A 144179-nucleotide genomic window follows, 5' to 3' on the forward strand; every position below is an offset into this window, starting at 1 on the left:
CATAACAACAATCAAATATATCACTGCTTATAATGCTAAATTTACTATATATACTGCTTTACATAATATTAAGGAAATAGTATGCAGTTAGTATATAGTATGTAGAATTCAACATGTACATACTAAGGTCATGTACAAAACAATTGAGCATACTGTCGCTTAAAAAGTTAAATTAACTATTTGCTTACTACAAGTACATACTGCTTTACATAACATTAAGGAATTAGTATGCACTATATGTAGTATGTTATTATTCCATTCTAATTCATTCAATTCCATAAATCATACTTTTTTCTCATAAAATATGATGATTGTGTTCCTGTACCTCGCAGTATGTAGTATATACTATGATAGTATTACATTCCAACACAGCCATAGCCGGCTCTACAAAATGTTCTTCAGCTCTTCAGTTAATAATACTAACACTAGATTTAAAACTCTGCCTCTAATCTCCTGTGTGTGTTCACATCAGTGCAGTCTCACAGAGTGTGTGTTGCGCAGAATTACACTCCCCTCTGCTAAATGCTAAAAGTAAAGGTTCCACATGAGCTAAAATCTATTTGCATGTCTCATCTGGCAAAGCTCATTTTTAAAAATGCTAAGCACACACAAAGAGGGGAATTATCACAGTCAGAGCCGTAGTCCTGATAATACCCAAATAAAACATTAGCCAGTGTGTCCGTTTAACTCTTCATCTAATGGCCTTCTCTGTGTTCACACTACAGGTGGAACCTCCGCGCCAGAGACGACCACCGAGATGAGCACCATTCCAGGTGAGAAAGGTACTTATCTTAGTGCTTCTTTGTGTTCTCGCTATCTGTAATATTCGTTAACTATCCATTTTGCTAATGCAAATTCCCTTAAAGGTGCGGTCTGCCATTTGTGCAACGTTAGCATACTTTTTAATATCCCAGTTCAATTAGCAGAGACCACTATAGGAAAACACAAGTGCAGTGTAAACAGTATTTTGAGGTGGTTCTACCTGTTTGTCTGTTGAATTCATGCACTTTGTTTGAAAATATAATAATAAGCATTGTGGGTGCCGCCATCAGCACAGAAATTACACACTGCGCCTTTAAGAACAAACATTTGTATTGTGTGTTTTCTTTGTTGTGTTTGGTTGTTTAGCCAGTTTGAGTTGAAGTGAGATGAGTATGTAATCTTGTGTCTGAAGTGTTCTTGTGACGATCTATAAAGAGCCTCTTTGATTTGCTCATTCAGCATAATGACTGATTAGCCATTCAAGACTGCTCACTAATGGGCAGATGAGAAATGCCCCTTTACTGACCTTGCCTAATTAGCCAGTGTGTGTGTGTGTGTGTGTGTGTGTGTGTGTGTGTGTGTGTGTGTGTGTGTGTGTGTGTGTGTGTGTGTGTGTGTGCGTGCGTGTGTGTGTGTGTGTGTGTGTGTGTGTGTGTGTGTGTGTGTGCGTGCGTGTGTGTGTGTGTGTGTGTGTGTGTGTGTGTGCTTGCGTGCGTGTGCGCGTGTGTGTGCGCGTGTGTGTGTCTGGCCCTGTCTGAGCCTCATCACAACAACAAAACAACTGAATAGAAAAAAGGTCCTAATAAGCGTGTGTGTGTGTGTGTGTGTGTGTGTGTGTGTGTGTGTGTGTGTGTGTGTGTGTGTGTGTGTGTGTGTGTGTGTGTGTGTGTGTGTGTGTGTGTGTGTGTGTGTGTGTGTGTGTGTGTGTGTGTGTGTGTGTGTGTGTGTGTGCGACATGTGCGTGCGTGCGTGCGTGCGTGCATGCGTGTGTGTGTGTGTGTGTGTGTGTGTGTGAGCCTCATCACAACAGCAAAACAACTGAATAGAACGAAGGTCCTAATAAGCATGTGTGTGTGCGTATGTGTGTGTGGTCTTGGTTAACATTGAGTAGATGTGTGTTCTTTCTATTATTGGATGTGGTTTATTTGCTATGACAAGCATTCAAAACTGGTAGAATGTTCTGGACTGCGGTGAAACGTATCCCTGCACTGTCCTCCACTGCGACAGCCCCAATCCGTTTAAAGATGGAAAAGAAGAAATAACTTTTAATTGGAAACTGACTTTTTCTGCAGCGGCAGTGGCTGCGTGCCTGAGCTGCGGCTTTTAATGGGAAATTCTTTCCTGTGCATTCAGTGAGCAAATACCCTCCGAAACTCTCTGAGAATCCTGGCATTATTAAGCAGCGGAGCGCTGGGCTTTATTAAACTGTCTAGAGAAGCAGCACTGAGGATGTGCAGACACCGGCATAGCTGACATCCGAGACGTGCTTCTGCTCTTCTGTCCATCTCAATTCTCTCTCTCTCTCTCTCTCTCTCTCTCTCTCTCTCTCTCTCTCTCTCTCTCTCTCTCTCTCTCTCTCTCTCTCTCTCTCTCTCTGTGTGTATCTCTCACTCAATCTAACCTCGTTAAATTCCTCCCTCGGTTTGTCACGTCGATCTCGATTTTAAAGCTTATTGTTTTGTACAGTCTGTATTCTCTTGCAAGATCGAGCTATATGTGTGGTGTATAAATGTGGATTTGGCTTAGGCATAAAAGAAGTTGGAATGGATTTGGAAATGCTCAAGCTTAAATAACGTCAAATAACACTCTATTGCCATCAAGTGGACAACAGATATAAACCACACAACCACACTGGTGTTTCAGAGAATGATGTTACTATAATATACACATTATTACTTATATTCAGCGAGGATGCATTACATTGACAGTAAAGATGGTTATAATGCTACAAACGGTTAAAAAAATGTAAATTTTCGGTAACACTTTATTTTAAGGTTCAGTTATCAACTATTAACTAGTTGCTTATGATCATGCATATTACTATGATATTGTCTGTTTATTAGCACTTATAAAGCACATATTAATGCCTTATTCTGCATGAGCTTATTCTACATCCCTTAATCCGACCCAATACCTAAACTTAAATGCTACAAAAACTACCTTACTAACTATTAATAAGCAGTAAATTAGGAGTTTAATGAGGCAAAAGTCGTAGTTAATAGTGAATATGTGTTCCCAATACTAAAGTGTTACCAATATTTCAATTGGAGACCTGAATATTTTTTACAGAGTAATATAAAAAAGTGCATATGTTAATAATCGCGTGTGTGTGTGTGTGTGTGTTCTAGCGTTCCTGTGGTTTGCCTGTGACTTCGGCTGGGCCAGTAATCCTTCATTCTGCGGCTGGATGTCAGAGGACAGTGGTTTCAGGTGGCAGATCCAGTCTGACGGCACCCCGACTCTAAACACCGGCCCGAACATGGACCACACCGGTGAGAGATATAATCCACCCACAGGCCTTACGGCACGGAAAGTGCGACTCTTCCAAACCTCACGTCCTGTGTTTCCTTCTGCCGTAGGCGGATCTGGGAACTTCATCTACACGCTGGCGACCGGAGCTCAGGAGACAGAAGTGGCTCGGTTGGTGAGTCCGTCGGTGTCTGGCCAGGACTCGGACCTGTGCTTGTCCTTCTGGTACCACATGTTTGGCTCCCACATCGGCACGCTTCACATTAAGCAGCGCAGAGAGAGCAGCCAGGGCTCGGCTGATGTTCTGCTCTGGACCGTCAGCGGACATCAGGGCAACCGCTGGAGGGAGGGCCGCGTGCTCATACCCCACTCCAACAAACCCTACCAGGTATTACAGGATATATGTGTCATCAGGGCTTGACATTAAAGGGTTACTTCACCCAACAATGACAATTCTGTCATTAATTACTTATGACAAGAATAGTTTTGAATGCAAAAACAACTAAATAACGACTTATATAGTGATGGGCTGATTTCATAACAAAGATTCGAACCGTTATGAATCAGTGAATCAACCCACGGTTTGGATCACATGTCAAACTGCTGAAATCACGTGACTTTGGCGACTTTTTAGTGACTTTGACTTTTGCCCATCACTATATAAGTCGTTATTGTGTTTTTTTCTGAACAAAAACTATTCTCGTGTCTTCATAAAATGATTGTAGAGCCGCTGTAGTGAGATGGGCTTTGTATCGACGTGTGAAGATGAGCGGAGGTCTGACCAACCACATGAGGGTGAGGAGTTAATGGCAGAATTTTCATTTTTGGGTGAAATAACCCTTTAACACCCGCCAACAAAATCTGCAAGAATGAGTAAAATTATGCGCAGTACGATGGCAAAATTCAACATTATTCATCTGGAGCAAATGAAACGAGTGAGTGAGTGGAGGCGGGTTTGTGTGTCACTCGCTGTCAGAGAGAGAGAGAGAGAGAGAGAGAGAGAGAGAGAGAGAGAGAGAGAGAGAGAGAGAGAGAGAGAGAGAGAGAGAGAGAGAGAGAGAGAGAGAGAGAGAGAGAGAGAGAGAGAGAGAGAGACTGTTATTGTGTGGCTATTCTCTCTATTCAAATGTGTGTGTTACAGCAGTAGAGTGTAAACTGAGTTATTTTTCATTGCTTATAGCACTTAAACAGTCAAATGCACACACAATAATTAAAAAATGCCGGTCTTGGCGAGGATTCATAAACACAATCACTTCTGTTTTAAGTGAGTACAGTTTTGAGAAAGAAAACGCTTGTGTAACAGTGTAATGGATCCGTGCGTCAGGTCTTAAAGTGACAGTAGCCTAATATTCCTGCTGAAAAATTATGAGATAATGTTAAAAATATCTATATGGCAGTTTTTTTCCCATGGTATCAATGTCAAAATGGTGGCCAGTGAAAACGCTGAGTGAAAAACCTGAACTTTTGAAAACCACTAGCCACAGTGACTGGTCAGTAAAAAGGTTAATGTCAAGCCCTGTATGTTATTCGTGAATGTAGATGATTGGCTGGTTAGGAGCTTGATGAAAATCATCCTCATGTTGTTCCAAACCTGTTCATTGATTGCATTTTAAGCATGTTAGTGTTTTTATTTATTTCAGGTGGTAATTGAAAGTGTAGTGGAAAGGAAAAGTTGGGGAGACATTGCCGTGGACGACATCAAAATCTTAGACAATCTGAACATGGCCGACTGCAAAGGTGAGTCGACAAGCGCTTACAGAGCAAAACTAGATAACACTTCATTTTACATGTAGCACTTTATTTTACAGTCCTGTTTCACATCTACATACTATTATTGTAGTAATGACACTAACTGTGTAATAACTACTACTCCTGAACCCCCCTAAACCTAACCGTTCATTGAAAGTGCATGCTCTGTAAGATAAAGTGCAACTGTAATAACTATAAAGTATGGATAATTACAGTATGGTCACAGTACAGTTGGTTACATGCAACTAACCCTATAGAAAGGACGTGTCCTTAATTATTATTACACAGTAATTAAATGCACAGTGGCACCCTTACATGGACTCCTTAAAATAAAGGATATTTTAAGAATATTTAAATAACATAATTATTCAATTCAATAATTTCATACATTTCAATCATTTAAATACAAATTCATTTATATGATGGTTTTTTTTTTTTTTTTCAATTGTGATTAGTTTTACTAAAGCAGCTTTACAGTGATAACAAAAAAATCATGAATTTCGGCTGTTGAGTTCAGTTCAGTGTTGAAAAAAGCTAAAAAAACAAGATTTTTAAAGTTTGTTTGGTCTTATTTTAAATCATTTTAAGCCATCGTGCAGTTGAGAACCTCTGACTTGGATGACAATATTGGACTTTATAGATTTCCTGACTGTTTTGTGTCGACTTTTGTAGACCCAGATGTCCCAGCAGAGCCGATTCTACCCGAGGACAACTTCAATGAAATCAGTAAGTGGCTTTCTGAAATCTGAGGCGCACAAATGCTGGATAAATGTTGGGTCATTCTTGAGATTAGTGACTGAAGATGGTTTATGGTAGAGTATGTTTAAAGGGCGTTTATATCGCATTGCATTCATCTAAATTATCTGGTTTATTGAAGTCAAAGGGGTTATTAAACATCACTGAACCAACCTATATACTCAGCCTCCCCTCGGGTCATTTTGACCCGAAACTCATTTTTAAGTTTGAGTGGGTCAAGACTCTAGGACTTTTGTCATACTTGAAACACGAATACACAAGGAGAAAAAAAATGGTTGAAGAAAAATGTGGTTGAAATAAAATTAAAAAAGTAACAAATTCTTCGCTCGTAGGTCAATTTGACCCCCTTAGGAATAAATGGAATGTAACAAATGCTTCAGAAAACATAGAAAAGCTCAAAAATTCTCAAAATTCAAACTAAAAATGCTAATTTTTACCTAAAAAATTGATGTGTATCTGATTACATACTGAAGAGAAACCCAGCGGAACAGATCATTTGCTCATATAAAGGCTAATCTAGTGCCAAGAATCAAGTGAAATATCATTATGTTGTTATTTTTCCACGAGAGGCCAGCAAAGACGCCCAATGTGAAACATTTAGAGCTGAATTAAAAGGGTTACGCATGAAACGTTGAAAGAATGTGAAGAATGTGCTTAAATTTCTATTTATTTTTTATTTATTGATAAAATTTAGTAATTTAATGGTAAATCTAATTTAAAAAAATAACAAAAAATGGTTTAAAAATAGAATAAATATTATAAAAATTAAATGAAGGAGAATTTTAGGCCCTTAGGTCATTTGGACCCACGAGGGAAGGATTTGTTACAAAGTGCGAGGAAAGGGTGAGGGTAAATAATTAACCTGTTTACATTAATTTAAAGAACTGTATGTAAGAAATGTATTTCAATGAATCATAAAATGGCCCTGATATGTCACTAGACATTAAGAAATCATGTTAATTTCAAATATTTATATCACTGCCAACAGTAGTCCGGCCAGGATATAGTCATTATAAAGTTGTCGTTGCAGCCCTCAGCTGATGTTGATGATGTCATGTTGTGTTTTGGCCTGAAGCTCCGCCCTCCACCTATCGACCAATCACGAAGTCAGTAGTGTTTGGGCATCCGGGTTGCCAGATCTACCCTAGTTACCACAGCTGCAGATCTACAAACATTCCTGCTGATCCTGCAGCCAATCTGGCAACCTCGAGTCTGGGGGAGGGGGATAGTGATTGCAGTACTAGTTTTGGCCAAAATCTTACATACAGTTCTATTAAAGTATTTTTATAGGTTAAATCAGGTAAAATCACTCTTTAGTAGGTTTGCAGGCTTGTTTTAACCATCGCTTATCTGCTTTTTTTGTAGTTGTGGACATCACAGACTTCCCTGAGATCGTGGAGAACCATGAGATCAGCGGAGCCGGGAATATGCTGAAGACGCTGGACCCAATCCTCATCACCATCATCGCCATGAGCGCGCTGGGAGTCTTCCTCGGCGCCATCTGTGGCGTGGTTCTGTACTGCGCCTGCTCACACAGCGGCATGTCCGACAGGAACTTATCCGCCCTGGAAAACTATAACTTTGAGCTAGTGGATGGCGTCAAGTTAAAGAAGGACAAGCTCAGCTCACAGAACTCGTACTCAGAAGCGTGAGGCGCCAACCAATGGGAACCTCTCCTCAGGGAGGGCGGGGCTAAAACGGACTGCCGATGCCATCCGGTTGGAGGAGGACAAGGCTCTGTGGTTCAGTGAACCAATGGGAGGACGAGGGACTGAGCCATGCTTTTCTCAGGAGCTGCAGTGAACGGAACCTACCAGTAGGGGACACTGTGTACAAAACAAAAAACAAAATATGTACAGATGATTGAAATTATTATTTGAATTTTTTATTTTATTGTTTTGTATTATGTTCAGTTGATCATTTTTACAATCGGATGCTGGTGTTGAGACCAATATATAATAATGTTATAAAGTATTTATCTTTTTTTTTTCTAGGAGAAAAAAAAATCATTTATTTTTTATTTTAAAAGATTGTTTTGCGCTTTAAGGAGATGTGTAAAAAAATAAAACCCCAAATGAACCATATATACGTCCAAGGGAAGGTAATTACCCCATGGTAGGGTGTGGAATATCATCCAGCCCTGTTGCATTCTGGGTATGGTTCAGTCAGTGCCTTTGGTACATCTTTTTTGGCCTCCTCTGTTGTTGTTTTTAACCCCTTAGTTCTCAAAAAAGGCGGTCGGTTGAATCTGCAAAACAAAACCCGGTGAATTCATAGCGCTTTAATGTTGAAATCCTGCATATTGTACATAAGTTTTAATATATTTTAATGCCCTTTTCAATGAAACGAGTAAAAGGACAAAAAAGAAAGCTGCAGTATCCCTTTTTTCCTGGGTTGTATGTTGTAAATACAATCGTCTGACTGTTTTGTGAAAGTGAAACGTGTGCTTTTTTCCGTCCTGTTTGGTTATTTTGCTACGCTCCCAAAAGATGCAGCCCTCGTTCAGAACAGATCCAGTGCACATTTCATCATCGTATCACATTCAGAAAGTCTGTCTTATCCAGCATACCAAAAAAACACAAAAATTAAGAAATATTAAAAAATGCTTTGATTTGAAGTGAGCCGCCCCAAATATTGCTCGACTCAAACTCTCGTATCAGGGGGAACTGTTATTTTAAGAGTGGTGCTATTACTATTAAAGTTCTCGCGCGAGCGTTTGACGTCACGTCCTGGTGATTCGTGATGATGTCATCGTGGAGTTCTGTCATTGGCCTTGTGTCTGTACCAAAGGACTGTTGCCTCAAACCGCAGGGTCCAATCACATCAACCCATTGTCATGTGACATCCCGAGACCTCGGCTACGATGTCATCTCATTGGTTCGTCGCTCATTATCATTTCCGTTCTGGACCGGTGGATGGATCTGACTTTAGCAATGACACACACACACACACACACACACACACACACAAACACACACACACACACAGAGGTGGACAAAGTACACAACTTCATTACTTGAGTAAAAGTAAAAGTACTACTGGTCAAATATTACTCCGTTACAAGTGAAAATTGTAAAAACAGATTTTTACTCAAGTAAAAGTACAGAAGTATTTGTTTCAAAAGTTCTTAAGAATCAAAAGTAAATTTCCTTCTTTATGTCGCCACATTATTTTATTATTGTTGTATAAATGCACATTATGCCATCATGGTTTAAGCCAGTCAGTGACGCTCCATCTGACACACTAGCATACGACTAACTTAAACTCATTTAAATACTTGTAGAAAAGTTACAAAGCTCTTTATAAAGCTGCTGTCACTTTAAGGCCGAATGCACGGATCCAATACACTGATACACATCTGATATTCTCACACTGTTCACCTTCACTGAAGACAGAATCAACTTTGTTTATGTGAATACTCAACAAAATGAGCATTTGGACATCCGTCTTCTTCCATTTTGCTCTAAACTATAAATCAGTGTTTAATAAATGCTGTGAAATCATTGAACTTCACGAGACTCTACAAGAGTGATTCCTGAAAGGCTTTCTGCAAAAACCCAAACACCTTTAAAAGAAGAAAAAGACTTTCAGAGCTGCGACAGAAACGACTTTCGACCTTGATAGAAATGTAGTGGAGTTAATATACTCAAATAAAGTACAGTGTACTTAAGTACAGTACTCAAGTAAATGTACTTAGTTACTGTCCACCTCTGCACACACACACACACACACACACACACACACACACACACACACACACACACACACACACACACACACACACACACACATCTAGTTTAACCAATAACAGGGCTTCACTGCTGACAATACTAATGTTTTCTACAGGTTTTTTGGTATGTTCATGTAATGTGTTGTATACTGTGGCAAACACTTTTTTGATTTTTTCGGTAGTTTCCGATGACATGAATCCACGTGCTACGTGTGTGTTAATGGTGACTGGCTTCAGTCGGGATTCTGTGAGAAAGCATACTGTAGCATTAACTAAAAAGAAACAATGTTGCACTGATCAATATATTTGATGAAGTTTATGTGTTTATAGCATTCATTTGTACAAAAGACAACGGAAATGATGAAAAAAGACAGTGTTCATTTTTTTAAATATAGTTTCAGAATATGTAATACAATTCTGAAATGGTCAATTATCGAGATGTTTTTCATTATTGAAAAAGGTATACAGATTTCCTATAGTAAAGTACCCGTTTACCTGACCCGAATCTCTCTTTGTTTTTGTACTGTCGGTTGAATTTTGTGCTGATTTGCTTTTTTTTTCTTCTTTTTTTTCCTCTTTTTTTACGAGAAGATGCGGAAGCAAAGAAAAACTTTTATTTTCAATACTGCCTCTGTAATTTGCTGTTGTAGGAAGGAAAAAAAATGAATAAAAACAGCAAGGCCTTAAAATGGATTTCAATGTTTTTGTATTTGAGCATCTGCATCACAATCAGATCAACTGACATTCCAAAGATTCAGCTCCAATAAATGTTTCTGAAACTAATTTTCTCTTTTATAATTTATTTTTCTTTCTTTTTTTAAGAAATATTTTTTTGATTGAATAGTTTTATAGGTTTTAAGCAGAAAGGTGTGCATGCAGATGCAAAGAGAGGACGCTGTTGAGCACCTTGATGATGAGCCATTTAACTTTATTATAGGGTGATATTCTCACTATTAATTAGCTGCTTATTATCATGCATATTATTAGGATTTTGGTGGTTTATTAGTACTTACAAAGCACATATTAATGCCTTATTCCTATATTATGTAGTTAATAGTGAGAATTGGACCCTAAACTAAAGGGTGACCAAAGTTACACATATACACTATATTGCAAAAAGTTTTGGGATGTCTGCCTTTACATGCACATTAACCGTAATGCCATCCCATTGTTAATCCGTAGGATTTAATATGGAGTCGGCCCACCCTTTGCAGCTCTAACAGCTTCAACTCTTCTGGGAAGGCTTTCCACAAGGTTTAGGAGTCTGTTTATGGGAACAGGAAGGGGCCGTCCCCAAAGTGTTCACACAAAGCTGGGAACATGAAATTTGTCCAAAATGTCTTGGTATGCTGAAGCATTAAGAGTTCCTTTCACTTGAGCTAAGGTGCCAAACACCTGAAAAACAACCCCACCCTATAATCCCCCCTCCACCAAACTTTACACTTGGAACAATGCAGTCAGGCAAGTTCCGTTCTCCTGGCAACCGCCAAACCCAGACTCGTCCATCAGATTGCCAGACAGAGGAGCGTGATTGATCACTCAGAGAACACGTCTCACTGCACTAGAGTGGATATATCTCTTTTATTTTCACGAATGTCTGTCGGTACATTCGGCAGTACTCTTTAACCATGTCACTGACAACAGAATAAGCAATCAACATGCAATTACATTATTATAAGTATAGTATTCTGTTATAAGTGCTCTTTTTTAAAGTATGCTAAAGTTGTGTTTTGTTTTTTTACAAAGTGAAAACATTTTGTGTAATAGATTTTGAATGATAACTAATAAACCAATAAAAAGGTTGCTGGTTTTTGCTTTTGCTGAAGCCATCAGCCTGCATTATTTCAACGTATTTTTAAAATAATTGTGTTTAAGAGCTGAATTCCTAGAGAAAACTACATTACCCATGATGCTGTACAGAAAATTGCAAACATCTGCCATGTTATAACGGCCATGTGATTTACCAGAGTCAGTTGCGTCCTTTCATCTCCATTCATAAATCCTCTCCCGTGGGCTTATGGGAGAGTAAAGTGTCCATTGTATGCACACTTCAGAATCTCACTAGAAGTAGTAGGTCACCCGGGGACATATTTCGAATAATATGCATTTGAACACACTACTCTTGGCGTACTGTTTTTTGCATATAGTAGGGAAGTATTTGATTTCAAACGCAGGATCAGTGAGACGTGCTTATAACTGGTCTAACCTGAAAATTGCCATTTTCTGTCATATTTTGAGAGTGTAGCTGTTTAGCTGTTGTCAGATTTTATTGTTGATTTCAAATATGAAATTTAATCGTAAGCTCTATGAACAGCTTTAATGTTTCCCCATTCAAAAAGAGAGAGAAGCTGTACTTGCATGAGTGAAAATGGAATAGAGGTGTTTCAAAGATGGCCGCCGACTGAAATGACTTGTCTTAGGCCCTGTCCCAAATGGCAGCGTAAACAATTGCAGTCTTCCTTGCAGAGTTCACACATTTGTGACGTAGCGAAGCTTTGTCTGTTGGGAAGAAGTCTGCTGTGGAGCTTGCTTCAGTGCAAAGTGTGTATCGAGGGCTTATATCGACCACAAGCACACTTCTGAAACCTAAAATGACAAATGGGCAGTGATGCCAGTAACGCGTTACATAGTAACGCGTTACTCTAATCTGACTACTTTTTTCCAGTAACGAGTAATCTAACGCGTTACTATTTCCAAACCAGTAATCAGATTAAAGTTACTTATCCAAGTCACTGTGAGTTACTATTTTAGTCATTTTCCTTTGTAAAAACCGACAGCTTATCAAAATTCTCAGCCCGAGGGCTGGAGCCGTGTTTTTTATTTATTTATTTTATTTTTTACATTGTTGCAGCCATTAAAATAGTTCAGTTTTGTTTTTAATGTCAAAGTAGTTATTTTTCGTTTCGTTTTTTATTATCCTAATTTTGTTTGTTAAATTAAAGTTTATATAGGCAAGACAATTCAAGAGTTGGTTTGAGAGACTAGGCTATTAAACATGCGGTAAACTCACTGGGTCGTCACATAAAAAAATTAAAACTTTAATTTAACAAACAAAAATTGCTCCAAACATTTTTCTAAATGAACTTAAAAAATAAACGAAACGAAATATAACTACTTTGACATTAAAAACAAAGTAGGCTAGTTATTATACCACCACAAAGGCATTTCTGACGAGCTGAGGCAGCTGATAGATTAGCCTACTGCTCACAACATGCTCGCAACGGTGCTCAAAAAACCCGAAACGGGCTACACAATCTAAACAAACAAAAAAAAAAAGTACAGGCAGGTTGTCTTATAGCCTACCTTACACTTCAGCAAAATTAATATAAATCCGATCTTCAATTCCCGCGGTATAGCCTATGCTCATTTAACGGAGTTCACGTCAAAGCAAAAGATTCCAGCATTTTATTCAGCAGCTCATTTTAAATTCAATGATCGCAATATGAGAGAGAGAGCGACCTAAGCACTGGTAAGATCATTAGTCTCATTAACTTATATTGAAGATGATTGTGTTTTGTGTGACTTATTTTAAAGTTTCATTTACGGCCATATGCGTTGGCTTGCTTTACTCATTTGCAGCGATGTTGCAGTAGCACCGTCATATCTATCTGACTACAACATAACACGCTCTCACACATTTATTTTTTAATTATTTGCCAGGAGTAAAATTTACACATGTGGTTTAAACAACCAGATATATTTACATTTGTCCGGTTTAGTTTGAAATGCTTTCATGCACCTTCTGAATTGGTTTGTTTGAGTGATCGGAATTAAATACGTCTGGAAAGACTCTCGGAAGGCATTTAGGCCTACTCCTGGTCATTTCGCAATCAGATAGATACCTGGTCAGAGAAAACGAATGAAGGAACCAGTTGTAAAAAGGCCATAACTCCAGCAGCTGCACTGAAGAGACGGACTCTTTAACCCTGCGCGAGCCATATCTTGACAGTGGCGCAAGCTATCATGGTCTCATGTTGTTTCCACCAGCACATCTCATTGTTCATTTTAATTATTAAAATAAATATAAAACGAAGGAGAAGCCTAAAAAAGGGGGCGTAAAAAAGTCGGGACCGTCAGTCTCGGGCATAAATACAATAAAGTGTGTTGCCAAAAACGGTTGTCATTTCTATTTTGAGGCGGCAGGGGTGTTGTCGGCAACTGCTGAATGTAACTAATAAAGTAACTTGTAATCTAACTTAGTTACTTTTAAAATCAAGTAATCTGTAAAGTAACTAAGTTACTTTTTAAAGGAGTAATCAGTAATCAGTAATCAGATTACTTTTTCAAAGTAACTGTGGCAACACTGCAAATGGGACACCCTACGGTGTCGTGAATTTAACGGACACATGCATGCGGAAGCCATTTTAAGTCCACAAGCCCGAAATTACATATGAAGTGTAAATTTTGGGACAGGGACTTAAATGGACTTTGACTGGACTCAAACTTTTATAGTTACTGAGATATAGTCTTTGTGACAACTAAAAACACAACTAAAAACAACTCTCAAAACACTTGAAAACAGATAGAAAATATGGCACATGTCTCATTTAATAAGCAGGTGAATGTTTGGTCCTGTGCTGTGGAGTCCAGCATGAAACACCAGGAAAGAGTAACACAAGCTTTCTTTCATTACAGAGCTCCTCAATGCTTGAGTTTAACAATCAACATGAAGAGAGTTGAGCTGAAAATCAATGCAATATTTAAGTTAAAACAGCTTTAATCGACAACAAACATACACTCTGTGTAAAAAGGACTACTTACATACAATTTTCAGAGAATGACTTCATTATGCTAATAAACGTCATTGTGCCAGAATATTAGGATTTTCTGATATTGTGACTGACGCAGCTGAACATTTCAATTTAAAACAGCTGCCATGTTATCAAGGTTAGCATTAGCATGTATCATGTGACTTTTCTATAAACAGTAAAAAATGTAAAGTTGTTTATGTCTGTTTTATATATGGTAGTATGGGTGTGTTATACTTAACTAATCATGTTGAGAGATTAGACATAGTCATTAAAAAAATTTATCTTGTTATATTTACATTCTTCAAAATATCTTTTTTGTGTTCCGTAGAAAAAAGTAAAGGCTACATGTTATAAATATGAAATGAGACGGACTCAAGGGAATAGAGTGGCTGAAGTGTGAACCTTTGACGGAATGAGAAGAATTAAAAAAATATATATATATAGAGTAAAATAAAAAATATATATTACCTTTTAATATTATATTCACTATACTGGCAAAAGCTTTGGGGCGCCTGCCTTTACATGCATGAGCTTTAATGCCATCCCATTGTTAATCCGTAGGGTTTAATATGGAGTCGGCCCACCCTTCGCAGCTCTAACAGCTTCAGCTCTTCTGGGAAGGCTTTCCTCAAGGTTTAGGAGTGTGTTTATGGGGATTTTTGCCCATTCTTCTAGAAGCTCATTTGTGAGGTCAGGCACTGATGTTGGACGAGAAGGCCTGGCTCTCAGTCTCCGCTCTAATTCATCCCAAAGCTGTTCTATCGGGTTGAGCTCAGGACTCTGTGCAGGCCAGTCAAGTTCCTCCACACCAAACTCCTCATCCATGTCTTTATGGACCGACGCTGTCATGTTGGGACAGGAAGGGGCCATCCCCAAACTGATCCCACAAAGCTGGGAGCATGAAATTGTCCAAAATGTCTTGGTGAGGCATTAAGAGTTCCTTTCACTGGAACTAAGGGGCCAACCCCACATCATAACCCCCCCTCCACCAAACTTTACACTTGGCACAATGCAGTCAGACAAGTCCCGTTCTCCTGGCCACCGCCAAACCCAGACTCGTCCATGGGATTGTCAGACTGAAGCGTGATTGGTCGCTCAGAGAACACGTGTCACTGCTCTAGAGTCCAGTAGTGGCTTCTTTACTCCACTACATCCCACGCTTTGCATTGCTCTTGGTGATGTAAGGCTTGGATGAGCTGCTCGGCCGTGGAAACCCATTCCATGAAGCTCTCTACGCTGTTCTTGAGCTCATCTAAAGGCCACAGAAGTCTGGAGGTCTGGAGCGATTGACTCTGCAGAAAGTTGGAGACTTCTGCACACTGTGACCCTCAGCATGCGCTGACCCCGCTCTGTGATTTTACATGGCCTAACACTCCGTGGCTGAGTTGCTGTTGTTCCCAATGGCTTCCACTTTGTTATAATCCCACTCAGGGGCGTAGCACCAAATTTTGGGCCCTGGGTACAAACCATCTTGCTGGGCCCCCGTACCATGTATGTGTATGTATAGAAAACGGACTTCCCTGCCTTGGGCCCTGGTTACTCAGTACCCTTTATCCCCCCAGTCCCACGCCCCTGATCCCACTAACAGTTGAGCGTGGAATATTTAGTAGTGAGGAAATGTCAGGAATGGACTTATTGCACAGGTGGCAACCTATCACGGCCCCACGCTTGAGTTCACTGAGCTCCTGAGAGCGACCCATTCTTTCACTAATGTGTGTGGAAGCGTCTGCAGACCTAGAGCTTGAGTTATACACCTGTGGCCATGAAGGGATTGAACTCCTGAACTCAGGGATTTGGAGGGACGTCCCAATACTTTTGGCAATATAGTGTATATTATCAATTCTATTACCTTCTAAATCCTATTAAACAGTTCTACCGTTCTTAAGTATCTCATGAATGTATTGTATATATTTTATGATGATTCAATTCATTATGCAGTAGTGTTTTAAGATTTCCTTTCCCCATTTCTCTTAATTTTTCCATCAGAAATACCGTTTCATTTTCATAAGCTGTAGAATATATTATTACATGCTTTACAGTTTCTACATATCCACATAAATTACAACTCCCAGACTCATGTTTGTTCCTTCTTTATTGGGAATGATTTATATCTGTGCCCAAGGCAAGTCTACATTTCTTAATGCTGTTACAGTATCAGCCCATGTAGGACATCTCAAGGATCACAAGAGGGCAGTGTTGTACATGTAATGGCAATTACAATCTACAACAAACTACATGAATGATCTGAAACTAGGAGGTACTAATCCTGCAAATAACTTTTTTAATCAATAAATGTGAATATATATATATATATATATATATATATATATATATATATATATATATATATATATATATATATATATATATATATATATACTTATATATAATATACACAGTATATTCTTATATAGTTTAAAATATAATTTGATGATACAATGACATTTAAATCAGTCCAAATCATGAACTCATCACATTTTTACACAGTTTCCAAAGTTACTTGAACACATCAGACTGAAGTATTTCAGTATTCAGGCAGGAATGCATTGTGAAAGCATTGCCTCTTTTGGGCGTCTCGTTTTCTTGTGCTTATGTAATCATAGCAACCAACCTTTTCTGGGTCTGTTTTTATGCACACAATACAGGATCTTTTTCCATCATTCCTTTTTTGTAATGAATCCACCCAAAACATTCAACATAAAGCCTGGTTTCCCTCTTTAAAAAGCTTTTTCTGATTTAGTAACACATCTGATTTCATTCTTTTTTAATATATCCCATCAGCATCAGTTCTCTCTTTTTGTCCTTCACTTCTCTGCTATGTTCCTTTCTTTGGAATTTATAATTCAATTAAAGCTATATTTAATTTAATTTAAAGACCTATATTTATATTTTCCTTTATAACTCAGACCAGTACAAATCTGCTTTTGATCTTTTGGTAAGAAACATTTATTAGGCCTATGTGCAACAGCCAGGGCAGGAAAACAGTTATGAATATCAGCTATTGTGCTTATTTTTTAACCCCTTTCTGATGTGAGGAACATAATGAAAATGTAATTATTGTTGTTTACCCAAATTAATTTACAGTTTTCTCTCCAATGAAAATAACATATAAATATCAAAGATTTACCTTCTCGTGTCATGCTGTCTTGATACTTTGAGGTTTTATACCAATAAAAAAAATACATTTGGGCTATCTCAATAAATATCATTTAAAAAAAAACTTCTAATTCCTAATATAATAATTGTAATAGTCTTAAATGTTTTGTTAAACATCCCTGGCCTTCTGAGGCATGGACCCAAGGTTTCCCAGCAGAACATTGGCCAAAGCATCACACTGCCTCCGCCGGCTCGCCTTCTTCCCATAGTGCATCCTGGGGCCATGTGTTCCTCAGGTAAGCCACACACACACACACCCGGCCATCCATGTGATGTAAAAGAAACCGTGATTCCTCAGACCAGGCCACCTTCTTCCATTGCTCCGTGGTCCAGTTCTGATGCTCACGTGCCTGTTGGTGCTTTCGGCAGGGTCAGGGGTCAGAGGTCACCCTGACTGGTCAGCGGCTATGCCGCCCCATACGCAACAAATTGAGCTGCTCTGTGTATTCTGACAGCTTTCTATCAGAACCAGCATTAACTTCTGGAGCAGTTTGAGCTCCAGTAGCTCGTCTGTTTGATCGGACCCCACGGGCCAGCCTTCGCTCCCCACGTGCATCAATGAGCCTTGGCCGCCCATGACCCTGTGGCCGGTTCTCCACTGGTCCTTCCTTGGAGCACTTTTGATAGATACTGACCACTGCAGACCGGGAACAGCCCACAAGAGCTGCAGTTTTGGAGATGCTCTGACCCAGTCGTCTAGCCGTCACAATTTGGCCAAACTCGCTCAAATCCTTACGCATTTTTCCTGCTTCTAACACATCAACTTTGAGGATAAAATGTTCACTTGCTGCCTAATATATCCCACCCACTAACAGGAGCCGTGATGAAGAGATCATCAGTGTTATTCCCTTCAGATATACACTCACCTAAAGGATTATTAGGAGCACACACTAATACTGTGTTTGACCCCCTTTCGCCTTCAGAACTGCCTTAATTCTCCGTGGCATTGATCAACAAGCTGCTGAAAGCATTCTTTAGAAATGTTGGCCCGTATTGATAGGAGAGCATCTTGCAGTTGATGGAGATTTGTGGGATGCACATCCAGGGCACGAAGCTCCCGTTCCACCACATCCCAAAGATGCTCTATTGGGTTGAGATCTGGGGACTGTGGCGGCCATTTTAGTTCAGTCAACTCATTGTCATGTTCAAGAAACCAATTTGAAATGATTGGAGCTTTGTGACATGGTGCATTATCCTGCTGGAAGTAGCCATCAGAGGATGGGTACATGGTGGTCATAAAGGGATGGACATGGTCAGAAACAATGCTCTGGTAGGCCGTGGCATTTAAACGATGCCCAATTGGCACTAAGGGGCCTAAAGTGTGCCACGAAAACATCCCCCACACCATTACACCACCACCACCAGCCTGCACAGTGGTAACAAGGCATGATGGATCCATGTTCTCATTCTGTTTACGCCAAATTCTGACTCTACCATCTGAATGTCTCAACAGAAATCGAGACTAATCAGACCAAGCTACATTTTTCAGTTCTTCAACTGTCCAATTTTGGTGAGCTCATGAAAATTGTAATATCTTTTTCCTATTTGTAGTGGAGATGAGTGGTACCCGGTGGGGTCTTCTGCTGTTGTAGCCCATCCGCCTCAAGGTTGTGCGTGTTGCGGCTTCACAAATGCTTTGCGTTTGATTGTGAAATACTCAGACCGGCCCGCTTGGCACCAACAACCATGCCACGCGCAAAATGGCTTAAATCACCTTTCTTTCCCATTCTGACATTCAGTCTGGAGTTCAGGAGATTGTCTTGACCAGGACCACACCCCTAAATGCATTGAAGTAACTGCCATGTGATTGGCTGATTAGATAATTGCATTAATGAGAAATTGAACAGGTGTTCCTAATAATCCTTTAGATCAGTGTATATATATATATATATATGTCACAATACTCAATATAATATTGTACCGTTCGGTACGGAATTCACGGTTCAATACACGCTGTTTTTTTTTCAGTTTTGCATTAAAATGAATTATTTCCATTTTTCCCTCCGTTTGAAATATTCCTCTCAGTTTATTTCGGCTCTTTTTGAATGTGCCTGTGAGTCTACAAGCTGATTTGAGCAAATATCCAATCATACGCATTTGTTTGTTTGTTTGTTTTATTTGGATCTCCATTAACTTCAGCATTAAAGTTAGTTAGTGTTTACCCGCGTTTTAAAGCCTTGCCAGTTAAACGTTGAATTTGCGTGCATGCACTGTTTTGCATTGACCACGCACTAAACGTCTGTAAAACACGTGATCACTGGATTGTCTTACTGTGCTAATACTGTCAGATACACACAAGGTTAAGATATAAACGCTGTCGATTATGTCTAAAGTGAAAGTAAAATCGCGTGCGTCTGTATATGAGATGTGAGCAGGTCTTCAATTGACAGCAGCAGCCTATAGTGAACCGCTTGTCCTTAAAGGGACTGCTCACCTCTAAAATGATGTTAATAAAAAAAGACCTTTAATACAGTAGCTTTTAATAAATGTTGTATATTGAAGACTTTGTAGTTTTAATTTAAGCCTACATTTATTGATTCAAATTCATACTCAAATGCTACTTTACATCTCTCAGCTGCCACTGTAAATCTTTATATATATTTATTTTATATTATACAATACACTGGGAATGTGTACAAGGGTTTTTAGGTAAAGTTTTAAGTTTAAGTTTGGGTTTTCAAGTCTTTTAAGTAAAATCAAGAAAGAGTATTGCAATTAAAACTTTTTCTCCTTACCTTTTTTCTGTTCCTGTCGACTAAGAATAGAATAGCAAAAACACGAACCGAACCGAAAAACCGTGGTTAAAAACCGAGGTAAGTATTGAACCGTGGACTAACTGTATTGTTGCATCCCTAATATATATATAACTGTATATGTATATACAAACCCTGATTCCAAAAAAGTTGGGACACTGTACAGTATAATAACATATAAAATATAATATAGATATAATATATAATATAGATAACATATCAAATGTTGAAAGTGAGACATTTTGAAATTTTTGGATTTCATGAGAGCTACTTCCAAAAACGTTGGGACAGGTAGCAACAAGAGGCCGGAAGAGTTAAATCTACAGGAACAGCTGGAGGACCAATTTTCAATTTATTAAGTCAATTGTGCAACATAATTGGGTATAAAAAAAGCCTCTCAGTGTGGCAGTGTCTCTCAGAAGTCAAGACGGGCAGAGGATCACCAATTCCCCCAATGCTGCGGCGAAAACAATAGTGGAGCAATATCAGAAAGGAGTTTCTCAGAGAAACATTGAAAAGAGTTTGAAGTTATTAACATCTGTAACTTTAAGTTAAAAGGCTTTTTTTATTTTTATTATTCAACTTATTTGTCTGTGTGTCTTTTTGTTTTTTTATGTAAGTGGAGTGGAACTCTGTATAAACCCAATTGGGTTTCGTTTCACCCCTTGTACTGTATCCATGTGATATCTGTGCAGACAAAAAAAAAAAAAAAAAAAAAAAAAAAACATTATCATCATCTACAGTGCATAAAATCAACCAAAGGTTCAGAGAATCTGGAACAATCTCTGAGCGTAAGGGTCAAGCCCGGAAAACCAAACTGGATGCCCGTGATCTTCAGCCCTTAGACGGCCCTGCATCACATACAGGAATGATACTGAAATGGAGATCACAACATGGGCTCAGGAATACTTCCAGAAAACATTTCTGGTGAAAACAATCCACCGTGCCATTCGCCGTCGCCGGCTAGAACTCTATAGGTCAAAAAGAAGCCATATCTAAACATGAACGCGCAGGCATTTTCGCTGGGCCAAGTCTAATTTAAAATGGACTGTGGCAAAGTGGAAAACTGTTCTGTGGTCATGAGTGTGTGTGGCATTGGGACAGCTTACACATCTGAAAAGGCACCATCAATGCTGAAAGGTATATCCAAGTTCTAGAACAACATATGCTCCATCCAGACGTCGTCTCTTTCGGGGAAGACCTTGCACTTTCCAACACGACAATGCCAGAGCACACACTGCATCAATTACAACATCATGGCTGTGTAGAAGAAGGATCCGGCACTGAAATGGCCAACCTGCAGTCCAGATCTTTTACCCATTAGAAAACATTTGGAGCATCATAAAGAGGAAGATGCGACAAAGAAGACCTAAGACAGTTGAGCAACTAGAAGCCTGTATTAGACAAGAATGGACAACATTCCTATTCCTAAACTTTAGCAACTCGTCTCCTCAGTCCCCAGACGTTTGCAGACTGATATAAAAAGAAGAGGGGATGACACACAGCGGTAAACATGGCCATGTCCTAACTTCTGTGATGTGTTGATGCCATAAAATTTAAAATCAACTTATTTTTCTCTTAAAATGATACATTTTCTCAGTTTAAACATTTGATATGTCGTCTGTGTTGTATTCTGAATAAAATATTGAAATTTCAAAATTCCACATCATTGCATTCTGATTTTAATCACAATTTGTACAGTGTCCGAACATATATATATACAGTAGCGTACCGTGGGGTTTCAGTCAGGGCCTTCACTAACGATCAACACGCCCCACGCCATAACACACACACACACACACACACACACACACACACACACACACACACACACACACACACACACACACGATCAACAAGCCCCACGCCGTCGCCATAACACACACACACACCCACACGCACACGTTTGTTTTTGTGACATATGGGGACATTCCATAGGCGCAATGGTTTTTATACCGTACAAACCGTATTTTCTATCCCCCTACACTGCCCCTGCCCCTAAACCTACCCATCACAGGAAACATTCTGCATTTTTACTTTCTAAAAAAAACCTCATCCTGTATGATTTATAAGCATTTTGAAAAGTGGGGACATGGCCAATGTCCTCATATTTCACCCTCTCCTATGTGTCATAACCACACACACACACACACAAAATACAATAATGCACTGTACGCAATACTACTACGAACTTTGCTTTCATAGTGTTCGTTGGGAAGGGGACAAGCAAAAAGTACACGCCAGACAAAAAGGCAATTTGACTATTTATTGATGATACTGCACTCACGTGTCGCCGTTTAGGCTAGGGGTGAAAAGAATCAAAATCAGCTGGCACAAATACTCTTAAACGATGTGGACCAAAAATACGGACCAACAGAACATCCAAATAAACAGAAAAAACACTGCTTGTTAGCTAACATTACCGGCTTGACATCAGGATCGATCAGTAGCCTGTCATCCGCGGCGGCCATAGTTTATTTCACACAGAATTCTCACAACCCGCGAAAAGTTCAGACGGCTGATGACATCAGCAGGGGGTAGCACACTGACACATCGCTGGGCCTCTGGGCCGTTCTATCACTACACATCAAATTTTGATTGGCTAATGACCCACGTCAGTCAAAGCTATGGTCCAATGGAAAATAGCAGCTTCAATGGAAGGCAAGCTATTCTACTAGTGCTGGTCCTCGGAGCTGTGATGCGTTTAGATGATGACATATGGAAAATACACCAAAAATACATACATTCTTTCTGGAAATATAATCGTAACTCATATATATATATATATATATATATATATATATATATATATATATATATATATATATATATATATATATATATATATATATATATATATATATATATATGATTTTGACAGGGCCAGCAGAGAAGGCCCTGCTGGCCCTGACGGCCCACCACTGTATATATATATATATATATATACTTAAAGAAAGAAAAATAAAAAAAAATCAAGTAACTTCCACTCTTAGCAAATAAAATTGTATGTACATTATCATAACATTGGAAAGACTAGCCATACTAATGAAAATCAGCCATAAAGACCTTCAAACAAGGTTTATAATGATTTATCTTACTTTTATGAATAGGAAATTGTGTTGAGTGAGGGGGTTCGTGTCGTCATAGGCAGCTGTGATGACGTCGGGAGGGGCGGGGCCTGTCGGAGGCTCTGTTGACCTCATACTTTTTCATCCAGTTGAGCGTTTCATCGGCTCTTCTTTCCGATGCAAACGCGTAGACGACAATACACTCGACTTTGTGGAATACTTCATTTGGCCGCGGACGGATGCGGAATGGATTGTTTTGTGTGATTTGTCTTGGCCGAAGGATTTAAGAGAAGCTCTTTAAGGGTTAAAGAGAAACAGAAGGATACACGTTGACAAAAAGACCCCTATGAGGCTTCGAAAGTCAAGAGAAAACTACTAATAAAAGCCATAAGGTAAAGTTACCGTGCATATGCTGTCCTCCGAGTGTTTTCATCGGGGTTTTATTTTAGAAAATGCTGTTTAAATCAGACGCGAGTGTGAAATGTGTTGTAAAGTTGCTTGAGTAACGGTCCGTCTCATATTTTGTGCTTTATAAAAATATATATTGTATCTACTTCTGTTCGGTTAGAGTAAAGCCTCTCACACACGCCTCGCTGGCACTTCACTTGTCTTTGTGTGTGATTTCTAGCACACAACAATTGGGGAAAAGGTACACTTTTCTGGTGTTTTGTTCCATCTGTTTTCTCTATCAATATTAACGCAACACATCTGCACTTGTTGATATTTGGAGAATCGTTTTAAGAGCATTTTGTGCTCGTATCATGTGTTTATTTAACTGTTAAACTATTGTTACTAATTTATTTATTTAAAAATAAATAAAAACTTCAAAAAGAAAGAAAGGAACAATGACGTATATATTTATATATATTCTAATAAGCAATATTTTACAGTGTGCTTGTTACATATGTTACATGTACTTAACTTAACATAGTAAGTTAATTATGCATAATTACATGCACCTCAACCAAACCCTAACCCTATATAGTAAGTACATGTTATTAATTAATTTTACTCAGTACTTAAATATGTAATTACACTGTAACAATGACAACTTAAAATAAAGCGTAACCAAGCGATGTCACTTTATTTCAGTGTCCTTGATACATGTACTTACCATAGTAATAACAGATGCATTAAAAATATGCAATAATGCACAATTACTAAGATAAGTACATGTAACAAGGACACTGTAAAATGAAGTGTTCCCCGGGTATTTAAACACAGCCATGGTCACACACAGCGTATTGGTCTTAGCTAACTATACAGTACAAAATGACACATCTACAGATATTTCTCCTTTTACTGCAAGACTAATAATAGGATTCAGTACATATTGGACACAAATGGAAAACATGAGTGAGAGAGAGAGCAACATAAAAATAAAATAAACATCCTTCATGGTTTCCGTTTACAATCAATTTCTCAAATAAGACCAAAGCAAGTGTGCTTCCCAAAGCTGACATGTTCCTTTGAAATGTCAATACAGCAGAAAACAGACTGCATTGATCACTGCTTTAATCTGAAGAGGACGTCTTGCTCCTCTGTCCTCTGATCAACCTTGTGTCTGACGGCAGAGGAGCTTTTTTAATCAAGTAAATGCATGTATGGTTTCAGGATAAATCAGGTGTGTGTGGTCAGTTGCATCTGTTTCGCTGACAGTACATGACCTCTAACCTTTACAACAGCTGCTGGACAGAAGAAAATAAACCTTGTTGTTTTACCTTTAACAGTAAATCTTTTTGACAGATAAGTGCTGACTGTGTCACAATCCTGAGATGTGTTTCTGCTGTTACATATGAAGGTATCAGTAATGATTATATCTTTAAGTTTGAGGCACATTTGTGCAAAGGAAAATGTTGGCAGAGCTCACATTTATCTCTGGTCCAACATATCAAAACGCATTTTTTTTTTCTACTAAACTAATTTCAAGTTTTTAAGTATAAGCCTTCAGATCAAAAGCTCTTTGAAGATCATGCAAAGCATAAAGTTAGTCAAGTGTGTCCAAACCTTTCATTGGTGTGCATAATTATACTTTATTGTGATTATTTTTCATGAAATCTTAGCAAAAATATTTATAGGAACGGATGCTGTCATTGTTTTCCAGAGTATCTTTGGCAGTCGTTCTGAACTGGGCTTTGATCGTGCACCCAGTGAGAGGACGGTCTACTTTGATATTTATTTATGTATTTTTGAAGAATTGTCATGTTGCAATACAGTGAAGGGGGGGGGGGGGAGTACCATAAAAGTGCATCAATCCATCATAAAAGTGCATCTATCCATCATAAAAGTGCATCCATCCATCATAAAAGTGCATCTATCCATCATAAAAGTGCATCTGTCCATCATAAAAGTGCATCTATCCATCATAAACGTGCATCTATCCATCATAAAAGTGCATCTATCCATCATAAAAGTGCATCTATCCATCATAAAAGAGCATCTGTCCATCATAAAAGTGCATCTGTCCATCATAAAAGTGCATCTATCCATCATATAAGTGCATTTATCCATCATAAAAGTGCATCTGTCCATCATAAAAGTGCATCTGTTCATCATAAAAGTGCATCTGTTCATCATAAAAGTGCATCTATCCATCATAAAAGTGCATCTATCCATCATAAAACTTGCATCTATCATCATAAAAGTGCATCTATCATCATAAAAGTGCATCTATCCATCATAAAAGTGCATCTATCCATCATTAAAGTGCATCTATCCATCATAAAAGTGCATCTATCCATCATACAAGTGCATCTATCATCATACAAGTGCATCTATCCATCATAAAAGTGCATCTATCCATCATTAAAGTGCATCTATCCATCATAAAAGTGCATCTATCCATCATACAAGTGCATCTATCCATCATACAAGTGCATCTATCCATCATAAAAGTGCATCTATCCATCATAAAAGTGCATCTATCCATCATACAAGTGCATCTATCCATCATACAAGTGCATCTATCCATCATACAAGTGCATCTATCATCATACAAGTGCATCTATCCATCATTAAAGTGCATCTATCCATCATAAAAGTGCATCTATCCATCATAAAAGTGCATCTATCCATCATAAAAGTGCATCTATCCATCATACAAGTGCATCTATCATCATACAAGTGCATCTATCCATCATTAAAGTGCATCTATCCATCATTAAAGTGCATCTATCCATCATAAAAGTGCATCTATCCATCATAAAAGTGCATCTATCCATCATTAAAGTTCATCTATCCATCATAAAAGTGCATCTATCCATCATAAAAGTGCATCTATCATCATAAAAGTGCATCTATCCATCATTAAAGTGCATCTATCCATCATTAAAGTGCATCTATCCATCATTAAAGTGCATCTATCCATCATAAAAGTGCATCTATCCATCATTAAAGTGCATCTATCCATCATAAAAGTGCATCTATCCATCATACAAGTGCATCTATCATCATACAAGTGCATCTATCCATCATAAAAGTGCATCTATCCATCATACAAGTGCATCTATCATCATACAAGTGCATCTATCCATCATAAAAGTGCATCTATCCATCATAAAAGTTCATCTATCCATCATAAAAGTGCATCTATCATCATAAAAGTGCATCTATCCATCATTAAAGTGCATCTATCCATCATTAAAGTGCATCTATCCATCATTAAAGTGCATCTATCCATCATAAAAGTGCATCTATCCATCATTAAAGTGCATCTATCCATCATAAAAGTGCATCTATCCATCATACAAGTGCATCTATCATCATACAAGTGCATCTATCCATCATAAAAGTGCATCTATCCATCATAAAAGTGCATCTATCCATCATTAAAGTGCATCTATCCATCATTAAAGTGCATCTATCCATCATTAAAGTGCATCTATCCATCATAAAAGTGCATCTATCCATCATTAAAGTGCATCTATCCATCATAAAAGTGCATCTATCCATCATACAAGTGCATCTATCATCATACAAGTGCATCTATCCATCATAAAAGTGCATCTATCCATCATAAAAGTGCATCTATCATCATAAAAGTGCATCTATCCATCATTAAAGTGCATCTATCCATCATTAAAGTGCATCTATCCATCATTAAAGTGCATCTATCCATCATTAAAGTGCATCTATCCATCATAAAAGTGCATCTATCCATCATTAAAGCAGGGTGTCCGCGGGGTTTTAAAAAGTATTAAAAAGTGATAAATCAAAATTGTCAAATTTAAGGCCATTAAAAGTGTTAAATGTGGTCTCAGAGGTATTATTTTTTTCCGAATTAGGTATTATTTTTTTCAGACTATCAGGTGTCCTATTCTGATTGAAATTCTATCTGCGTTCGCGTTAGTTCGTTTAAATATGGGCTTTAGCAGCATATCATCAAAGATCTTTCATCTCCGTCTCTCTCAACGTGTGTTTGATGCTGACGTCATATTCAGCGGTCGTTCGGCATCAAGTCAGAGCACTGCGCGCTCAACAGAAGTGGCTGGCTTACGTTTTATTTTAGACTTGCTTCAAGGCATATCTTCAACGACTATCCTTGTAAGAGCAATCTTAAATGATGTATATAAAGTCTAAAATGAACAAAAAGAGTTGTGAGAGAATGAGGCGCGATCCATAGACAGTAAACAGTGAGATCCGCGTGTCTGTCTGCTCTTAAAGGGACAGCAGCCAATAAAGCTTCCTGTCAGTAAGTTAAAGAACAAAGGGAACAGAGAAAATGACTCACTGCTCTTGACTAAATAACTTTTGTAGCTTTAATAAGGATTAACTATTTAATTTATAGTTTATGCAGTGCAGACTGCATATAACTGATAATTTTATTACATTTCTGTATATTTCCTAACTGTTAAGACAGGATTTATTATGGGTTTATGTTAGCATTGTTTTAAGTTTACTTAAATTAAAAACTGTTATTTTAAAGCCTAATAATAAATGTAAAAATAAAATAAAAATCAGTAGCTAATTAATAGGCCTATCAGTAATAGCCTACTGTCCTTCATTCATAAAAAGATGCCATTTAAACAAGTATTTAAAATATACTGTCTTTATGTTGTTTCTACATTAATTTGATTAACTGTGAAATTATTATATTAAAAAATATATTAAAAACGTACAAAAAATTTCTTTTTTATTGCGATTAATCACAGAAAAAATGTGTGATTTAATCTAGTCAAAGTTTTGAATCGATTGACAGCACTAGTTTTTAGTATTTTGTTAAATTCAACAACTTATCACAGTTATAGAAATGTAATATTTGGCTCAGGTTTTGTTGTTGGAACAAAAATAAATAATAAATATTATTTAATTGCTGAATACAACAATTCAGCAACTAAATAATTTAATTGCTGAATTACCAATTATTAAATGAAATCAAATGTGTATGCAGTAATGCTTCTCCTTAACCAACCTTTGTGAATATTGAGATGTATTTTACTGTGTCTGAATGATAACTTATAACAGATTTCCTCCTGGTGTCGATTCTAAATCTATTCTTTTTTGTATGTTATATATGTCAAAATCTGTGTAAATAATAGAAAGGTCGCTGATTAACACTTGCAATTCAGTGTTGTGATGTTTTTAAAAAATATTCTGAAGGTAGTAAAAAAGGTATTAAAAAGTAGTAAATTTAACTTAAGGATTGATGTATATACCCTGTAAAGTGCATCTATCCATCATAAAAGTGCATCTATCCATCATACAAGTGCATCTATCATCATACAAGTGCATCTATCCATCATAAAAGTGCATCTATCCATCATAAAAGTGCATCTATCCATCATTAAAGTGCATCTATCCATCATAAAAGTGCATCTATCCATCATAAAAGTGCATCTATCATCATAAAAGTGCATCTATCCATCATTAAAGTGCATCTATCCATCATTAAAGTGCATCTATCCATCATTAAAGTGCATCTATCCATCATTAAAGTGCATCTATCCATCATAAAAGTGCATCTATCCATCATTAAAGTGCATCTATCCATCATAAAAGTGCATCTATCCATCATACAAGTGCATCTATCATCATACAAGTGCATCTATCCATCATAAAAGTGCATCTATCCATCATAAAAGTGCATCTATCATCATAAAAGTTCATCTATCCATCATTAAAGTGCATCTATCCATCATTAAAGTGCATCTATCCATCATTAAAGTGCATCTATCCATCATTAAAGTGCATCTATCCATCATTAAAGTGCATCTATCCATCATTAAAGTGCATCTATCCATCATAAAAGTGCATCTATCCATCATTAAAGTGCATCTATCCATCATAAAAGTGCATCTATCCATCATACAAGTGCATCTATCATCATACAAGTGCATCTATCCATCATAAAAGTGCATCTATCCATCATAAAAGTGCATCTATCCATCATTAAAGTTCATCTATCCATCATAAAAGTGCATCTATCCATCATAAAAGTGCATCTATCCATCATTAAAGTTCATCTATCCATCATTAAAGTGCATCTATCCATCATAAAAGTGCATCTATCCATCATTAAAGTGCATCTATCCATTATATAACTGCTCCTAATAGAGGCTTTGCAGTAGACTGCCTTCCATATTCAACTTGCGCAGAAAGTGAAACGCCTCTTGCATTTCAAAACGCTTTTCAATACGTTCAACGTCATCGTTGCACCAGTTACGCTTTTTCCACGGAAGGCGGTCCGCCGGAAGCTAGATAATTTACTGCATAACGTGCTGCTTATCATGACACAATCTCATATTTCACACACTGCTGCACAGACAATTTTCTCCATCTTAATGCTGAGAAAACAAAATAACTGGTCTTTAATGCACCCAGTCTCAGTCAGATCTCCATTCATGGCAACATGATAGAACAGGTAGAGAAATTCAAACAAGCTCACTTTTGACCATCACATAACAGACATCCATAAGCGCTCGCAACAACGTCTGCATGTTCTGCGAAAACTCAGTTCTTTGTACTTGCCCCTTATCTTTTGTTACTATATTGTACATGAGCATAATCCAGCCCATTTTGTTATATTGCTCCACTATTTTTACACCATGCTGTCAGTCACCAACAAAAATAAACTGAATAAAATAACACACATAGCTTCAAAAATAATACATTCCCCTACACCTAACATCTCAGCACTCAATGCCAGAGCAATAGCCGGCCTTGCCCAAACCATAATAACAGATCCAGAGCACCCCCTCAACTCACACTTCACTCTCCTGCCCTCCGGGCGCAGGTACAGGACCCTGACATGGAGAAGGGCTCGCTTCAACAAGAGCTTTGTACCATCTGCCCTTTCAATTCGTAACAGGCTACAAAGCTGAACTTTCACTTTTGTTGTTGTTGTTGTCTGTCTGTACATGTTTTGCCAGTTGCATGTACTGTATGACAGTCTGTGAAAACTAATTTCCCGTTAAGGGACAATAAATATCTGTCTATCTATATAAATATAGATATTTTTCTTACACAAATCAAATTAGCTTTAGAAGGCCCTGGAGTCGTGTGGAGCACTTTTATAATGCATGGATGCACTTTTATGGTCTTCAAATTTTGGGCTGCCATTCACTGCCATTCTAATGCTTGGATTAGCCAGGATATTTATTAATATCATTTTGATTGTATTCGTCTGAAAGAAGAATATCATATACACCTAGGATGGCTTGAGAGTGAATAAATTATGGGATAATTGACATTTTTTGGTGAACTATCCATTTAAGGGTGCTTTCACACCTACCTAGTTTGGTCCAGATTTTCGGACTTTTCAGTTTGGTATGAACCAAAATTACAGGTGTGAAACCTCCCTCAGACCACAGTCAGCGTGCTTTGCTTGACTATTTATTTTCAAGCTTATATATATATATCAACCCGATCACTGGTATAAATAGTACGAGTGTGCAATGTCGTGGAATGTATATGCCAAAACTCATTTCGGCGTGCATATGATACGAACTTTATGGCGTATATATGGCACGCGCTTGGGTAGGTTTAGGGTAGTGGGGTGTGGGGTTCGTATGTATAATACGCCATAAAATGCATATCATATGCACGCGAAAAACAGCGTGCCATAGACACGCCAAAATGAGTTTTGGCGTATACATTCCACGACATTGCACACTCTTACTATTTACTATTTATACGCATTTTTGTGGGAATACCCTGATATATATATATTTCTAATGTCTGTGAGACAAGTAGCCTATGCTGAGTTTCGGTTTATTCATGAGACCGCTCCAGTTCATGTGCAACGCAAATGATTGCTCCGTCACGGTTTGTCTGCTATATTATTTATTAAAGCTTATTTATTAAATTCAGGCAAATGAAGAAACATTTATTAAAATTAAGATACAATTTATACAAAGCTTTCTACAAAACAAAACTTAGTGAAGTGGTCAAAATCATTTCTGACCCGATGTCTTTGAAATTGCACATCTGTGGACGTTTCATAATCAATATAGCCTAGATGAAATTTAAAAATAACATTATAATATTTAAACATAACTATATAAAAAAAATACATTGTTTGGCAGAAAAAGTAGCCTAGTCTTCTCCTTTCCTGTCGGCGCCGAACGAGGACGTTCATTTGGTGAATTTGCCTCGAGTATAGTTGGTGCTGCAGATAGTAAAGCCATAATATTAACAGTATTGGCAACGATATGCGTCTGTTTATTCATTCTTGTCAAAGTTACGCTGAATTGACAACACACTGACGTCAGACGCACGTCCGCTAACAAACCAATCAATGTTAAGATGCGGCCCACAGAGATGATGACGACAGGACGCCAGTGCCTCATGTAAAGCTCTTCAGTGCGCTCGCATAACTGCAGTGTGAAAGCAAACCAAAACTAACCAAATGGAGACAATATATCAAAACACAAACTTTGGTTCGGACCTTGGTGCAGACTTTCAGGTGTGATAACGCCCTAAGTTTCACACAAAAGGGGCTTTCGCATCGGGGAGTTCTGGGAACCTAGTTATAGAAACTAGCCACTAGCAGACATGATTTTATTAATATTTAAAGGCTACTTTTATAGTTTGGAGCAACTAACCCAACTCCTGCCCTAAACCTACCCACATCTAAACAATATAAAACACATAACAGGCAAATAAATGTACAGTCACAAGTATTTATTGCAAAAACGGACCAAAACAGTATAAAAGTATTAATTTATGTTGCATTCCCCGTCTTCTAAAGTCATACGATATCTTCATGTGAATGATGATCCCGCTGCCCCATGAACAAACTCATTCATATCTCATTCAAATGATTCAAACGACTCTTGAGCATGACACGATCGGTCACAAGACACACAAGAGCCAATGAGATTTCACTGTGAAATCTGACGTAACGGGCGGCAATATTTGAAATTTGATGTGCATGATCTTCGGCGGATGGAGACGCTGATCGCTTTGGGGATTTTCTTCATACAAATCAATCGTTTGGCCGCGGAAAACTTGGATTATTTAACTTTTTTGAATAACTTGTGGATGCAGTCGTATGTTATATCCGTGTTTTATATCATGTTCACACAAATGGGTAGGTTTAGGGATGGGGTGGGGTTGGGTTACATGTTAAAACGTGTCTAAATAGCGTAAATAAAATGAATGTAAATTAAATTATGCTTGCTGATTAAATTGAAAAGCACACTCGAACATGTCATAATGGCAAAATCATAAACCGATAACATTTTACCATGACGATAAAATGCGTCTGTGTATGACGCCAAAGGTTTCTCATTGAAATGAATGGAGCACCCAGCGCGTCGAAAAATGCCGCCTAGGAGCACCTTTAGCGTCTTCATTGTGACGCGGACGGCACTTGACCATGCTTCGGATTTTGACGCTTGAGAGTGAGAACGGGTTGCAACATGGCAGATCCTGGAGTTTTGTGTGTGTTCGGCCAATCAGTGTACACTCTTACATCATGGGTCGTTCCTGTTGTGCTGATTTAGACTCTTCTCTGAAGTAGAAGCTAAGTTAGTTCCCCCAAAAGAAGTTCCTAGAACTAAAATTGTTCCTAGTTCCTGTGGTACGAACACGCCAGAATCCGGGTACTTCCACCAATACTTCTAGGAGCTATGAGGTTCCTCTGGTGCAAAAGTCCCTAAAGTCATGTCTGTGGTCTGTGGTAAGGAAGCTGCTTGGACATTTTGGTGATATTTTAACATCGCTACCCCCTGTGCTGTCTTTTTTCCACACAGGTTTCATGTTGTTCAGAGTGTCTTTTTATTTATTATAAGGTTGTTGTTGACTTAAAGGGATAGTTCACCCAAAAGTGAAAATTCTCTCATTAATTATTCACCCTCGTGTGTCGTTCCAAACTAGGGGTTGGACAAAATATCGATAGGAGATTTGATACGAGAACCAGTACGCAAAAGCTATTATTTTTACTACCAGCCATCGGATAATTATTTAAAAACGTCTGATGAGCCTAAGATTACCTTTGCTCTCGTAAAGGCGGAGGAAAAGAGGAGAGCCCTTGATCGCAGTTCGTGTCCACCTGATTTGACGTCATTCGCCTCCGTCCCTTTCTCAATGATGTCCGACTCATATTTACTGGGGAATATCGATCGGACCGCTTACATGGCAGACACAAACACACGTGTCCAAATCATATCGGATTTTAAGCATGCAGTGTAAATGGGGCCTTAGTGACAGCAGCCATGAGACTCTTTTGAAGCGTCGACATTACATTTTGGTCCAAAAATAACAAAAACTTTATTCAGCATTGTCTTCTCTTCTGCGTTTGTTTTCAATCCTCAAATAAAGAATCAAACGGTCGCGAATCAGCAGATTGATTTGTGATTTGGATCGCCAATGTCAAGTGATTTCAGCAGTTTGACACGTGATCCGAATCTTGAATCATGACCGTTTGATTCTTTATTTGAGGAACATGGAAGAGAAGACGATGCTGAATAAAGTCATATTTTTGGTTATTTTTGGACCAAAATGTGTTACACGTGGCATTAGTGACGTATCATTGACTGATGGAACACATGTGTATGTATGAAGTATACATTCTATTTTAACCATAGGATGCAAGTTTTGCTACCTTGTAAGGAATTGTAAATCCTTTTGTCAGTGGTATATAATGCTCACTGTAAATGCACTGCCCCAGAGAAACAGAGAAACGGAAACAGGGAAACATGCAGCTGGCATGACGACAACAAGTTTCTCTCCTATGCCTGATACATATGACAATAAAAGAGCTTTTTGACATGGCAACTGGTATCCGGTCCTGTGATTTCATCATAACGGGGACAAAGCTGTAAATTACAGATCAACATTTGGCGTCACGAACAGGATCTGCATTTCAGACATTTGTCTCAATCAATTCATCAGGTAAGACATTTTCTTTTTCTTAAAAAAAATACAATAAAATAAAAATGCTAAGTCTACCTGGATGATATATATATATATATATATATAGTGTTGAGACAGTGACTGAAACTGCTTAAAAAGAACTGTGCAATTTTAAAATACCAGTTGTGTTGCCAATAAATGTGTGTCAGGCATAGCCAAATTTTAAGTAATTAATTTGATGTGATTTAATAAGTTGTTCTGATCAGTGGGTCTCCAAATATTTGAATGAAGCTGGGTAAAAGTAGATCTTTTGTGCAAAAGACTGTCTTGTCAAATTTTCGGGAGAATAATCCGTAAAACGGTTAAGCAATTAGCTTGTTGTGACTATGAGGTGGTGGAATGTGGCGAGTCTGCAGTAAAAGGTGGCAGAATAAACTCTAAAACATGTCCACACACCAGAGCCGCACTTAGAAGAAGCGCGGGGAAAGTGCAACTTGCTGTGAAATAAGAGCGGTTTAAAGTTAAGGGTCTGTGCTAAAAGTAGTACTGTTTGAGAACCCTAGAACATTTAAACACGCTAAAGTAAAAGGTACCTGTCTAATAGTAGCTAGGATCGTGGGCCTTCTGATTTTGACTAAAGCTGTTCAAATGTTTGGGGAGGAGACTGATCTGACTTCAACTGAAAGAAAAGAGAAAATTTGGAATTTGTAAGAATATTTAGGATTTAACTTTTGTTTTCTTTCTCTTCTTTCTTTGTTTTCTGAGTTGTCATCTAGGGAGTGAGAGAGAGAGAAAGAGGGTAGGGCAGGACCCTTCCCTTCAGCTGTCACGCACACACACACACACACACACACACACACACACACACACACACACACACACACACACACACACACACACACACACACACACACAGTTATATATATATATATAGCCCTGCTGCTGAGAGCACAGAGACACAGATCATCTGCGAGATGGCAGAGAGTGGCTTTAATAGCAGAACAATATCTGCTTGGTACCTGGAGAAGAAAAATAAAAAACAAGCCAAGTTCTTGAAGAAAGGACTGGATGTTGATGCTTCTTTGGATGAACAGTTTAGATGGTTCACCATCCAAAAAGACTCTGTCAAACTTAAAGCCTTTCCAATCCTAGCAGCTCACTGGATTGTGAAACAAGGTGGAATTTGTTGCAGTGCGGATGGGAGTCCAGTTCCACTTGTTGAAGCAATGAAGCCCCAGATTGAAGCATATAACAAGTTGAATAAAATAATGTCCATTACATGTTCAGAAAAAGATAACACAATCCTTGATGATTCATTTGATCCAGATTGGACAAATATAATAGCCAAGGCTGAAAGTAAGTTTTTGCAAGCACAAGTAAACTCAGCAAAAACTGTAATGCCTCCTCCATACAACCCAATTTATCCAGCTTTGCCTGGACAATGTAAAAGTTATTGTAAGCCAAATGAAGGGCCAGTTGACAAAATATTTGTTGCATCTGCACAGGCCGCTCCAGTAATAACCAGATCCAAATCAGCCCATTCAAACAGAGACATGTTGCGTTGTACACCAGCACCTGCTTCTGATTGGGGTGATGACACAAGAGATGACATGATCACAATTGATAAGGTCAGTCCTGAATTTTCTTCACCTATTATTAAAAATGAAGAATTAAAATCTGAAATGATGACAGAAGAAAGACCATTCACACCAGGAGAGCGTCAAGCAATTCTCACAGCTTTGCCTCCTTTGAAGAGACAAGATCCAAACACAGAGTTTTGGAGAGAACTAGATTCCTTGGTTGAAGCACATCAAATGTCACTGAAAGACATACACACCATTGTAAAAGCTAAAATCCCAAGAGACAGATGGGAACGCCTACCATCGTCAATCACAACAGCCCAATGGATAGACTTGTGGGTTGATGGCCAGGGACGACCCCTGGGTCTTTGGCAAGCCTTAGATGTGTTCCGAAAAGAAATCCAAGAGATCCTGGGCAGTGGTAAGATACCTTTTACATCAGTAACATTGATTAAACAAAAAGATGATGAATCGCCAGATGAATATGCATTGCGTAAATGGAATGCTTATGAAAGATGGGCACTTTGTGCTAAGAAAGAACCAGATAGAGATGATGTACAGTTTACCGACACACTTGTGGATGGTTTAAGCACAAAATACCAACAAGCATTATTACTTGGAGTTAACCCAGGAGAAACATTTGACCAAATTATGCAATGGGCTGGTCGTCTGGAGATGGCTATCAGATCAAACAAGGATGAGGGAAACAAGCCAAATCGAAGAGGGGTGGCATTCGTTCAATCCAACAACAACAACGCGGATAGGATGTTAAAGGTTTGCAGCAATTGTGGAAAGCCTGGTCACATCATAACAGACTGTTGGTCTAAAGGAGGTGGAGCAGAAGGTAAAGGCCCATCGTTTAGACAGGACAGGGTGAAAACCAATGATAAGCCCCCTCAAGGAAAAACATGGACTGAAGCACAAGTTCGGCAGCTCATCAAGGGAATTATGAGTCCGCAATAGGAATCAGCGGCCCCCTGTAAGAGTAAGAAAAGAGACAATCGCCTTTTTATTTCAGCTTTGATAGGGGGCCATCAATGTGACTGTTTAATTGATACAGGAGCTTCCCTCTCCATAACTGATTTGAACCTACCTACAACCCATGAAACCATAGAAGTTGAAGGAGTTGGAGGAGATATCATGAAACTTCACAAAAGTATACCAGTTCCTCTGCAGATACATGAAGATGAAGTCTTATGGACACCTTTCTGGGTGGGACCGAATTCACAAGGAAGCCTTATAGGTATGGACATTTTACCATTGTTTAACATGATCATATTTACTGACAGTCGCCAATTAGCTACAGCAGCTGGAATAATACCCCATGAAGATCGCACATGTAATATAAGTTCTGTTGGTATAGCAAAACCAATTATCAGAAACTGGGGAAAAGAAGGCGTGTGGGGACTTCTGTGTAGCTTATATCCAGATGTTTGGGCTAAACACAAATTGGACTGTGGTAAAGCAAACATTGACCCTGTTGTTATTGAGGGACCGATACATGCCCCTCATAAACAGTACCCAATTCGACCAGAAGCAAGACAAGCTGTGGCAGAGATTGTGGCAGACTTGGAAGCTGAAGGAATTGTTCGACGAACAACTTCTACTACCAACAGCCCTGTCTGGCCGGTCAGGAAATCAGACAATTCATGGAGATTAACCATCGATTATACAAGACTTAATAGTGTTACGCCAAAACCACATCCTATTGTGGCTAACCCTGCTACCATTTTGAATGACATTCCAGGGAATGCAAGAATCTTCACGGTATTAGATGTGCTATCAGCTTTCTGGTCTATACCCATTGATGAAAGATCTCAGGAAAAATTGGCCTTCACTGTGGGGGCATCCCAGTATGTTTGGACAAGACTTCCACAAGGCCTTAATTTATCTCCAGTTGTATTTCATAGAGCACTGGACCAATTCTTAACGGAGCGAAAAGCTGAAATTGAGAGTTCAGGAAGTGTTTGCCTCCAATATGTTGATGACTTGTTGATTGCAAGCCCAGATGAAAACAGCCATATATTTGCTCTAAATATTACTCTGCAAGCTCTAAGGAAAGGAGGATTTAAAGTCAACCCCGACAAAGCACAGCTGGCTCAATCCAAAGTTATCTATTTAGGCCAAGAAATATCTGTCGAGGGAAGGAGGATGACAACAGAGCGTGTAGAGGCATTGCAGCAACTTCCGAGACCTCTGACAGTGACAGGAATACGGAAGGTGATGGGACTCTTCAACTATTGTCGACAGTATATACCTGATTTTGCTAGCATCACTAGTCCTCTCATTGATTTGTATAAAGGGGGGAAGCCTGGAGTGGAACCGATCGAATGGACATCAGAAGCTGAGGAAGCGTTTACTTCTATGAAAGAGAAACTGATTTCAGCCCCAGCCTTGGGACTTCCTGATGGTCGTTTGCCATTTCATTTGTGGACCAGGGTGGGAGATGAGACCTATTCAGCAGTGCTGTGTCAAAAACCAGGTGATCGGTACAAACCAGTCGGATACTTTTCTACAAAGATTCCTGTCACCATGATAGGTCAACCACGATGTATACAAGCTCTTGATGGTGCCACGTGGGCAGTGAATGCTGTGGAAAATCTGATAGGTGCACAAACCATCACTTTGCACACTCCACACAGTATAGTAACGCTGTTGAACAACACAAACATCAAAACAATCACTGATGCAAGAAGAGCAAAATGGGAAGCAACTTTGTTGAACAAGGACTTGAGAGTGGAAATCATCAGAGACACTTCTCTCAACCCCGCAACAATGATGTTGGAACCACATGAGGGAATACCACACGAGTGTGAGAAACAAGTAGAAGATGAAAGCCTTGGACCAGTTAATCCAATCCCGCTTGAAAATCCAGACAAAGAGTTAGGGGTCGATGGATCCAGTTACTACATTGATGGAAAACGACACACTGGATGGGCAGTGGTTAAGGCTGATGGAACTGTTGTGAAGAAAGGAGCTCTTCCGGGACAATTTTCAGCACAAGTAGCTGAACTGATGGCCCTTACAGAAGCTCTTGAACTATCAGAAGGAGACCGAGTCAACATCTATACAGATAGTCGTTATGCTTTCGGAGTGGTCCATGACTACCTTGCCCTATGGAAACGACGTGGACTCATCACTAATAGTGGGAGTGAAATACAACATGCTTCTATAATTCGTCGCTTGATTGCAGCATGCCACCTGCCAAGAGAAGCAGCCGTGATAAAGGTAAAATCACACCAATCTGACAAGTCTAAAGGAAGTCAAGGAAACATGGCAGCAGATGCAGCAGCCAAAGGAGCAGCTTTACTTGCCCCTACTCCTGTTACCTTGGTACAAGAAAACAGAAAAGATAATCCCGACTTCCATCTTCTGTCATATCACACAGAGACAGAAAAAGAGAAAGAACAATGGGAAAAGGCAGGAGCAAAGGAAGATGATCAAGGTATTTGGAGAATTCCAACAGGACAAGTAGTAATGCCTATTGGTACAAGGAAAGAGCTAATGCAGCTGTATCACGGGAAGGTGCATGCTGGAGCAAAAGCAATGAAAGCTCAAATCAGCGAGACATGGTGGTGGCCTCGAATGATGAGAGACATTGATGATTACTGTAGGAGATGTTTGATCTGCATAAAAGCCAATGTGGGAAAAACTGTAAAGGTGAGGATGTCACATGCACCCAGACCAACGGGGCCATGGACAAATCTTCAAATTGATTTTACAGGACCATTGTCACCCAGTGGAGGGTACTGGTACATAATTGTAATCGCTCGTTAAAGACGTCTCTGACCAAAGCCATTATGCAGACTGGCCAAGGTTGGCATAAATTGTTACCTGCTATTTTGTGGAACTTAAGAGCAACTCCAAACAGAGTAACAGGACTAACCCCTTTTGAATTAATGACTGGGAGAGCAATGATTCTACCTCCTGATGCTCCGCCTCCCGCAGGAACAGGAGGAGATTCAACTTTGTTCCAAGAAAAGTTACGACGATATCTCACTATGCTGGACAAAGCTACCAAAGAAAACACACAGAAAGTGCGAGAAGCTCAGCAGCAGTGGGATGAAAAACACACCAGTACTGACATTCAACACATTCCTGAGTTAGGCAGTTTTGTTATGGTCAAAAGAATTGCTAGGAAAGGTTTAGAGCCTAGGTGGGAAGGACCATATGAGATACTTCTAACAACAGATACAAGTGTTTGCCTTAAAGGGAAGGGTGTAGGAACAGATAGATGGTATCATTGGTCACAAGTTAAACCTTGTCTAGTGAATGAACAAAATGATAGCGATAGCTTATGGCCTGAAACTGAGCAATGTTCATCCATTACTTTTAAAGACTGGGTAACAAGGAGTGATATTAATGATTCTTCTGCTTCCATTTCAGGAATCAATTCCATTGACATTGATTAGAGATGGTTGCAAGTTATTCTCGATACACACCGAAAATGGTATGCATGTTTTTAATTTTATTTGGCATTTACCAAGAGAGCCAAGCTTTATGGACTCCTCGAGTACAAGGAATCACTCGAAATGCAACTCTAAAATCTGGTCAACATTTTACTCTACCCTTTATTTCCAAATGGGGATTATGGGATTGGGTGCCGAGAAATGATAAAAATCTTGATAAATATCGAGAAGGCATCTATGGTGGATGTAACTATCACCATGAATGTTACCAAAGCAGAGTTATCTGGCCAGTGAAAGATGGGGGGTATACTAGTAGTGGTCAAAGACGAGAAATTTGTTCAAAAGAACAATGCGAAATTGTGGGGTTAGACCTCATAACTTCTACTAATGTGGAAAGGAACTTTATTTTAAATCGTACTCACATGCTTACAATATGGGATTCATTGGCTCTAGGGTGTATTTATCCCATTGTGTTGCCTTGTGAGGGGTTTTTAAGAGATACTGAATTCCAAACAACAAGATTCAAGGGAAACTATGTAAGAGTATGGCATTCAGAAGATGAGAATGAATATTGTGAAACAGAACTAGAAACTGGGGAAATTGGACGGTGTTTCTATCTTTCGGCTGAAAAGACAAACAAAGCTAAAACATGCCCAACTACAACTATAGCACCAGTTCATGGTATTTTGTTAGCTAAAGAAACAAAAACTTTGATAAATGAAGCTCACATGGTGCGACAACGGATCAATTATAACTTAAGGTCTCTGCTTACTGTTTTTGATCAATCCTATTGTGGAAATTTTACACAAATTAGGAGTTGGTTGGAAAAAGAAGTAAAATATTATACCTCTAAAAATCCGCTGAATAGTCAAAGTTGTAAACCTCGAAGCATATGGGGAGACATAGCGGGGGTATTTGGTTCTGTCAATTCAATAAGTAATACTGCTCAAATGAGTCAATTAAGTGAATATACTCAGTGGGTGGGGAAAATGACAGGAAAAGGACTTACTGAGGCACTTCAAGGTTCTTTACATATAATAGCAGCGGGTCAACATCTTAATAATGCTGCGAAGGAATTGGCAGATGCATTAGTAAAATCATCTAATTTTGAGACACACCGTGCAGCGTGTTTATTTTTAGCTCAGAATTTAAAGGATCAAATGGTAGAAGATGTTCAAGTTATTCGGATGGGTCAAATTCCTGAACGGATAGTTGAATCTTTACTACTGGTTTTTGGTAACCAACTTAATTTAACTTCTGCTAAACATATTCCATTAGTCAAAATTGCAATAGATGAGAAATCTTTGTCAGGTTCTGGAACATTACCTTTAATAATGGTATGGCCTCAATATGGACAACGCAATATAATGACAGTTAGGCAATTCCAATCAATGGGAATTAGACAAGGAAACTCAGTAATTAGATTAGGGAAAAATGGATATTGGGCTGAAGGTGAGATACCAATGATTTCTACCACAGACTGTTGTGTTGAGGAACATGAGTGGGTAATTTGCTCATGCTCTACAATGTTTAGTCTATCCCTTAATGGATCTGCAGTTTGGGAGGTAGTTCCGTTAGATCAAGCCACAGGTGCATGGCAGGTGTCAGAAGCACAGTGGTGTATACTACATGATGGAATAAGTGAGACTATGATATATGGAGGGAAGTTGTGTCCAATTCCTCCTGATCCATTTTGCGTTGAAATTCTCTATCCTCTTCATTTAGGTGGAATTCATGTTCCACATGTGCAATTGCTGCAGGTAGAACCAGAGTGGTGGAATAATGACTTAGTTGAGGAAAGGAATTATGAACTCTTTGAAATGGTTACGAGAGTCAAAGAGAGTGTTAAAGCAGCTCAAGAGGAAGGAATTCAAGCAATGGGACATGTTGTCGTAGCGAATGGAATAGCTAAATTGATGTCTGAAAAAAAAATTAACACAGATTCTAGGAAGTTTGTCATGGTCAGACTGGATAGTTCTGACTATGGTAGGAGTTCTTGTGTTTATGTTAGTAATACACATCATCATATGTGTTACTAGAAGAAGAAGTACCAAACCTATCAAAGTGGTTATTTCTAACCATATGGATAAAGCAGAGAATGGGAAATATAGAGTAAAATAAGATATTTTATACACTGCACCACTTACAGAACATAACCTTATAAACAATCAACACCTGTTTACTGATTCACAACCCCAAGGGATAGGACTTTTTAACATCAACATTTATGTTTGTTTGTTATTTTGACCAGGAACTGGAGGAGTTCAGGGCCCGAATGAGTCCAGGCACTGGTGAAGATTCATTAGTTTTTACTTTCCTTTAGATTACTGGGGTTCATTTTAAATACATGCACATAGACATAATCACACACATAGAATGCGGGAACATATCACGGGTGGGGTAGTTTAATTTTGTTTTGTTTAGTTTTATTCCCAATTCCTTATGTTTCTATTCTTCTGTCCTTTGTATCTCCTTTGTTTTTGGTTTGCCTTTTCTCTCCTCACTATCACTCTATTAGGTGGTGATGATGGTGTGGAACTGACGGTCGGTAGTTCCAAAGGGGGGACTGTAGACTGGAAATTTATTATTTTAATATTATTTTATTCATAAATGGATGTATGATGTGTTTGTGAAGTTTAAATGCATGAGAGAGTTATGTATATACTGCATGAACATACATTGGAATCATATGGCAGACACAGGGGAGGAAGAGATAATTTTGCCCATACAGGAATGCATACATTGTTACACGTGGCATTAGTGACGTATCATTGACTGATGGAACACATGTGTATGTATGAAGTATACATTCTATTTTAACCATAGGATGCAAGTTTTGCTACCTTGTAAGGAATTGTAAATCCTTTTGTCAGTGGTATATAATGCTCACTGTAAATGCACTGCCCCAGAGAAACAGAGAAACGGAAACAGGGAAACATGCAGCTGGCATGACGACAACAAGTTTCTCTCCTATGCCTGATACATATGACAATAAAAGAGCTTTTTGACATGGCAACTGGTATCCGGTCCTGTGATTTCATCATAACGGGGACAAAGCTGTAAATTACAGATCAACACTAACCCTTTAATGTTCATCCCAGAACAAAGAGAACAGAGAAAACTGTAGCTTTAATAAAGATTAATCAATATTTAATGTATAGGTGCTGGTCATATAATTAAGAATATCATCAAAAAGTTGATTTATTTCACTAATTTCATTCAAAAAGTGAAACTTGTATATTATATTCATTCATTTCACACAGACTGATATATTTCAAATGTTTATTTCTTTTCATTTTGATGCACTCTAAAAAATGCTGGGTTAAAAACAACCCAAGTTGGGTTGTAAATGGACAATTTCTGGGTTTGTCCATTTTCAACCCAACTTGGGTTGTTTTTAACCCAGCATTTTTTAGAGTGTGATTATATCTGACAAATAAGGAAAATCCCAAATTCAGTATCTCAGAATATTACCAATAAGACCATTGCAAAGAAAGGATTTTTAGAAATCTTGGCCAACTGAAAAGTATGAACATATAAAGTATGAGGATGTACAGCACTCAATGCTTAGTTGGGTCTCCTTTAGCCTGAATTACTGCAGCGATGCGGCGTGGCATGGAGTCGATCAGTCTGTGGCTCGGCTCAGGTGTTGTGAGAGCCCAGGATTCTCTGATAGAGGCCTTCAGCTCTTCTGCATTGATTGGTCTGGCATATCGCATCTTCCTCTTCACAATAGCCCATAGATTTCCTATGGGGTTAAGGTCAGACGAGTTTGCTGGCCAATTAAGAACAGCAATACCGTGGTCCTTAATCCAGGTACTGGCTGCTTTGGCACTGTGTAGAAATTTAGTATCGGTGCATCTTTAGTTTGAACCAATGAGGTTTGTTCTTACACATCATATTATATGTGAATAAAAGCCTAAATTGAACCTGTTCATCATAAGGGATCGAATCACTTCAGAAAATGTCTTTTTAGACTTTTTGAAGCATCAACTTTTGACTTCTGTGTTCAGAAGTTGGACGAAAATCTTGAGTTATTAATGACATAATTTTTTTCTTCTCATAACAGTTGGATTTTAGAGAAGTACCCTTTAATATTCAATGTTTCACTCAAAAAATTATACGTTGGATTTATTTTTTTATGTCGACAGGTGCCACGTAATTGGGTTATGTTGAATTTAATTAACAATGTTTATTTCGGTAAATGTTATTTTTTTACGTAAAGTTAATTCAATGCCATTTAGTTAAATCAGGTTAACATTCTTAATTTTGTCCAAAACTATTAAGTTTAATTACTTTAAAATGAATATAAAACAAAAAAACAAAACAAGTAGTCCAGTTTAATTGATTATTTTTATTTAGTGAAATGCTATTTTTTACAGCATTTACAAAACCTTTTACATTACAAGATTGTATCGGCTAGATGGTTTTGGTACATCCATGGCATGCCCAAAGTAGTTGTTTTTTATTAATTTTTATTAATAATCAGCTGATCCTCAACCCGAGCACACGCTCTACACTTCACCACAATGGTAACGTCCAAAAACACTAACATAACACACACTTAAATACCAACATAACAAAACATTAAACATTAAAAAGTCTCTCCAATAGCACTTTATTTAAACATTTACTCTCCAAATTCAGCCCATTTGCAAAGCATGATGGGAAGTGAAAGTCCTGTTTGATTGGGTAACTTGACTGAATCATGTTATTTCAAAATAAAAACATCAAGTTATGCCAAAGAGTGACGGTTTTAAGTCAGTTTAACATGAATCAATTACATTTGAAACAGAAACCTCATATAATGGTGTTAAATCGAGATTAATTGCTTAAATAAAGTGAACAACGTCATAAGTTCATTTTTTTTAGTGTTGGCTTATAAAGGGTTGAAATCTTTTTTTCTTCTTTTTTTAATGTAATTATTTTTTTCCTTCAAAATGTACACTGTAAAAAAATCCAGGTTTCCAACTAAAATTGAATTTCTGTGAATTAAATTGCATCAAATCACAGAAATGTAATTCGGCCAACTGAAAAAATGAGATGTGATCAGTCAGTAGAAAATGGAGACATTCACTGTTTTTACAAAGGAAATTTTTCTGTTTTTATAAAGGAAACTCCCTTTAGTCTCGAACCCCTTTTCTGTTAGCATGTTGTGATAACGGCGCTCAGAATGTGTGTAAAACTCGTTGCACTGCTAATATCTCTTGTTTGATGCTGGTCTGGAAAACAGACGCCTGTCTAATCTGATTTTCTTTTTGTCCCCTCCCTGTTTTCTTCGAGCAGTCCGCTCTTGTCTGATCTCAGTTCTCATTGCTCTTACTGATCAGCCAATGAGAACAAACCTTTTTTTTGCCGGGGTACAATGTGAGCAGTATTCATGTGAGCCAACGGAGGTCTTGCGGTAAATTAGCTTGAAATTGACCTGGAATGGCATGTGTTCAATGCAGTATTGTGCAGCTGGTCTCACGTCTGTTTACGTGTTTCTCTTGCCTATCTGTCATAGAGGAACCTGAGTAAAAATGCTGAAAACAAACAGTTGTTGTTAAACATGTTTTAAAAACTGAGTGAAAAGAAACTAAACTGTCATACCAGAAAAAATGCAATCAAATGCACTAAATGCAGATGCAAAAGATTTCGGTTAACCTTGTACTTACTTCTTACTTGAGCATGAATTCATTTGTTAAGGTCTGGAGAAAATAGAGGGCCTGTTGTTATAGTTTGGGAAAGTTTTGAATCAATTCTGCACAGTGAGCAGCTGGGGTTGTACAGCTGTAGCAGAAACGCTGAACTGACCCATCTGTCGAAAAAACAACACCAGATACAAACTGAAGCATTAGGTCCTTATAGACCATAAAAAGAATATTTAAAACTGGTAGAATCATTAACAATGACCATTTTAGTTACAATATACCATTATATAGATATTTTTGAGCTGTTAATCCCACTCCTACCTGTAAACTTTAAAGGTAGGATAGGTAGGAATTGGTTAAAAAACTTTTTTTCCAAATTTGTTTAAACTTTCTTTATATATCAATACATAATTAAAGCAGCACTAGGTAACTTTTCAACCTTCATAATATATTTTTTAAGACTCTTGTGATGATAAATCGACTTACAATAGGTTGAATGACACGTCTGCCATAGCCTGATGGGGTCTGTATCGTTTTTAATCGTACTTTTAAACTTCGGGTTTCGGGAAGTAACCCGAGAACAAAAAGAACTACAAAACTCGACTGCTTTACGGCATATACGTCACTTCCACCAACACACACACTTCCTTACATTCGGACATGCGAGCCCAACTTTGTTCGTCGGATAATATAGTCATGTCCGAAGCAGCAGAGACACATAAGAAAGAAAAGGTTTTGTTGGAGGAAAGCAATAAGAGGAAACGAAAAAGTGATGGGATTAAAGGCAGGACGAGGATCAACATGTGACCAGCGTTTGCTCGTCGGCAGTGTTCAGGGGAACTGTTAGCGCTGTACAGACCCACGGCGCCACTTTTATGAAGTTATTTGGCCCGCACCGCACCACTGTATGTATTTTAACAACCCGCCGCGGGTTATGAGACGACCCGCGCATCACTAGCTAAGGGGTATCAGGGTTGTCATGTCAACAAATGCACGCGCGATGGCGTCCCCTGTTGTAAGACGACAGATCTTACGACAGTAGTTGAGGACATTATTTTTTCCAAACTGTAGGGGGACCCCGAGAGCAAAAGTAGCCAAGTGCGGCTTTAAAATGTAAGTACTCTGAAAAAGAAAGTATAAAATGTGAGTGTCTGTAGACCTCTCAGGACTGTTTTAAAGACAGCTCATTATTTCCATTCACTCCACCTTCTCCCTTCTGGGCTCTTTCCAAAGTCACGCCCCCAAAACACACGAACGCGCCTCACCGACCAATCAGCTGGAGGACGCATTATCTCATTATCTCAGACGAGCGGTGTGCATGTAGTGACATCATGTCAGAATCACATGTAATAAAACATCGAACTTCATCAGTATGAATATAAACAAATAAGATGTCTTTTAGTACTCACTATCAAGCTAGAATACCGGTACTGGTAAAGTTTAAAATATATATTTGTTTGATTTGGTAACGAGCTAGTTATATTTATAAGGCAAAGAAAACGGGTAGCATCATGTTTTTCCAATAACATCAGTTATACTGTAATGAAGATGAATTTCGGGTAAGATTCATAACATATACTGTGTTTTGCATGAAAGAGTTTCCATGATGAAAGCATTGTTGATTAGCAGTAGCTAAAGCTAACTCGGCTCTAAAAGTTCCTGGATGCGGTGTACTAGCCTTTACACATGCATTTTGTTATGTAAAGTTAAATTTTGCGAAATTCAACACAACAGCGATCAACTTGAGCTAAGCTTATTGAGTATTTATCATCTCTACTAATGGCTAAGTGTATAATATTGTAACTTTATGCTAAGTAATGTTATGTTAGCTATATTAGGCAGCTTCATGTGCTCTTGATACATGTTTCATGGGAACATAAACCAAAAAAATGTATAATCAAAATGAAAGATTACCTGTCCAGCAGAAATACAGCCAGCAATGAATAATTTTTCAGTTCCCTCCGTTCTCACCATCGTTGAAAAGCCACGCAGATATTTACTCGCGTTTGATTTCTTTGTTTATCCAAAGACTTTCTGTGCGCTGCCTTTTCTCGTACTGTCTTCCTTTTTTGCACTGTTTGCCTTCGCTGACTGTAAAACCCTGCACTGTGGATTTTGAATGCTCTTTGTCTGCCATTATTTTGCCGAGGTTTCTTGCCTCTTGAACTCCTTAAATCAAACGAGCGCATGCATGTGGGCGGATCCTGTAGCGAAAGTGGTGGTCGCCATGGTAGCGAGAGAGAGTGACAGTCGCCCAAGCCAATCATTTGTTTCGCCCCGAACGAAAATAATGAGCGGTGTTTATTGCAGATTAAAAAGTCTAGAGTCACTCGGTTTTTATACTCTCCTTTTCAGAGTACTTACATTTGAATTATGTATTGACACTATAATCAATAATTCATTTACTGCGAAAATGTCAAAAAGCAGCTCTAAAGCAATGAAAAATTAAAAAGCCAGTTCATGACACCTTTAAAGTCTGTAATTCATTCCAGAAATGGCAAAAAGCAGTAGCAAGTGTATTCAAAGTGCTTTCTCATGGTATGAGGTAGTTTTGTGAGGTACAGAGTTTAATCTCATCTTGATCCACTACATGAATAATGAGGACAAATACCAGATAAATAATATGTGTATATATTTCATGTCATAGTCCTGAGCTCCCTGTCTGGTTTATTTTTTTGTGATAATAACTGCACCCTTACTTGTTCAGTTTTGTTTTCCTCCCAAAATAGGACCAACCAAGAGGCCAATACAAATCTTAGATAAAATCATTCATTTCCTCAAAACGATTATAACGCTCCTTATCTACAACAAGTCTGTACGTTAACAAAAACTAATGCAATAGATAAAAATATCTAACCTCAACAATACTTTTACACCATTTATTTTACCTAATTTATACATCTATTACCATTTCAACTTGTATAAACGTACAGTCAATTTATGAACCATAAATGTGCAACGAACAATAGTATATTTAGAAATAAACATTAATCTGATACCTAATGCATAAATGGATTTTACAAATCAAACCTTATTGTGAAGCGTTTTCTTCTTCTTCTTCCGCCGTACGGTAAAATGTTGTGAAATTTGGCACACTGATAGAAGACAGTCCAGCAGTGGTGGGAAGTTCGGATCATTTTACTGACTCGGATCTTTGAATCTCGTTCAGCAAAATTAACGAATCTTTCATCAAGTCATTTTGTTCATTTACGCAGAATCTAATTAAAATGTTACAAATTTAATTTGTAACATTTTATATTTTAACTTTAATTTTAACATTACATTTGTCCTGTATTTTAAGAACACATTAGCGCATCGAATAGTGAACTCGGTCATTTATCATCAGGACCTCATGCCCTAAAGGTACAAGTTTTGAGACAGCGCCACCTTGTGGTTTAAATAATGACTTAATTATAATGACATTTCCAAAAATGCTAATAACTTTGATAAATTTTTCCCATTTTAATGAAACTGATCTTGATATGTGACCCGTCACGGAAATCACAAGTCGACAGCACAACTTTTGAGCAAAATGAGATTGAAGGTTTTTTTTTTTCAAATTATGTGATTTTCGTTTTTTTTGCAGAATCTGTTAGTTGAGATCACGAAGAAGCCTCTCCGTTTTTGAGACAGCAGTATTGGTGTATTTAAAAGCGTACATTTTGAGGTTGAAATCGGCTTGTTTTCGGAGATTCTAGCGCGCAGTAGGGGCGTGTCATTGTCTGTGTGTATTTCCATACGGGATAAGCCGGCTTTTGTTTCTTTTGTTATTGTACCCGCCCTCCGAGGGAAGCTTGGCTACTTATTATGCAGCGCTCTGGCCGGCTCTAGCTGATATCAACATTCAATAAAGATGGACGCCGCAAAGATGATCGCAGATGAGCTGAACCGTGGCCGTTAAACAGAAAATGTTTCAAGTACTTCTTCGACAAGCCGGATGCTTATGAACAAGCGCTCACAGACTCTGAAGGAGATCCAAGCGACGATGAAAGCGGCATAATAAGACTGGATAATACCCTAATCTACAACTGAGCGAAGAGGAAGAATGTATCAGATAGGCGTCAGACGAGTTGGACCGTAAGAAATCAGAGGCAATATCGATAGTAACATTTGACAGGGATAAAGACAGAGAAATGGCTCAATTCTTTAACCGTGGCTATGGCATAGTGGTAAGACACATGTCATCAAGTTTTGGCGCAACTCGATCAGAGGATCGAATCCGCCTTTTGCCACACTCTCTCTACTCCCTTCTCCCATCACATATCAGATCGGAAAGGCATTTATTTTCAAAAAGAATTGAGAAAATGTTAGTGGAAATAAAGCATCTAACACGTGTTTATTAACAAGTGTTTCTCGGTTAGAGTGTGTGGCAAAAGGCGGATTCGAACCTCTGATCGATATGCGTCAAAACTTAATGACATGCACCTTACCCCTACACTACAGCCACAGTTAAGGACCGTTACCACATCTCTGTCTTTATCCCCTTCGAACAGACGCAGTGTTCCAGAAACAACAACGTTTGTCGTTTTGTGTTCATTCTAAGAACACACACACACACTATCTCATGTTTAGACCTTCCCATACCTATTGTTCTTAACTGTCATTTTAATTGTAATCGTTAGCATCGTATCACTTGCCAAAAAAACTCATTACTATAATGGGCTTATAGATGGTAATGTTAGCATCTTTATTATTAGTAGTATGCGGTCTGATTTTTCCCGTTGCGTCTGTCGTTACTAGCAACCATGCAGCTTTAGAGGGGGTGTGGCTTATCTAAATGAGATGTAAATGAGCCCTATTGTCACTCTCAGCAGGTGAGAATTGCAAAACTTTAGAGGCTGTTTTCTCTCGTTTACACTTTTCTAAAGGCATACATTCAGATGGACACAACTTCTCCAAATATTATCAGATTTCCATGTGTTACACATCATTTGAAAGCTTGGAGACTACACTTTCAGAATCTGTGAATAACTCAAAATGCCCCAGAACCGACTTGTGTCCCTACTTTCCGTGACTGGTCACATATAGTCTGAAGCTCCAAGACATGCTTGTTTGTCACATTGTGCCTTTTTGTGCTTGGCTCCTATAATTGCAGCTATATATTTTTTTTTTTATTAAAAGTGGAATGTTGCTTTTGGATCCTACTCCCTGTCTTCTCTGAAACAACCCGAGTTACATATTGGCCTGCCTTTGAGGTGCTTTACCCTTGTGAGACTGAGGAGTCTTACTCAACTGTGATATTGTCCTCTGAGTCACCCCATCACAGCAACTGATTCAGTCTGGTCCAATAATAAAAGTGATAGATGAGCATGTGACTGTATCATTTTCCTACATCTTAAATCATACGGATGACCTCAACGATGCATCAGACACAGTTACACTGGGTGGAATATGAATCAGATCAGTACAAGCCTGAAGGGGATTCACCACGAAAGAGATACAATTTATAAAAGTGGAGCGAATATTCAGTGAATTTTGAGTTTTCAACGGTATAAGAAACAATGACAACTCTGCGTGTTTGGCATTTGAATGGATATAACAATATTGATATGTTTGGTCTTGGCTGAATAGATCTGCTACGCTGCCAATACACACATGGCACACTGGTGTGAGCAAGGAAGACATGCTGCTACAGGGCCGGCCCTGACCAATTTGCTGCCCTAGGCAAGATTTTACATGGTGCCCCTTGTGTCAAGGTTTTTATATGTTGGTTGTGGTTTTATAATTTAAAAAATAAATAAATAAACACACACACACACACACACACACACACACACACACACACAAATGTATGTATGTATCCTCCACTAAACTATGCATGCTCATGTTTTCACCATGTATTAAACTTTTAAAGAAAGTTTTATATATAGTGTGCATTTTATTTAATTTTTTAGCTATTTTAGATAAACCTGTATATAAATTTCAGAAAATACATTTTAAAAACGCATTGGCCATCCGTCATACATACAGGTCCTTCACAAAAAATTAGCATATTGTGATAAAGTTCATTATTTTCCATAATGTAATCATAAAAATTAAATTTTCATATATTTTAGATTCATTGCACACCAACTGAAATATTTCAGGTCTTTTATTGTTTTAATACTGATGATTTCGGCATACAGCTCATGAAAACCCAAAATTCCTGTCTCAAAAAATTAGCATCTCATGAAAAGGTTCTCTAAAGGAGCTATTAACCTAATCATCTGAATCAACTAATGAACTCTAAACACCTGCAAAAGATTCCTGAGGCTTTTAAAAACTCCCTGCCTGGTTCATTACTCAAAACCGCAATCATGGGTAAGACTGCCGACCTGACTGCTGTCCAGAAGGCCATCATTGACACCCTCAAGCGAGAGGGGAAGACACAGAAAGACATTTCTGAACGAATAGGCTGTTCCCAGAGTGCTGTATCAAGGCACCTCAGTGGGAAGTCTCTGGGAAGGAAAAAGAGTGGCAAAAAACGCTGCACAGCGAGAAGAGGTGAGCGGACCCTGAGGAAGATTGTGGAGAAGGACCGATTCCAGACCTTGGGGGACCTGCGGAAGCAGTGGACTGAGTCTGGAGTAGAAACATCCAGAGCCGCCGTGCACAGGCGTGAGCAGGAAATGGGCTACAGGTGCCGCATTCCCCAGGTCAAGACACTTTTGGGCTACAGGTGCTGCATTCCCCAGGTCAAGACTCTTTTGGGCTACAGGTGCCGCATTCCCCAGGTCAAGACACTTTTGGGCTACAGAGAAGCAGCGCTGGACTGTTGCTCATTGGTCCAAAGTACTTTATTCGGATAAAAGCAAATTTTGCATGTCATTGGGAAATCAAGGTGCCAGAGTCTGGAGGAAGACTGGGGAGAAGGAAATGCCCAAATGCCTGAAGTCCAGTGTCAAGTCCCCACAGTCAGTGATGGTCTGGGGTGCCATGTCCGCTGCTGGTGTTGGTCCACTGTGTTTGATCAAGGGCAGGGTCAATGCAGCTCGCTATCAGGAGATTTTGGAGCACTTCATGCTTCCATCTGCTGAAAAGCTTTATGGAGATGAAGATTTGGTTTTTCAGCACGACCTGGCACCTGCTCACAGTGACAAAACCACTGGTAAATGGTTTACTGACCATGGTATTACTGTGCTCAACTCTCCTGACCTGAACCCCGTAGAGAATCTGTGGGATATTGTGAAGAGAAAGTTGAGAGATGCAAGACCCAACACTCTGGATGAGCTTGTGTAAGTAACTTCAATGTTTACTCTATTCTATTCCCAGTTCACCAGCCGCTTACTTTTAAGTATTTCGGGAGAAGTGGATGAATTCACATGTTGTTAACATAGAGGTTGTAAATCCAACAGATCCGATTCTCCAAACTGAGTCCGCGGCACAAACTAAAGCCTTGTTTATACTCGACGAATCCGCATGAACGCGAGGGTGCGCGCAACAAAAATGACGTCAACACGGAGTGGGCGGTCGTGTGCGTTGGGTCCGCAAGAGCCCATTTCGCCTGGCGGTGTGCAGCGCACTTTTTGTAACTCCGCGCGCAGCTCCGCATCCGAAGATGAACGAGTTCTCGGCGAATCTAGCTGAGCATGACGTCTCACCACACCGGCCCCATTTAGCACACACAAATAAGGTGCTTATATTTACTAAATGAGCCTACAAAAGCAGAGATAAGCCCTTTTAAATAAAGATCCATGTTAAATCAAATAAATAAAGTTTATTTAGTAGTAATGTCAAGACAAGGTTTCCTGAGTTTTACACGATTCTTTAGCAGTGTGTTTTTGGTGAAATGTACTTAAATAAATATCATCACCTGTGTACATTAGCCCACTTCTTCTCAACACTTTTTCCTTTTGGTTTATAATAACAATTACTCTGAGTCGCCCTTTGTTGTTTCAAAGAATAGCACAACGGCGTAGTGGCGCAGCGAAGCCAGGCGAACGTATTTACAAGGCTTAACACGGCGGCGCCCATCGCGCATACAGCTCAACTAACGCGATCGTTATGAAGGGGTTTAAACAACAATAAACTTCCACTTGCATGTATTTGACAATCGGAATATCAGATAGTTCATGCCATAGCTAACACACTTGTGAATATTCTGCATGAAAAAGGAAAAATGACAAAAGCAGATCATCATTCATTCAGCGCTGTTGCTGCTGCGGTGTGTCATGTGACGAGCAATGACGCGTCACCATGGAAACGCCCCCCCCCCACACACACACACAATATAGTTCCCACATCCCTATAATGTAGTGTGTGTGCGCTGGCTTTAGCGGTGTATTCAAGGGCACTCGTAAAACTGATGTTTGTTGTGACTGCCAGAGTTGTTTGCAGGGCGAGCGCGGAGAGGGGAAATCTATATCGTTGCTTTTTTCGATAGTAATATCTTGAAAGTTCATATCTAGATATAGATATACGATAACGATATAGCGTTCAGCCCTAATATAGGCCTCACGTTGGATGAAGGGTCCTTGAAAAAACTGCTGGGGTCTCGTTTTTATGACCAGAGCTTCACAGCGAGGGGTTGTTGGCTGTTGGCCCATTCTTGGCATGCAGGTTTCCTCTGTGATAGGGGGCGATTCCTGTAAAGCGAGGGAGTGAAAGCCAACGCAACGGTTAAAAGGGACCAGTCAGGCAGAAGCGGTAACATTACGACAGTCCTGAACCCTGTAATGTCAGCCACAGGTCTCAGAGGCGTAATATATCATGCTCTGTGCATGTGTGCTATAGCTTTTATTGAGGGCTAACTCTCACCCAGTCTTCAATTTGATGCATTTGGGTTGCATTTGATTGATACTAGTGGAGATGCTGGGAATAGGGTATGAAAGCCTTTGTTCTGGTCATGGGGAAAACACATCTCAGGGATTCCTAGGATGTTTTTAAGGAGGATGGTAGAGTTTGTGGTTGACTAAAGAGGGTGGAGAAGATTAAATGAAGGGGTTGGGCTTAGGGTGGAACCAAGCTAGATGAGTTTAGCCATATATTCAACACAGGCTCAATGGAAAATGTGCTTCTATCTACATACATATACACACAATTCATTGCAGTTTGGTGACATTAATACTACTGGCTTTTCACACAGTTCCTTTTCAGATAATGATTACAGGGGCAGATAATTCATGGAGATTTATTTGAGTGCAGTCCACAATACTATAAGACATCAAAACACTTTTGCCATACATGATTTGTAAGGGTGTAACGGTTCACAAAATTCACGGTTCGGTTCGATACGATACACTGGTGTCACGGTTCGGTTCGGTATGTTTTAGATACAGCAAAAAGAAAAAATTGGCAGAAATTACCTTTTTTTAATTATTTTTTTATTAAAACTAACAAAGTATGATTTTTTGTTGTTGTATGATTTTACCCATCTTCTATGTAGTTACAGGAATAAGACATTAGCTCTTTACATTAGCATGTGTGTTGCGTGTGCGTTGCAGGAGCCCCACACCCTGTAGTGCTTTACATATGCTGCGTTTGCAGTCCGCAACTGATCCGCTGTTGCATACCACAAACACAGCATTTATTCATTATTTTTTATTTAAAATCCAAAAGTTTTTACTGAACATGCCTCGTCAGAATTCCAATTTTCTTTGTTTACTCTTTAATAGAAGTCAGGTTACGTAGCCTACTACATTTAAACATCATTTTATTAAATTCATTTATTCATATTTATATACTTTAGATTTAGCTCACACAAGTGGCAAAACATTTAAACATAGTTTATAGCCTTAAATCACAAACATTTTAAATTAGAAACTTACAATAGTCTATTCAAAAACAGCCGACTCTCGTCTTCTCTTTCGTTTTTACACCCTTTTAAAAGAAATCCTGCAGGTCAAAAAGAACTTTGCTTTTCACCTCCAAGAAAGTACGAGTGCTCTCCATTATGGCACTTTTTTTTAACCTAAATGCCAGGTAAGGTGTCGTTTTGTTGCTTTACTTGAGAAAAAAAAAAGCCATGTGTTGACTTTGAAACAAGAGTATATTTTAAATGAGATGCATCTGTGGTGAAATTACTAGATTTTCGCGTCAGTACATGTTTATTTTAATGCGAACAATGTTCTACCACTTTAATGCAGCAACGCAGCGCAGCAAAAAATAGACTCGGTACGAAAACGATCCGTGCACTGCTGCAGACGCAACGCTCCTGGAACAGACTGACGGACAGCACCCGCGTGCAGTTTGAAAGCTGTCATCCCATGGGTACGGGAAAAAATACGCACTGCACACGCACTGCAGACGGAGTATGTGTGAAACGGGCGTTAGGTCTCATATCCGCGGCTATAAATGGACCACTCGCCGCGGTGATGTCTTTTGCCATTTGAATAAGTTGGAAATGTCGGTCTAAATGCTGCGTGGATAGTTTGTGGGATAGTTTGTGGCTGTTTCTCCTTTTTATCGTCTTGTTGTCGGCGTAAAGACAACAAGATCGTCTTGTTGTCGGCTTTGATTGACATGACATGAATTATTCCCGCTGCTGTACCATCAGCAAATGCGACATACCGTTGTTTTTTAATCCATCACTCTTGCCAACACCATCATAGCTTACCAAGAATCCAAAGTTCACCCAAACACCAGACCTGTTGGTTATTGGAGGATCTTCTATTTCTGGTTTGTTAAACGCAATTGCCATTTTGCCACGAGCATTCAGCGCGTAGCCTACTGAGTAAGCGAGCACCTGACTGAGCATCCTAAAACATATTTGGTGTTTTTTTTCTTTCTTTCACTTCGGCGGTGTCAGGGGCATTGGCTGTTATGTCGTTTTGGTTATTGGGCTACCTTGTTGAACGCATATTATTATATTTCACACACTTTTTTATTTTCCAAATCTAATTAATTAGTCCAAGAACCGTTCGGTACATAATGCGTACCGCGTACCGAACCGAAAGCCTCGTACCGAACGGTTCAATACGAATACGCGTATCGTTACACCCCTAATGATTTGTAAACTAATACATTTGGAGGTTTGCATTACATAACCAGCCTAATATATTTGGCTTTCATATGTCAACCACCAGGAAATACCGTTTCCATGAAAGGCTGAACATGGTCTCAGCAATGCTTAGGTAGGTGGAGCGTGTCAAAGTAACATCCACATGGATGGAGGACCCAAGGTTTCCCAGCAGAACATTGGCCAAAGCATCACACTGCCTCCGCCGGCTCGCCTTCTTCCCATAGTGCATCCTGGGGCCATGTGTAAAAGAACACGTGATTCCTCAGACCAGGCCACCTTCTTCCATTGCTCCGTGGTCCAGTTCTGATGCTCACGTGCCACTGTTGGTGCTTTCGGCGGGGTCAGGGGTCAGCATGGGCACCTGACTGGTCAGCGGCTATGCTGCCCCATACGCAACAAACTGAGATGATTCTGAAACGTTTCTATCAGAACCAGCATTAACTTCTGGAGCAGTTTGATCGGACCCCACGGGCCAGCCTTCGCTCCCCACGTGCATCAATGAGCCTTGGCCGCCCATGACCCTGTGGCCGGTTCTCCACTGGTCCTTCCTTGGAGCACTTTTGATAGATACTGACCACTGCAGACCGGGAACAGCCCACAAGAGCTGCAGTTTTGGAGATGCTCTGACCCAGTCGTCAAATCCTTACGCTTGCCCATTTTTCCTGCTTATTCTAGCACATCAACTTTGTGGACAAAATGTTTACTTGCTAATATATCCCACCCATGTAACAGATGCCGTGATGAAGAGATCATCAGTGTTATTCACTTCATATGTCAGTCATAATGTTATGCCTGATCGATGTATATTTGTAAGATGAATTTTAACATTAGGCCAATTACTTGAACTATAACAACATATACAGGGAGTGTGCTACTATTCAGTTATTCTTAGGGGTGCTTACTAAGTCAAGATGCTAGAATGAGAAAAATATTATTGATTTGCAACGCATTGAAGGAGGAACCCAAGCCTTATCCAGAGACTCAACAGACTTGTGTCAGTAACACCTAAAACACCCATATAGCAAGTACTAAATACACAGAGCACTTTTAGCAAAGCCCAAATACCCCTAGCTTCAAGCCAGTGACTCATATATGAGCGAAGGCCGATCACATTATTGTTGAAAATGTAGTTGCTTTTTGTAGCAATGAATGCTCCCCTTCGTTTCTCACGCTGGTGTCTCTCTGCTGCTGAGGGATTATACATCTTGTTCTATTTGTGTCGTTGTTGAATTGTGGTTGGCTAAGTAATGTCCAGTACAGCAGAAAGTGGTATTGATCCAGTCTGACTGTGAAGGATGGGATTGAACTCGAGCATTAGTACGGTCAATATTCCCCTTAAGGTCCATTTTATAGAAAAGGATTACTCTTTGATATTTCTTCATATCCACATTTTTGATTTTGTAGTTTGAAAGTCCAGCAAAAGGTCATCTTTGCAAACGCATCGTTTGCAGCAAAGTTTTTATCAGCCACACCTCTTTGATCTATAATATTGATTATTAATATTGGTCTACAGTACATGTGCTTTATTGTATTCATAAGGAAACTGAAATAGTCATGTTTTTATAGCTTTAATCCGATTGGAGAAGTACCACGTTTTATTTTGTCACCATACTTGATCGTTCAACTACTCGTGTAACTGTATTTAAATAGGGAAACCGTGGAGGTGTTGGGTTCTTCTAACTGGATCTCTGTTTGGTACCATAGTGAATGAACTGGGCTTAGTGGGCTAAGCTAAATGCTATCAGATCTTCACCGCGCGTCAGAGAAATTAAGAGCACAAAAGCTGAATTTATCATCATTACTCCAGTCTTCAGTGTCACTGATCCTTCACTAATCATTCTCAGATGAGGATCTGATCATCAACACATTTATGATTATTATCAGTTGTGCTGCTCATAGTGCTGCTTAATTTTTGTGGAAACCATCTAAACATTTGTGGTAATACTTTTGTTGATCAGACATGCATTAAATTGATCACAAGTGATATTTTTAATATTACAAATGATAATAATTTATTTAATAAATGCTAATGAATGCTGTCCATTGAACTTTCTATTCATTAAAGAATCCTGAAAAATAACATGTAGGCTATCATGGTTTCCACAACATTTTTAAGCAGCACAACTGTTTTCAGCACAGATAATAATTATAAATGTTTCCTGATTATAACATCCTCATCTGAGAATGATTAGTGAAGGATCAGTGACACTGAAGACTGGAGTAATGATGATAAATTCAGCTTTGATCACAGTAATAAATGACTATATATTCACATAGGAAAAAAGCTGTTTTAATTTGTAATAGTATTTCAAAATATTACTGTTTTAACTATTTTTGATTACATAAATGCAGCCTTGGTGAGCAGAAGATACTAAAAATTAAAAGCTGTAGCCTACTTTATTGTCAACAAATAGCCTACATTGAGATGACTTGAAAAACACACATAAAGCATATAATGTCGCAATCGTCTGATTGTCGTCGTCACGTTTCATCTGCAGCTCCAGCTCCAGCGTGACAGTAAGTTTCTACGAATCCGCTTTTGGACTTTCTGTGAAAGCGCCCTCCTCATATTTAGATGCGAATAAAACTACAGGTCATGCATAGATTATTTTTTGTCTCTGAATTTAAATCTTGATGTATTCACATTGGTTTTAATGTAAATACACTTGCCCGTGACCTTAAGAAGCGCGCTATCAACCGAGATTAAAGAAAGCTGTTTTTAGCGTCCCTGTTAACTTGCCCGCCCCCACGCCAGTTCCCGCTCGGAGCGGGTCGACTAGGATCGGTGAGACCCAGTAAAAGTGTGGGGGACGAAAATAATTATAAATTAAACCACCAATAGGTGGCAGCAGGTGAGTCTTAATGAGTGAGTCATTAAATCGATTCATTCAAACGCTGATTCATTCAAACGCTGAATCATTTAAACGCTGATTCATTCAAACGCTGAATCATTCAGGAACACACTGTGTTTTGGTTCTGCTGTTATCTGTAATCTTTGTTTGGAACTATTTTCGCTGCTGAAATAGAACAAACACACTCAATATTGCATCTAAGGGTGCTTTCACACCTTCCTCATTTAGTTCGGTTGAATCGTACTAGAGTTCATTTCCCTCTTTGGTGCGGTTCGTTTGGTCAGGTCTGCAAGCAGCAATCGCACTCGGGTGCGCCAAAAGTGGACCAAACAAGCGTACCGAGACCTCCTTGAAGAGTTAGGGTTACACTCTTCACCTCCTTGAAGAGCTGATCTCGGTTCGCTTTTAAACGAACTCTGGAGCGGTTCGTTTGTGGTGAGAACGTGATCCGACCTCGAACAGAATCAACTGCAAAAGTACCGTTCTTTTTTGGACTAAACCAGCTGCCGTAGTAGGCTGCGCTGACATTATGTGCATATTACCTGATAGATCGTTGGCAATATTTTCGGGAAGATGATCATGTCAGAGTTAAGAATAATTAATGCACGCCTCCGCTTGAAGTGACGAGCGATGCGCTCTCGTCTGCAGGGCATTAGAGCGTTGTTTTCCAGTCGCATCCGCGCTTCATTACAGAAATGTATTGTTTGCATACTGTGGTAAATACACAGTGTATTAGATTATGGCCAGGGACAAAGCTAGCCCGCAGTCGTCTCTCCATAAGTGTGTAGTTTGCTGGCTTTTCCTCTTTTGCTGGAATTTTCCCACACGTAAATTCTGACCAATCGAAAAGCAGTTTAGGAAATACGCCGTGGCCAATGAGTGATGTGGATGTTGTCACGTGCCTGCATTTTGGTTTGTTTCAACTGGTTCGGACCAAAGCAACCGGTGTGGTGTGAAAAGGAACCAAAAAAGATGGAAAATGCAACAATGTATAATTGTTTGCCCTTGGTTTGGACCAAATGAACCGAACTAGAGAAGTGAAAGCACCCTAAAATGTAAGTGACTTAATGTTAATTCATTGTTTATAGAACTGTCATATGAAATCTGTGTCATTTTCAGTCGTGATGGTATTCAGGAAAACAGCACACTTGGTTGTGTGATGTTGCTTAACTTTGAGTCCTTGAGAAAACAATAAATATATCTTTAAACGAGCAACAGAAGGAGTTTTTTCAGGACTTTCTTCCAGCGGTTTGCACCTCATTACACTCCTCCATCATGACGTGGCTGTGTTTGGCCTTCATTTCGGGACAGGCATTTTGTTCTGATCCCTCTTTCACCATCCAGAAGGGAAAAGAGAGAGCAGAGAAGAAAGAAGGTAGTCTTTTTTTCCACGCAGCGGTCGAAGGGTTTGAAGTTTCTGCCTGGATTTCAGAGTCCTGGAGAGACGGGCCACCCTTTCCTGTGTTTCCTCTTTACTCCCTGTTTTGTTTGTTTTTAGTTTTTCAATTTTGCATTTATCTTTGTGTTATCTTAATGTGTTGAAGAAAATTACAGTAGGATCAGAAAGTCCATGATGAAAAAGAACAGACCTTAACAACTGCCGAGTCTTGTTTTGACACTATCTGGGTCTCAGAGTTGTACCAGGCTTTTAGCCCAGCGCTGTTCAGATAGAGATATCATTCCCATAATGCTCTCTGCCTCTCCCAGCATTCCTCAGTCCAGCTGTGAAACCTCACTGAACAGAACCATGTTGTTTTTAGTTTTTATTTTGACACCTTAATGGTGTTTAACAAGATGTTTTATGTTCAAACTCTTAATTAGGACCTAAAATGTGTTTTTCTTGGCTGGATGAATTAAAAACGAGTGGTGTTTTTGTTTTCATTGAATTTAATTAGACAGAACAGAATAGAATAATGCTTATGTGTGCATTCTTTTTGTATTACTATTATTATTATTATTACTGCCATTTTTGTACATGGTTTTTGGTTCGAACCGTTTACTCAAATAACACAAAACATTTAAAGCAACAGTTTTGTTCAAATAGTATTTTTGTTCGATGTACAGAACGCATTATTAGATAGTTTAATGACAACAGAATCTATTATTTTTTCTTGTTCTGGAAATAATATTTTTTTATAGTGCAACAAAAAATGCATATTATGAAAATACAACAATCAATATTTAGTTGTTTGACTGTAAAACATTATATGATCAATAAGTTGACAACATATGAGCAACTTTTGCTTTTTTTCAACTTTTTATAGTAATATCAGTTAAACAGGATTTCACTTAATTTTTAAGTCAGTTTAATGTAATTTAAGTTGAAATGACTTAAACATCTAAGTTGATTGTACTTAAAAATGAAACAGTGTAGTATGTAAACTAAATTAAATATTAAATATAATTTGAGAAAAAAAAGTTATTTTAAGTTGTTCCAAATGTTACTTTTATGAAATTGTTCAAAAGTATATTTTTTGTGTAGTTGTCACAATTGTAATCTGGTGTTTATTGCACCTGATTTGAGAATAAGGTTTTTGTTGACGGATGAAATGCCTTTTAAAGCACTTTTTCTGTCATCGTAACGGGAAGCTTCAGTGTGTGTCCTAAACTCTCAGTGACACGGGCTAATCTGGTCACTCTGCCCGACATGCTGTCTGCACACTGTGTGTATAAAAGGCACACTGAGAGGAGCAGTTTTTAGCATGCATGCACACTCACACACACACGCGCTTACTCACACTGACTGAATTACCCAAGACTTAGTTTATTTACTATGCAAAAGACTAACAGCGTAAGAACTTTCAGAGGTGTTACCAGGCTACTTATGATTTAATCTGGGCCGCCGCAGTTCCCACAGTGGCTCGCTTCAGCGTTTACAGGCTGGAATTCTTCTACACCACCTCATCTCTGCCCATTGAGTTTAATGGAAACCACATGCATTACATCCAGTAGGGAAGTAAAAGGCATTTTCAGCTTCACCCTGGACGCCCCACATGGGCTGAGGCTGTTTCTGTTTCCAGTCGAGCCGTAACAGCACTGCTTATATTTGTGATTTCTTTGGATCTATCTTTGGCGTTCCTGTATAATTTAGAGGCTGTGTTCTTGCATCAGACATTTCTTACACCCAGCCAGTGTCACGTTAAGAGTATCTGTCAACACTTTTGGATAATGATATACTATTTGTAGATTGTGTTAGCAGCCAGAGCGTCTCTCAAATCATTACACTAGGATTGTACAGTTACATGTTAAACTATTGTGTATGTCATTTGGTCATTTTTTATTTCATGAAGCTTTTAGGTTTTTTTTTTTGGGGGGGGGGGGGGGGGGTTGTAATGCTAAATGATACTGAGGACATTTATATGCTTATAAAACCTGATTAAATGATTGAACTGGAGGACAAAGTCTTTTAATTGTGATTATCTGTAATACGAGCTGTCAAGGGAGGTTTTGCTTGACTGTGGTGTAAACAAGATACATCTGGCTGTAGCTAAATGCAGATATGAGCCCTTTCCCTCGTGCACTTCAAATCTTAAATGTTTTGTATTATGTTTTTTTTTTTTTTACTGTACTTGCAGATAACATCATACTAATAATAAAATAAAAAGCCACTTGCACTAAATAAAATCCAAGTGTACTTACAGCGACTGTTTCTTAGCACACTTAAGTGCACTTACAGCAACTGTTTCTAAGCACACTTAAGTGCACCTAAAGCGACTGTTTCTAAGCACACTTAAGTGCACTCAAAGCGACTGTTTCTAAGCATACTTAAGTGCACCTAAAGCGACTGTTTCTAAGCACACTTAAGTGCACTTAAAGCGACTGTTTCTAAGCACACTTAAGTGCACCTAAAGCGACTGTTTCTAAGCACACTTAAGTGCACCTAAAGCGACTGTTTCTAAGCACACTTAAGTGCACCTAAAGCGACTGTTTCTAAGCACACTTAAGTGCACTTAAAGCGACTGTTTCTAAGCACACTTAAGTGCACCTAAAGCGACTGTTTCTAAGCACACTTAAGTGCACCTAAAGCGACTGTTTCTAAGCACACTTAAGTGCACTTAAAGCGACTGTTTCTAAGCATACTTAAGTGCACTTAAAGCGACTGTTTTTTAGCACACTTAAGTGCACTCAAAGCGACTGTTTCTAAGCACACTTAAGTGCACTTACAGCAACTGTTTCTAAGCACACTTAAGTGCCCTTAAAGCGACTGTTTCTAAGCACACTTAAGTGCACTTAAAGCGACTGTTTCTAAGCACACTTAAGTGCACTTAAAGCGACTGTTTCTAAGCACACTTAAGTGCACTTAAAGTGACTGTTTCTAAGCACACTTAAGTGCATTTAAAGCAACTGTTTCTTAGCACACTTAAGTGCACTTAAAGCGACTGTTTCTTAGCACACTTAAATGCATTTAAAGCGACTGTTTCTAAGCATACTTAAGTGCACTCAAAGTGACTGTTTCTAAGCACACTTAAGTGCACTTAAAGCAACTGTTTCTAAGCACACTTAAGTGCACCTAAAGCGACTGTTTCTTAGCACACTTAAGTGCACTTAAAGCGACTGTTTCTTACTTAAGTGCACTTAAAGTGACTGTTTCTTACTTAAGTGCAGTTAAAGCGACTGTTTCTTACTTAAGTGCACTTAAAGTGACTGTTTCTTAGCACACTGAAGTGCACCTAAAGGGAGTACACTTTCATTTATTTTTTAACACACTTAAGTACACTTTTAAAAAGTGCACTTGGCAATATTGTCAAATTAAAACTTCAAATCATTATATTTTATCTTTACCTTACATTATCTTCAATTTATCATTATATTTTAATATTTTGTTGTACTTTAAAAAGTGCTCTTATTTTAATGTGTTGACTAATAATTAAACTGTAGTGTATGAAACGTAAAATTAGATTTAAATTTAATCTATTTTAGATCAAATGTAATGACAAATGGATTTAAATGCATGACATACAAGTAACAGTAGAAATTACAATATAGTTTAGTTTACCATAAATGTTTGCCAGTACATTGGGCAGTACCATATTTTAAAGATGTACAAGTAATTATAAAATTGCATATAAAGATGCATACTTAAGTGTGTGGGTCAAAAAATACTCTAAAGTTGCAATTAATATAAATTTAAACTATAATACATTTACATTTAATTGTATTTAACAAGCATTTAAGTGTCTGAAAACATTGCATGCTGTAATTTTTAAAAGTATGCTAAAGTGTACTTCTTTTTCACAGGGTTGCTATGTCCCACTCCAGGAAGTTTTTAATCATTAATTTAATGTTCTGTTTTGTTAGGAAATATGACAGGAAACAGGAAAGAAAACAGTATTTGTCAAACCTTTTACTTCAAATGAAGGAAACTTTTTTTGAGCACACACTGTAATAATGTTAAGCGCTCATACTTTTGAATAGATTTCACTCCACTGAAGACATCAGCGCATGCAAAGCACTTTTGAACCCCTCACTGACACATGGAGCCAAACAGAGGGTTATTTATTAACCAGGCACAACACAAAGTCTCATGGGACACACTAATCAATAATGCTTTACCTGCAGGACAGACGACAGCCATTTATGCTTTCAGCGGGCAGAAGTGCTGTGAATCTAATGAGAGATCAATGCGAGCCAGTTACAGGAAACAAAGACACTATTGAACACATGACTAGGGTCCACATGCACCTGAAGTTTTATATTCGTAATTAAATATAATATTGGATTTTTCCTAATTTTTTACAGTGCACTCCTATTGAGGATATTGTTTGTCCACTCGAGTAACACCCTTTGCCCGAAGGAGTCAGGACTATTTCTGGCAGGGAAAGAGCCACTAGGAAACGGTTCGACCGGTGAATTATGGTTACTCTTACCCAGGAATGGCATCTGAGAGGCGGTATTTAAATTAGCCCTGCAGCGGTTCCTCTTTCAGGAGCTGAGAATAGATGAGCCCTGTTGGGTGATGAAGGTATATGACCTCCAGTGAACTCAAGGTCATCGCAAAAAAAAAAAATCTTTTCAACATTTCAAGGTGTTGAAAATAGGTCTATTATGCCCCTTTGTACAAGATAAGTCTCAGGCGTCCCCAGAACGTGTGTGAAGTTTCAGCTCAAAATTCTCCACAGATCATTTATTATACCATGTTGTAAATGGCCATTTTTGAGTGGAATGAAAACCGTGCTGTTTCTGTGCATGTATCTTTAAATGCAAATGAGCTGCTGTTCCGCCCCCCTGTCATGAAGAGGGCGGAGCCATGACAGCTCGTGCCTCAGATACTCTGTTGGAAAATAAAACATCTGTTTGGTTTTGATGATCATCAGGGTGAGAAATTAGCACCTGCCACCAGCCAATGGTGGGTGACTTTGCTGTGTATACCAGCCCCAGTGGCGGGTGAATTGTAAAACATATTTTTATTGGTTACTGCTTAAAACATTCATTGTAACGGATTGGACAGATTTTGTCAAAGAATGCTGTTGCTAGTAACAATAATGCACTTTTGTCGAGTAACTCATTTGATTGTTTTTCAGCGCTAAGAGTGTTTTCATTTCATTTTGTATAAATTGTCTCTTAATTTTAATCAATGTTTCGTCAACCATGTGCCTGTATTTAATAAATAAGAAGCAAATAGACTATAGAAGGCAATAATCGTGACACGAAGGTGCGGGAGCAATCACCGTCATTGCACATGAACTGGAGAGCGTCTCATAAATACGTAATACAAAACAGCGTATAGGCTACTTCTCACAGACATGAGAAATACAGTGCCTTGCGAAAATATCCGGCCCCCTTGAACGTTGCGACCTTTTGCCACATTTCAGGCTTCAAACATAATGATATGAAACTGTAATTTTTTGTGAAGAATCAACAACAAGTGGGACACAATCATGAAGTTGAACGAAATTTATTGGATATTTCAAACTTTTTTAACAAATCAAAAACTGAAAAATTGGGCGTTTATATATTTATATATTATCATTTATTTACTTGATAAGCTCAGATGTTACCCCATTCATTGTTTTCTCAAATCAATGGTGCTTGTTTTGAAAGTGAATCCACTGCTTATGGTTTTTGTCTTTTCGTTGTAGATGGACCTGAAGCTACTTTTCATATCAACATTATTAGGGATCATATGTGGCAGCCGAGCACAGCAAGGTAATGTCAACTTTCAGATCACCGAAGCTTGAAATACTGTACTGTAAGTCAGAATTATTAAGCGCTGGGTTTCTGTTGAGGAGAACTAACCGAGGTTCTCGTTCTGCAGTTAAATACTGCTGTCATTACTCAGAGGTCGCTCCACCCAGTGCGGTCGGAGCATTATCCATAATGGAAAACATAGAGTAGTCCTCTCTGGCTCCAATTACAGTAAGCCAGAGCGATGTAAATGAATCGACTCTCTGGACAGATTTGAAACGCTCTCTGTCTCTTGTGTTCTGCAGAGGGCAACGAGTGCATCAAAGCCAACGCTTTATCCTGCGGAGAGTGCATACAAGTGGGGGCTAAATGTGGATGGTGCACTGATAACGTGAGTAGCGTCCAAATGCCATGTGCATTCTTTACTTTAACTCTCCAACACTGAAACAAACACATTTATGCAGCATCACACTCATAATCACAGCTGTACTCAGAGCAACAGCTTGATTATGATATTGCTTGTATACAACAGCTCAATAAATGAGAGGCTAATATTGAGGAAAGGACATGATGCCAAACAAAATGACTCAATCTAAGTCATTTGATATTAATAGTTATGGCAGATTTGCCAGGAACCTTGTTGGAGGATAAGTGTTGTCATTCCATTCATGCTAGGAAATCTCATTCCACATGGAAACATTATGGTGATGCTCGAGTTTGTGCTTATATGAGTCCTTATAAGGAATTTTAAGCATCAATGAAGCAAAATATGATGGAATCAGTGAATAAATTTCATAATTTTGTTGCTGAATTTTTTAATATCAAATTGTCATAACAGGATTTTCTTTTCTAAAAATGTTCTAATTATTAAATGGTGTTTAATTTTTTGTAGTATTAAGTAAATTAATACTTTTATTCGATTATATTAAATGTTTTGAATGCTGAAAATTCAGCTTTGATCACAGAAATAAATATATCTGCAAGCAGCCGTCAAGAGGCCAAGCACAAAGAAGGCACAACAAGTCATGACTGAGCATTAGAACAACTGCAACAATAAGCAATTAATGACAAATTAAGATGATTTCAGACAAGATAGCTGAAAAATGACAAATATAGTCACTATTTATATGATTTAATAGTTTATCACTTTTGACCAATAGGTGGCGCTGTGACCAAATTGATGTGGTGTCACATGACAATGACACATACACAGTTTGGTGTCAATATGCCAAAGCATTGCAGAGATACAGCCTCAGCCGCCATACGAAAATAGTTTTGTCTGTCGACACAAAATCCATAGCTTTTTGTCGGCATGGTCTAAAGATGATCTGACTCGAATTTGGTGAAAATTGGACATATAGTCTAGGATTAGTTCAAAAACTAGTTTTTTAAAGAAATTCAAAATTGCAGACAGGATTTTTGTCTGACTATGGCAAAATTGGTATCTGTGTTTTGGGCATTGAATCTATTATTACAAAAGCAAAAAATTGCATAAGTTTTGACCACAAGGTGGCACTGCCCCAAACCTTTTGAGTACCTTCAGGGCATGATGCCAAAGACACATACCAAGTTTTGCAATGACATACCAATGCGTTTGTAAAATTCAAAATGCCCATAACTTTTTTGTTGGCATGGACTGAAGAGGATAGGAGTTCGAAATAGTAGGTTCTTCAGAAAATTCAAAATGGTGGAAACATTTTCATGATGGAAATTTTTCAACTTGATAATCAAATCATCTTAAATCAGGAATTTAGTTTCTAGCCCTTATGGTTCAAAAGTTATTAGCATGAATTTGAGTGCAAATTTGGCCAGTTGGTGGCGCTAGAGGGATTGAGTTAGAGACTCCAAATTTGCTATGGGGTTCAGTTCAGACTGTCCTCTATATGTGTGCCAAATTTGATAACTTTCTCACAAGCGGGTCTATGGTCTGCCATAGACTCGAGCGGAAAAATAATAAATAAGAAGAACGATTACAACAGGTGCCTACTGACATTTTCCTATATATTCACATAGAAAAACATTTTAGCTCGATTTTTGATCAAAGAAATGCAGCTTTGGTGAGCAGAAGGGTCTTCTTTCAAAAACACTTTTGAACAAATTCAAATAATCTGACGTGTAAATCACACACTGCAAAAAAAAAAAATGCATTTCTTACTTAGTATTTTTGTCTAGTTTCTAGTCTAAATTTCTAAAAATTCTTACATTAAGAAACATTTACTAGACAAGTAAAAATTATTGTCTTGTTTTGGGGGAAAAATAACTCAAAATTAAGAGAGTTTTTGCTCAAAATAAGCTAAATAATTTTAAGATTTTTTTGATGTTTGGACTAGAAATAAGACAAAAATACTAAGTAAGAAAAGCATTTTTTGCAGTGCATAACACAATCCCAAATAACAGCCTCAATATTTGCTCCCCGACAGGAGTTTCTAAAGCAGGGCGAGCCGACATCGGCGCGGTGCGATGAGCTGGAGTCGCTCATTAAACGAGGCTGTTCGGAGCCCAAGATCGAAAACCCTCGCGGCACCCAAAGGATCCTCAAGAACAAAGCAGTGACCCACCGCAAGAAAGGAGCGGAGAAACTTCGACCCGAGGACATCACACAGATCCAGCCTCAGAAACTCAGCCTCAGCCTCAGATCCGGTGCCTGCACACTTCATATCATACGGCCTTGTTGCTTTTCATTGATCTGCACGAGTCATTTGGGGAATGCTAACACATTGGGAATGATTTGTTATTTCTGCAGGGGAACCTCAAAATATCAAGCTGAAGTTCAAGAGGGCTGAAGACTATCCCATAGACCTGTACTACCTGATGGACCTGTCCTACTCCATGAAGGATGACCTGGAGAACGTCAAGAATCTAGGGACTAGTTTGATGAAGGAAATGTCCAAGATCACCTCAGATTTCAGGATAGGTGAGAGTCTTAAACTGTTCTCCTTTAAAATATTGGTTCTATGCTATTTTCAACCCTGTAATCTCTGTAATGTTGAAAAATGTACGATTTAGATGGCAAAAAAAGTATGATAAAATTATAATTGCATGTGTAGCATGGCGGCTCGATTGTAACGACTACGCCACCCCGTTTCAATGGGGAAAACCTATGAAATAAAGCACGCAAGTGCGTTCCACCAAGAGAGGCGAGAGGCATGGGTTCCGTACAAAATATAATTTATTTATTTCTAAGAAAGTTGGCCAACAATTATTTAAAACTAGAAGGACAAGTGTCATGGACTGAAAGTAAGGAAACAGAGGAAATTAAGTCACAATAAAACTTGACAGGCTGAGAGCAGGAGAGCAGGCTCGTGTAACCGCAACAGGCATACAATGGAAACCACGCCAATCAGAATCACACCCACCAAGTTCACTGTAAAGACACAAAACTAGTGACACTGCAATAAAGGACACAGCAAGAATGACACCCTTTAGTGATGTAAAGCCTGTAATGCCCTAAAGAACCTGCCCGCTCCAGGAAGCCCACAGCTCCTAAAGAAGAAAATACAAAAGTAAAATTAATAAATTATACAATTGTAAAGAAAACAATCAATTTACAAAATCAAATGACCAAAAGAAAGGAAGCAACGGGTTACAATACACTCAGAATAAACCAAGTATAAATACAGACAGCTCACATTAAAGAAAGAAAATTAATGTACCAAACCGTTGCAGTTAAACTCAGAATAACTCATACAAACAAATCTACAAAGAAAAACAAGAATATTAACACTAAACAAATACATAAAACATCCAGCCCACTTAATGGTAAGTATGCTTGACACAGATGTACCCAGACGCCAAAAGCAGCAGCGTGGCTCAGAGCCAAAGGTGAAGAAAAAGACTGTTGAGGGGAAACATCAAGAAACCTGCTAAACGTCCACAAACAGACTCAATGATCCAGTGAAGTAATACTTTGACGGCATCTACAAGTCACTCAATATCCTTATTAAACAGCAACAGCTGGCACTCCAATCAGGGTTACGTTAAGCAGCAATGCCATACCAATGGGAGCCCTGAAGGCACACCGCACTGGAAGTAAGCAGGACATCGCACACTCAAATTTACAATTACTCATCACCCTCCATAGTCTGTGACAACACAAAAGGGGCGGGGTTGACCATGATGCACTCCAGGAGGCATGGACCACAAGTTTATATATGCCCATGGGGCAATAACTGATTGGCCACATCTTAACTGATAGTGACGCATTAACCAGTCACCTGATCTCACTACACATGCAATGCAACAAAACATAAAATCAATGAGATCTTTATAACAGTATAGAGACTACTTACATGAAATGCATATAAATATCAGTCGTCACTCTATATTTACTAGGGCTGGGTATTGACACAAATCTCACAATTTGATTTGATTCAATTATTTTATACTGTTTCTCAGGAGCAATACATGGCACATTTTCTCAAGGAAAATAAATCTCCTAATGCTGTAAACGATGGGAGTCAGTTGTAGCTACTAGGCTACATTAGTCTACTATAATATTGAAGGTAAAAGGAACTGATTTGTATAAAAACACCTAATTTACACTCAATGGCCCTCATTTATCAAAAGTGCGTACACCAAATTTCCAGCGTACACCTTGCGTACACCCAAACCCACGGTGACTTTGAGATTTATCAATATGGACGTTGGCGTGCGGCACGCTCAAATCCTACGGCAGCTCAGGAGGTGGTGTACGCACACACACACACACACACACACACACGCTCAAATCCTACGCCAGCTCAGGAGGTGGTGTACGCACACACACACACACACACGCTCAAATCCTACGCCAGCTCAGGAGGCGGTGTACGCACGTTTGAGTTGGTGGGAAAATGCGCAGAAAAACAATTCCTAACACCACAAAACGCACTGACAAAGATATGCTATAGTATGACCCACTGTAAAAAACAACAACAACATAGTAATTATAAACTTCAGTGTTTATTTTTGTGCAACGTATTCAATGTTTAATTTGTGTGACTATAGGCTACCAAATCATGAGGCATGTACTCCTCCAGCTGCGAGCCTGTGCTCAGCTGCACACGGACTGGGACTGAATAATTCTGACTGACAAAATAATAAAAATTACATTCTTCTTCTTTCAAATAATAATAATAATAATAATAATAATAATAAAATAAATAATAAAGGCATTCTTCTTCTAAATAACAATAAGCCTCATTAATAATAAAAATCATAATAATAATAATAAAAAGAATCTTACAAATTGTCATGCAATTATTAATGTGAATGAATTAGGGCCAGGACTTTAACGCGTTTATTAAGATTAATTAATTCCGTGATTTTAACGCGTTAATTAATTACACACACAAAAAAAAAAATGTAACCACACATATTTTTGCACCGCGGAACGTTTTTCAATGAATGAGTTTCGACGGAGCGATTATACTGGAACACCAACTAGCGCTCCGGAGTCACGACAACAACAAACCATGAGTGAACATGAACGAAGAAGCTGATGAGACCGCTTTGCTCGGCCCCGTGGATGGGACATTTTGTTTTAAAAAACGAAAGGATGGAAGCGTCGTCAAGAGCACGGTTGTGTGCAAGCGATACAACAAGGAATTAGCGTATCACCGCAGCACATCGAGCCTCAAATATCACAAATACGCTTTTGCTAAACTTAATGGCAAACATTGCACTGGTCTGCTGGACTGAAATAAATAAACTATATTTTGTTGATTAAGCTTATGTATTCAGTCATTATTCAATGGGATACTAAAAATACATGTGAAAAATTACTTCTCATTGTTCTCAGGTCAAATATTTATATGCAATTTAAATGCGATTAATTACGATTAATTAATTACAAAGCCTCTAATTAATTAGATTAATTTTTTTAATCGAGTCCCGGCCCTAGAATGAATAGTAGGCTACGCCACATCATCATCATATCGTACACCCCAATATATGTGCCGTGATATGAAATTAAATGCAAATTGTTTCAAAACACATGCTGTAAAATAATGCATTGATAGGTCATTTCTCATCCAAACAGCGATTTAAACTGCTGGAGTGCGCTTCTCAACCTCCGCACTATTAACAGTACTCGTAATTTAGGTCCATATTTTGTTTTTGTGGGTGCCTTTAATCCCACTCTTTAAACTCCCAAATAAAACAATTTTAGGGTTTTTTTTCCACTTCCCTGGTGATGGTCTCGATGGGCGTCTCAATCATCTCACTAGTCCACTAGTCAGGGCACTGATCAGGGAGTCAGCCCATTGACTTATGTCCTAATCACTGCCCTGACTAGTGGACTAGTGAGATGATTGAGCGCGCCCGATCTCCACGTCGGAGAAGTTTCGCTTCTTTGTAGAGGTTGGCAGATCGATACTAATATCGATAATATCGATACCAACGCTGGTATCGGTATTGATCGATACCAACGTGAAAATATCGATACTTAAGTTTCAGTTTCTCTCGTTTTGCGACCTGGCCGTGTTTGTCAAAATGCTGCTGCTGTCACAGAGCAGAGGAAGCTCTCAAGAGAGTGTGCTGCTCGTGCTCGTCCTCCCCCTCTCCTGTTTTGTACCGTCACGTGACTTACCACTATAGCGCCACCACCAGCAGTCAGACGTGCGCCGCTCAGCCGCGCATTTTAATTTTCAGCATTATATCGTATTACAAGGAGAATTTGTTTTACATTTTTTATATTTATTGTGAAGTAAAACTTTGTGACTTTGTTTATTTAAGAAAAAAATCCTGAAAAGAAGTGCACTAAAGAGGAGAAACATTTTTTGTTAACATGCTACTTGAAAAGAGAATTTGTTTTTACATTTTTTATATTTGTGAAGTAATCATTTTGTAACTTTGTTTATTTAAATAAAGCAGAAGTAACCAAAAGTTGTTTCTGAACAAAAGCTTTTGTAGCGCTGATTAATAACTCAAAATGCAAATCACAAAAACAAATTAAAAGTCATGAAAATTCATTTTGATTTAGGTTGAAGACGCATCCACCTTAATTATTAAGAAGTATCGGTATTGGTATCGGTATCTGCGATACTGGCCCTGTATTTACTTGGTATCGGATCGATACCAAATCTAGCGGTATCGCACACCTCTACTTCTTTGCCGTCTTCCGTGTGTCCATGGTATAAAATGAGGGCGTGGGGGAGGCGGAGACTTGAATATATAGGGGCGTGTTATTCTAATGACGATCGGTTTCAGCCGCCGCATTTATCAAGGGCAGGGATTGCGTACACCTGGATTGCAGAGGTGCTCACAGCTTCATAAATCAGGCGGTGAGAGGAGTGTAAGCATAATCTTACGCCAACATATACGCCCGTTTCTATGCAAGATGGATAAATGAGGGCCATTGTGTTTAAAAAAAATGATAATTAAGTTATGAGATTAACTTTACAATTGTCATAAAAACCTGAAACCCTTTTTTTCTCAAATAAAAAATAATCAAGTAAACCTAAGCTGCTTCAATATTTGATCATCTTGAAATATTACTAACAATATAAAAGTGATTCTTATGTTAACTGTGAAAACCAGTAAAGATTTCATAGCAAAACGACATTTTGTACAATTATTGTGTGCGACAGGTCAGGTATCAGCAAAGCTTTGATCATGTTGATATAACTTTGCATATCAAATATTTTACAGAAGGCTTTATAGGATTAAACATATAATAACATTGTTTTATATATACACACTACAAATTCTGTGTAAAAAACAAGCTAATGTTGGGTCAAATTTGGACTAACCCAGCAGTTGTGTTGTTTTAACTCAGCGATTGGGTTGTCTTAAGCAAATATTTAACCCAACCACAGGATTAAAACAACCCAATTGCTGGGTTAGTCCATATTTGACCCAACATTGGGTTAAAACAACCCAGCATTTTTTTTAGGGATGTCCCGATCAGGTTTTTTTGCCCCCGAGTCCGAGTCATTTGATTTTGAGTATCTGCCGATACCGAGTCCCGATCCGATACTGCTATAATACATAAAAAAAGAATAAAGAAGAGCGAAAAAACGAACCAGGATGTTCCTTATTTTTTATTTTATTCACCTTATTTTAACATTCAACACCTCTAACAAACAGAGCACTTCTGTGAGGTAGCTTGAACAATCAAGTAATAAATAAACATAAATTCTTCACTTTTGGATTTTAGTGGAACAGTAAATATAAAAAATTCCGGGACCGGAGTTGCACCGAGCAGGAAGTACAACGACGATATCAAAAGCACACCCATACTTTTACAGATGCAGAACAATTAATTATTTTGGTGTGAAATAAACAGTTATGGAAATTAAATTAAATTAAATAATCTGCTCCCAAAAATCCTGAAAAAAGTCTGTTAGTGCCTCAGTACAACTTCACTCAGATCTCAGCTGTCAATCATGACGTCACACAGCCGATTTTATAGCATCAAATAACTAACTAAAACTAAACTTATTTAAAAAACGAACACTTGAAAAAATATTTGAAGTGTAATTTGATTGAAGTGTAATTAACAATGCTTTTCAGGTTTTTATAGGTCTAGCATTAGTTTTTAGGTAGATAAATTGAATAAAGTAGGCTAATTAAATGTAAAATAGCTGTATATTTAACTGTTTAAATTAAAGACTAATCCTTACAAAAGCTATTTAATCAAGAGCAGTGAGTGATTCCTTATCTTTTGTTTGATATTGAACAGACAGCAGTGAAGGCTACTGCCCCTTTAAGACCTAATGGAAGGCTCTGCGTCGTCTTTCTCGACTGTATAAAGTCCTCTTAAGGCATATTCAGACTATGTCTGCTTGGATACTCATCAAGATGGACATGTTGACATACTTCTTGTGTGAGTTGGTCCGTTTAAGCGCAAGACTTGAACGAGAACTCAATATTTGCGCGCTGTGAGACGAGTGCGCGCTTTCGGATGATGCACAGAGACAGATCAGCGCGCGCGTTCTCATTCGCGCCTTCTGGCGAATATACCCGGGGGATGACTGTGAAAATGACTGCTCATATTCGAACATACGGCAGCACTCGCATGCATTGAACAAAGTTTACACAGATAGACCGTTTTGCCCACGTTTTTCTTTTATTAGCGCTGTTGTAATGTATCACTGAGGAGCCAGCACGTGGATCCATCGACAGAAACATACATAACGCATTATTTTCAAGTTACAACCCATATTATTGATGCGTCATCAGATGTGAGATGAACCGCGGTGCAAGTGCGAACCTTTTACATGGCACCCCTGCTCACCTCACCCCAGAATATATAAATATCCGAGTCCTGATCGGGATGTAACGTCCGATTCCGATCGAGTCTGAAATCACGTGATCGGATCGGGACATCCCTACATTTTTTAGAGTGTGTGTAATATATATGTAATGATTAACAAGCCTATGATATCATTAGGCACACAGTATATTTATTTTAAAATGTATTTACTCTTAAATATGTTCATCTGTACTTACGCATGTCCTTCAAACCACATGTTGACTTTCAATACATCTTTCCATATGAACTCTTTCGTGTTTTTTTTTTTTTAAACTTGCCAGGCACCGCACTAGCAGTTTTGATAATTTTCTCAAAAGTTTCATGGCCCCCAGAATATTTTGTTATATGAAATATCTGAACATGCATTATATCAAAAGAAAAAACAGAGCCTGTTTTATTCTAGCTTCATGCATTCCTTTTTTATCAACACTTGAATGTGGGTAAGTTTAATAAAAAAGCAACATTTTCAGCAAAAAGCTGAGAAAATCATATTTTTGTCTAAGACTCTTCATCCAGATGTGATTCAGAGATGATTAAAAACAGATGGAGTAGCTTCACAGTCCTGTAGCTCATCCTGGGTCCACATTTCATTCAGTAACATTGGGCACTTTTGACATATATGATGTGTAATGTTGATGATCGCATTATTTTACATATGCATCTGTTTATAAGAGATCGCTCGTTTCTGCTTCTTCTTCGTCTGTGTTTTGATCTGGAGATTTGGCACTCTTTCAGAAGATGTACATAGCGCCCCCTACTGTATAACAGTGAAAACAGAGAAAGACCTAATCAAAACTTTCATCGCACTGCCAAAGCCATTAGATGCACGAGTAAGCTTGAATTTACAGCTTGGCTCATTTCCTGACAGGTTTTGGCTCTTTCGTGGAGAAGACCGTAATGCCGTATATCAGCACAACTCCAGCCAAGCTCCTGAACCCCTGCACTGGGGACCAAAACTGCACCAGCCCCTTCAGCTACAAGAACGTGCTGAAACTCACCAGCAACGGGCAGCAGTTCAACAGTCTGGTGGGAAAACAGCAGATATCTGGCAACCTCGACTCGCCCGAGGGAGGATTTGATGCCATCATGCAGGTTGCCGTCTGTGGAGTGAGTATAAAACAACTGGAGAAGGGTTTGTTGTATTTGTACGTTACTGATAACATTTATTTACTATGAGAATATTGGCCTGTTGCATAAACTGATTAGACTAGTCTTAAAGGGATAGTTTACCCTGAAATGAAATTAAAGCCATCTTTTACTCACCCTGCTGTTGATTCAATGCCCTTTGTTCTTATATCCCTTTTAGACGTCAAAGGCAGAAACTTAAAAATAATAGTCCTGCACACGCTCCTTCCTATAATGGCAGTGGATAGTGACCAGGTTAAAAGATTACAAAAAGGATATATATATATATATATATATATATATATATATATATATATATATATATATATATATATATATATATATATTGTATTCAATTATTTATATATATGATAATAAATAATACAATACTAATAATAAAACCTGAAGTGAATATTGTGTACCGGTTGTCATGATATCAGTTTTATTATTAGTATTGTATTATTTCTTATCATATACATTATTAAAAGACGAGAGTCAGGTTTTTTTTCTATTGAGCCTGATTTCTCAAAATGCTGCTTGTGTGTTTATCTTGGTTGTCATGACTGCGGTGCCCATGCTCACGGTTCCTGCTAGTCATTTAAACAGAGTAATGGCTGAGCTCAGTGTTTTGACTAAATAATAGTTTATTTCTTGCAAAACCTTATAGAATGCCTCCTGGACACTGTCCATATATAATAATAATAATAATAACTTGTTACATTTATATAGCGCTTTTCTAGGCACTCAAAGCGCTTTACATAGAAGGGGGGAATCTCCTCAACCACCACCAATGTGCAGCACCACCTGGATGATGCGACGGCAGCCATATTGTGCCAGAACGCTCACCACACACCAGCTGATTGGTGGAGAGGAGACCGAGTGATGAAGCCAATCAGGATATGGGGATTATTAGGAGGCCATGATGGACAGGGGCCAGTGGGCAAATTTGGCCAGGATGCCGGGGTTACACCCCTACTCTTTATCGAAGGACATCCTTTTTTTAACGACCACAGAGAGTCAGGACCTCGGTTTAACGTCTCATCCGAAGGGCGGTGCTCTTTGTCAGTATAGTGTCCCCATCACTACACTGGGGTGTTAGGACCCACACAGACCACAGGGTGAGCGCCCCCTGCTGGCCTCACTAACACCTCTACCAGCAGCTCCTGGTTTTCCCAGTTGGTCTCTCATCCAGGTACTGACCAGGCTCAGCCCTGCTTAGCTTCAGTGGGAAACCAGTCTTGGGCTACAGGGTGATATGGCTGCTGGTGTGGCGCGGGTCTCACTGTATCATTGCCTCTTACTTTTGTATAATTTTTGTAATGTTTTACCCTGGTCGCTATCCACCGCCATTATAGAAAGGAGCACATGCATCTTACATTTCTGCTTTTGAGGTCCAAAAGGGATAGAAGGACATAGGGCATTGAATCAACAGCAGGGTGAGTAAAAGATGGCTTTAATTTCATTTCAGGGTAAACTATCCCTTTAAGAGTTGGTCATCTCTTTTTTTTTTTTTTGCGACTGGTCTTGACTTCAGCTAGATATGTCTAATTTGAATAGGAAATGTCAGACTGATTGTGTAGCCAGAGCTTCAGACTGACGGCAGAAGTTGTGGCTCTCCATCGCAGCTTTCATGACATGTAAAGCAACCAATCACAGTTTGTTTGTCCCACATCATGCTGGGTGTGAAAATGTAACTTTGATATCCCTATAATAACAGACCGGCATGTAAAACTCTTGGACGTATTTCAAAGAGTCTATGCCGTAAACTTCACATACTTTAGCATTTAGTTGATCGGGATGAGCGCTCATTATCACAGTTGTAAACTCGACGGCACTCTTCTTCCATGAGGGAGTTTGGCTTCATGGCATTTGTTTCCAGGCGGACTGTTAAAGAATATATCACACTCGTTTCTTGGAAAACCTGTAGAATTCAACCAATCAGATGCCGACTTTGAAACTCCTGAACTGTTTCCAATTTAGTGTAGCATTTGCATCAGAGGTTCAGCCAACAGTCCGAGGCTAAAACGACCTCTTTTCTACTGCCAGTTGGTCAAACTAATTCTTTAAAGGTTAGTTCAGACAAAAAATGACAATTATCCCATAATACACTCATCCTCAAGCCAACTTAGGTGTTGATGACGTTCTTCTTTCAGCCAAACACAATTAGAGTTATATTAAAACATTTTGAGCAAAAAGCTGAGAAATTAAAAAGCAGGACATTAAACAATATCCTGGCTCTTCTCAGCTTTATAATGGCCGTGAATCGGGGGTGAGATTTTGAAGCCCAAAAAAATGCATCCATCCATCATAAAAGTAATCCATACAACTCCAGGGGGTTAATAAAGGCCTTCTGAAATGAATCGATGGGTTTGTGTGAGAAAATTATCCATATTTAACACATTATAAAGTAAAATAACACGCTTCCGGAGGACCGCCTTCTGACGAGTGACCTTTGACCTGACGCATGACGTAGGATGTAGCACAGATGTATACGTAGATACCTCATTAGCGACTGTTTCTATGGGCCGCTATACGTTAGCCGTCCGCCATTTGAGAACGGTCAAAGCCAATTGCGAACGCGCTTTGTGACCATTCAAATGTCACACTCCACGCGCAAGCTATGGTTGACAGGGCAGAAGCAGTGCATGTGGAGAGCGGGAGCCGCGCGTGCCCGACGCTCGTCCGCTGGGCATTCTGGCAGCGCTCGCCTCGCTGATCACTCGCACCTGAAACGTGTATTACACAGACTATCATATCGTCCATTCTGTCACATTTGCCGGTGTTCTCCCCCGAGATGTGCTTTGATTCATGACGGGCAGCATATATTTGCTGCAAATGCCCCATTCCCAAACACACATGCATATAATATGCTGTATAAGTTGTTCACTTGATAAATGTAACATTAAAGTTAAGATACGCTTAGTTTAATCATTTAAACAGGCCTTGGAAGTTTGGGCAAAATCTTCTGGCAGTGATATGTTTTCGTGTATTTTATTATTTATTTCACAGGGCTGGATGTGGTGATTGTGAAACTCACGGAACACTGCACTAAATGATTTTATGGTGAAATCGGTTCTCTTTCAGGTTAATCAGGTCAAGTTGATCAAGAACTAGGCACCGTGGCTTTAATTCAGCGCGAGCATCGCGGCAAAAACAGACTCGCTGACAGACGGGCATGCTTATAGAACAGCAGAAATATGTCGGTTTCTCTTCTTTAAATACTCTTACATTTAGTTTGATTTAAACACTTTACAAGGGCCAATGTTTGTTTCCATACATTTTCCAGTTCTTGAATACTGGGAATTGAAATTCAAGAACCATGAAGCCTGTTACTAACAAATGTTACATGTTTTTGTGTAGATCCAAACATTAAAATTGCTAAACTATCACAAACGTCTGACCTGAGAAAGGTTTCTTCGGGAAGTTAAATCGTGCCGGGCTTTACTTTTGATGACTGACAGCATCTAAAATGTTGACGTGTGTTGACCGTTCTAAAATGGCGGCTCGTCAACGTGCCTGGAGCGTTCGAATGAGGTATCTACGTATACATATCTATGAGTAGCGTAAGCTCAGGAGGGAATAGACGACCTCTGACCCTACGCGTGACGTTTGACCTCTGACCCGACATAGGAGTAGCGTAAGCTCAGGAGGGAATAGACGACCTCTGACCCTACGCGTGATGTTTGACCTCTGACCCGACATAGGAGTAGCGTAAGCTCAGGAGGGAATAGACGTCACTTGCGGTTTAAACAACAAACTCAAGCTCCTCCCACATTTCTCTTTAGAAATCCTTGTTTTAGACTCTAGTTCATGACCGGTGTTTTGTTTTGCTCTACCCTCGGCGCTTCTGTGTCAGGTCAGGGGTCATTCTTCCGCTGGAACTCGACTTGTGTACGGCCGTTACCGGAAACCTGTTGTTATTACGATAAAGTTATGAATATGGATATTTTTCTTGGCTTAAGAAGGCCTTCATTAACCCCTGGAGTTGGATGGATTACTTTTATGATGCACTTTTTGGGCTTCAAAATCTAAGGTATCATTCACTCCCATTATAAAGCTTGGAAGAGCCAGGATATTTTTTATATAACTCTGATTGAATTCGTCTGAACGATGACTTGAGGATGAGTAAATTAAATAATTATGGAATTATTATCATTTTTGGGTGAACTGTCCCTTTAAGACACAAAGAGGCTAAGGTTATGCAACTGGTAATGTTATAAGTCCTTATTAGATTATTTTCTGACTTTATTAGTGGAAAAAATGTAATGCTACTGTAATATGGCATCTTTGATTCATTTGAGTCTCAGTCTGTTTTTGTACTTTCAGCTCCCTCTTTGTATCCCTTGGCCTCATGTTTCTCCTTCTTCCTGTTCTCTCTCTCTCTCTCTCTCTCTCTCTCTCTCTCTCTCTCTCTCTCTCTCTCTCTCTCTCTCTCTCTCTCTCTCTCTCTCTCTCTCTCTCTCTCTCTCTCTCAGGACCACATCGGCTGGAGAAACGTCACCCGTTTGTTGGTGTTCTCTACTGACGCAGGTTTCCATTTTGCCGGAGATGGCAAACTCGGTGGAATCGTGCTTCCCAATGATGGGAAATGCCACTTAGAAAACAACATGTACACGATGAGCCATTATTATGTATGTATATGACATTTTCTGGCAAGGCTGTGACCAGTCTTGAACATTTGGCTGGACAACAAAAAAGTTTCCAGATTTATTTGGGTGGTAAAGAAAGATGCTGTCACAAATGCAATGGTGATTCAATTAATTTAAGAAATAAAGGATTAAAGGGAATAAAGAAAAGAAAAAACTTGAATCTATTGTGAAGTAATGCATTTGCAAATACGGTAATATTTTTATTTGAACCCTCATGTTGTGTTTGGGACCCGAAGACCCAAAATGCTAATGTTAATGTTATTGCATTGGGCTACAATTGACTGACTTCACCCACTGAGTCTAGCAACTTCACCAAACGTTTTTGATACTTTTTGTCATTTTTTTGTGGGGGTTTTTTCCACATTGTCACACTTGTGGTGTTCGCAGTCAAATATAAATTGCCAGAAAAAAATGTTTATAAAGGTCTGATTGTGCTACATCATCACCGGATTTTGATTCAATCTTTTTGTCAGCTTGTTTCTTTCAATTCGGGCAGGTTTTGTATTTATTTCTGGAACTGATCGATCATAGGCCTTATTTATCTGAGCTTATGTACCTCAGTTTTTGAGTGAAGAAAGCATTATTTGTGGATAATTTTTTCCATAATAAAAAAAAATATGAAAACATTCCTCTGTTTATCACACTAGTGTGATTTAATGTTTAACTGGGAAGTTTGTTTTGAAATGCTTTTGTTTTGTATAAAATTGCACAGAGACATTTTCTAAAACTGAATGATCATTGGCCTCGTTGATCTGAGCTTATATTGGTCAAAAATAGTCACCCATTGGAGTCGAAAATCTGATAAATAATTTGTGTTTAGTAGCATTTAGTGTGTTCATCATGATCATGTTCACATTATGCTCATGTGCTTGCAGAAATAAAGGCCGTGGACTTGTGCATTTATGGATACTGAAGTATAGATACTGAGTCCTTACTGAAATAAAACAAGTTGACAAAAATATTTAATCTTTAGTGAAAAAATAGGCTATAAGCTATTTATTTATTTTTTGGTTCAAAATAAAAACATTTCAAAACAAATTTTCTGGTTAAACATTAAATCACAGTAGTGTGAAAAATGGTGCAACATTTTTCATATTTTATTTCATATGGACAAAATTATCCACAAATAAGACTTTTTCACTCAAAAACTGAGGTATGTAAGCTCAGATAAATAAGGCCTATGATCGATCAGTAAAAAAAAAAAATACAAAACCTTTCCTAACTGAAAGAAAACAAGCTGACAAAAAGATTGAATCTAATATTTGGTGATGAGCTTGCATAACAAGAGATTTATAAGCTTGCAGGCCGGTCATTTTTGACAGGAACACCACAAGTGTTAGAGGAAACGAGGGTTAAAATATACACATCGGCTCTTAATCGTATTTTTAAATGGTCTGTTAACAATTTGAAGTTTCTCACATTCAGTTACCACTTACATGCATTATGTAAATAATATTTGACATAAAAGCTGAATAGTTTGGCTTTGTGTGATTATTGGGGTGGACTTGTCCCGCTCAGTGTCTGTGGTTACAGCCCTGTTTTCTGGTGATTTTCAGGCCAGACTATTGGATGTTTGATTTTGATGTATTGGATGTTTGACTCATATCTTTCCTGACTAGGATTACCCCTCCATCGCGCACCTGGTTCAAAAACTGAGTGAAAATAACATCCAGACCATCTTCGCCGTTACAGAGGAGTTCCAGCCTGTTTACAAAGTAAGACCATAGATGATTATCTTAATGATGTGTGTGAAAGCATGTGTGCATGACCAGGAACACTCTCTGTTTTTATCTGTCTGGAGTCTGTAGTTTCTTTCCCTGGTAGCTTTTTTTTCGGTGTTTGGTCAAAGAGAAGCCAACTTTTTGATTTGTAACCGTTTCCACCTGGTCGGTCTCTTTCCACACTTCTCAAAACTTACGAAACTCTGTCAAAGCCTAAATGATACACTGCAAAAAATGCTTTTCTTACTTAGTATTTGTGTCTTGTTTCCAGTCTAAATATAAAAATAAAATAAATCTTAAATCAAGATGCTTTTACTAGATAAGTAAAACCACATGTTATATTTTTTTAATGTTTATTTGAGACAAAAAATCTAAATTAAGTGAGTTTTTGATAAATAAAAAAAACAATTAAAATGATCTGCCAGCAAGGTAAGAAAAATCATCTTGTTTCTGATTGAAATATTGTTTCTGAAAGATTAGAATTTTAAGAATTTTTAGATATATTTAGACTGGAAACAATGCTAAATAAAGGGAAATACTAAATAAGAAAAGCATTTTTTGCAGTGTCTTTGCACACTGAGTCCAAAATCTTTCTGTGTTTTTTCGCATTCGTCATCCGGTGGCTCTGAATTGTCAAAATGCTTGCTACGGATGCCGAAAAACACCGAAAATCAATACCAATAGGAATTTTTTCATGATGGATGAAAATTTCGGAGGTAGTGTGTAAACGTGATTGAGACAACAGAGGTCGTTTTTATTATTTTTAGTACCAAATACCATAGTGATACCAATGGGTGGGTTATTGCATTTTTATCATAAAAACACTTAAAATGTAAACAAAATAAGCCATTTGTACATACATTCTATACAAATGTTAGTGCATGTGTATGTATGTATAGAAAACTGACTTCTAAGGGCCCCCTCCTGCCTCGGGCCCTGGGTACTCGGTACCCTTCACACCCCCAGTCCGACGCCCCTGCTTAAGTGTTCAATTTAAGCACATAACATGTCGTTGTTGCATGAATGATTCCTCAAATCCTGTGGTTTGTTAAGGGAAGGCATGCTATTACTTTTCTAAGTGATCAGGCTTTTAATATTCACCTGCTGGATGATAAAACGTATCTAGAGACAAGACCATGTGTTAAAAATGGAGGAATTATACAATGAAATACCGTCTCAAGTACAGAGAGCCTGAAACTCTCAGGCATCTGAACAGTTTTGAATCCAACTCTGTATTTGGAAAGCCACAACCCCAGGATAGTTTCCCGGATTGGAATGATCCAGACGGCAAAGTTATAATTTATAGTTCCTGTCTGCTGTTTAAAGGCCCTGTTGTAAAGCAAACACCCCGAGTCCCTGTGCTTAAGATCTATGAATGTTTTTCCTATGCTTTTCCACAGGAACTTAAAAATCTGATTCCAAAGTCTGCAGTGGGAACACTTTCAGCAAACTCCAGCAATGTTATCAATCTTATTGTTGATGCCTACAATGTGAGTAGATAAAGTTTCTTTACATAGCAGTGGCCAAAAGGGATGTCCGGAGGGAATATTTGTTTTAATGACCATACAAGTTTGATTAAGCCATCGTAATATAAGGAAAATATTCTAGAGGGAAGACCAAAACACTGACCTTGTTTAATCAGATATAGTTAGTGTGCACAGGGAAATAAAAAGCTCTCAGGAAAAAGCAAACACTGACTACAACATTATCAGTTATTAATATTTCATTGGTTCTCTTGTTTTTGCACATATTCATAATTTATTTGTATGACAGACCGGCCAAATATTATGTTGCACAATTTAGCATGTTTCATTGTGTTATTATTATCACAAATAAAACAATTGACTCCAAGCACAACTACGCTCTTCTTATTTAGTTTTTTTTATTTTTTTATTTCCAGTCCAAATATCGAAATATTCTTAAATCAAGATGCATTTACTAGATAAGTAAAATGATCTGCCAATGGGGTGAGAAAAATAATCTTATTTCTGATTGGGACGGAAACAAGAAACAAGATTTAAAACAGAAACAAGATTATTTTTCTCACCCCATTGGCAGATCCTTTTGCTTGTTTTAAGCAAAAACTCACTTCATTTTTATTTTCAACAAAACAAGCAAAAACATCTTATGTCATCTTACTTATATAGTAAATGCATCTTGATTTAAGATTTGTTAGATATTTAGACGACAAGACGAAATTACTAAGTAAGAAGAGCATTTTTTGCAGTGTACGCAATATGACTAAAAAGTCTTTAAAGGTGCACTATGTAGTATTTTTGAGGGATTCGCCTGTCAATCGCGTCATATCTTCGCTACCCTCGGCTTTATTCTGCAGAAGCAGACATGTCACAGCAGTGCCGAACAAACACAGAGTAATGTCATAACATCATTTTAAACACACTTAAATGTATCTAATACAGTGGCGTAGCTTTGTTTTAAAAAGTGGGTGGGACATAAATTGCGTATCATATGCACGCGAGAAACTGCGTATATGCACGCCAAAGCTCATTTTGACGTGTGAGGGGCGCTCATACGTCAAAATGAGCTTTGGCGTGCATATGGTAGGCCGTTTTTCGCATGCATGTGATACGCACTATATGGCGTATTAAGGGGGGTAGCATTGCTGATACAATGTTATATCAGATGTAAAATATGTACAATAACAATTGCAGAAAAATTAGTATTAAGATGTCCAGAAATCAATTAAATAGTTCATTTGTTGATATAGATCTCGTTTAATTATTGCTATTAATTAATTATCTAAACACAATATAGCGTTGTGCCAAGATTTTTCACGTGAATAAAGGCATATAGATTTGCACACTTTGCTTATAATCCCTGGTCTAGTCTGTTAAACTCGTCAGAAGTTCTCGTTTCTAATCTGCCCTCGTAGCCTATTTTCTTCTCTCAACAAAACCGAATATCATCAGTACATCAAGAGCAGGAACAGTTTTTGTGCATTTTGTTTCGTGATCTGACCGGAACAAATAGAAAATCTCTGCAACGGCGTTAAGCGTTAGATTAAAGCGCTCGTCTGTGTGGAGACTGCATGAGCCGCGAGAGAAATCTGCAGCACTGATAACAGCGGCAACGAGCACCAGATCGCCTCTTATTTAACAAACGAGCAAAATGATACTCTTCTACCAGAGATGTTTTGTTTGTATTAGTTAGGTTCATCCGTGAAGCAAGATTTAAAAAAAAGTGGTGGGGACATGTTTCACCTGTCCCACCACCCGTAAATTACGCCTATGATCTAATATGATAACACTGCTTTACCTTATAATCATAACTGGAAACGCGGAAATAGTGCAGGCGCCCGGCGACTGTGTCCCGTCCCGTCATAATAAAAGTCCCGGTGTTCACGAGCTGTGTGTGTATAACAATCGCTCCAGCAGCCGTGCTCAGCTCCACAACACTCGGTCCTGCTCTGCTTCTCTACAGTAACGTTAATAACCGCATCCATGAACATGATTTCTGCCCGAGTCCTATTTTCCACCGGCTGTGAGGTGAAGACCACATGTCCCAAGATGCTGCGCTCACACTTGGCGTCAACAAACTAAGCATTTGTTTTGAATAGGCGGCCTCTAGTGGACGGAAAGTTGCATAGTGCACCTTTAACAAATCTTTAATAATATTTGAATAAAGGGTGGAGATTTTTTCACTTTTGTCCTGATGTCTGTTCTCTCAGTCTCTTTCCTCAGAGGTGATCCTGGAGAACAGTAAGCTTCCCGAAGGAGTGACTATCACCTACCAGTCACGCTGTAAAAACGGAGTCTCGAACGAGGGAGAAAATGGCCGGAAGTGCTCTAACATCTCTATCGGAGACGAGGTCAGGCCAGATCGGCGTGATGATGTTAAATGCAGCAGAAACCTGTCGCCTGTTTTTTCTGAGTCTTTTTCTGTTTCCTATGAATTCCCAGGTGTCGTTCAACATTAACATTACAGCTCAAGGCTGCCCCAAACAAGGCAAAACGGAAACCATTAAGATCAAGCCGTTGGGCTTCACTGAGGAGGTGGAGATCGTACTCAACTTCATTTGCGAGTGTGAATGTCACAAGCACGGCATTAAAAACAGTGACATGTGCCATAACGGCAATGGGACGTTTGAGTGCGGAGCCTGCAGGTGAGACTGTCCTCGAATAACAAACCAACAGGCAAAAATGCAGCTTTGTTTAATGGCTAAATTATATATGTTTTTTTCTGGGAGGTGAAGCAGATGCTGTGCTTGTATAAAGGGCCTAAAACATACCTTTTGCCACACCTGCCAATGAAAACCTTGACCGGTCATGAAACTTGTAGATACCAGTGAAATTTCACTATTCTCTATTCTAATTTTGATATGACAGCTAAAATCACCAGCCTAACTAAAATAAATGTAAAACATTATTAAAGACAAGTAAACAGTCAGTGATAAAAAAAGAACAGCTACGGTAATCAAATTACAAGCAATAGCACAAATAAATACAATATAACAGAGATACCAATTAAATAAATAATGTTTTTGGGGGGTTTTCAGGTAGATCTGACTTTTAGGTATAGACATTTAATAAAGTAAGCAAATGTAAAATTACTGCATAGTTTTCACTGTATAAATGAAACACCCTTATTTGTTCTTTAGTTGTTTGATTAACATTAAAAACACAGGGTCCTATCATTTACTCCCCAACATTTACTTTCATTTTGCACTTGCCGAGTGTTCATTTTAAACTCTGCTTACATACAGTCATGGGCGTAATTTCCTATGGGGACAGGAGGGACATGTCCCCCCCACTTTTCAAAATCCCGTTCGTGTCTCCCCCACTTTCAAATTAGTTTGTTTTTTTGTTTTTTAACCGCGCGCCATCATCGTCACGGAGAAGTAGGACAGAGCAGAACAGACATCCCCTGCCTGTCTATGTCGATGCGCACGTCCACGTACAGGCAGGGACGTCTCATGCACACTCTAAACAGTTCAACTGAGCAGCCGGTATCAGAGTCAGTCATGAAACTCCAGCAACAGATGACTTTAATGTCTTCATGGATGAAAAAAAAGAAAGGCTCGGTTGATTCAGTAAATTAGCTCAGGTCAGGGTAATCAAAATGTCTGTGTACTTATTTTTTTACAGTCTATGGTCTACACCTGTGTATGTGGTAACTTCAGACCATTAGCTAGCTAACCTAAACATTTAATGTTGCCTAAAACATTCTGTGTCCACTTTAAACAGCAGCGTTTTCTGTCAGCGATGTATGACAAGCAGACTCTGGCTGCTGTTATAGGCTACTCAACTCATTATACTCAGATGCAGAAATAATAAATGTTTTTCTAAACTTGTTGTTCACTTACAATATTTGTTAATTTAAAATGGAAGTTAATTTGTAAAAATTGATTTACTTGTTCAAAGAAAAGGCTTAAAGGGGGGGTGAAACACTCAGTTTCAGTCAGTGTCATGTCAATCTTGAGTACCTATAGAGTAGCATTGCATCCTGCATATCTCCGAAAAGTCTTTATTTTTTTTATAATTATATAAGAAAGATGCGCTGTTCCGAGTCTTTCCGAAAAAAGCCGAGCGGGTGGGGGCGTGTCGTGTGAGCGGAGCTAAATAATGACGTGTGCAGCAGCGCGCTGCAGTGAGGAAAGTGAGTCACTCTGTGAGGAAAGTGATTCGCCCGCCGCGTGAGGAAAGTGATTCGCTCAGTGAGGAAAGTGATTCGCCTGCCGCGTGAGGAAAGTGAGTCGCTCTGTGAGGAAAGTGATTCGCCCGTCGCGTGAGGAAAGTGCTAATACAGATCGACCGCCGGCCTATCAGTGGGTAAGTCAGTAGCTACTGGTTATATCACCTGTTTAGAATCCTACAAGCCAGCGCTTTGATGGGCGTAGCCTGTTACTTTCGCTCTCTCCCTCGCTCTCTCTCACGCGCTTCCGGTAGAATTGTCCGTAAGGCCCATACAAGGAAATTCCGCCCCCGTTAACGTCAAAGGGGACGCATGATCTCAAAAAACTTGCCGAAACTTATGACTAACCGGAAGTAGTATTTTTGACAAAGAAATACTCCCATCAAACGTCCACCTTAACTTTTGAAACTTTGTCTATGTTTAGTATGGGATTCCAAGTCTTTAACAGTGTAAAAAGATCAGTATGCATGAAACAGCATTTCACCCCCCCTTTAATGTCGAGCTAGCCTGATTTAGCCTATATTTTAGTGTAATGGTTATGTGGTGAGCCTGAGTATAGTTTTACACATCAGCCCAGTCTAGTCTGTAAAGCTATTGATATGCAGTCAGGTTTTTTTTTTACACATTAATCTGAAAATAAATGTGGCACACCCAGTTTTTAAAAATAATCTTGTGTACCTGCAGTTTGTTGGATGTGTCTCTGACAAATGTCAGATTTAACAGTTAGTTTGAAATAAAAGTTTGTTTAACAGTTGAAATTGTGTTTCACATTATTTAGATTATATTCACACTCAAAACGTGAATTTCTAGTGAAATATAAAATTTAGTGAAAAATAAAATATATTCTCTCAAGTCTTGGCTATTCAACAGTAAATAAAGTAAGACATCTTTTTCTTATACATAGTAGCCTATTATTCTTTTTGGCAGAATTTATCATTATAAACAACTTATTTCCTGGATTTTGTATCACCATCGTCCCTAACTGTATGTAAATGGAGAAATGGGATTCAAATCAAAAACATTTTTTCCCATTTTGTGTCCCCCCCACTCCTCAAACCAAAGTTACACCCTTGCATACAGTCAAATCAAAAATGATTCAGACACAGGTATAATGTTTTAATAGTGTGTGCAGGACACTATAGTTAATTTCTGTAAGTGAGGAGAGCAAAATAAAGTCAACTGTGACATATTATACCCAACAACAAGAAACATTTGGGAACAAATGATTCAGACACTTTGAGCTGAGGATGTTGTGCTTCAGTGTGTGACCTTTGACACCGCTGACTGAACTAAATGAAGCATTGCTTGGTCATTGGTTGAGCTAAATTGGTATTATATAATTGTGTTCTTAAATCTAACAGCTGATTGGTTGATTGTAATCCATCTCTGAACCCCTCCACCTCCCCAGCTCCACCTGCCTAGATCTGATACAGGATTCATGTGTGTGTGTTTATGCAGCGGCAGCAGATCTTACATGCTCACAGCAGCATCTCTGCATTTCTAATAGGAGTAGCACGTCCATTCTTGCACTGCTGCTCTGCTTTTACTATTAATTTACTATTTATTTTACTAATTTTAGTACTTGACCGTAAACTCATCTTGTTTCAGTTAGCTGCAGAGGCAGCATTTCCTACTTTCACTTAAAACGGTTTATAATCTTAACATTTATATTTTATATTACCGTATTTTGGTTTTCTATTTCAATTAATGAGAGAGAGTTTCAACAATTAATAATGCTACATGGAATAATCCTGTTATATGACTATTTTTAATTTAAAAAATGTCCCCCAAAAGTTTCATTACATATACAATAAATAATGCAAATTATTATAAAAAATGTGATTCACATCATCAAAATGGCCCAGCAAATTGTATTAGGTTTCATTGTTTTCTCATTACTCACATAATACCCTCATTTACTGCATTGATGTAAAAAATAATAACAAAATATTTTTATACAAAATGTATACACACTGCAAAAAATGCATTTCTTACTTAGTAATTAGTAAAATTTCTTATTTCTAGTCAAAATATCACAAAAGTCTTACATTAAGAATATGCATTTAGTAGACAAGTACAAATGATTGTCTTGTTTTGGGGGAAAAATAACTCAAAATGAAGAGAGTTTTTACTTAAAATAAGCAAAATAATCTGCCAATGGGGTGAGAAAAATAATAATGTTTTCTGTTTGAATTAAGATTATTTTTCTCACCCCATTGGCAGATAATTTTGCTTATTTTAAGTAAAAACTCTCTTCATTTTGAGTTATTTTTTCCTAAAACAAGACAATTACTTTTGCTTGTCTGGTAAATACTTATTTTTTTAAGAATTGTTAGATGTTTGGACTAAAAACAAGACAAAAATACTAAGTAAGAAAAGCATTTTTTGCAGTGCATTAGAAATATAAATATTTGCTTGATTGAGAATACAGTTTTTGTTTATTTTAGTGTTAAATAAGACGCTGAGTCTTTGATGTAAATGTGCTTGTTTGTTTTAGTTGTATGAGGCAGAAAGGTCTTGAGAATGAGCTGTGTTCTCAGTTCTCGTTGTGTCCTTTCAGGTGCAATAAGGGACGTGTGGGCAGGCAGTGCGAATGCCGGAAAGATGAAGTGTCCACCGAGGACCTGGACAAGAACTGCCGCAGGGACAACGGTACGGACATCTGCAGCAATAACGGCGAGTGTGTGTGTGGCACCTGCGAGTGCAAGAAGAGGGAGAATCCCGAAGAACGCTACAGCGGCAAATTCTGCGAGTGTGACAACTTCAACTGCGACCGCTCCAATAATAAACTCTGCGGAGGTACTGAAACTGGAAGCTTTTTCTATTTTAGACTGCTAATGCATAATTCAACAGACAGGAAAAGGAGTTGTTAAAGGGTTAATTCACCCAAAAATAAAAATTATGTCATTAATTACTTTACCTTAATGTCGTTTGACACCTGTCAGACCTCCGTTCATCTTCAGACACAGATGAAGATATTAGTGTTGAAATCCGATGGCTCAGAAAGGCCTTCATTGACACCAATGTCATTTCCTCTCTCAAGACCCATAAAGGCACTAAAGACGTCGTTACAAAGCCCATCTCAATCTCTACAATCATTTTATGAAGCCACAAAAATATTTTTTGTGAGCAAAAAAACTAAATAACGACTTATATAGTGATGGGCCGATTAAAAAAAAACTTTGAATCGTTATGTATCAGTGAATCGATTCATGATTCAGATCGCGTGTCACACTGCTGAAATCACCAAGCGGCAACCCCTCTCTTAAAGCCAATACAGAAGTAATGTAAACTGCAATTCCTCAACTGGCCACTAGGGACCGGCTCCAGAAGGAGCAGAATCTCATTGAGCCTCATGTTAAAATTCTTAAATTTACAGCAGAAAAAAAACATGTTTACAGCCTGGTACAAATTGTGGTTTTGGTCTATACGGCTAATTTTGCCCTTCATGACGACGTGGTGAATTTTTTTTTACTCATTCGTTTAAGTTATATAAAGCCTTAAAGTTCTGCATAATTAAAGGTGTGGTTACTTTGAGTGACAGGTGGATAGCCATTTATCTGCCGTCTATAGTCATTGCGTCATCTAAGCTCAGCCCACATCCCGCCTCTTTTCCCATTTTCTGTTTAACCGGGAGTGACTCGCGATGCCAAGATGGCGACGGCCAGCTCGCCTCTACTTTACGCTTCAGAACGGCTCGTTGGAATCCTACGGGTGACGTCACGGACACTACAGCCATATTTTTTTGCAGCCAATAGAAATCACGTGACTTTGGCGATCCGAATCATGATTCGATTCACTGATTCATAACAGTTCGAAGCTTTGTTTTGAAATCGGCCCATCACTATATAAGTCGATATTTAGTTTTTTAGGACTTTGTAACAACGTCTTTAGTGCCTTTATGGGTCTTGAGAGAGGAAATGATATTGGTGTCAATGAAGGCCTTTCTGAGCCATCGGATTTCAACACTAATATCTTCATCTGTGTCTGAAGATGAACGGAGGTCTGACGGGTGTCAAATGACATGAGGATAAGTAATTAATCCATTTTTGGGTGAACTAACCCTTTAATGGGCAGAAAGCAGGCAGATAAAGGAGGTTGACGTGATCTTTTTCCTGTAGGACACGGCCGCTGTGAGTGTAGAGTGTGCATCTGTGACGCTAACTACACCGGAAGCGCGTGCGACTGCTCTCTGGACACCTTCACCTGCTTAGCCTCCAACAAGCAGATCTGTAACGGCAGAGGAATGTGTGAGTGCGGGACCTGCAGGTGCACCGACCCCAAATTTCAGGGGCCCACCTGTGAGATCTGCCCCACCTGCCCTGGAGTCTGCACTGAGCACAAGTCAGTGAAACAAACCACATCTGCGCACTTAATATGTGACCTCTTAAAGGGTTAGTTCACCCAAAAATGTAATTGATGTCATTAACTCCTCACCCTAATGTCATTCCACACCCGTAAGACCTCCGTTCATCTTCACACACAGTTTAAGATATTTTATATTTAGTCCGAGAGCGTATGCAAGTGTACATAGGCGCCGATTTATGTTTTCCTCCGTGGGTGCTCATTGGCGCACACGGCCTTTAAAGAAAGACCTAAAAAAAATTGGTCAAACATTTTTTGCATTTCAGAACGTTAGGAAATGGACAGCGGCCGACACGAACACACACACCTATTTAATTGATAATAAAGCCGTAAAGTAGCATCTCTTTCAAATCAGGACAGCGCCAATTCTCACAAATACAGACAAATATATCATGTAATCATGCACAAAACTTGACCATCTCTGAGGAAAGCTAGGTGAGATTTTGATACAGCTAGAGAAAAGACATTGATGACATGCCTTTATTTGTCAAAAAAGAGAATATGTATCTCTACAGGAACTTATTGCCCTTTTTAGCACACAAACATTGAACTGAAGAATTAACTTGCATTTATCAAACTGCCAACATCAGTGTAGGTTTGCCTTGTTATACTCGCGTCCTGTTATACTCGCGTCCTGTTATACGCGTCCGCACGAGCGCGAGGGTGCGCGCTGCAAAAACCTGGAGTGCGCGAGACCCCGTTTCGCTTGGCGATGTGCCCGTCAAATCTTTTAACTTTGCCTGCGGCTCCGCAACCGAAGAAGCACGAGATCCAGACGAATCTGGCCGAGCCTGACGTCTCATCACGGCGCGTCGAGTTTAAACATCTCCCCAAACGGACGAGGCGCGCGCTCCGTCAGCGAGAGAAACATCGAAAACAAATAAGCATGCAAATGGAAATTATCGCGGCCGGAAAAATGATCGAGCTCATTATTTTATTATCATTGAGTATCGCTACAGTTATTATACTTTTTGGGTTTTTTTGGCCGATGGCCCTCGGTTGGACGGCCGTTCTGGACTTTTCCAGAACGCACAGATTGCCAATCCGTCCCTGACTGGCAGTCTGGCACACGTGGGTGCTCGATATTTTCCGTGGGTGCTCGAGCCCCGGAGCACCCACAGTATCGGCGCCTATGCAAGTGTATGCACACTATACTGTCCATGTCCAGAAAGGGAATAAAAACATCATCACAGTAGTCCATATGAGACATCAGTGGGTTAATTAGAGTCTCTTGAAGCATCCAAAATACATTTGGGTCCAAAAATAACAAAAACTACGACTTTATTCAGCATTGGCTTCTCTTCCGCGTTTGTGTTCAATCCTCAAATAAAGATTCAAGCGGTTATGAATCAGCGAATTGATTCATGATTCGGATCGCGTGTCAAAATGCTGAAATCACGTGACATTGGCAGATTATTTATCTTATTTTAACTCTCTTAAAGGGTTACTTCACCCCAAAATGAATATTATTTAATGAATTACTCCCCCTCATGTCGTTGGACACCCGTCAGACCTTCGTTCATCTTCAGAACACAAATGAAGATATTTTAGTGTAAAGCTGAGAAAGGCTTCAGATAGGCCTCCATTGGCATTCAGTCCATTCCCACTCACAAGACCCATAAAGGCCCTAAACACATCGACACACAGCCCATCTCACTACAGCGGCTGGACAATCATTTTACAATGTGACGAAAATAGTTATTGTGCGCTGTAATATGGTTTGTGGATGGGAAGGAAGGAGGCGGGAACCGGCGAACGTTTCAAACATTTATTAAAAGTAAAGAAACAAAATGAAAGTAAAACCGCGGACAGCCCCTCACGGACGACTGCCCACAAACACACAAACAAAACTAAACATAAACTCCAGGCCTGGTCCTCTCTCGTCTTCCGCTGCCATGTTCCTCCTTTTATGCTCCCGTCACATGACCGCGAGACGAGACCGGTGTGCCACGCAGCTGGCACTCGTGAACGTTAATCACCGGCCCGCTCTCGCGGTCCCTCGACCCGCTGCTTGCCACACCACATACCCCCATCGCCCCTCGCAGGCCGGGGGGCACTCCCGAGACTGCGCTCTACTCCCCCCCCCCCCCCCCCCCCCCCCCCCCCCCCCCGGGACCAAAAATTCTGGTCCGGTTCCCCGACACACTGCCGCTCGGTCCTCACCAGCCGAGAGGCTCTTCCTCGCGGTGCTATGCGATGGTGATGGAAGCCCGGTGGACGGCCCGATCCTCCTCCGCCCCTTGGCGGCCGGCGGTGGCTCCTCCTATTGAAGGCAGTCGGCAGCGAGCTCCGCGTTCCCTGCTCCTCCCCGTTCCGGCGGATGGCAGCAGGCTCCGGCCCACGGCGAACGCCGGCAACTCCTCCGCTCCCTCCAGGACGGCCGCCACCCCACCTCGACCCAGGGGCACGGCAGCGAGCTCTACGTCCCACCGGTCTTCACTCGCTCCAGCACCACCGCCTCGGGCAGTCACTCGCGGTCTTTCTTCATCCGCGCTGCCCGAACTCCTCAGCACCGCGATCCCCCTCAGCAGCGAGGGCTCTCCGACAGCGCGTCCCTCCTTCCTCCCGGGTTTTCAGCACCAATGTAATACGGTTTGTGGATGGGAAGGAAGGAGGCGGGAACCGGCGAACGTTTCAAACATTTATTAAAAGTAAAGAAACAAAATGAAAGTAAAACCGCGGACAGCCCCTCACGGACGACTGCCCGCAAACACACACAAAATAAAACGTGGGCAGCCCCTCACGGACGACTGCGCACAAACACATAAACAAAACTAAACATAAACTCCAGGCCTGGTCCTCTCTCGTCTTCCGCTGCCATGTTCCTCCTTTTATGCTCCCGTCACATGAGCGCGAGACGAGACCGGTGTGCCACGCAGCTGGCACTCGTTAACATCAATCACCGGCCCGCTCTCGCGGTCCCTTGACCCGCTGCTTGCCACACCACATGCGCACAAAAATCTAAAATAACGACTTTATCCACCAAGTTATTGTCGTGAACTCGACGCATGCGCGAGAATATGACGCCGGTCCGCCGTTCATGACTCAGAAGAGGAGGAGCCGCTGTCGCCTGAGCTCACGGCCGAGACCTACACGGAAGACAATAACTTGGCAGATAAAGTCATTATTTAGATTTTTTTTTGCACACAAAATCTATTCTTGTCGCTTCATCAAATTATGACAAAAATACTAAGGAAGAAAAGCATTTTTTGCAGTGCAGAGGAAGTAAATTGTTTATCAATATCAGCCATATTTCTTTGTAGAAGTTGTAAACTCTCAGTGATAAATATCTTTGCCTTGTCCTTCAAACTCTTTTCCCACCGCAGGGAGTGTGTGCAGTGCCGGGCGTTCGGCACCGGAGAGAAGAAAGACACGTGTGAGAGAGACTGTAGCTACTTTAACCTCATCAAGGTGAAAGACAGAGATAAGCTCCCTCAGCCGGTGCAGGCCTTCCCTCTCATGCACTGTAAGGAGAGAGACGCCAACGACTGCTGGTTCTACTACACCTACGCCGTCAACAACAACACCGAGAAGGAGGTGCATGTGGTGGAGGCTTTAGGTGAGGCGCCATTTTGAAATATCACATTGCAACAAATGCTCTTCTTACTTAGTATTTTTGTCTTGTTTCTAGTCCAAACATCTAAAAATTCTTACATTAAGAAACATTTATTAGACAAGTAAAAAATATTGTCTTGTTTTGGGAAAAAATAACTCAAAATGAAGAGAGTTTTTGCTTAAAATAAGCTAAATAATCTGCCAATGGGGTGAGCAAAATAATCTTAAAACAACATTATTTTTCTCACCCCATTGGCAGATTATTTATCTTATTTTAAGCAAAAATTCTCTTCATTTTCAGTTATTTTTTCCCAAAACAGACAATTACTTTTGCTTGTCTAGTAAATACTTCTTGTTTTAAGAATTTGTAGATGTTTGGACTAGAAACAAGACAAAAATACTAAGAAAAGCATTTTTTGCAGTGCAGAGTTTGTAAAATTGTATCATTCAGCACCAAAAATCCCAGTCTTCATTTGCATTTGCTGTGTTTCTTCAGAGTGCCCGGCGGGTCCTGACATCATTCCCATCGTGGCGGGTGTGGTCGCGGGCATCGTTCTGATTGGTCTAGCTCTGCTGCTGATCTGGAAGCTGCTCATGATCATTCACGACCGTCGCGAGTTCGCCAAGTTTGAGAAAGAGAAGATGAACGCCAAGTGGGACACGGTATGATAAAAACAGCACGTTTTAAAACTGGACCAAGATGCTTCCTTTATGTTTTTAATAAGTCCAAAATTCAAAGTCCAAAATTAAATTATTTAATCAGAAGTGTTGTTTTCCTGTTTAAGAGCGCTCTGTTTTTAGGGAAGCTGGATAGGCTTTCAGGATTTTCAAGGCCTCAGTTTTCTGGGTGTGTCGTGGCCAGTTGAGGTCAGTGTGGATGCTTCACTGCTGCCCTCTGCTGGTTCACTGCACACACAAGGGAACTTCATTAAATTTAGTGTGCACTTGTAGTGTACTTTAATTCTTAAAAAACGTTTTTAAAAACCTGTACTTGCAGATTTACATAGTATACATTTATGATCTTCAAATTAAATACATTTTAACCTATTGTTGTGCTGTAAAGGGTTAGTTTCCCCAAAAGTGAAAATTACCTCGTGATTTACTCGCCCTCAAGCCATCCTTGATGGATATGACAGTATACAGGTGTATCAGAAGAATACACTCAGAGTTAAAATAATCTCCTGCTCTTCCAAGCTTTTGATGGCAGTGAATGGCTGTTTCAGTTTTGAAGTCCATAAAAGGGCATCCATCCATCATAAAAGTGCAGCTATCATTATATAAGTGCATCCATTCATCATAAAGGGTATTACTCCATCATAAAAGTGCATCTATCCATCATAAAAGTGCACCTATCCATCATAAAAGTGCATCACTCCATCATAAAAGTGCATCACTCCATCATAAAAGTGCATCACTCCATCATAAAAGTGCATCTGTCCATCATAAAAGTGTATTCACACAGCTCCGGCGGTTAATAAAGGCCTTCTGAAGCGATGCAATTGTGTACGAGAAATATCCATTTTTAACACGTTGTAAAGTAAAATATCCGCCAGACTGCCTTCCATATTCAACTTACGGAAAAAAGCGTAACGGGCGCGACGATGACATCTGACGTAGCGTAAGCGTTTTGAACCACAAGAGATGTTACACTTTCTGTGTAAGTTGAATACGCACATCTAAACAACATGTAAATTAGAATTGGTGCAATTGTTTTAAATAATCATTCATTCATCAGATTTGCACAAGGAATAAAAAAAATTACTTTCAATATTAAGTTAAAGAAAGTGAAATGGAGCTTCAGACTTAGTTTAATTAAGGGTCAAATAATTGGATAAAAACCATCTTATTTATTGTGCCGTTACTTACTCTTTTTTATTATTAACTCTTTCACTGCATTTTTTTTTAAGTTGCCAGGCACCTCCTGCATTTTTGATCATCTTCACAAAAGTTTCATGGCGCCCAGAATACTTTTTGCACAAGTATCTGAACATGCATTATATATTAAAAAAAGAACAGAGTCTCTGCTTTTAAACAAACAAAAAAACATTTTATTAGCTTCATGCATTCTTTTTTTTTATCAACACTTGTTAGTAGTTTCATAAAAAGCAACATTTTGACCAAAAAGCTGATAAAATCTAGCCACATCAAGATGTTTGGTCTGGAAACTCACCATTGGCAGCTCATTGACAAATCATTGACTGATTAAACATTCGCCGTATCCGGTCGGCTAAACTCTGAACACATCTTCCCTTCTTCAGAATGACTTCAGTGCCGTTCTTTGTTCTTTTCTCAGAGAAAAGCTTAACTCAAGTCTTCCAGAGTCGCGGTCAAAGCTGATTCGACAGACCGCCGTTCGCCAGTTTCTGTGTTTACTAGAAGCACGCAAACGCAACTCGGCCGTCGTCATTGTGGCCCCGCCCACCAACTCTATACACGATGTGATTGGCCCGGCAAGAGTTAGGCGTTTACAGCTCAGAAGGGTATTGAGAGTTGCTGGACGACACTCGCGGGCAGATTAGATTTGCTGCCGCTAGGGTGCGTCTAGATTTCTAGGCTAGATAAAATCATGTTTTTGTCAAAAACTACATCCAGATCAGATTCAGAACAGAGAAAACACGGAAAGCCGGAAATTTCCGTCAATGGTGGCGAGCGAGTCAAACCTTTCATTGCATCTTCATTTATGCTTCATTGGGTTGCTGAGGTCATCATTCAGTATGCATGCTTTCCTCCTTTTCCATTCGTGCTCATGAAATCGCTCCAGCTCCCTATGATCTCAATCTTTTGTGTTCTCTATTTGTTGTCCATCATTCCAGCTCTTCTGTTGCTTCATCTGTCCCTGATCTGTTATCTGTCCCTCTCCACTCTTAGACAGAGAATCCCATTTACAAGAGCCCTATTAATAAATTCAGGAACCCAAACTATGGACGTAAAGCTGTGGCTCTATAAGTTTGTATATCTCAATCCTCTTTCTGCATGGCCTTTTTCCAGTGTGTATGTGTGTGTGTGTGTGTGAGAAAAAGTGTCTGAACCAGATCACCAGTTTTCCATAATTTCCAACCATATCTGTACGTATATTATTTATATCTAGTCCGGTCATGAAACTCTGGATGGCACTGGCTAATTGGCTGATCCTGCAGCCAATGAGATTGCTAGCTTGGTTTAGCGTTTGCTCCTCTGAACCCCTCCACCTCCCCAGCTCCACCTGCTTAGATCTGATACAAAAGGTTTAAACATTGGGTAAAAATCACTAATCGACTACAGCATGAGCGTTGTAGTGTTGTGCAATATTTAATCACAGTATGACTTAATATTTTGCCTTTTCTTCACTGGATTTGAATATGTGCATCAAAACAAATGCTGTAAATAAATGTTATACACTGATCAGACATAACATCATGAACACTAACCGGTGAAGTGACCAGTGGAGAACCGGCCACAGGGTCATGGGCGGCCAAGGCTCACTGATGCACGTGGGGAGCGAAGGCTGGCCCGTGGGGTCCGATCAAACAGACGAGCTACTGGAGCTCAAACTGCTCCAGAAGTTAATGCTGGTTCTGATAGAAAGCTGTCAGAATACACAGAGCAGCTCAGTTTGTTGCGTATGGGGCGGCATAGCCGCTGACCAGTCAGTGTGACCTCTGACCCCTGACCCCGCCGAAAGCACCAACAGTCGCACGTGAGCATCAGAACTGAACCACGGAGCAATGGAAGAAGGTGGCCTGGTCTGAGGAATCATGTGTTCTTTTACATCACGTGGATGGCCGGGTGTGTGTGTGTGTGTGTGTGTGTGGCTTACCTGGGGAACACATGGCCCCAGGATGCACTATGGGAAGAAGGCGAGCCGGCGGAGGCAGTGTGATGCTTTGGGCAATGTTCTGCTGGGAAACCTTGGGTCCTCCATCCATGTGGATGTTACTTTGACACGCTCCACCTACCTAAGCATTGCTGAGACCATGTTCAGCCTTTGATGGAAACGGTATTCTGGTGGCTGTGGCTCTTCCAGCAGGATAATGCTCCTGACACAAAGCACAAATGCTTCAGGAATGGTTTGAGGAGCACAACAACCAGTTTGAGGCGTCGACTCGGCCTCCAGATTCCCCAGATCTCAATCCAATCGAGCATCTGTGGGATGAGCTGAACAAACAAGTCCGATCCATGGAAGCCTCACCTCGCAACTTACAGGACTTAAAGGATCTGCTGCTAACATCTTGATCCAGATACCACAGCACACCTTCAGGGGGTCTAGAGGAGTCCATGCCACGACGGGTCAGGGGGACCAACACAACATTAGGAAGGTGGTCATAATGTTATGCCTGATCGGTGTATAGCTGCATGTGTTGTTTTAAAGTCTTATCTGCACTTTCTTCGGGTGTAAATGCATTTAGATGACATTTTGAGGTTGAATTGTACTGTATATTTGTTTCTTTTCTTTTTTTTAATACTATTTTTATTCCTATTTCCACAGGGAGAGAACCCCATCTACAAGAGCGCCGTCACAACTGTGATCAACCCCAAATATGAAGGCAAATAATGACATTGGTTTCACGTGCAGGAATGTTTTGGAAGGGATGAGCGTGCAGAATTGTCCTCTAAATGGTTTATTTCTCCTTGTAATGTCGTTCTTGTAGAGCAGTATTGTAGCTCTGTTTAAGGAAGTAGTGTTTTATGAAGAACTGTCTGTCTCTCGTCCCTTGCAAACGTGTACAGGTTGTATAGTCTTTTTATTTACTCCAGTATTTCTTCTTTTTAACCCTGTGTACATTCACACACTCTCTCTTTTCGAACAGAACCAATCTTTGTGCCTTTGCATAAAGTGTTTAAGGGTTTCACGTTAAATTGCGAGCTTGAATCCCACCCAAAAGATTGCAAAAACTCAACAAATGCCATTTTAAAACATAATATGATTTTTTTATATATTCTTTCTGCGTTCAAACTGCTTCATCGTTGATGCTGTCAGTCATAAGAAAACTATGTGAGCAGTGTTTGTGATTTTTCAACGTTTGGTTTGATATGCTGATAATCTATGCATATATGTTACTGTCAGACACGTCTTGCGTTTCATGTCTTTGTTTTTAGAAAGTTATTTCCCACGTATTCATGCTCTTAGAAACTCATTATGGCTCGCGTCTTGTGGTCAGCTTTAATGTCTGTGTATTTGATGTGTTATGAAGGATTATATGTTGAATTATGATGTGGCTGTTGACGAGTATCAGGTCAAATCCTGTAGTTTGTAGTCGATCGGTGTAGAAAGCCAAATGTCATTAATCGGGAGCGCATCCCGTATTAGAAATGAGCATAATTATTGATACCTACAAATGAAATGTCAATGTTTTCAGATAGTATATTTAAAATAAAACACATTTGAAGCTCTTTGCTCCCAAATAATAATAATACATTTTGAGAGAGTTATGTGGAGAAAAAGAATTCGAGCGTATAGTTTTGTTTTCTAAAGTTCATCATATGCTCAAAGGTACTACATCCCTGTATTTTTACTTCTTTTATTCGGACATAATAAGCTGACTCCGTCATTTAAAGCTATTGAAAGCTTGACAAAATAATTCATATGAAGCTGAAGGATGAAACCAGAGCGTTACTGCCACAGCACCCAGTGTAGCTTGTTTTTTAAGTGCCTTTTTCTGGTTCTCAATATTGCAATTTTGAATTTATTTATTAAAACAAAATCTAAACGATTGTGGTCATGTCTTTCTTTTCCTGAAGTGGACAACACGTTATTTAGAGTTTCTGAAACATGCAATACTGCCAAGAATCATAATCTTTAAGACACAATGTCTGACTGATTATCATTTATGAAAAATATACAAAATGTCACTTGCTATGACTGCTATGATGTTTTATTATTATGTAAGTTTATTCTCTAATGCAGTGTAACTTAAGAATATAATACTAAACTCTGTTTGCAGTATGAAAAATGGGCTTAGTATGTAAATTGTAAAATTGCATAGAATAGCGGGAGGATCTACAAGTTGAATAAAACAACAAGTGGAAACTTCCCATGGGAATATATGGGAATTAACAGGAATGAATGGGAATAAACTCAAATGTAGTTGACAACTACCCCCTGCATATGTGCATTCCTCCATAACATGCACACTTGATCAAAAATACCGAGGGAGAAAACAGTCGTGCTGCTGCAGATTTTTTATAACCTGTGATACTTTTTTGGGATTCTTTGATGAATAAAAATGTTTTAAATAGAAACCTTTTGTAACGATATACACTACCGTTCAAAAGTTTGGGGTCAGTAAGTTGATTTTAAAGAAATCAACACTTTTATACAAAAACAAAAAAAATAATAAGCAACTTTCCAACAATAATCTATCATCATATTAGAATGATTTCTGAAAAATCTGAAGCACATGCATAACAATTCCTGAAATAAAAATGTTAATTCATTAATTCAGTAATTACTTGGGGCCAGCAGCCATATCACCCTGTAGCCCAAGACTGGTTTCCCACTGAAGCTAAGCAGGGCTGAGCCTGGTCAGTACCTGGATGGGAGACCAACTGGGAAAACCAGGAGCTGCTGGTAGAGGTGTTAGTGAGGCCAGCAGGGGGCGCTCACCCTGTGGTCTGTGTGGGTCCTAACACCCCAGTGTAGTGATGGGGACACTGTACTGACAAAGAGCACCGTCCTTCGGATGAGACGTTAAACCGAGGTCCAGACTCTCTGTGGTCGTTAAAAATCCCAGGATGTCCTTCGATAAAGAGACAAATTTGCCCACTGGCCCCTGTCCATCATGGCCTCCTATTAATCCCCCTCTCCTGATTGGCTTCATCACTCGGTCTCCTCTCCACCAATCAGCTGGTGTGTGGTGAGCGTTCTGGCGCAATATGGCTGCCGTCGCATCATCCAGGTGATGCTGCACATTGGTGGTGGTTGAGGAGATTCCCCCCTTCTATATAAATCGAACAAATTATTATTATTGTTATTATTTATTAATTGGAAAATATACAAATATGCAACAAAAAAAAGAATATGTCCGCTTATGACCAAATGAAATTTTTGAATATATGTTTTGATTTATGTATATATATATAATACTGTTTATATAAATCTTTATAAATTCTCATAAATTTAGAATATTTCCCAAATCCTTAAGGATTAAGTTCCCATGAAAACTTTCCACCCAGCAACCAGTTATGAAATATTAAACATCTCTAAACGTCTTTGATTACAATTACAATTTGGCATTAAAATACTAAATATTAATTAATTTCTGAGATAACCACTCGCATAAAACTGCAACATAAAGAGATTTATTAATGACAATAATGCAGCATAGTATTTGTTACGTTAATCACTCCATACTGTATGTCGTTTTTCATACTAAATACTAACATATATTAAGTAGTGTGCAGTACTCAAGTAGTGGAGAGTGGGGTAAGATGAGCCAGTGGGTAAGTTGACCCACTCCATTTTATCTTGGCACCTGTACACTTTTATTGTCATGTGACCATATATTTTGGAACCACTCATCATTTCTGCCCGACTGTGAGAAGGAGACACACATGGCTGTTTTTGGCTGGTCAAAGTCAAATGTTAGCATAACAGAATCAGATTTGTCCAGGGCTAAAAAAAAAAAAATCTCTATATGGGCGATTTAGCAAATGTATAAAACCAAATCATTTAGCTAAATATTAGCCTGAATTGATAAGCTAGTTAGTTTAATCCAAAATGGCAGCTATGGAGCAAAGAGAGCCGAATGCTGTGGGGTAAATTGAGCCAGTGTTTTAACTTACCCTCCATAAGAAACTGTAGTTTAGTTTACTCTCTAAAGTATAAATTGGTATAATTTCAATGTATTGTTACACAACTGGATTAGTTTATCATTTTCTTAAAAAAAAAAAAAAAAAAAAAAAATTTGTTTGGGATTATAAAAAAGGAATATTTGACAGGAAATTAAATTTTTATTTCATTTTACTCAAACTAACTTTAGTCTTTTTTTGGAAATGTAACAACTTTGGTGATCAACATGTGGTTTCAGAAATGCAAACACAAATTAGAGATATTGTAATTTCAACTTCATTTGATTTGATGTTGCTTAAGGAAAAGAAATATGCCTATTTGTAGAAGGAAATTTGATTAATGAAGGTGTTTTAAAAAGAGGTCAATTTTTACAATCTCCCGGTTTGTTTGATTCAGATTCAGGAACAGTAGGCTAGATGGTCCGTTTACACCCAGATATGGTGCAGCTTACCCACGGACTCGGATCAATTAATCATAATAACAATAGATTTTATTTATTACCCCTAACCTGGGGTAAATTGAGCCACAGGAACACTTTTTATAAGAAGACATATTTTAGAACCATTTGTCATAGATCTATTCTTATAATTTTCAAAAGTGGATATCATGAAACTTTAGGTACTTTCTTTGTACTTCTGCTTTATTTTCTCTTATCTTGAAGGCCACATAAGCAGACGTTAACCAACAGAGGGCGGCAGCAGATAACAAATACAGTCCCCTACAAACTAAATATCTAACAAAGTGCGTATTGTGAAGGGAAAACGACATAATATATGTGTGTGTATTTGGAGACAATCAAGTGCATTCGTGGGGAGAAATAAAAATAAAAACTGCTTTCTTCCAGAAACAACACGGGCTAGTGCAGTTTAAACACCATTGGTTCAGAAACTCGGGGGGTTATTGTACCACAGATTGATTCATAATACACTGGAGAAAGTGGCCGACACGACAGATAACGTACACAACACACTGAGAACAGTTTGTTCTCTTCAATTACAGATAACAATGTGATGGTTTATCATGGCTTGGAAACAACATGCTATCATGATAGCTTTACAATAGAGACAGCCCTTTTACTATTCATAATCTTCATCGAACAAGCACGTGAAAATGGTAGCATAGTTGTACTGCATGTTATATCAGCTTAGCTTTCAGCACGTTGTGGATCGTTTGTTCTTTCTTCCCCATGCAAGCTAAATGAAAATGAAGCTAGCGCAGCTCGCGTGTAGAAGACGAAGTGCCTGAAATGACTCAGCTGCAACAACAACAACCGCATATTTACCATCCATCTCGCTGAGTACTTGGTTTCATCTTTGCTATTTCGTGCTCCATTGTTTGTATAGTCGTGATTCATGCACTAACCATTTAAATAACTTATGATTATGGTTATCATGAGGGAAGCTAATGCACATGTGATTCCAGATGATGAGTTGATGGTTCTTACACTGCAAAAAAAATGTTTTTCTTACTTTTTTTTTTTTTTTTCTTGTTTCTAGTCCAAGCATCTAAAAAATTCTCAAAACAAGAAGTATTTACAAGACAAGCAAAAGTAATTGTTTTGTTTTGGGGAAAAAATAACTCAAAATGAAGAGTTTTTGCTTAAAATAAGATAAATAATCTGCCGGGTGAGCAAAATAATCCTGTTTTCTGTTTGAATTAAGATTATTTATCTTACCCCATTGGCATATTATTTTACTTATTTTAAGCAAAAACTCTTCATTTTGACTTATTTTTTCCCAAAACAAGACAATATTTTTTTCTTGTCTAGTACATTTTTCTTAATGTAAGAATGTTCAGATATTTTGACTAGAAACGAGACGAAAATATTAAGTAAGAAAAGCATTTTTGGCAGTGTACTAAGGATTTATTAAGGTGGAAAACAATCCATAAACTTATTGAGTTCATTGGTGCAAACAAGCAAGATTTTTAGGAGGTGTGTCTCGTCCAAATAGCCTATATATCTCAAAAGAAGTGCAAAGGACATTGTACCTGACATCTGGATGCCTGTCACCGCCCTTCACCTTCTGCTGGAAGCGGTTATCTTCCCAATTTCCCAAATGGATACGATTCACAGTAGGCTACTACACTGAGCAAAGCCGCTTTCCTTTGCAAATGGGTTACAGGTCTGTATGTACACCGTGTAATTCATTTCCAATGGATACAACAAATTACAGAAAACATTTCATTTTAAATAAGATGCCCTTTATTGAGTGTTTTTAGCAGCAACATATTGCTTTCACAAAATGCATCCTTAACCAATCTCTTTTAATCCTTGACTAGTGTTATCTGGGATATCAAATAAAAGACTTGAAGACATTACGATCATTACTTCCCCTTTAAAGTGCAAATGCCCATATTTTCCCAAGTTTTATTGAACCAAGATTGTCTCTTAAAATCAGATGTCTGGGACAATTTTATTTATCTACAAGGACAGTTCACCCATAAAGTATTTAAATTTAATCATATAACAAACAAACTCTAGACATTGGCAACCAGCTAAAGAGCTTTTGTAGAAATCAAACCATAAATCAGCCTAGCTTACTCTTGTATGGTGACAATAATGCATCTCTTTCATGTGATAAATATTATGATATATGTCATGTAGATCTTTAATTGGCAAGAACATGGTACAGCTCTGTAAGAAGCAACATGACTAGATGTGTCTCAAAACCTCAAAAGGAAACTGCCTTTGAATGCCATAATAGCGTGTGTTGCGTCAGTCTAATGTGCAGAGCACTATTTACAAACTGTTCCCCATGAAGGCCGTTTCAAATCAGTTTCAAGGTTGCACTTAAGAGGCTATTTATGTAGACTAGGGAAGGCCAATCCTGTTCCTGGAGATCAACTTACCTGCAAAATTCAGATCCAACCTTGATCCAACATGCCTGTCTGAGATTAGCATGTGCTCTTAATAAGGTTCAGTCATGTTTGATTAGGTTTGGAGCTGAACTTTACAAGAATGTAGATCTACATGAACAGGATTGGGCATCTTTGATGGACTCTTAGAGAGCCTCCATGCCATAAATTTAGTTCTAACCTGCTCCTACACACTTGGTCAGAAGTTCCTAGTAATCCTGAAGACCTTTATTAGCTGGTTCAGGTGTGTTTAATTAGGTTTTTGCAGGACGATAGCCCACCAGGAGTGGGATTTGACACCTCTGAGTTGCCCTAGAATTCCAGTAGACAAGTTAATTCAATAGGTGCTTCTCATTTCTTATTTGTGCATCGTCGTTTCCTTTCCTTGTGTCTTAGCTACACCCTTTAGGATGTGAGGGAAGGACACACCTAGCCATCATGAAGGACATCTTAATTCTCTAATTGCACCGTGAGGAGGCTTCCAGAAGAGCGATGAGCAAGGACACACAGGTGTATATTTCTTGTCGAAAAGCCTGGCGCACATACAAATTCTCCTCCCCCTTTACATCTCTCACAATAATTTAAATTTATGCTATACCTTTGCAGTTAAAATAAACCATATATCACCTATTTCAACAGGGGATGTTGCTTTATTATTATTAATTTATTTATCCTTTGGTTCCTCCATCCTCATTTTCATCCAAAGGAAGCGAGGATGCAAAAATTAGAGTCCCCATGACTCCTTATGAAGCTTCCTCACTCCTCATACCTTGCAGTACAATCAGAGAATTGCGATGTCCTTCAAGATGGCTGAATTTGATTGGTTTTTGGGCTGGAGGGTTGGAGGACGGAGCAGTAAGCAAACGAGGAAGCATCAATTTGAGTACTGATATTGAAGCACCCAATATGTCAGGGCATTACCAATTCAGCTGCTGGAGAGTCACTATCCAAAAGGAATTAGCTCCAACCCATGAATTAAACACATATGAAGAAGCTAATCAAGGTCTTTAGGATTACTACAAACTTCCAGGCAGGTGTGTTGGAGCTAAACTTTGCAGGACACTGGCCCGCCAGGAGCAGGGTTTCAATGCTCCTGAGTTTCCCAATCCTCTTCTTTTATTATTTTTATTATTATTATTATTATTATTATATATACATCAGCTCATTAGTAGACTCCTAGACCTGGGGCCGTATTACAAAACATCTTAAGGCTAAAAGTAGGTCCTAACTTGCCGATTTAGGAGAAACTCTTAAAAATAATGGGCGTGTCAGTGCCAATTTTAGGACTTCTACATTTTTGGTCTAAGAGTATTTCACAAAGCATTTTAGTGCTAAAACTAGCTCCTAAATCCATGAAACTCTAGGAGTAGTCAAGAGGACTCCAGCAGCTATGTGAATAGGTTTTAAGAGAAAACTCATAACTTAGAACTTTTACTGCCATTTAGGGGAATTCTTAGTGGTAAGATAAAATGTTTTGTGAATATGGTGCCTGAAATGGATGGGTAAGATTAGGGAGATATCCAAAATGAATACTCTTGGTGTGCCTCCAGGAACAGGGCAGCGAAACACTGCAGTAGACATCAAATCAACTCCCTATGTCAAGGATCTCCAGTCCTGCTGCTGGAAGGCCACTGTCCTGCAAATTTTAATTTCCACCTCAATTAAACACACCTGAAACAATCAAACTCTGTAGGACAGTGCACCTCCAAGAAAAGGATTGACTAGTTTTTGAGACACATCCGCCATGTTGCGTCTTTTCAGGCAGTCGTAGCATTGCAGAAACTATAAACATCTGTTTTTTTCAGAGGTCAACACCCCTTGCGTCCTCAACCTGTCCCCTCAGTAGAAAGCAGGTATGGTGTGCTCGATCACACACCGTCTGCAATGCTGTCGGACTAATCGAAGCGCCTCAGGTGGCACATCACACTCTTGTACGTTTAGTAACTGCAGCTCGGGGCATCCCGCTGCTAGCACCATAAGCCCTCTCCCCGTCAAACTCTCGCAGCCCCTTAGACTCAGCCTTCGTAGCCCTTCACAACAGCGTGCTAACATTTCCAGCCCAGCGTCCGAAACCAACGGGCAGCGACCGACATCAATAGAGCGCAGTCGGGGGCAGTTGCGAGCTAAATGGCTCAATCCCTGGTCCGTTAGCCCCTCACAGCCCCGCGCATTCAGGTAGCGGAGCCGCGGACAGTAGCGCGCTACATAACGCAGTCCAACATCTGTTATGCGCATGCAATGCGCTACACTTAGATAGCGTAGGCGGCCCTCCAGTCGAGCGACCTCACGCAAGCCAAAGTCTCCCACCAGATGACAATCGCTGAGGCTAAGCTCGCGTAAAGAGGAGCAGCGCAGTGCTAGTTGTCTCAGGGACTCGTCTGTTAGGCGACAGCAGCGTCGCAAGTAGAGGTGTGTGAGACGCGGACAGTGAAATGCAATGGTCCTTAAGCCTTCATCCTCCAGCGACACGCAGTCCGTCATGTCCAGGTATCGCAGGCCAATCTGCTGTCCGTGTAGAGGCGTGAGCTGGAGGGACGTCTCCTCCGTCAGGCTGATACAGGTCACTTTAGGACAGCCTGGGGGAACCGAAGAGAGTTTTATCATTGTCAGTGTTTATGAATAGAATCATGACACTTTAAAGGGATAGTTCACCCAAAATGTTTAATTTGATGTTTAATGTGATGCTTACCCCTAGGGCATCCAAGATGTAGGTGTGTTTGTTTCTTCAGTAGAACACAAATGAAGATTTTTAACTCAACCGTTGCTCGTATAAAGCATGTCAATGGGGTGTAATTCTAATTAGACTCCATTGACATGCATTATACGAGCAACATTTGGAGTTAAAAATCTTCATTTGTTTTCAACTGAAAAAAACAAACACACCTACATCTTGGTTGCCCTGGGGGTAAGCATCACATTAAACATCAAATTAAAATGTTTGGGTGAACTAACCCTTTACATATCTGGTTGTTAAGCATCACAAGTCACTGATTCCAGATCCAGACGCTCTAACAGATCCCAAAAATAAACAACAAAGGGTGCTAATGTACAATCACTACTACTAATTCTACCGAAAAAACAGCAATCTTTTTAAGTTGTTAAAAAACTGTCCAGGACACCATGAGCATAGAGACTGTAGTGTACACTGTGATATTTTTAAATAAAGGTGTGCTATACATGAATAGTGCTCATAAACAACATGTTGATAATGTATTCTCACTTGAAACGGATTAGAGGCTTGGACACGGAAACGGTCTTCGATACGTCAAGACTTAACAAGTGCAATGGCTTGGTTTAAGGTTTAAATTTAAAGTCACAATGTAACATAAGTAGTGACAGATGTCTGGACTTGTTTCGGTCTATGGTTGTTCATTAGATGAAGGCAGATCTGAATTTGAGCTTGCAGGAGCCTAAGGGCCTTATTTGAGTGCATGGTCTGAAGCTCTTGGCGCAGGTGTACTTAGGGCGTCTGAATCCACTTCTGCTGCTTTAACGACGGGAAAAATGGTCTGCACACCTGGCGCATGGTCCAAAAGCATTGTCCCTAGTCTCTGTGTGTGTAATAAGCATAGTGTATGTGCCTATAGGTGCATATTACTAACGTTCCCTTTAAATAACAAAAAACAAATCTGTTCCATTGACTTTAAAGCAGGTTTGTGTTGGTCAGTGGTTTTCAGTTCCTCAAAATAGCAACGCTCCAACAATGCTCCTGAACACACCTGGTTTAGACCAGATGCCCAATGGAGGATCACACACACACACTCTGAAGGGGGAACAGATGCACCAGTGCATTTCGTATTTAAACAACAAGGAGCTGGACGTGAACATGAGATCTGCGTCGGGATGAATTGCGTCACATTGCGGCGAGTGTATGATAGGACCCTAAATGTTTGGATAAGTGTTTGGCATACATCATCAAGTAATTCATTTTTTTTAAACATGCATGGATGAATTGTTCGCGATAAGATGCATTTAGAAAACAGAATTTACATTTCATGTTGACTTTAAAGACCTACATTAAATATTTGGGCAGTTCTGAACGGTGTTGTGAAGGTTCCTGTCATATATGAGCAACAGGAAAAAAGTAAAAGTCAAATTATTACTTTAAAATTCTACATCCGGTTTTCAGATCAATGTGAATGAATGAAATCGAGTGAATAAAGGCCAGAGAAAATAGGACAAAAATAGAGAAATAAAATGCAGAAACCTCATATGGAATCAAAACCAGACAGTATCTGTTTTTGCTTCCATTATAGTTATACTACCTGCTTTTAGAAGTAAATGTAACCACAAGAAACTTGGGATACTTTTCGCAACAAAGGGCGTATTACTTGTGGACGCATGCTGTGCCCTCAGCGTGATGAATAACTGTACAGCGTGTGACTCGTACAATGAACTCAGCAGACGGACTCTTACACTTGGGTTGAGGTTAGCAGTACATCTTTCAAAACCGAGCAAAAACCTCACCTTCCCCCAGAGAAAGACTGAAAGACTGGCAGCGATTCCTGATCCCATAATGTTTTTCCCAGCCTTCCCAGAAAAACTTCACCACTATGAATTACTCCCTGAATAAATCCACAACCAAACTTGCTATTCTGATGCATAATGTCAGCTAATCCATCAAAAGAGCTCTTAAAAGTTATCAAGACTTAATATGTTTTACTTGTTGACCAGATCTAATGGATGTGCCATAAAAATACAAATATATACAAATCGAGAAGTGAGATTTATTAAAAATAAATAAATATATATTGCAACAGGGGGAATCTCATGGAGAGGTCATATTTCACCGCAAAATCACAAAACATAAATAAGAAATATAATTTAAAACTATAAATTAAAGTCCACAAAAAAAAAAAAAAAAAAATATATATATATATATATATATATATATATATATATATATATATATATATATATATATATATATATATATATATATTATGTGTTTGTGCCATTCTACCAAATTGTCATTAAATGTAAATTAAGTTCTGTTGAACAAAAATTCACTAAACATTACATTTACCTCAAGACAGCTATTCAATGTCCATAAACTGATTAGTAATCTAGAAAGAAAAAAAAAACTCTAGAGAAGAGCATTTTGCTACACATATGCACTGTATTACATATTCAGTATATTTTTACTTAATTAGTTAATTAATAATTCATTACTTACTGTTACTGTAAGTGTTTACGTTACTGTTAGTGATGGCTTTCTTATTTAATGTATATTTAAATAAATATGCCATGATGTTTATATGTTTATGTTTATATTTCTCAAAAAAACTATAAACAATTGTTTTTAAAAAGTTGATGTGGTTACACCCTGGGGACTACAAACCAAGATGGCCACCTGGCCCTGGACTACAGTTACACAGCTGGAGTGGTTACTGCATGGGGACTACAAACCAAGATGGCCACCTGGTCCTGGACTACAGTTACACAGCTGGAGTGGTTACTGCATGGGGACTACAAACCAAGATGGCCACCTGGTCCTGGACTACAGTTACACAGCTGGAGTGGTTACTGCATGGGGACTACAAACCAAGATGGCCACCTGGTCCTAGACTACAGTTACACAGCTGGAGTGGTTACTGCATGGGGACTATAAACCAAGATGGCCACCTGGTCCTGGGCTACAGTTACACAGCTGGAGTGGTTACTGCAAGGGGACTACATACCAAGATGGCCACCTGGTCCTGGACTACAGTTACACAGCTGGAGTGGTTACTGCATGGGGACTACAAACCAAGATGGCCACCTGGTCCTGGGCTACAGTTACACAGCTGGAGTGGTTACTGCATGGGGACTATAAACCAAGATGGCCACCTGGTCCTGGACTACAGTTACACAGCTGGAGTGGTTACTGCATGGGGACTACAAACCAAGATGGCCACCTGGTCCTGGGCTACAGTTACACAGCTGGAGTGGTTACTGCATGGGGACTACAAACCAAGATGGCCACCTGGTCCTGGGCTACAGTTACACAGCTGGAGTGGTTACTGCATGGGGACTACAAACCAAGATGGCCACCTGGTCCTGGGCTACAGTTACACAGCTGGAGTGGTTACTGCATGGGGACTATAAACCAAGATGGCCACCTGGTCCTGGGCTACAGTTACACAGCTGGAGTGGTTACTGCATGGGGACTACAAACCCAGATGGCCACCTGGTCCTGGGCTACAGTTACACAGCTGGAGTGGTTACTGCATGGGGACTACAAACCAAGATGGCCATCTGGTCCTGGGCTACAGTTACACAGCTGGAGTGGTTACTGCATGGGGACTATAAACCAAGATGGCCACTTGGTCCTGGGCTACAGTTACACAGCTGGAGTGGTTACTGCATGGGGACTACAAACCCAGATGGCCACCTGGTCCTGGGCTACAGTTACACAGCTGGAGTGGTTACTGCATGGGGACTATAAACCAAGATGGCCACCTGGTCCTGGACTACAGTTACACAGCTGGAGTGGTTACTGCATGGGGACTATAAACCAAGATGGCCACCTGGTCCTAGACTACAGTTACACAGCTGGAGTGGTTACTGCATGGGGACTACAAACCAAGATGGCCACCTGGTCCTGGACTACAGTTACACAGCTGGAGTGGTTACTGCATGGGGACTATAAACCAAGATGGCCACCTGGTCCTGGACTACAGTTACACAGCTGGAGTGGTTACTGCATGGGGACTACAAACCAAGATGGCCACCTGGTCCTGGACTACAGTTACACAGCTGGAGTGGTTACTGCAAGGGGACTACATACCAAGATGGCCACCTGGTCCTGGACTACAGTTACACAGCTGGAGTGGTTACTGCAAGGGGACTACATACCAAGATGGCCACCTGGTCCTGGACTACAGTTACACAGCTGGAGTGGTTACTGCATGGGGACTACAAACCAAGATGGCCACCTGGTCCTAGACTACAGTTACACAGCTGGAGTGGTTACTGCATGGGGACTACAAACCAAGATGGCCACCTGGTCCTGGGCTACAGTTACACAGCTGGAGTGGTTACTGCATGGGGACTATAAACCAAGATGGCCACCTGGTCCTAGACTACAGTTACACAGCTGGAGTGGTTACTGCATGGGGACTACAAACCAAGATGGCCACCTGGTCCTGGACTACAGTTACACAGCTGGAGTGGTTACTGCATGGGGACTACAAACCAAGATGGCCACCTGGTCCTGGGCTACAGTTACACAGCTGGAGTGGTTACTGCATGGGGACTACAAACCAAGATGGCCACCTGGTCCTGGACTACAGTTACACAGCTGGAGTGGTTACTGCATGGGGACTACAAACCAAGATGGCCACCTGGTCCTAGACTACAGTTACACAGCTGGAGTGGTTACTGCATGGGGACTACAAACCAAGATGGCCACCTGGTCCTGGGCTACAGTTACACAGCTGGAGTGGTTACTGCATGGGGACTATAAACCAAGGTGGCCACCTGGTCCTAGACTACAGTTACACAGCTGGAGTGGTTACTGCATGGGGACTACAAACCAAGATGGCCACCTGGTCCTGGACTACAGTTACACAGCTGGAGTGGTTACTGCATGGGGACTACAAACCAAGATGGCCACCTGGTCCTGGGCTACAGTTACACAGCTGGAGTGGTTACTGCATGGGGACTACAAACCAAGATGGCCACCTCGTCCTGGACTACAGTTACACAGCTGTGCTGCATTCCACTCCACTATTATGCTGCATTCAGCTCTTGGAAATATCATTAATACAAGTTTCCTAGGTAAAAATTGCACATGTACGCCCTCCCATTTCAAAATTTGAATGGCATGAGCTCGTAATCACGACTTCAGAAGTGGGAATTATCAAATTTCCGATAGCACGTGAAGGCGGCATTAGACACGCACTTGTGAACTTCCCTAAGCACTTCCCATCGGGGTAATCCCCGCTGCATTAAACAATTCTGTAAAGGGAAAAAATAAATAATAAATCAATTCCATAATGCATTCCAAGTGATCAAGGGCTTAGGGCATTCCAGTTCAGCTCATTGCGAATGTTCGGCCAATAGTGGGCACTCATGCAACGTAAGTAATGACGCACACCCGAGTGAACGAGACGGAGGGAAGTTAGCCAGTGAAGGGCATAATGTATACACTATATATATATATAGTCCAGGACCAGGTGGACATCTTGGTTTGTAGATATATAATATATATAATATATCGCATTCGCAACACTACCAACATTTTTTACAAAAGAATAAGAAATTGAAATACTGAAGATGTGGGTTTAACTGTCACAATGTAAGAATGGTCCTAAAATTGGCTTTTAAAAAGCCATTTCTCATTTTCTCTTTTAAATTGGAGTAAATATTTATTTTGTCACGTGTGCTTGACAGATTTCATGAGATTCACTCAATGGCATATGGAACCAACAGTTGCATGTGCTACCTGATACATCTAACTGCTCCAGATTGGGACACCTGGATACCACATCAAACACTGCATCATTGGACACATTATAGCAGCCTGCAACCTCCAAACACCGCAGTTCTGGACAGCACTGCGCTATCACACGCAGCCCACGATCAGACAGCCTCCGGCAGCCGCTGGCCACCACCGTCTCCAGGGTCAGACAGACGTTAGGAGTGTCTTGACACAACCGATGTGTCAGCACTTTAAGGGCCCGGTCAGCGTTCAGCAGCTCTCCATTTAGACGAATGCTACTCCAGAGCCGTGGGTCCCAGGCCAGGTTATACCAGCGGCGACACACTCGCGCGCAGCGGCACAGCTGAGGCGTGGACAGGTAAGACAGGACGTGCAGTAAAACAGGATCGGGCAGGATGTCAATGAGGGAGGTGTGGAGGACTTTTGAAGGCCGTGAGCGAGTGCCTGGAGGTGGGTGAACCATGGCGACTGTTTCCCCCGGGATGTTAAAGGAAGTGGAGGACGTTTCATGGCCGTTGGGGACCGTTTGAGGGGGGACACAGGAAGGGTTTGGGTTCAGGATGAGGGCGGGACTGGGAGTACTGAGTGTCCTCATGCTAAGGTCTGAATCTGAAAGGGAAGAGAGAGAGACAAAGAATTACCCAGAGGAAAGGAAAAACGTTATCTCTATTTCGACTAGACGTCAATGCAATTAAAAGGAGAGTCAAGTCACCTTTAAGCAAAGCAGCTTCACAGTAATAAACAGCAAAATAACAGAATCAATTATGCAAACTTCATCAAATACACTATGTTGCCACAAGTTTTGGAACGCCTGCCTTTATATTCACATGAAGGTACTTTACCTTCATCCCATTGTTAATCCGTAGGGTTTAATATGGAGTCGGCCCACCCTCTCTAACAGCTCCAGCTCTTCTGGGAAGGCTCTCCTCAAGGTTTAGGAGTGTGTTTATGGGGATTTTTGCCCATTCTTCTAGAAGCTCATTTGTGAGGTCAGGCACTGATGTTGGACGAGAAGGCCTGGCTCTCAGTCTCCGCTCTAATTCATCCCAAAGCTGTTCTATCGGGTTGAGCTCAGGACTCTGTGCAGGCCAGTCAAGTTCCTCCACACCAAACTCCTCATCCATGTCTTTATGGACCAACGCTTTGTGCACTGTTCAACTGTTCCCAAATAGTTGGAAGCATGAAATTGTCCAAAATGTCTGTTGTTATAATCCCACTAACAGTTGAGCGTGGAATATTTGGTAGAGAGGAAATGTCAGGAATGGACTTATTGCACAGGTGGCAACCTATCACGGCCCCACGCTTGAGTTCACTGAGCTCCTGAGAGCGACCCATTCTTTCACTAATGTGTGTAGAAGCGTCTGCAGGCCTAGAGCTTGAGTTATACACCTGTGGCCATGAAGAGATTGAACACCTGAACTCAGAGATTTGGAGGGACGTCCCAATACTTTTGGCAATATAGTGTATGAGACACACAAATTCTGCTGTAAAGCAGGTCTAAAAATTCTGCATTCAGATCAATTCAGTTCCATGTTGATTCAGTTCCAGTTCATCAATTATTAACTTAGTTCTTTGGAAGACAATAGTCCCATTATTTAGCTTGACTCGGTTCACTTCAATAACAATGTCGATGTAACAGAATTCATCAATTATGAAACAAGTTCAATTCAGCAGCTCTAAAGAAGACATTAGTGTAATTATTCAGTTTTAGTCTCGTTCAGTCAGCAGTCAAATCAGTTATATTACTGAATATTAAGCACGTCTACCAAACTCCACAATGTGTCAGAAGTAAAGGAAAAACCTAAGGAGAAGCCAGGATCAGTTTATATTAGGCTACATGAACAAACATGGTGTGATTTTTGAATCCAGGCTCCAGCACAAGTTATGGATTGATATTATTCAAACATTTAGCATATGCATCTCAAGTTTGAGAAAGACCAAAGTAACCTCACATGTCCACACTAGAGTATTCCCAATGAAATCCTCAAAATAAAAATGGAACATAATGTGATTTACTATACTGTAGAGAAGCTGATTCCCATTAGGAGAGAATCTGATATCCCAATAAACGTCAAGACACACAAAAGGGCTCAAATATGGAAGCCATCAGTTGTTTTAAGAAACACATTTAGCACAAATGGTGTTAACTCAACCGACGCTCTTGGGCTCTTTGTTCTCAAAACTGCAGAGATGTGTTTCTGATATCTTGTTACTGGACGCTGATAAAAGTGTCAAGTTTATCTCAAATGCACTTGAAGTGCTTGCCATGGTTGATCCTCCATTAATGGTGAGGCTTTCGTTCTTCGCAGATGGTTCACTGATTTAGATCAAGACGCAGACTGGGTGGTACAGTAGATCATTTGAGAGTTTTCTAGATCTCATCAAAACAGTGGCTTGCCACTTTAGGACTCAATAAAAGCATCAAGAGTGCCATAGGATCTAATATGGAGAGGTAAGCACTTCCATAAGTCAGGAGCTGCAACAGAGAATGCCCTATCTTGGGAATACTTAACTGAAACATATAATGTTGCTGATGTACTAATATAACTGGGTTCCAACCCATTTAAACCCTTAAAAATAAATATTAACATCTTATACTGTATTCTAAGCCAATGGAGGGATGCTAATACAGGTGATGTACTTGCATATTTCTTAGTCCCAGTCAAAAGCCTAGCAGCACTGCAGCAGTGCTTTGAACCAACTTCAGAATTTTCCTCTGCAAGCCACTTTTTGCATGCGAGATTGCATTCACAAACGCTACATTAACAGTCTTCAGTGTATATTTTTCATTCCAGATGAAGCACGGCAAGTATAATTTCATATTTGGCCACAAGTATGTGGACAACCCTTCTGATTTACAGGTCTGGCTACTTTAGCTACACCTATTACCAACAGGTGCATAAAATCAAGCATAGAGCCACACAGTTTCCTTACGCAAACATTTACAGTCTATCAAGATCAGTGGCTATCATAGCCACCAGCAAAATGGTTTATTTGGCAAAAAAGCGGCAACAGAAGTATGATGAAAGAAACCTTATGTAGATATAGTGTAGCCTATTATTTACTTAGATGTTTCTGAGTAAAGCCTACCCTTTAAAAGCATAGTTTAATTCAGTGTTATACTGTTTGAGTAAAAATTAATGCAAAGGAAACTTCAACTAAAAAATAAATTGCACTTTACGTGCAAATTTTCTTTTAACAGACATGAAAATTAAGTAGTTTGTACAAAGACTAGTCTTGTTTGTTCTATGTAATAATATCCGCCGGATCTCACGAAAATGCGTATAAATAGTACGAGTGTGCAATGTCGTGGAATGTATACGCCAAAACTCATTTTGTCATGCATATGATACGCTGTTTTATGGGTGCATATGATACGCACTTTATGGCGTATTATACATACGAACCCCACTACCCTAAACCTACCCATAAAGTGCGTATCATATGCACGCGAAAAACAGCGTATCATATGCACGCCAAAATGAGTTTTGCTTTTTCATGCCTGAGGAAGATCGCAAGATCGAAACGTTGCTATGAAACAATAAATCTTTTTAATTGCAAGTGGATAGTGTGCGGGACTTCTCCTTTCCAATTGATGTTAATAGGACTTATTTGTCCTGCTCTCCTACGCACCTATCACACACAGGTGTGCGACGTTTATGTGAGTGATCGGGTTGAATAAAATAGTTCAAAAAATCTTTTTTTAAGTAGATCAAGCAGAAAATTGTAATCAGTGCAATATCACATGTCTGGGGTGCTTCCCAATTCTTATTTGTGCATCCTCGTTTCCTTTCCTCGCTCCTTAGCTCCGCCCCTTCAGGACGCGAGGGAAAGGCGAGAGGAAAAGACGCGAGGGCGGAGGAATTGAATCAAGTGAATTGATATATCCTCGCTGCCTTTAACGTCACTTCAAAGCGGCGTCATTACTATTTATATTGTAAGCTTCAGCCTCCACAAAATACCACATTTTTCCAAATTTTAATCAATATTACCAGTTATTACTAACAACGAATTCCAGTTAACTGCTTTTTCGTTGTATACTATTAGTTTCTATTTGTTTCTTTCATTTTCTTGTGCTTTGATATGATTCTGCAACTGTCCGTTGTAGTTATTTGACAAACAGTTGTGTCTTGTACATGTAAACATAATAAGTAAGGGATAATGTACACCCAGCCGGTTGTTATCGTAGAATAAACCCAGACAGAGTGATCAGGATCAGGGTCTTGCATCACTCTGAAGGGGTTTATTCTGCGATAACAACTGATTATTACACGGCTACTAGTCTCAAATAATTATTAGACACAAAATATTGTTTTGAGATTAAATATTTTATTAGCTCTTACGCAAAGCTTCCGCGAAGAAAAACAGTTCCAACCTGCTTTAAGCCTTTATCTATTGCTGCTAAATGTTGAGAATGAATGCTGAAAGGGTTAGTTCAGCCAAAGATGAAACCAAGCCTATGATTTACTCACCCTCAGGTCATTATAGGTGTTTATGACATTCTTCTGTCAGACAAATACAATCAGAGTTATATTTAAAAAGTCCAGGCTAACGTTAATCCCAGCAGTAGTTGGAGCTGTTTCTGAAGTCCATTAAATGCAGCTGTCCGTCAAATAACGCGCTCCACACGACTCCGATGGGTTAATGGAGCCTTCTGATTCCAATCGATGCGTTTGTGTAAGAAAATATCCATATTTAAAACTTTATAAAGGAAACCTGCCTTAAAGTCTTCCATTGTAACCCACGGCTGTTTAAGACACAAGATGGCGCCAGCGTTAAGCACAGAAGTAGAACCGGTCAAGATAACTCGCAGTACCCGGATGAGCGGTGTGTGTTATCTGGAAATAACATACCGCTGGAATGCGCGATTGACCAATCAGAATCAAGTATTTCACAGAGCCGTGTAATAATAATGAATAAACTGTGGCACGATGTGAAGGGGGAGGAGAATTAATGCTTGCGTCCCGTTTAGTCGATAAAACACTTCCGCAAAGGATCCACCAGTGTATCCTCGCTCATGACTCCTCAGGAAGCTCCTCACTCCTCCATCCTCGCCTCCTCGCGGTGCAGTTAGAGAATTGAGATCTCCTACAAGATGGCTGAGCTCCATCGGTTTCCGGGTCAAAGGATGGAGGACGGAGGAGCGAGGAAACAAGGAGGGATATTGAGAAGCACCCCTGGGGCCTGTACCATGAAGCCGGTTTAGCTGGCTAGCCAGATATGTTTAAGCTTAGTTTGTGCCGATCCTGGGTTTTAGGTACCATTAAAGTGGTTTGGCTTTTAGCTGTGTTCATCGCCATAGTAACTTACGCTCCACAGCTAACCTGCTCCAGGTTATGTTCTGGATATGAGATCTCAAACTGAAATTGGGCCAATCAGCTGTGAGTAAAGTGACACGCCCCTGATGCAGTAAAGCCACTCCCCCTGTTTCTGCTCCAAATTATAGGTCACGACAGAGCAAATCGTTTTTAAAGACTAAAACGTCTGGCTTTTAACAATGCTTATTCATAATAATATTAATTTTGAATGATTTAGATATAATTTATATAATTATTATACCCTTAATCAATTACACATTTATCATTTAGTAAATTAATAATTAATAGGCACTTTGTTAAAATTAGCCTATAGTCATACAAATAAGCTTTAAAATCAATAAACAAAAAATCTATTAAAAAGATGACTGAGCTTAAACGTTCAATTCTCTCCCTATATCAACTAAACTATCTTCATAACTTTTACTTGCATTGACGTATAATATTTTTTCTTTTAGTGTCCTCTCATAAATAACTATTTTCTTCTTGCTGTGTAAATTTTTTTTAATTCCTAATATATTTCAATCATGTAATATTCTGCAGAAGAGCGAAATGAATCTTGCTGCTTCTCTCGTGAGAAGTGACTCTCGGTGATCCACAGCGTGTGATTGGCTGTTCACTGCTGATGTCACAGCGTGTGATTGGCTGTTCACTGCTGATGTCACAGCGTGTGATTGGCTGTTCACTGCTGATGTCACCTGAACTCAGGATTAAAGCCTGAGTTGACAGAGAAAGCTGATGATCAGCATCATGGTACCAACAAAGCCTGAATAGATTGGCTTGGTTTTGTCAACTCAAAACTAATCCTGTAACCCTGAGTTTGTTAAACTACCATCATGGTACAGGCCCCTGGTATTCGTCTGTTGTGTTTTCTCCATGTACTTCCTGGTTTCAGTTTAGTCACATGTTCCTTTGTTCTAGTTTTCCCGCCACAGTTCAGTCCCCTCGTTTGTTAAGTAATGTCAGCTGTGTTTAGTCATCTGGGTCAATTGTCCCCCTCGTTAGCCAAGTCATCAGTGTTTGTATTTAAGTTCCCTGTGTTCACTCTGTCTTTGTTGGGTCTTGATGTGATCTCTGTTGTAATGTTAGCCTAGGGATATTAGTTAGTAAATTTAGCAATATTCCTCACAGAACCTCAGTTTATATGCTTATCTACCTTTACCTCTGCATCAAAAATTTCACCAAAACTCCTTTCTTGATTATATACCTTGGATTCAAAGAGGCCTAATTGATTATTTAGTTAAATTGACGGGCAAACACTATCACTTTAGTCTTTGATTCATTCTGGTGGAGAAATTGGCTGCCGTTCAATCCTTAATATCATTAAAACAACCAAAATGGGACTGTAGAGGCAATTATCGTTTAGAGGCAGATAAAGCTGAGTGTTCAGCATAAACGCGATCTGTTGTTTCTGACAAATATCAGCCAAAAGAAGTATGTAGATTGAAAGCAAGACTGGACCCAGTCTCAATCCTTGAGGAACCCCGCATTTTATTTAAAGTGGAAGAGAAAATGTATACAATTTAGAGCATTTCCTTGGATCCCTGCCCACAGTATTAAACGCCCCAGAAGAATATTGGGTACAATACTGTCAAATGCAGCTGTCAAATCAATTAAAAACTAAATTGCACACTTTCCTGAATCAGTGGACCGATAATTAGACACAACTTTTAAAATGTGTTCTTGTAGCTTGACCAAGCAAGACACTACCGAGGTTATGATCCGTAAGGAACATGATTGATTATGCTGCCATTTTTTATGTATGAAAAGAATCTGCCAAATGTATATATCCCACAATGCAATGCACTCGACTTGACCTTAGCTATATCAACCACATTTTCTTAACTTGGACTGAAAAGAATTTAGGTTGTTTTAGGCCAATTAAAACATTACACATTCAATATACAAAATTATAGTTTTTACTTGCAAGACGTTTAAATTTATTATTGCTTGGCGAGTTTTTACGAACAAAATCCAGTCTTAGGAATTGACATGATTGAGAATTAACGCTAGGGGTGACGATTTGCCCACGCAGACTTCGCACACTTAAAACTTTGTTTTATTCCACATGGTTTTGATTATTACTTATATAAATAGAAATGATATTACATCAGTTGTTAAACCTAAAAAAATCCTGAAGTAACAGTGACAGTCGCCACTGACTCTAATTCCTATCTTTCTCTATAGGGCAGTGTGGTGATGAACAGTTTTACTGTCTAGATTTCCCTTTAGGAAACTGGTTCATAAGCCAGTCATAAACTGAAAGATAATGAGGAGAAATATTAAAGGGAAAAACAGTTTATAATAAGCTCTTGTCTTCGCTTCCTCTCTATTTCATGTCCTTGTCAAGCCTCCTACACAAAAATGAGCAAAAAGGATGAGGAAACGAGGGCAAAACATTTCCAAAGTCTGTTGGATTCATGGATTCCAATCCCTAAACTCTCGATTAATAGCTCTTTGCTAAGCTTCAAAATGGCCCTGTTGAGGAAGTAAGGGTTTATGTGCAACGATGATTTCTGTACAGGAAATTTTCTTTAGTGAGGATCTCAGATGCCTCTGACATGATGGATAAGCTTAGGCAGAATTTTCCTCTGCAAGCCACTTTTTGCATGCGAGATTGCATTCACAAACGCTACATTAACAGTCTTCAGTGTATATTTTTCATTCCAGATGAAGCACGGCAAGTATAATTTCATATATGGCCACAAGTATGTGGACAACCCTTCTGATTTACAGGTCTGGCTACTTTAGCTACACCTATTACCAACAGGTGCATAAAATCAAGAATAGAGCCACACAGTTTCCTTACGCAAACATTTACAGTCTATCAAGATCAGTGGCTATCATAGCCACCAGCAAAATGGTTTATTTTGCTAAAAAGCGGCAACAGAAGTATGATGAAAGAAACCAATGTTCAAATATAGAGAAATGCTAAAAGTAAGTTTACTTTACATGCAAAATTTCTTCCAACAGATTCTTTAATGTCTTTCGTATAAAGTTATTATGTTTTTAGCAAGCATGCAACAACTTAGATCATAGATGGAAAAGACCATTTAAAGCCATACAGGCAGTTTACTGAGGAACTATAGTAGTTTTAAAATCCTTATTACAGCTATCGAGGTTGAGCCAAAAACCTAGGACTAATTTGCAAAAGTAAGTTTTGGAAATAATGGACGGTTTGATTGACAGCAGTGGTTCTAGAGGCGAAGTTGCTCAGAATGAGGAGTTCTACCATATGGTATGAATGTCGTGGCGTGTGTGAAAAATTACATGATATACAATCCGTTACGCACATGAAAAACGTGTCGGCACCCCCGGTGGCTGATTTCTTTCGAATTTCTCACAGGCCTCGAGGTTCCTTCCAATCGGCCTCTGTTAACCTCATATGACTGCCGCTTAAACTTCATTGGCAGACGACGGCCATATTTTTCATGATTTGCAAGTGTCCTTGACGTGGCATTTGGACAAAGACACTTTTAAAGTCAAACAGATTGACTGTTGCGTAGCTATAGCCGTTTCCATGTTTGTTTGTTTAGTTTAGTTTTTTTCCCTTTAGGGCACCACCAAGGGGCCAATTACTGCATTCTTTTTCACACAGACCGAGGCCATATATAGGTCAACCAAGTTTGGTGAAAAATCTTATTTCGTTCAAGACGGATAGCCGTTTTTGACCGTTGAGCATTGCAGATGTCACTCGAAATTTAGACTTTATTAATAATTATTGACAATTAGACTCCAGAGAATCTAACTGCACTGGTTTGGTTCTGATGGGGCAAAAAACCTAGAACCAGTACACAAAAGTTTTCGAAAAATACTTTTTTGAGCTATTGACAAAGGGTTTAGGAGGTATGAGCCATTGCATACTTATGATCGTTATAGCGCCACCATCAGGCCGATTTGGGCGAGATTTGGTGCCGTTGTAGACGGTGTGAGTACTGCCATCCCTCAAAGTTTCAAGTCTCTACAACTTACGGTTTGGTCTGACTGATCACTTTATGGGAGAATGATGATCCTTGGAAATTCTAACAATTCTAACTCACTTGAACTCCTTAAACATTTTTTCCCCCTAACAAACATGAAAACATATGAGTGCACCCCCCCCCCCCCCCCACACACACACACACACACACATGTGAGTTCATGATACATTACATCACTGATTTTTTTCCAGACCTATTAACTTAGCATTTTTAAAACATGCCTATTTCATGAAATGGCTTTGATTGAGCCAATCAGATGCATCTGTCATAGATGCATCACATCGTGTGTGTGTGTGTGTGTGTGTGTGTGTGTGTGTGTGTGTGTGTGTGTGTGTGTGTGTGTGTGTGTGTGTGTGTGTATTTTCAAGTGCAGTAAGTCAAGCAGATTTGTATTCCAGGCTTGACCTGAGATCAGTTTGACTCATGGCCAGGTCATGATGACATACACAGACGCTGCCTCTCAAGGGAGCAAAATGAAGACAGCTACATGAAACCCCTCCAGACCGCTCTCAGAGACACACACACTCCACACCCATACAACAGTGATCCAAGACAAATAAAAACAAAGTGGGTTCAAGTGACAGAATAAATCCATTATGCCTTGTCCAGGTTAATGTGTTCTTCTCCGCCAGTCCAACAGGGTAACGTAGGCCAGAAACTGTTGTTTTCTGAACACAATCATGGTATAATCTATTTCTAGTCTATTTACACCGATCAGGCATTACCATTATGACCGGAAGGGAATAACACTGATGATCTCTTCATCACGGCTCCTGTTAGTGGGTGGGATATATTAGGCAGCAAGTGAACATTTTGTCCTCAAAGTTGATGTGTTAGAAGCAGGAGAAATGGGCAAGTGTAAGGATTTGAGCGAGTCTGGCCAGATTGTGATGGCTAGACTACTGGGTCAGAGCATCTCCAAAACTGCAGCTCTTGTGAGCTGTTCCCGGTCTGCAGTGGTCAGTATCTATCAAAAGTGCTCCAAGGAAGGACCAGTGGAGAACCGGCCACAGGGTCATGGGCGGCCAAGGCTCATTGATGCACGTGGAGAGCGAAGCCTGGCCCGTGTGGTCCAATCAAACAGACGAGCTACTGGAGCTTAAACTGCTCAAGAAGTTAATGCTGGTTCTGATAGAAAGCTGTCAGAATACACAGAGCAGCTCAGTTTGTTGCGTATGGGGCGGCATAGCCGCTGACCAGTCAGGGTGGCCATGCTGACCCCTGACCCCGCCGAAAGCACCAACTGTGGCACGTGAGCATCAGAACTGGACTACGGAGCAATGGAAGAAGGTGGCCTGGTCTGAGGAATCACGTGTTCTTTTACATCACGTGGATGGCCAAGTGTGTGTGTGTGGCTTACCTGGGGAACACATGGCCCCAGGATGCACTATGGGAAGAAGGCGAGCCGGCGGAGGCAGTGTGATGCTTTGGCCAATGTTCTGCTGGGAAACCTTGGGTCCTCCATCCATGTGGATGTTACTCTGACACGCTCCACCTACCTAAGCATTGCTGAGACCATGTTCAGCCTTTCATGGAAACGGTATTCTGGTGGCTGTGGCTCTTCCAGCAGGATAATGCTCCTGACACAAAGCACAAATGCTTCAGGAATGGTTTGAGGAGCACAACAACCAGTTTGAGGCGTCGACTCGGCCTCCAAATTCCCCAGATCTCAATCCAATCGAGCATCTGTGGGACGAGCTGAACAAACAAGTCCGATCTATGGAGGCCTCACCTTGCAACTTACATTACTTAAAGGATCTGCTGCTAACATCTTGATCCAGATACCACAGCACACCTTCAGGGGTTCTAGTGGAGTCCATGCCACGACAGGTCAGCAAAAGGAAAACCAACACAATATTAGGTCATAGTGGTAAAGTAGATTTGTTATTATTCAAGTAAGTAAAAAACAACATTTCCATGTTTTTATATACCAAATACAATGTTCGAGTGAAAAACAATACTTTATTTACTAAAAAAAGAATGTTTTGGCATTTGAACATTATTATTATTTTTAATTGAACAATTTGTCATGTATAAACAAAAACAACAATACATATTTGCATTAGAACAGTAGTATCATGTGCATAAAGAAAAAACATACACAAATGAAATAAAGATTACAAGGCTATAGGGCTTTTCTTAAAGGGGTACTTCTTCAGCGCTGGGAAGATGAATCTGTATTTAAACTGGGTCATTAATGTAGTAGAAATGTGAAATTATTTTTGAATTTGGCGCCTTCTAGACTGAGAAAAGACAGAAAATGTATTTTTGTCTCATGGGGATGAAAGACTACAATTCCCAGAATGCTTCACTGCCCTGTGAGGCCATTCCCAAAGCCACCGCTACTGGATTACTGAGACGGAGTTGGAGAAGACACTACAATTAAAAACTGAACGTGTGTGTTCAATATAACGAGTCTCACAGCACTGAGCACTGACTGCAGGAGTGAGATAAATGAGCTGATGAGCTCTCGTGATGAGAGCTGAGGTAATCGCGACTGCACTCGCGGCATACATTCACAACGCCAGTTCAGTCTGGCGCGTTTCACTTCATGCCTTTGCAAGCTTAACTTTCATAGAAATTAATTTGAGAAGTTAAAAGACTTACACTGCTCACCATATCTCCGTTTAAATGAGTGCCTGTAGCTGAGCTGAGCTGTGAGTGTGATCTCCATCCTCATGCGCGGGTTCAAAACATGAGGAAATATCTCCCTCTGCTGGCTGTAGTCTTTAGCCTTTGGCCAAACATTCCTCCTATGATGAAATATCGTCAATTTGCCTCATAGGAGGAATTTTTCCAGAAATAAAATGCATAAATCTCTCGTCTCAGGGGGATATGAGGGGGGAAGCACAATCATTTGATTATACTCCAGGTTTTCTACTGATACAAAGCCATATGCTAATCGCTGAAGTAACCCTTTAAATAAATCATGTTTTTCTTTTATCTAAAAAAAGGTTTAATTGCATTTTTTTTAGAAAACATCATTAGCTCTCGCTGACTGTAGAAGAAGACTAATGTTCACTACACTGAGAATGCAGCACAAACTGAACCTGAACATTTCTACTGTCAGATTTAACATGCAGACTATCAATCACAATCTATTCCGATGGAAATCATTTTCTCATCTATTAGCTCATATGGATGTTTATTTTGGGAAGTCTAACTAAATGGTGACTTTAGTATTTGGCACGATGATACGGATGTATTCATTTCTTATGATTATTATTCCACACTGTCTGTGACAACCATGGTATTTGTGGAATGGCTCCCAATTTTGCTCTATAAATACACTCAGACGGAGCTGTTTGCAAAATATCAGTATATTAAAACATGGCCTGTTTTGATTGTGCAACTTCTGGCCGTGTAACTGCTCTAAATATCCACTGCAAGACAAGTTGACAGACCAAGTAAACAAATTTTACAGAAGGGGTTCTGAATTACTTCTCCTGTGACCTTCAGTACAGGCTTTCTGAGCGGCAGCGGCTCACAGATTCAATCAGCTTCAGGATTAAGGAGGAAAACACCATGAAAGATTAAGGATTCAAGAACGGCACCAAGGGAATCCGCTAGATCCCCAGCTCTGCGCTAAAGTTGGTTTAGCCTCTGCAACAAACCATCAGGTTGTGGGTGGTCCATTCATATTGTGGTTCCCCAAGGACACTAGCGTGCAATATGGTGTCTATGGATTTGGTGCGCAGCTGGAATGAGTCCCGCACTGCAAAAAAAGCTTTTCTTACTTAGTATTTTTGTCATGTTTCTAATCCAAACATCAAAAAATTCTTAAAACAAGAAGTATTTACTAGACAATCAAAAGTAATTGTGTTGTTTTGGGACAAAATGAAGAGAGTTTTTGCTTAAAATAAGATAAATAATCTGCCAATGGGGTAAGCAAAATAATCTTAATTTAAACAGAAAACAAGATTATTTATCTTACCCCATTGGCAGATTATTTATCTTATTTTAAGCAAAAACTCTTCATTTTGAGTTATTTTTCCCCAAAACAAGACAATAATTTTTACTTCTCTAGTAAATGTTTCTTAATGTAAGAATGTTTAGATATTTTGACTAAAACAAGACGAAAATACTAAGTAAGCAAAGCATTTTTTGCAGTGCGGGAGGTTTTGTTCCCGGGTCATTACCAAACTGCCCATCAAATATCACTAACGCTCAAGAGACTGGGACTCATCGCAGAGCCTTTCATACTTGAGATTCCAGTGCAAAAAACACAATCCTTGAGGCCCTCGTGTTTATTCAAGCCCTCCGTGAATAATGGAGCAGAGTTTGGCGAATGTCCAGTGTTTATGGATGTGTCCTTTGTTTAGGCAGTATATCGACCGTGGATCCTAAATGAAACCAGCGTAAGACATAATGCACATCGCTTTTGTACCACGGGTCATTTGGCCAATCACGTCTCTCACGGAGTCAGGTCACAATGAGCTTTTGACGATTCCTCGTATATGATTCGATGTTTGGTTTACTTGACATTTTGATCTTTAAAGTTGGCTATTGACTTGGTCTATTAGTTTTAGAGAGCACTCCTTAAGGTATGTAACTAATGAAATCTCTATCTTATAATGCCCTCAGTAATGCTGTTCCAGTGCTATTTTAGTATTATTTATATGCAACCTGTTCTCACTCTCAAGGCGTCATAATCCGAAGCATGGTCAAGTGTCGTCCGCGTCACAATAAAGACGCTAAAGGTGCTCCTAGGCATCATTTTTCGATGCGCTGGGTGCTCCATTCATTACAATGAGAAACCTCTGGTGTCATACACAGACGCATGCTATCGTCATGGTGAAATTTTATTGGCATAATTTTGCCATTATAACATTTTGCCATTTAATCAGCATAATTACATTTACATTTATTTTATTACGCTATTTAGACAAGTTTTAACATGTAACCCAACCCCACCCCATCCCTAAACCTACCCATTTGTGTGAACAGGATATAAAACACAGATATAACATACGACTGCATCCACGAGTTATTCAACAAAGTTAAATAATCCAAGTTTTCCGAGGCCAAACGATTGATTTGTATGAAGAAAATCCCCAAAAGCGATCAGCGTCTCCATCCGCCGAAGACCATGAACACAACAAATTTAAAATATTGCCGCCCGTTACGTCAGATTTCACAGTGAAATGTCTCTCGTGTGTCTTGTGACCGATTGCGTCATGCTCAAGAGTCGTTTGAATCATTTGAATGAGATATGAATGAGTTCGTTCACGGGGCAGCAGGATCATCATTTCAGTGACTAAAACATCAAGATCAACTCTGATCTTCACATGAAGATATCGTATGACTTCAGAAGACTTGGAATGCAACATGAGTTAATACTTTTATACAGTTTTGGTCCGTTGCAATAAATACTTGTGACTGTACATTTATTTGCCTGTTATGTGTTTTATATTGTTTAGATGTGGGTAGGTTTAGGGTAGGAGTAATATTTAAAGTAGCCTTTAAATATTAATAAAATCATGTCTGCTTTTGCAAACGCAAAGAATTAAATGCATCTGTGTATGACGCCAAAGGTTTCTCATTGTAATGAATGGAGCACCCAGCGCGTCGAAAAATGGCGCCTAGGAGCACCTTTAGCGTCTTCATTGTGACGCGGACGGCACTTGACCATGCTTCAGATTTTGACGCCTTGGGAGTGAGAACGGGTTCCTATATACACTAAAAAAAAAAGGAAAACACACATTGTCCAATTTACTTACTCGTATTATTTGCGATCTACACAACAAAATTGTGTTTCTCTTCTAAACTTTTGATTTCTGCTTTTGATTAATGTAATTCTCTTAAATGTGCAATCTACTAGATTACTAGCCTGACAAGCCAGAGCCACATCAAGATGTTTGGTCTGGAAACTCACCATTGACGGCTCAATCCGAGGGGCGGATAAACGGCTGTCTGTCAAACTCCCTCTGCACGCGATAGGATAGCGCTACACCAACCAGAGCAACGAAGGTGAAGCAGAGCTGACAGATTAAACTTTCGCCGTATCCGGTCGGCTAAACTCCGAACACATCTTCCCTTCTTCAGAATGACTTCAGTGCCGTTCTTTGTTCTTTTCTCAGAGAAAAGCTTAACTCAAGTCTTCCAGAGTCGCGGTCAAAGCTGATTCGAAAGACCGCCGCCGTTCGCCAGTTTCTGTGTTTACTAGAAGCACGCAAACGCAACTCGGCCGTCGTCATTATGGCCCCGCCCACCGACTCTATACACGAAGTGATTGGGCCATCCAGATTGTGAGGAATACAGCTCAGAAGGGTATTGAGAATTCCTAGACGACACTTGTGGGCAGATTAAATTTGCTGCCGCTAGGGTGCGTCTAGATTTCTAGGCTACTAGATTACATTATTCGGGTTAAATGTAAACCAATTAAGTACTCAAACATGATTTTTGCTGAAATTGTAGTTCCTAGCGTGCTTTGCTCGGAACTTGACGAGAAGAGTAAAATTGTTGAACTTAAGTGTTATTTTATGTGTTTTTTGGGGGCAATTAGCTAAGGGAGAGACTTTAAAGTGTTTAATAGGGTTTAATGTTTAATTATGTTGGAATAATTTGGATCATTTAAATTATTAATTAGAATCTCTTGAAGGATCCAAAATACATTTGGGTCCTTCAAGAGACTCTAATTAACCCACTGATGTCTCATATGGACTACTGTGATGATGTTTTTATTCCCTTTCTGGACATGGACAGTATAGTGTGCATACACTTGCATACGCTCTTGGACTAAATATAAAATATCTTAAACTGTGTGTGAAGATGAACGGAGGTCTTACGGGTGTGGAACGACATTAGGGTGAGGAGTAAATTACATAAATTACATTTTTGGGTGAACTAACCCTTTAAAGATTGTAACCCTGGTGTCCTGGACAAATTACCCCCCTTGGCCCTTACCAATCATGACCTCCTAATAATCCCCATCCACTGAATTGGCTCTATCTCTCCACCTATTGCTGGTGTGTGAATGCACTGGCCTGTTGTACTGGGGCTGCCACGTATCATCAGTGGAGCTGAACACTGGTGGTGGTTGAGGAGAGATCCCTGACATCAGTGTAAAGGCTTTGGGTGTACACTTGTACATATGAAAGCGCTATATAAAATGCCTCATTCATTCATTCATCCAATGGTCAAAAAATCCCCATAAACACACTCCTAAACCTTGAGGAAAGCCTTCTTCCCAGAAGAGCTGGAGCTGTTAGAGAGGGTGAGCCGACTCCATATTAAACCCCACGGATTAACAATGGGATGGCATTAAAGCTCGTGGTCATGCAGAGGAAGGCATCACAAAACTTTTGGCAATAGTGTATTTCAAATTAGCTCAATTATTTATTTTTAATGTCAGTTTTAGCCATTTTAGTACTTCAACTTTAACTTATTTCAAGTTATTGTTTTAATATTTCATCTAAAATTGTATTCTATTTTATTTCAGCTTTATTTTTTATAACAACACTGGTCTATTCAATAAGCAAAATTAATGCAAAACAATATCGGTGTCTATTCGACAAAATTAAATTGCACTAATGTAAAAATTGTACTAATTACACCAGGTAAAGGACATTAAAGTGTGCTACTTAAAAATGTATTTCAATTAAGGTGAGGGCATTAAACTTTGTTATATACTAAAGGATTTTTTTATTACTCCAAATGTACTGTATCTAAACTGAAAACAGTAATAAACGCATTTAAATAAATATTTTGCAAAAGACAAAAGGCAGCTCAGAAACTTGATTCAGTGAATTTTTTTTTAATTGGTTCATTTAAATGAGCCATCCAAACAAACTGATTCACTAGAATGAATCATTCAAAAAGAACTGATTCGTTAGAATCAATCTGACTTTTCAAAGCTTCATGTGAGAGCCCATACAGAAATGTAATATATGTACATATATGTCCCTATATCCGAGTAGTGATGCCATATATGTTTCATATAAGGCAATACATTATTAGCGCATATATACATTCTCACGATATATGAAGATATAGGTTTATACCATGTATGAAATACCCATAGAATAATTATTATATAAACATATATTAAAATTATTTATATGATGATTTTTTATATGGTACTGTATGTTAATGCCATATATGTAAACAATATATGTCGAATTTATATATGTAAGTTTATTTAAACATAATATATGCAAACATTCAGTATGCTTGTATAGGATTTTATATGGATTTATATAGTGGTGTTTGAATCCTGGCATTTCATAATTTGGTTTTGGTTCAGGCTTCGGACATTAAAAGCTCCATGTGTGTTTTTCTCCCCGTTGTAAGTGTACAGTTTGAGCATTTGCTTGGTCTCGTGTGAGCATCTAGTTTTGCTTGGACAGTATACACTCTTTTGTCCATGTGTTTAGGGTTGTTTGTTTAGCATGCGGCTTGTGCTCATCATTAGCCATGGTGTGTACTTTCATGTTTTGTTCTGTGTAGCATGTAACGGTTACTCTGGTACATGGGTGACATTTTTCATCCTGTCCTCTAGAGGGCAACAAATGGAGGAAGTGGTTTTAAGGTTACGAGTAGCATAGAGAAGAAGCATGGCAATGGAGAATGGGTGAAAATGCCTGGAATCACATTGTGTTTGAGAGTTAAGTGAATTGTACATTCTAATGCTTTACAATCTTGTTCAAATGCACATTTTGATGTACCCATAAAAATGTTAATTCATAATGTTTGGAAGTTTGCAGAGAGCTCGCAGAGGACTCTGTTATGGGGCTTGAGTGCACGGATACCTACTTCTTACCTGTGTTGGATTGTGCCAGTGCCTAATCTAGGATTTAGGATTGTATATCTTCATTGCCTGCTGGGACTGGGACTTCTACAACACTCATATAAGAGACTTGCATTGCAGACTGTATATACTTTTCCCTCTAAAGCATTTTGAATGGTTTGGTACTGTTTTTTGTTTGTGTATCACTAGTATTTTGGGTTTGGAATTGATTTACTGTTTATTTGTTTACTTATAGTGTTGAGCTTTGATATTCACAATGCTGTCTTGGATTTCTGTCCATGTGCTAATTGTTACTATGTTATCTCATTCAGTGGTTAAATAGATACAATTTATTTTCACTCCCTCATTGAGAATCTTACAGTTAGTTTGAACACAAACTATTGGCAAAAGTGAATTCCCATTTTTTTGAGGATTTCTTATTGTATAAAAAACTAAGGCGAGCCAGTTACAAGCATGAAGGTGTTTGATTGTGTTTTGATTGTTTATTTTTGAAGCCTAATAAAAAGCCCATTAACCTCTGCACCCTTGAGTCCTTCATCTCTTGCCTCACCTGACAATAAGTAACATTATAAATATTTTATATTTTAAATGTCATTTGTTTTATACATAGTATAGGTTTTAAGACTCTACGGCATTTGACAGTGATAATGATTTGTCACATATATAATTTAAACATATATAATATGTGGATTAAAGATATATGTCAATATATGGAATTTCTGATGCTGTGCATATATGTGCATTTATGTTTTTACTCTATATGAGCATATTAGAATATTTCATATATGAGACCTATATGTCAAAATATGTTTTATACATGCATCAACATATATAATATATGGGATACATATATATGTCAATATATGGAATTGTTCCAATTTCTAATATGTTTCATATATGTTTTTACTTTATATATCACATATATCGCATAAATTGATATTTCATATATAGACATATATTACATTTCCGTATGGGGGGGGGGGGGAGAGAGAGAGAGAGAGAGAGAGAGAGAGAGAGAGAGAGAGAGAGAGAGAGAGAGAGAGAGAGAGAGAGAGAGAGAGAGAGAGAGAGAGAGAGAGAGAGAGAGAGAGAGAGAGAGAGAGAGAGAGAGAGAGTAAAAACTATGTGTCACTGATCGAGGGATTGTTATATAAAGCAAAACAGACAGAGTTAATTAACATCCATTTCTCTCTCGAATGAATTGTGGTTACCCTTCGTTCTTTCGCCTGTTTGATCTGAGGCCTAGAGGCTGAACTATCGGTTTAATTCCAACTGTGAACCGTAGACCAAACTTTGAACTACAGTAAAACAAATACACACTCGCTAGACAAAACACAGAGGAACAGCCAAACCATCTCTCAGGCATGGAAAAAGCGTCATATATTTAGCTAGCGATTCGCACAGTCAAAACATTACGGGAAGTAAGTCGGTACAATGCTATCCGACTAAACTGTGCTCATCTGTAGCCTAGTTTTCGGATGCATGTTTCATATTTGGCAAATTTCTCCACTTTTTCCAATGTGTTTTTGAATGTATAATTAGACTAGTATCTCTTCCAGCGGCCTGACCTTGACGTGAACTGCCAAAGTCTGCATATGGTGAAGGAATCCACAGCCTTGTGATATCAGAGAAACAGGTTAACCATCTGCTCTTCAACTTGGACAGAGCATATGAAAGCAAAGCATGTGCATTTCAAGTGGGAAACCACAGTGAGGCCTTTGGCTGAAGATATTTCAAAACAGAACTGATCAAAATGATCAAACGCGTGATCAGTCAATAGCCAATCATCGGATGCTTTAACGTGCAATACAACGCTGAAGATAATGAGCCTCTCTGGTGTTTAATAGACAGTGGTGTAAAGTAACGAATTACAAATACTCTCGTTACTGTAATCGAGTAGTTTTTCTCAGGAATTGTACTTTTTTAAGTAGTTTAAAAACAGTGTACTTTTACTTTTACTTGAGTACATTTTAAGTGCTGTATCGGTACTTTTACTGCGCTATTTTCCCTAAACCTGCCGTCTCTACATTATGTTGATTTATTTTTCCTGTCAACGTGATTGGCTAAGACGAATAATCAGTCCTGTGTCTCCGTGCGTCCCGCGTGTGAATCAACCCCAGCGATCGGCCTAGAGCGAGGCTCGCGCTTTATGAAAGGGGATAGTGCTGGCTACTGTATGATGACTGAAATTGTCAAATCGCCTTAAACTATTACTACAAACGGACCAGAGAATATTACATTTTCTAATACACGCACATGGTCCGTATCGTAAGCGCTGCACAAGGTCGCGGTGTCATCTGCTGGAGACTCTTCATTTAGCTCGATTGTTTGCCAGGCGTCAGTGCATTAGGCGTTAACCGATCGCCACTGCTAGATTTTTATCCCCGTCGATTTCGTTTAACATGTAAACGCTTTAAACCTGCTTTCTGTCAGCTTACTGAAGTGCAAATTTTAATGTAATGTGTTCTCATGACGATTTAAAAGGCCATGTATATAGCAAATAACTATAATGTGCAACGCTTTGCAACCTTTTTTAATTAACCGCAAGAAAACCTCTACAGAATGGTTGTCATTAATGTTATCAGATTATTGGTGGATTTCTCAAGTATTACCTGGCTGTATTTTTAGTGCTAACAGTCAAAAATAAAGATAAATATTTAAAGAAATACTGAAATATTTTTGTAATATCATGTCTTTGTTCTTACTGAGAATCATCTATTAAAGAGTAAGCTACATTTTTAATTTGCAGGGTATAAGGTGGACTCACATTCATAGCATAATACTCTACTTTTAAAACAGCTACTTTTAACTCTTACTTTGAGTAGTATTTAGGACGGGTACTTTTACTCTACTTAAATTACAGTACTTCTGCTTGAGTATGCTTTTTCAGTACTCTTTCCACCACTGTAAAAGATAAAGACATGTTCAACACAAGTCCGTGAACTCCTGAAATGCCTCTATTGTAGTCGAACACTAGGGTTGGGTATCATTTGGGTTTTTTACGATACTGGTGCCAAATCGCTACTTTTTAAAATGGTACCGTTACCTAAACTATAAATAACTATAAATAACTATAAATATCTTCATGTTTGTCACAATATTTCTCATTTAAATAATTAATACGCAGAATAAAGGGGCGGGGCCTTGTTGAGTGTTGGAACTGGCGGTTATGGTAAGGGGCGGGACATTTCCCAAATACGCTGGAAGCTCTTGACTAATCACAACACACTGCTCCAGCCGACCAATCAGAGCACAGTGTGCTTTTCAGAAGGAGGGGCTTCATAGAGACAGGAACTAAACAGAGTTACTGACAGACTGGGAAGAGAGGAGCCGCAACAATGGAGAATATGAGGAATAATCAACATTCAAGCAGGAAAACCTGCTCTAGTAGAGCACAAGCACAACATCAAGACTTTGTGAAAGGGGATAATATGGCTTCTGTAAGAAAAGAAAGAAGATGTTCGTAAAGGCGGGGTCTAATGCTATTGCATCCATTCTGCCTTATTTACACTGTTAAAGAGTTGATTCTCACGCTAAAGATGGACAACGTTTTTTTTTTTTAATTAGTTGGATGTATGACAGAGTATTTCTGTGTCAAAAAATACTCACACACACACACACACACAAAATATGCACACACACACACCAACCAGAGCAGGTGCAAGAGCATGCATCATTCGTGTAACGCAAGCCAAGAAGATTTTTTTAACAATTAACAATAAGTGTGCGTGCGTGCGTGCGTGTGTGCGTGCGTGCGTGCGTGCGTGCGTGTGCGCGCGTGCGTGCGTGCGTGTGCGCGCGTGCGTGTGCGTGCATGCGTGTTTTGTTAGCAATCGGCGTGTAAGTGCATATACTGTGAACAACACTAACGTATAGTGAATCACAGGGATAATGCAATGCAGTGGCGTAACTTTGTTTTAAAAAGTGTCCGCATGTCATGAGAAGTCATGTTTAACATGATTTAGTTTAATCCTTAAAGTTACATCTTCTAACTATAGCATAATACAATATCGTCAGTCCCAAGATTTTTCATATAGATGCGTGGTCCAGTTGTAGAGTGTGTGTCCAGTGAGTGTGTCTGAGGTTCAGTTCTGGGTTTGAATCCACCATTGTATGTTTTGTTTTTTTTTCTCATTAAAACCAATCAGTGATTTTGTATCAAGTTTCAAGAGCAGGGACACGTTTGTATACATTATGTTTTTTGATTTAACCGGAATGAAGTGTGTGTGTGTGTGTGTGCGTGTGCGTGTGCGTGTGTGTGTGCGTGGCACGCCTCCCGGAGCTCTGCTTTTTTCGGAAAGAGTCGGTACAGCGTATCTGTCTTTTATAAATCTATTAAAAATAAAGACTCTTTTGAGATATGAAGGATTGCAATACTACTCTATAGATACTCAAGATTAACACGAGACTGGCAGAAACTGTGTGCGTTACCTCCTTTAAGAAAATATTTAAGAACTGTTTGTCTGACTATTTAACAGTGGTAGACTTCCCATATCATTCATGTCAGTATCACAGACCTTTAGGTGGAGGTTTAATACCAAGGTTAAGCTTTATAACAAACCCCTGACCTTAACTATGAGCAATAATAATAGCGATCCTGCCTTTGCAAACACCACTAAATATACTCTCTGTGAAACTCACTGCACAAGCTGTGAGGAAATACAGGAAGGGAAGAATTGAATGATAGAGCAGGGAATAGAACAAGTCAGTGGTAATTATTAGGAAACGCAGATGATGAGAGAGAGAGAGAGAGAGAGAGAGAGAGAGAGAGAGAGAGAGAGAGAGAGAGAGAGAGAGAGAGAGAGAGAGAGAGAGAGAAGGGGGGGGATACATTTGGCTCCACAAAACTCATTTTCCCAAGGTCCAGGCAGCAGTAAAAAATCTGTTAAGTTATTCTTCAGGGAGTCTGGTGATGAGTTAAACCTTTCGAGCCAAGATGACTCAAGTGTGTGAAGGGCCGTCTGTGTTATTCCTGCCAGTAGCTTAATGCAGAGCAAGTGCCCTTCTGATGAGCTCCTTTCCATCCGATCTTTCCACATGAGCTGTGCTGCCAAATGAAAGCTGTTGGTAAAATGTGAGAAACACTCCACTGTTCTTCACTCAATTGGCATTGGCAATGACACGCCACTTATTCAATCTGAGGGAAGTATATTGTCTGGGACAGAAATGGTAAGTGTAGCAATGATTGGAAATCTTTCCTACAGATAACGAACTCATTCAAGCAATATGTCCAAAAGCACAAATCTTACTGGTTGACCAGTTTCTTTGCAGTCCAGTGTAAAAGAGGTTAGACCCATGCCATGTCAGTCTGAACAGATGTATTACAGACGTTTTCAAATGAAAAGGTTTTTATTCTCACACCATCTTGGTGTTATCAGGCCTTAAAAAGATTAAATGATAAAAAGAAGAAGATAAAAGAGTTTTCATTTTAAGTTTATTCAAGTGTGCTATTAGTATACTTCTTTTAAAAGTACACTTTCAGTCTACTTGCTTCTCAGAAATATACTTAAAATTGTATTTAAGTATACTTGACTAATACTGAGAAAAGTCTAAGTATATTTGGACTATACTACTCATTCTTTTGATCGTGGTATACTTATCTGGCATCCATTTCTTAATTTTTAAGAATTTTTTTATTTTATTTTATTGATTGGTCCAAGACCTTAGGACTTTTGTTGCACTTAAACCGCAAATACAAAAAAAAATTGCTGGATTTGAGGAGTTTTGTGTCAGTTTGACTCCCATAGGAATGAATGGATTGCTTCAGTACACATAGAAAAACCTAAAAATGCTAAAACCATACCAAAAATTATTTTATAATGTGAATGCATACTGAAGAGAAACCGACTTTAGGACCCAGCGGAACAGCTCATCCGCTCTAAATAGAGCTATAAGGCTCTTTATAGAGCTCTATATAGTCTGAGAGTCATAAAATATCATGTTATATTATTATATTTATGCAGAGACACACAATGTGAGATATATTGAGCTAAATCAAAAGCGTTATGCATGAAATGTTGAGTTATTTTGAATTTAAGTTGAACGAATTTAAAGAACGTGCGTACATTATATAGTTTATTTATTGATCAAATCTAGTGATTTAAAGGCAAATAAAAATAAAAATCTCAACAACATAAAAAAAAAAAAAATGCATTCAAAAATTGAAAGCTTTCTGTACCAACAGAAAGAAAAGGTTAATTTTAGGGCTTCAGTTTATTTTTAACCGCGAGGGTTACAAGGTCGAAGGTTATTATAAGTATAATGAAGTAGCCTATTAAATACTTTCATAGTTTTGCAAACTGTCTTATAATCTGTTTTATAAAGTATACTTTTATACACTAAAATGTGGGACAATTTAGTCCAAAGTAGTATTGAAACAGTAAACTTGCAAGTTTACTACTAGTACATTTATATTAGTATACTAACTACATAAAGTATGCTTAAAAATAAACTTAAACTTTACTTAAGTATACTTAATAAAAAATGTATGGTCCACTTTAGACATTCTACTAACTATAAGAAACTTTGCACCTGCATGTCAACTAGCAGTCATTAGAGTATTAGTCTGCTTAAAGGGCACTGTAAAAAAAAAAATGTTGGTTTTTGTCGACAACCTTTATTAAAATATTATTAAAAGATTGTGTAAGCATATTGGGTAATTGTGTGTGTTTTATTTGTGACGACGCAGCCAAATAGTGCTGTTTTCATGATTTATCACATTTTTTATGTGGTTCAGATACAATAATATTTTAAGTTTCTATTTATTAAACAAATTTCCTTCATTGTATCAACTCAAATTTTTAATTTCAATAAACTCAACATTTTAAGGCAACCAGGTTACTTACTTTTTTAAGTTAAACCAACAAAAATCAACTTTTTTTTTACAGTGCAAAATCTTTTAATAATATTTTAATAAAGGTTGTCAAATCTCAAAAAATGTTCATTGTATTAACTCAAAAATTTAATTTCAATGAACTCAAAATTTTAAGGCAACCAGGTAACTTTTTTCCTAAATATTTTTTTACAGTGGGTTAGTTCACCCAAAAATGAAATGTCTGTCATTAACTCCTCCCCCTAATGTCGCTCCACACCCGTAAGACCTCCGTTCATCTTCACACACAGTTTAAGATATTTTATATTTAGTCTGAGAGCGTATGCAAGTGTATGCACACTATACTGTCCATGTCCAGAAAGGGAATAAAAACATCATCACAGTAGTCCATATGAGACATCAGTGGGTTCATTAGAGTCTCTTGAAGCATCCAAAATACATTTGGGTCCAAAAATAACAAAAACTACGACTTTATTCAGCATTGGCTTCTCTTCCGCGTTTGTGTTCAATCCTCAAATAAAGATTCAAAGATTTTGACACGCGATCCGAATCATGAATCAATTCGCTGATTCATAACCGTCTGAATCTTTATTTGACCCTCTAATGAGAGTAAGTAGACATATAGGTGCAATGTTACCTCTATTCAACAGAAAGTGTTAAAGGGAGCACCAAAAATTCAAGTCGTTCCAAACCTGTGTGAGATTCTTTCAAAAGAAGATATTGAAGGAAGTCAATGGCTACCCTCAACTGTCTGGTTTCCAACATTTTTTAAATATTCTGTTTTGTGTTCAACACAAGAAAGAAAAGTATACAGGTTTGGAACAACATGAGGGTAAGTAAATTATGACAATTTTCATTTTGGGGATTGCTTAAAGGAGGAAAGCACATCTCCCCTCATAAAGTTGCACCATTTAAAGGCTTACACCCCTAAAAATGAGCTAATTATTGAAGGTTCAGAGAAGAACGTGAAAAAACAGCTTCTCAGCGCCCTAAAGCACAACATAGTCAGCATCTCACTCCACGTCCTCATTGGACGAAACTCTAGGGGAAGCGGGTCTTTACTGAGCATGTGTGAGCAGGGCTTGTCCTCCTCATGGAGAGTTCACCAAGAAAAACAAAAATACCCAAAGGACCTCCTCCAAGGCCTACAAAATCTGCTGCAAGGACATACGATCCGTCCCCTTCTGCTCTCCACAGCTCATAGATCTTAACGGGGTCATGAACTGAGATATCACATTTTCCTTGAGCTTTTGACATATAAGAGGTCATCAGACTATAAGAATAACCTGTAAGTTTCAGAACTGAAAACTTCATTTTACGTCAAATTTTATTGTAACCAGAGATCAACTCGTTGTTCACCTGATGGTGAAAGACCACCTCTGCAGAAGAAGATCAACGCCTACTTCATCATCATCATCACTTTAGCCCCACCCACTTCATCATCATCATCATCATCATCATCATCATCATCATCATCATCACTTTAGCCCCACCCACTTCATCATCATCATCACTTTAGCCCCACCCACTTCATCATCATCACTTTAGCCCCACCCACTTCATCATCATGATCATCATCATCATCATCACTTTAGCCCCACCCACTTCATCATCATCATCACTTTAGCCCCACCCACTTAATCATCATCATCATCACCATCATCATCACTTAAGCCCCACCCACTTCGTCATCCTCACTTTAGCCCCGCCCACTTCATCATCATCACTTTAGCCCCGCCCACTGGAGTGTTAGTGAGATGACGAGGAGAGAAGAGCGATTATTGGAGCTGTCAATCAAACAGCTCAAGTTTATCAGTGACTGAGTTCTGGACTCACAGCAAAACTCCCGTTATAATCAACTAATCTCTTACTGGCATTGTGTTTGCACTGTTAGTTATGATGAAAGCATTCGTTAGTGAGCAGAGATCCAGTTACAATGACGAGATCCTGCATTCATAGGCTCAATAGATCTGAAAATAATGCCGTAGAGCTGAATATAATGCCATAGATCTGAATATAATGCCATAGATCTAAATATAATGCTATAGATCTGAATATAATGCCATAGATCTGAATAGAATGCTATAGATCTGAATATAATGCCATAGATCTGAAAATAATGCCGTAGAGCTGAATATAATGCCATATATCTGAATATAATGCCGTAGATCTGAATATAATGCCGTAGATCTGAATATAATGCCGTAGATCTGAATATAATGCCGTAGATCTGAATATAATGCCATAGATCTGAATATAATGCCATAGATCTGAATATAATGCCGTAGATCTGAATATAATGCTATAGATCTGAATATAATGCCGTAGATCTGAATATAATGCTATAGATCTGAATATAATGCTATAGATCTGAATATAATGCCGTAGATCTGAATATAATGCCGTAGATCTGAATATAATGCCGTAGATCTGAATATAATGCCATAGATCTGAATATAATGCCGTAGATCTGAATATAATGCCGTAGATCTGAATATAATGCCGTAGATCTGAATATAATGCCATAGATCTGAATATAATGCTAAAGATCTGAATATAATGCCATAGAACTGAATATAATGCCATAGATCTGAATATAATGCCATTGATCTGAATATAATGCCATATCTGAATGCCATAGATCTGAATATAATGCCGTAGATCTGAATATAATGCCATAGATCTGAATATAATGCCGTAGATCTGAATATAATGCCTTAGATCTGAATATAATGCCGTAGATCAGAATATAATGCCGTAGATCTGAATATAATGCTGTAGATCTGAATATAATGCCATAGATCTGAATATAATGCTGTAGATCTGAATATAATGCCATAGATCTGAATATAATGCCATAGATCTGAATATAATGCCGTAGATCTGAATATAATGCCGTAGATCTGAATATAATGCCATAGATCT

At 39.2% G+C, this 144179-nt stretch overlaps 3 protein-coding genes across 7 annotated transcripts in view; 2 read left to right on the forward strand and 1 right to left on the reverse strand.

Annotated features, from left to right (window-relative positions):
• nrp1a (neuropilin 1a) overlaps nt 1–10159 on the forward strand; it is a 92079-nt gene extending 81920 nt beyond the window's left edge. For 2 of the 4 annotated variants that reach the window (XM_067435500.1, XM_067435498.1), the window contains exons 12-17: nt 726–782; nt 3111–3254; nt 3342–3619; nt 4872–4968; nt 5653–5706; nt 7102–10159. In XM_067435500.1, the coding sequence (XP_067291601.1) occupies nt 726–782; nt 3111–3254; nt 3342–3619; nt 4872–4968; nt 5653–5706; nt 7102–7388 (917 nt within the window). In that variant the 3' untranslated portion in view covers nt 7389–10159. The remainder of the gene's footprint in view (nt 1–725; nt 783–3110; nt 3255–3341; nt 3620–4871; nt 4969–5652; nt 5707–7101) is intronic. The other 2 variants (XM_067435501.1, XM_067435499.1) reach the window with 1 other exon arrangement.
• A 13156-nt stretch (nt 10160–23315) lies between these two features.
• itgb1a (integrin, beta 1a) lies at nt 23316–103016 on the forward strand. Of its 2 annotated transcripts, XM_067434981.1 has the most exons (17): nt 23316–23586; nt 66982–67048; nt 67333–67418; nt 69448–69667; nt 69771–69941; nt 77131–77369; nt 81863–82018; nt 83656–83751; nt 85158–85247; nt 87446–87586; nt 87678–87880; nt 91970–92208; nt 93531–93753; nt 97101–97333; nt 97826–97992; nt 100198–100275; nt 101795–103016. In XM_067434981.1, the coding sequence occupies exons 2-16, from the start codon at nt 66982–66984 to the stop codon at nt 100273–100275; spliced, it is 2409 nt and encodes an 802-aa protein (XP_067291082.1). In that variant the 5' UTR covers nt 23316–23586; the 3' UTR covers nt 101795–103016. The 2 variants fall into 2 exon arrangements, with proteins under 2 accessions (XP_067291082.1, XP_067291083.1); XM_067434982.1 differs by lacking the exon at nt 100198–100275 and having other exon boundaries at nt 23317–23586.
• Nucleotides 103017–107291: 4275 nt separating this feature from the next.
• Nucleotides 107292–144179, reverse strand: part of si:dkey-192l18.9 (F-box/LRR-repeat protein 7) — a 95725-nt gene continuing 58837 nt past the window's right edge. The window contains exons 3-4 of the mRNA XM_067434983.1: nt 116382–116987; nt 107292–110529 (exon numbers count right to left, since the gene is read on the reverse strand). Coding sequence (XP_067291084.1) covers nt 109793–110529; nt 116382–116987 — 1343 coding nt within the window. The 3' untranslated portion in view covers nt 107292–109792. The remainder of the gene's footprint in view (nt 110530–116381; nt 116988–144179) is intronic.

This window comes from Pseudorasbora parva, chromosome 24, assembly GCF_024679245.1.
Source record: "Pseudorasbora parva isolate DD20220531a chromosome 24, ASM2467924v1, whole genome shotgun sequence".
NCBI classification, from domain to species: Eukaryota; Metazoa; Chordata; class Actinopteri; order Cypriniformes; family Gobionidae; genus Pseudorasbora; species Pseudorasbora parva.

Excerpts from the sequence above, each read along its gene's own strand:
- itgb1a (XM_067434981.1), top strand. The coding sequence starts at position 66,982 with ATGGACCTGAAGCTACTTTTCATATCAACATTATTAGGGATCATATGT. Across the intron at positions 82,019-83,655 it reads ACACGATGAGCCATTATTAT|GATTACCCCTCCATCGCGCA; the intron begins GTATGTATATGA and ends TTTCCTGACTAG. Across the intron at positions 93,754-97,100 it reads GGAGTCTGCACTGAGCACAA|GGAGTGTGTGCAGTGCCGGG; the intron begins GTCAGTGAAACA and ends TTCCCACCGCAG.